The sequence below is a fragment of the Schistocerca piceifrons genome, chromosome 2 (assembly GCF_021461385.2).
Source record: "Schistocerca piceifrons isolate TAMUIC-IGC-003096 chromosome 2, iqSchPice1.1, whole genome shotgun sequence".
Classification (NCBI taxonomy): domain Eukaryota; kingdom Metazoa; phylum Arthropoda; class Insecta; order Orthoptera; family Acrididae; genus Schistocerca; species Schistocerca piceifrons.
This window is the reverse complement of record NC_060139.1, coordinates 477,874,793-477,996,688: the sequence shown is the minus strand read 5'-3', so window position 1 is coordinate 477,996,688 and position 121,896 is coordinate 477,874,793. Positions and strand designations below refer to the sequence as shown.

Below are 121,896 nucleotides of genomic sequence, written 5' to 3'. Positions count from 1 at the left end.
TCCCTTTACACAAACATCCCACATACCCATGGTCTCTCTGCCCTTGAGCACTACCTCTCCCAACGCCCACCCGAAGATCTTCCAAAAACCTCGTTCCTTATCACACTTACGAACTTCATCCTCACCCATAATTACTTCACTTTTGAAGGCCAGACCTACAAACAAATCAGGGGAACGGCCATGGGAACCAGGATGGCTCCCTCCTATGCCAACCTCTTCATGGGCCGCATGGAGGAGGCTTTCCTGAAGACCCAACAGCTGCTTCCCCTGGCCTGGTATAGGTTTATAGATGACATCTTTGTGGTCTGGACTCATGGTGAAGAAACACTCCTTAATTTCCTCCATAACCTCAACTCCTTTTCGAATCTGGATTTCACCTGGTCCTTCTCCAAAACCCAAGCCACCTTCCTGGATGTTGACCTTCATCTTGTTGAAGCTCACATCCACACCTCTGTCCATATCAAACCCACAAACAAACAACAGTACCTTCACTTTGATAGCTGCCATCCTTTCCACATCAAACGCTCCCTTCCCTACAGTCTAGGTATTCGTGGCAAACGTATCTGCTCCAGTGACGAATCCCTCAACAGCTACACCAATAACCTGACCAGTGCTTTCCTCTCCCGCAACTATCCTGCAGACCTTGTCCACAAACAGATTTCCCGAGCAATACATTCCTCCCCGTCCAACAACAATGTTCCTACCCCCAGACCACACAGAAGCATCCCCCTTGTCACCCAATATTATCCTGGCCTCGAAAACATCAACAAATTACTCCGCCAGGGATATGACTTTCTCAAGTCAACCCCTGAAATGAGATCATCCCTTGACAAAATTCTCCCCACACCACCCAGAGTTGCCTTTCGTCGCCCCCCTAACCTCCGTAACATCCTTGTTAAACCCTACAATATTCCCAGACTACCTTCTCTACCCAGCGGTTCCTACCCCTGTAACCGACCCCGCTGCAAAACCTGCCCCATGCATCCGCCCACAACCACCTACTCCAGCCCCGCGACTGGTAAAACATACACAATTCAAGGCAGGGCTACGTGTGAAACTACACATGTCATTTATCAACTGACGTGCCTGCACTGCACAGCCTTTTACATCGGCATGACAACAACCAAACTGGCTGAGCGAATGAACGGACACAGACGAACTGTCCGCCTAGGAGATGCCCAATACCTAGTAGCGGAGCATGCCCTCCAGCATAATTCTAGGGACCTAGGAACCTGCTACACCGTATGTGCCATTTGGCTTCTCCCACCCAACACCAGTCCCTCTGAACTGCGGAGATGGGAACTTGCACTCCAACACATCCTTTCATCCCGCCATCCCCCTGGACTGAACCTACGTTAAACAACCTCACTCCCATTCACTCTTCAGTCTTCTCCTCTTTCCCTTTCCTCTTTAGCCATTCACGCATCTTTTCATCCACATAGTTGTGTTTATCTTTATACTTTACTTCTGTATGCATCCTCTTTGGTTTGAAGCTGGCACAGTACTTACAGTAGAATATCTTTGGCTTCCCTCTGACAACCATGCCTCCATCCTTGCTACCCTCCCTGTTTACCTTTCCCTGTTGCTTCATAACCTGGGTTGTGAGTAACTGAATCCACTTTCCCTTCTTCCCTTTTTTCCCCTCTCTCCTCCCTGATGAAGGAACAAAGTTCCGAAAGCTAGGAATGTAAATTTTCAGTTCTGTTTTATGTGTATCTATCGGCTGTACTGAGCTGAGGTAAGTACTGGCCAGCCCCTCTATCTCTTTGTTAGTATTTGTTTCACATCTTATATGAGATTTTTTATTATTAAGTCACTTATTTTCACTCACACTAAACACTATCAGGCAGCCTTCTTAAACAGTATGACACAAATCCACAAAGAGTGCATTCCTTAAAAATTTCTGAAGGCTTCAGTTTTACAGCAATTAGCTTCTATACAGACAACCTTCTACATGCTGATTAAGTGTTTCATTGTCTGAGCTGTGGAACAAAACATCAGTTCTCCTTAGCAATAACCACTACACTTAGTTGTAGTGTCTCCGTTCATGAATTATTTATCACACCATGATGTCTTTCAGACCTGCTGGTGATAACTTATTTCTGTAGAGCAAGAATCATCTGACGGCAGAAATAATAGTTTTCAATTTCTCCGTTTTAAGTGTTTCATAGCTGACTGCAGTTTCTCCATCTGTTTTTCTTTGAGATGAGCTTCGGCAGTTGTTTGTGTTAGCTGTGAATGAAGAAACAATTCTTGAAATTAAACTTTCTAAGAATGATGCAAAATATTGGTACCTGTTTTAGCATTAATTTAGAGAAAAATAGCAAATAATGAATATCTTATTTCACAAAAGTATGTATCTTAGGGTGGATGCTGCATCAGTGAAAGGATTTTGCCACAAAAAAGAGCATTCTTAGATCAATAATGACTTATAACTATTCAGTTCGCTCATCAGCACCAGGTATATTACCCAGTCCAACACAGATTCTGGACAAGGGATGAATAGTCAACAAGGAACAAATGGTTTCTTTAAACTGAGAAAGAAATCAGTACCAGACAGATGAAAAATACTGTTATGAAAAAATATATTAAGAATGAGTGAATTAAAGGTGACCAATACAATATTAATTATAATCAATCAATTTTATTGCAAACTGTTAACATGTGTATACAAAGGTGCAAAATCATAAAAGACAACTATGTAAAATGGCAATAAGAAAGTATGCTAAAGCTAATTTACCTTTGTGATAAAATAAGGAAAAATATAAAGGTTTTTAATCAATAATTAGTCTCAAGAATAAACAAAACCATTGCAAGCTAACAGATACGAGAGTAACACCTTGCTAACTTTCCAAATAGAACTGTATAGAAAAATAACAGAAGTAATTAAATTGTACTGAGAAAATACTAGCACAAGAGACATTTTTAAAACTGACACAGGCTGAGACATAATTTTGCAACAAAACTTATCTGCTAGTGTTGTGTTCTGACATATAACTATGATAGTACTTTCCAACTGTATACATGTCGAGCACAGCACGAAGCTACATTTAAACAGTGTTGAAAACATTTCTCAACATTGTTTTCAGTGAAGTCTGCAACACGTTTGAAACTATACTCATTGTTTGCATCCCCGTCCACACTAGCAACAAATATTTCTGCATATATAATTGCAGTGTTTACAATGCTGAACTGGTAGCAGACATTTCACACAGCATATCTGCATCAAAACCTGTGCTACGAGCAGCAAAGAAGTGCAGTGGTGCTGCACCAGTAGAACTTGACAATATAAGAAGGCAAAGACTTAGGCTTTGTTGGTGAAGGAAAACACAGTACAGCGCTCTCGTCAGAAATGACATGCTCTACTAGCTGAATTTGGAAGATGCTGCTAGGATTTTGAAATTTTAGCAAAGACAGAGCTGCTTACCCCAAAGAAAGACACAAGTTTCAGAAAAGCAATTCCTGTGAGACAATGACTTCCTGTTATTCTTCACTTATGGCAACACAATTTTTTTATCAAGGCCTTGCATAGTTATTCCACATTTTAAAGCTATCTCAAGTAGTTCCTGCAGTCTGTGAAGTTTTGGTTGACGGATTACGTAAAGTTAATTTGGTTACATTAATAGAACTGAAACATATTTTTCTATTGTTCATAGATAAACAAATAGCGTGCAATAAAAACGAATCATCATTTTCAACAAAACAGTGGAATGTCACTGTCCATTCCAAGGAACATGAGAGAGGTATTTTCACAAAACACTCTGTAACATTACTGTTGCCTCGTTTAATGTGTTGTGTTCCCCCTCCCACCACCTTTATCACCAGTTTTTCTTGATCTGCAGTGTCTCCTGTTTCATCTGCTGGTATATCTTGGAGAATCTGCAGTCAAATTTTCAGATGTTGGCACCTGAAGGTGAGTGCCTTGAAAAAGGAAGTGTGTCCAGCTGGGCATTCCACTTTCTCCGTTGTGTTGGATCAATCCATGGGAAGCAAAGTGTCTTACAGTGCCCTGTTGCTAGTGGGAGCAAATTTTAGAATTACAGTTTTCTGCCTCTTGAATAACAACCTGAGAAGGCACGTACTATAACTATGACAGCAGTGTATCTCCACAATTTGCAAGCGGCTATTACAGCACACAAAATAGGCTGCAATTTGTATTGCCTTCAGGCAGTTGTCATGATCTCAGGGGCTTAGAGATGCTGCTCCTTCATGTCTAACTGCATTTCTAAACATAACACAAAGGACTTCACAAACATTCGAATAAATTCATGATGAATCTTCACACAATTTTGTAAGCTCACAAGGAACTGTACCAGGTAAAATAATTTCAGTTGAATCTCACTGTACAGAATACAAATCAACATTACCAAGCATAATCTTGTTTACCTTCTTTTCAAATGCGGCTCTTGGTTCCTTAAGTTTCTGAATATCATACAATAAATGTAAAGATTCAAATTCAAACTACTTTGGTTTATATAATCATTCAGTAGCACTGCAAGACCTCTTGTTCTCTTCCTTTTTTCATTTTTTGTATTTGCCCTGAGTTAACACAGAACGCCTCCTTAGTGAGTGGTCAGTGCAGCTGACTGCCATGCAGTGGACCCATTTGAATTCCCAGTTCTGCCAGAGATTTTTCCTCGGTGGGAGGACTGGAACGAGGTGCACTCAGCCTCATCAGGCCAACTGAGGAGATACTTGACCAAGTAGTAACAGGTCAAAAACATGACAACGACCAGGAGAGTGGCGTGCTGACCACATGCCCATCCATACCGCATCCAGTGATGCCACTGGCAAAGGATAACACTGTAGTTGGTCAGTTGGGGCTGACTGGCCTGTCTACAGCCAGACTGTGGAACTTACTTCATTAGCAGGCACCTCAGTTTCTATTAAAATTAAAAGGAAGGTCAGTGTTGGCCGTAATACTGATGTTTTATTGATAGCAGAATCGATTTTCGATCACATCTTCAATACTGTGGTATAAAAATTAAACTCAGACACTGGTATCAAGTTATCAATAACCAAAACTGAGAAGCACAATTGTGATCGAAAATCGATTCTGTTTTCAATAAAACATCAATATTCGGCCAACGCTGACCTTCCTGTTAATTTAACATACATGGTCGTCGTGCACACAGCACTCCATGGAATAGCCAATCAACCTCAGTTTCTTCTCCGCGTCACTGTGGCTCATGCTAAGCGGCACAGTCATTGTTGGTATTGAATCCTGTTTTCACTCTAGTATTTTTGTAGTTGGCACTACATAAATTTCAGAGGCACTCCTCTGCTTCAGAGTACAAGTTTGAAAATATGATTTCTTGTCTACATCATTATTTTTTACACACTGTAACAAAACACACATACAATATTCCCCAGCACCAAGTAGGGAAGAAAATAAACACTGATGCTACAAGTGGCATTTAGTCGTAGCTGATCAAAAACAATGTTTTCTTTCATCTGTATCAACATAGCCGCAGAGAGCTGTTTTTGTGTGTTACAGCACGTTACAAGTATTGATAACCGAGCAGTGGCTGCATACAATGTCACAAACATTGATACAAAGCTCAGTGTAGGTGTGGCTGTACGTAGAAGTGAAGCAGACAATAGTATAACTTGAGGTAAGGATATTGCACTCATTATAGCTAGGAACACAAAACATCTACGAAGAGAGAGAGAGAGAGAGAGAGAGAGAGAGAGAGAGAGAGAATGACTGAGCAATTGGTTGTGTATTACACTGTATGTAACAGCATATAGCCCAGGCAAAATTACACCATAGCTTGTTCCCTACAGGGTAACTGTAATCACCACAGCTATGTCTGCAACCCAATAGAGTCAAAGAAAAGTAAGACATCTGCAAACTGCAATCAATTCTAAATATGTGTAAGCCTAAGCCTATTACCTGCACTTTTTTTTCCACAAAACAGCAGCAGAAAAAGATCCCCACTACACAGACTAATCCCCTACTTCAAAGACAATATAAAACAAAACACAAAATATAAAATTTATTTAATTTGTACTAAACAAATATTTAAATAACATTGCAAAAAACCTATATCACAAAGAATCAAGTGGTGATACCCTTATAAAAGGCATTCACGAACACTAACCTTAAACCTTATGTTGGTTCTCAGAAATAGGCACCCAAAAGTTAAAAAGTTGAAACACTTCTCTTACTTTCATTCTATTATGTCATATACACTGATGGAAAAAGAAAATTGCGACATCAAGAAGAAGTTGTGTGACAAAAACAAAAGTTGATTGGTGTATACCTACATTTGAAAGATGATATCTAAACACATTTCACGCCAGTCGCATAAGAATGGTGCCAGTAGCACCACTATGGCGATGCAAATCAGGTTTGCTTTACATACAAACTGTAACAGTCATGAGATTGATATGGTGAGTTGATATTAGTCAAGAATACCTTTAAGGCAACAAAGATGCCATTACCAACACTTCACTGAGTTCGAAAGAGGTCACGTAATAGTGTTATGAGAAGCCGGATGTTCCTTTTGTGATATTGCAGAAAGATTTGGTGAAAAGTAGCCACTGTGCACAACTGCTGGCAGTGGTGGTCACAAGAATGTACGGCTACAAGGAGACCTGGCTCTGGACAGCCACGTGGTACTACAGAGAGACCATCACATTTGGCATATGACTATGGACATTGTACTGCATCTGCAGCAGGAATTTGAGCAGCACTTGGCACTGCAGTGACCAATGAATTGCTACAAATCAGTTACTCCAAGGACGGCTGGGAGCCAGACATTCAATAGCATGCATTCCACTGAACCTAAACCACTGCCATTTGCAACATTGGTGGTGAGAAGCAAAAAAGCTGTGTTGTCTCAGTGTCAGTGAAGACCGCATGTTAGGAGCAGGACAGCTGAGGGCCTGCAGCCAACTTGTCTGTGTGCCAAAACATTGGACCTACATTTAGAGTTATGGTCTGGGCTGCAATTTCGTATGACAGCAGGAATAATGTCGTGGTTATCTCACACATCCTGACAGCAAATATGTATGTCAATTTGGTGATTTGACCTGTTGTGCTGCCATTCATAAAAAGCATTCTAAGGGGTGTTTCCTAACAGAATAATGCTCGCCCACAAGCCGACGTTGCAACCCAACATGCTCTACAGTGTGTTGACATGTTGCGTGGTCCTGCTCGGTTATCAGAACAGTCTCCAATCAAGCACATGTTGGATATCATTGGAAGACAACTCCAGTGTCATCCAAAAACAGCATTAACCGTCTCTGTACTGACAGACCAAGTGAAGTAGGGAATGAAACACCATCCTTAATGTATGTGTTCTACCGCCACTTGTTGAATACATTTTTTATCCATCCTATTACATAATAGTGTCAATAATTGATTGTTTTCATTGTTATATTTCAGTAATTAACACTGCAAGATTAAAGGTTAATGTAAGTGGGGGGATAAGCCATTGCAAATCTGAAATGCTGGTACATTAATAACCTTTGTCACTGCCAGAATGTTGAATGCAAGCATGCAAATGTACATGCATTTTGTTTTATAGATGCCAGATGTCAGTGGCAGAGGGACAGCTCCATAAACAGCCACACCATCAACCACCACTCCTCTCCTACACACTGAGCTTGGCCAACCTTAACATCCCACAGCCTTCACCACAGCCTCCCAGATCAAGAAAAACCCATAATCTCAAGAACCAGTCACAACAGTACAGTGCCTTAGCCTCTCATCTGAAGCACTCTCCTCTACTGAATTATTTATATTATCTACGGGCCTCACTGTCAGCCCTAAACCTGCGTTTGATCATGCTACTTTTGTGAAGGACGTACTTCCCTTCACATGTAATGTCCATTGGAAATATCACTTTGTACCCAATCCCAAAACCTTTCCAACAGCAAACCTGGCAGTGAACCCTTCCTTGAACAGTTCAGACCACAATCCCAACTTGATCCACCACCACTACCTCAAAATCATCCCTTACAAGCCTTCCAAATAATTCCTTACATCCAGCATTGCTTCATGACCTACCTCAGGTCCCTACACCATGACCCTAACCTGTCCTCTGCAGAACTCCAGGCTCTATGTTCCCTAAAAGCTGATGACTCCATCATTATCCTCCCAGCAGACAAAGGATCTACTACTGTGGTACTTCACCGAAAGGAGTATGTTAGTGAAGGTCTATGCCAGCTGTCTGACACCTCTCCATACAGCATCTTCCACCAAGATCCCATCCCTCATGCCCCTCACAAGGACTAACACCTCAATCCCTAGAATTTCTCACCCCACCCAAACCACACACCTTCTTCCTAAATCCACAAACCCAATCATCCTGGCCATCCTATACTTGCTGGCTTCAAAGCACCCACTGAACATATATCTGCCATAGTTGATCAACACCTTCAATCAATAGTACAAAGACTCCCATCCTACATCAAAGATACCAACCACTTCCTAGATCATCTGAAATCCATGCCCGTCCCACTCCCACCACACACCTTGCTTGTCACCATTGATGCCACCTCCCTCTCTACCAACATCCTCCATGTTCACAGTCTGTCTGCTACTGAAAGCTTCCTCAGTCAGTGCCCACCTGATTCCAATCCTATGACATCCTTCCTACTCACCTTAATTAGCTTTATACTTAACAACTACTACTTCGCCTTTGAGGGGGCAGACATACAAACAGATCATGGGAACCAGGATGGCTCCTTCCTATGCCAACTTTCTCATGGGTCGCTTGGAGGGGGCTTTCCTAGGATTCATGGTTTGGTTTGGATACATTCATGACATCTTTACCATATGGACTCATGGTGAGGCTGACCTGCTAAAATTCCTTGAATCTCTGAATACCTTCTCCCAATTAAATTTTGTACGGTCCTGTCCCGAATTCCAGCCACTTTCCTTGATGTTGATCTCATCCTCACCGAAGACCAGCTACACACTTCCGTCCCCATTAAACCCACCAACAACAGTACTTACATTTTGACAGTTGCCATCATTTCCACGTCAAACGTTCCCTCCCATATAGCCTTGGGATCTGAAGCAAATGTATTTGTTCGGATGCAGAATCTTTACAGCAATAAACCACCATTCTCACCTCAGCCTTCACTGTACGTAATAACCCCACCAGCCTAGTTAAAAAGCAGATTTCTCAGGCCATCACATCCAATCATAGTACTGCTGATCCCTCAAAAAGCAACTCTGGACCACACCACTTGTCACCCAATATTATCCTGGTCTTGAATGTATCAAGCACCAACTTTGACAAGGGTTTTATTTTCTACAATCATGCCCGGAAATAAGATCCATTCTGTCTGTGATTTTGTCCACCACACCTAGAATAGCTTTTGTTGCACTCCCAATCTCTGCAATATCCTTGTCAGACCCTATGCTCCTTCTGCACCCATCTCCCTATCCTATAGCTCCTACCTGTGCGACTATCCCTGCTGCAAGACTCGCCCTATGCACCCTCCTACCACGACATATAATAGCCCTGTACCAGGCAAAACATATACTATCATAGGGAGAGCGACTTCAGACATGACACGTCGTATACCAGCTGTTGTGTAACACTGTTTGGCTTTCTACATCGGTGTAATACCACCAAATTATCAATTAGGATGAATGGGCATCGGCAGAGTGTGTATACTGGCAACTCGCAATATTCTGTTGCAGAGCATGCTCTACAACATGACATCTGTGACCTCGGCACCTGTTTCACTACACATGCCATCTGGATTCTTCCCTGAGACACCCGTTTCTCGGAACTCCAGGTGGGAAGTAACACTACAACATGTCCTAGGTTCTCACCACCCACCTGGCCTTAATTTATGCTAATTTCTTCCATCTCAGTATTTCTTCACTGTAACTATTCTTTGCTTCACTCTGTTTTAGTTTTCTACATCTTTCATTGTCTTTCCCGTCTATTTTTCATCACCCCACTCCCACCTCTGTTACATACAAGGCACTTAGCTTCTCACTCTTATTAACTCATGCATGATGTTTAAGCAGTAATCTCTGTCTGCATCTTATGCTGTCTTCCACCTTCAAGCTCTCATCAGGTTTTCAAATCTCGTCCATTGCAATCCCCAACAATCAGCTTTTCCTTCTAACCCCATACGGATAACCCCCCCCCCCCCCCCCCCCCCCCCCCCCATGAACCGGTTCTGGGTGACTTTCCCAAAATCTACCCCTTTTCCTAGACCTCTCCAGTCCTTTTCCTTCACCCCTCTTCCTTCCCCTTCAACTTTTCTGCCTGAAGAAGGAGCCATTGGCTCCGAAAGCTTGCCAATTACAATGATTCTTTATGTGTGTGTTCTGCCACCATTTGGTGAGTAGATTTTTTATGTATCCAATTACTTAAATATGTTAGCTAGACAAATACATTCCCAAAATTGAATTACTCTACATTAATTATTTTCGGCACTGCAATTTTTCTCCATTATCATTTTTTTCCCCATCAGCTTAGTATCATATTTTGGGTTTACTAACTACCACTTCTCCAAGTATCTACTCTTTCATGAAATTTATTGTAAATAATATATCCCTTTATCCAACAAACAGCTCAGTTTGAAACCCAGTATTTGGAACAATAACTACCAACACACAGACTTAATGGCACTTTAGCCCAAAAAGTGGTCCACTATTCAGGAACAAATATTTTCAATAATTTTAGCAACAATAAAAAGTTTAGCTAAAAATTAAGTCCAGCCTAAGAGGAAGCCTGAAAGACTTACTTGTGGCCAACTCCATTAGCTTGTCTGATGATATATAAACAGAATTAGCTGATGTAGTATATGTATTACTACAACAGCTGCTGCTGATGTACTACTACTACTACTACAATCACTACCACTAACACCACAACTAATGATACTATTATTATTGTTATTTCTCTTTCCTGTCTCAGACGTTATGTCTGGTTAAAAACGGAAAGTGACACGGACCTTGATCAAGCGTGACTTCCTTTTAACTGTACGGTATATGTTACATTGCATTTAGGAACTTTCGGGTAACTGAACGTGTATCAATAATTACAGATTTCTGCAGTTGTATATATACGTTTGGATGTAGCTGTATTGCGTTCATGTACTGGTGGATATTGCGTGGTATGACTCCTGTAGTTGAAAGTATAACTGGTATAATGTCAACTTTATCCTGATGCCACATGTCCTTGAATTCCTCAGCCAGTTGGATGTATTTTTCAATTTTTTCTCCTGTTTTCTTCTGAATATTTGTTGTATTGGGTATGGATATTTCGATTAGTTGTGTTAATTTTTTCTTTTTATTGGTGAGTATGATGTCAGGTTTGTTATGTGGCGTTGTTTTATCTGTTATAATGGTTCTCTTCCAGTATAATTTGTATTCATCATTCTCCAGTACATTTTCTGGTGCATACTTGTATGTGGGAACGTATTGTTTTATTAGTTTATGTTGTATGGCAAGTTGTTGATGTATTATTTTTGCTGCATTGCCATGTCTTCTGGGGTATTCTGTATTTGCTAGTATTGTACATACACTTGTGGTGTGATCTACTGTTTCTATTTGTTGTTTGCAAAGTCTGGATTTATCTGTTGTAGTATTGGGATCTTTATTATGCTTGCTGTAATATCTGGTGTTTATTGTTTGATCCTGCATTGCAATCATGAATCCTTCCGTCTCACTGTATATATTGCCTTTTCTTAGCCATGTGTTTGATGCGTCTTGATCGATGTGTGGCTGTGTTAGATGATACGGGTGCTTGCCATGTAGTGTTTTCTTTTTCCAATTTACTTTCTTCATATCTGTTGATGTTATGTGATCTAAAGGGTTGTAGAAGTGGTTATGAAACTGCAGTGGTGTAGCCGATGTATTTATATGAGTGATTGCTTTGTGTATTTTGCTAGTTTCTGCTCATTCTATAAAGAATTTTCTTAAATTGTCTACCTGTCCGTAATGTAGGTTTTTAATGTCGATAAATCCCCTTCCTCCTTCCTTCCTGCTTAATGTGAATCTTTCTGTTGCTGAATGTATGTGATGTATTCTATATTTGTGGTATTGTGATCGTGTAAGTGTATTGAGTGCTTCTAGATCTGTGTTACTCCATTTCACTACTTCAAATGAGTAGGTCAATATTGGTATAGAATAAGTATTTATAGCTTTTGTCTTGTTTCTTGCTGTCAATTCTGTTTTCAGTATTTTTGTAAGTCTTTGTCTACATTTTTCTTTTAGTTCTTCTTTAATATTACTATTATCTATTCCTATTTTTTGTCTGTATCCTAGATATTTACAGGCATCTGTTTTTTCCATCGCTTCTATGCAGTCGCTGTGGTTATCCAATATGTAATCTTCTTGTTTAGTGTGTTTCCCCTTGACTATGCTATTTTTCTTACATTTGTCTGTCCCAAAAGCCATATTTATATCATTGCTGAATACTTCTGTTATCTTTAGTAATTGGCTGAGTTGTTGATTTGTTGCTGCCAGTAGTTTTAGATCATCCATGTATAGCAAATGTGTGATCTTGTATCCATAATTTGTATTATTTAGCATGTTGGATAGTGGGTTCAGAGCAAGGCAGAACCAGAAAGGACTTAATGAGTCTCCTTGGTATATTCCACACTTAATCTGTATTGGCTGTGATATGATATTATTTGAATTTGTTTGGATATTAAGTGTGGTTTTCCAATTTTTCATTACTATGTTTAGGAACTGTATCAATTTAGGATCTACTTTGTATATTTCCAATATTTGTAGTAACCATGAGTGGGGTACACTATCAAAAGCTTTTTGGTAATCAATGTATGCGTAGTGTACCGACCTTTATTTAGTTTTAGCTTGATATGTCACCTCTGCATCTGTTATCAGTTGCTCTTTACATCCTTGTGCTCCTTTGCAACAGCCTTTTTGTTCTTCATTTATAAGTTTGTTCTGTGTTGTATGTGTCATTAATTTCTGTGTAATGACTGAAGTTAATATTTTGTATATTGTTGGTAAGCATGTTATGGGGCGATATTTAGATGGGTTTGCTGTGTCTGCTTGATCTTTAGGTTTCAGATAAGTTATTCCATGTGTAAGTGTATCAGGGAATGTGTATGGGTCTGCAATGTAACTGTTAAATACGTTAGATGTGAATGTGTTGAAGTGAACTTCTTTAGCAAGAAATTTGCTATTTCATCTTTTCCAGGGGCTTTCCAATTGTGAGTAGAATTAATTGCTCGGGTGACTTCATGTTGGAAAATTATCACTTCAGGCATTTGTGGTATCATCTTGTATACAAGGTGTGGCTAGAAAAAAACCGGACTAGTACTGGTGAAACAATAAAACGAATGCAATAAGGCTGAAAGTCGCGCAGCCTGTCACGTGACTCTCGCTCCGCCTACTGCTCGAGTTTCATCTGCCTCCTGCAATCAGTCTGCCCGTGGCGTCTGTTTTAAGTAGTTGACGTTTTGTCTGTGCGTCGGAAAATGTTGAGTGTACAGAAAGAACAGCGTGTTAACATCAAATTTTGTTTCAAACTAGGAAAATCTGCAAGTGAAACGTTTGTAATGTTACAACAAGTGTACGGCGATGATTGTTTATCGCGAACACAAGTGCTTGAGTGGTTTAAACGATTTAAAGATGGCCGCGAAGACACCAGTGATGACACTCGCACTGGAAGACCATTGTCAGCAAAAACTGATGCAAACATTGAAAAAAATCGGTAAACTTGTTCGACAAGATCGCCGTTTAACAATCAGAGCAGTGTCTGAGTTAACAGGAGTTGACAAGGAAAGTGTTAGGCAGATTCTTCATGAAAGTTTCAACATGAACAAAGTGTGTTCAAAAATGGTTCCAAAGTGTCTCACAATTGAACAGAAGGAACGCCGAAGAATGATTTGTTCTGACATCCTGGAAAACATTGAAAGTGATCCCACCTTCTTACAAAATGTTATTACTTGCGATAAATCGTGTTTTTTTACTTACGATCCCGAAACTAAACGCCAATCGATGCATTGGAAAACTCCTGGTTCTCCACGACAAAAAAAAGCACGAATGTCAAAATCGAAATTCAAGGCAATGATGATTGTTTTTTTTTGACATCAAAGGGATTGTGCACATTGATTGGGTACCAGAGGGACAAACAGTGAATCAGCATTACTACATTAGCGTCCTGGCTACCCTACGTCAGCGAGTACGGAGAAAACGGAACGATTTGTGGAGAAAAAAGTCATGGATCCTTCACCAAGACAATGCCCCAGCTCACAGTGCGTTGTCAGTGAAGACGTTTTTGGCAAAACACAACATTCCCATCTTAGATCATCCACCCTACTCACCTGATTTGGCCCCCTGTGACTTTTTTCTTTTCCCTAAAGTCAAGTCAGCTTTGAAAGGAACTAGATTTGAGACTGTTGAAGCAGTAAAAGAAAAAGCGACGGAAGTAATGTATGGACTTACCGAAAATGATCTGCAGCATTGCTATGAACAGTGGAAAATTCGTATGGAGCGGTGTAGAGACCGAGGAGGAGAGTACATTGAAGGAGATAACATGAAATTGTAAATAAATGTTTTTTCCAGCATCAGTCCGGTTTTTTTCTAGCCGCACCTTGTATGTCTGTTTCTGCTTGCATCCACTGTGCATGCCTGTTATGCTGTACTGGGTTCGACCATATGTTGCTCCAGAAGTGTTCCATGTCTGTTATGTTTGGTGGATTGTCTATTTTAATGTGTGTGTTTTCTATTGTCTGGTAAAATTTCTTTTGGTTTGTGTTGAATGTTTTGTTTTGTTTCCTTCTATTTTCACTTTCTTTGTATCTTCTGAGTCATTTGGCCAATGCTTGTAATTTCTACTTCTTTTCATCTAATTGCTCTATCGCTTCTTGTTGTGAGATTTTACCTAACTTATTGTTGTTTCCACTTGTGGTTTATTTGGTGGTCTATGCAAGAATGGTCTAATGTCTGTATTTGTGTCTTTGTATTCTATATATGTCAGCTGAAATTTTTCTTCTATATCTAACATGTGTGTCACTTCGTGTTCTATTTGTGCTTGTTCTGGTGGCTGCCTTAAGATTTTGTTTTCCTCTGATTGTTTAATTGATGCGTGTTGTTCTTTGTTTGTTTGCTCTGGGATGTTTGAGTCCATTACTGTATTTTCTTCTTCTTCTGATTGCACATTATTTTGTTCCAGTATTTGTTGTACCCTCCCCCCATGAACCATGGACCTTGCCGTTGGTGGGGAGGCTTGCGTGCCACGATACAGATAGCCGTACCGTAGGTACAACCACAACGGAGGGGAATCTGTTGAGAGGCCAGACAAACGTGTGGTTCCTGAAGAGGGGCAGCAGCCTTTTCAGTAGTTGCAAGGGCAACAGTCTGGATGATTGACTGATCTGGCCTTGTAACAGCCGAGTTGTCTTGTGACAGCCAGAGCGAGAGCACCAGCAGCAGCGAGTACTGTTTGTATAAAGCGTTTATTTTGCATTTTGTTTACGACCTTCCACTAAGGAAGGGATTCTATTTGTGTTTATCTGCTCTGCATAGTAACTAACAGTTCTTGATAAAACTTTACGTAGTTTTCGTGTTAGATTTCTTAGTGTTTTCTTGATCGTTTAGAACAGAAAGCGCCCTAAAACCGTCTTTTGTTTGTTTCGCGGCCGTTAGCCACTAGTCACTTGAATCAGCAGTTGTCTTGTGACAGCCAGAGCGAGAGCACCAGCAGCAGCGAGTACTGTTTGTATAAAGCGTTTTTGTACTTATTTGCTGCGCTTAGCTTTTAAATAGTTTTTCTGGGAAAACCTAGCGTAGTTTTCGCGTCTCGTATTTCAGTGAGTGTTTCTTGATTATCAGAGTAGCTCATCAGAAGATTATCTTGGGAATTTGTCACCGTATAGAGTAGGGTAAACATAGTCATGTGTAGGGACTGTGGTTGTTGTGAGCGGACGCAAGGAGAGTTGGCCACTCTTCGGGGGCAGGTGGAGGCTTTGTCTGTTAGGCTCATCGAGCTCGAGGCGCAGGCGTCGGCTCGTAGTGGCGTTGGGGCAACTGTGGTGAGACCTATGCCTACTTCGGTGGCCTTGGAATCACATGGAACCCCTGATGTCGCTGCGTCTTCCGGCAGTGAGCATCTTACCGGTCAGCCATCACTCCAGGGTGAATGGCGGACAGTGGTGGGCTCGCGCGTGCCTGGCCGAAAGGCAAAGGTGGGATCTGGCTGCGTGGCAGCTGCCTTACCCCTTTCCAACAGGTACGGGGTGCTTCCTAGTGGTGATGACATCGTTTCCGAGCCACCACAGGATGCCTCGCCTGTTGGGCCAGTGGCCGATTCTCCGGCAAGGTCCCGACAGTCACAGAGGGCGGGCCTATTAGTTATAGGGAGCTCCAACGTTAGGCGGGTTATGGAGCCCCTCAGGAAAATAGCGGGTAGGTCGGGGAAGAATGCCAGTGTGCACTCGGTGTGCTTGCCGGGGGGTCTCGTCCGTAATGTGGAGGAGGCCCTTCCGGCAGCTATTGAACGCACTGGGTGTGACCGGCTGCAGATAGTAGCACATGTCGGAACGAATGACGCCAGCTGCTTGGGTTCTGAGGCCATCCTTGGTTCCTTCCGGCGGCTGGCTGATTTGGTGAAGACAACCAGCATCGCACGCGGAGTGCAAGCTGAGCTTAATATCTGCAGCATAGTGCCCAGAGTCGATCGCGGTCCTCTGGTTTGGAGCCGTGTGGAGGGTCTAAACCAGAGGCTCAGACGACTCTGCGACTATAATGGTTGCAAATTCATCGACCTCCGTTATTGGGTGGAGAACTGTAGGGCCCCCCCTAGACAGGTCAGGCGTGCACTACACACCGGAAGCAGCTACTAGGGTAGCAGAGTACGTGTGGCGTGCACACGGGGGTTTTTTAGGTTAGAGGGACCCCCCCTTGGGCGAAACGATAAAATACCTGACGGCTTACCAGAGAGGACATTATCATCGTTGATAAAGAACGTCCGTCCGCAGAGACCAAAAACAGGAAAAGTTAACGTAATATTGGTAAACTGCAGGAGTATCCAGGGCAAGGTTCCTGAATTAGTATCTCTTATTGAAGGAAATAGTGCGCATATAGTATTAGGAACGGAAAGTTGGTTAAAACCGGAAGTGAACAGTAACGAAATCCTAGACACAGAATGGAATATATACCGCAAGGATAGGATAAACGCCAATGGTGGAGGAGTATTTATAGCAGTAAAGAATTCAATAATATCCGGTGAAGTTATTAGCGAATGCGAATGTGAAATAATCTGGGTTAAGTTAAGTATCAAAGGTGGGTCAGATATGATAGTCGGATGCTTCTATAGACCACCTGCATCAGCAACCGTAGTAGTTGAGCGCCTCAGAGAGAACCTGCAGAACGTCGTGAAGAAGTTTCGTGATCATACTATTGTAATAGGGGGAGACTTCAATCTACCAGGTATAGAATGGGATAGTCACACAATCAGAACTGGAGCCAGGGACAGAGACTCTTGTGACATTATCCTGACTGCCTTGTCCGAGAATTACTTCGAGCAGATAGTTAGAGAACCAACTCGTGAAGCTAACGTTTTAGACCTCATAGCAACAAATAGACCGGAACTTTTCGACTCCGTGAATGTAGAAGAGGGTATCAGTGATCATAAGTCAGTGGTTGCATCAATGACTACAAGTGTAATAAGAAATGCCAAGAAAGGAAGGAAAATATATTTGCTTAACAAGAGTGATAGGGCACAAATCGCAGAATATCTGAGTGACCACCATCAAACGTTCATTTCTGAGGAAGAGGATGTGGAACAAAAATGGAAAAAATTCAGAAACATCGTCCAGTACGCCTTAGATAAGTTCGTACCGACTAAGGTCCAAAGCGAGGGGAAAGATCCACCGTGGTATAACAATCATGTACGAAAGGTACTACGGAAACAAAGAAAGCTTCATCATAGGTTTAAGAGTAGTCGAATCATAGCTGATAAGGAAAAGCTGAACGAAGCGAAAAAGAGCGTAAAGAGAGCAATGAGAGAAGCATTCAACGAATTCGAACATAAAACATTGGCAAACAATCTAAACAAGAACCCTAAAAAGTTTTGGTCATATGTAAAATCGGTAAGCGGATCTAAATCCCCTATTCAGTCACTCGTTGACCACGATGGCACCGAAACAGAGGATGACCGAAGAAAGGCAGAAATACTGAATTCAGTGTTCCGAAACTGTTTCACTGCGGAAAATCGTAACACGGTCCCTGACTTCAGCCGTCGCACGGACGCCAAAATGGAAAATATTGAAATAAACGATATCGGAATTGAAAAACAACTGCTATCACTTAGTAGCGGAAAAGCATCCGGACCAGACGAGATACCCTTAAGATTCTACAGTGATTATGCTAAAGAACTTGCCCCCTTTCTATCAGCAATTTATCGTAGATCGCTGGAAGAACGTAAAGTACCTAGCGACTGGAAGAAAGCGCAGGTCGTTCCCATTTTCAAGAAGGGTCATAAATCAGATGCGAATAATTATAGGCCTATTTCGCTTACGTCAATCTGTTGTAGAATAATGGAACATGTTTTGTGTTCTCGTATTACGACGTTCTTAGATAATACAAATCTCCTTCATCATAACCAACATGGATTCCGCAAACAGAGATCATGTGAAACTCAGCTCGCCCTATTTGCCCAAGAAATTCACAGTGCCGTAGACACTGGCGAGCAGATTGATGCCGTATTCCTGGACTTCAGGAAGGCATTTGATACGGTTCCGCACTTACGTTTAGTGAAAAAAATACGAGCTTACGGAATATCGGACCAGGTTTGTGATTGGATTCAGGATTTCCTAGAAGAAAGAACACAACATGTCATTCTTAACAGTTCAAAATCTGCAGATGTAGAGGTAATTTCGGGAGTACCGCAGCGAAGCGTGATAGGACCTTTATTGTTTACAATATACATAAATGACTTAGTTGACAACATCGGTAGCTCCGTGAGGCTATTTGCAGATGACACGGTTGTCTACAAGAAAGTAGCAACATCAGAAGACTCGTACGTACTCCAGGAGGACCTGCAGAGGATTAATGCATGGTGCGACAGCTGGCAGCTTTCCCTAAACGTAGATAAATGTAATATAATGCGCATACATAGGGGCAGAAATCCATTCCAGTACGATTATGCCATAGGTGGTAAATCATTGGAAGCGGTAACGACCGTAAAATACTTAGGAGTTACTATCGGAGCGATCTGAAGTGGAATGATCACATAAAACAAATAGTGGGAAAAGCAGGCGCCAGGTTGAGATTCATAGGAAGAATTCTAAGAAAATGTGACTCATCGACGAAAGAAGTAGCTTACAAAACGCTTGTTCGTCCGATTCTTGAGTATTGCTCATCAGTATGGGACCCTTACCAGGTTGGATTAATAGAAGAGATAGACATGATCCAGCGAAAAGCAGCGCGATTCGTCATGGGGACATTTAGTCAGCGCGAGAGCGTTACGGAGATGCTGAACAAGCTCCAGTGGCGGACACTTCAAGAAAGGCGTTACGCAATACGGAGAGGTTTATTATCGAAATTACGAGAGAGCACATTCCGGGAAGAGATGGGCAACATATTACTACCGCCCACATATATCTCGCGTAATGATCACAACGAAAAGATCCGAGAAATTAGAGCAAATACGGAGACTTACAAGCAGTCGTTCTTCCCACGCACAATTCGTGAATGGAACAGGGAAGGGGGGATCAGATAGTGGTACAATAAGTACCCTCCGCCACGCACCGTAGGGTGGCTCGCGGAGTATAGATGTAGATGTAACAATAACCAAAACGGCCTTGCTGTGCTGGTACTGCGAACGGCTGAAAGCAAGAGGAAACTATGGCCGTAATTTTTCCCGAGGGCATGCAGCTTTACTGTATGATTAAATGATGATGGCGTCCTCTTGGGTAAAATATTCCGGAGGTAAAATAGTCCCCCATTCGGATCTCCGGGCGGGGACTACTCAAGAGGATGTCGTTATCAGGAGAAAGAAAACCGGCGTTCTACGGATCGGAGCGTGGAATGTCAGATCCCTTAATCGAGCAAGTAGGTTATAAAATTTAAAAAGGGAAATGGATAGGTTAAAGTTAGATATAGTGGGAATTAGTGAAGTTCGGTGGCAGGAGGAACAAGACTTCTGGTCAGGTGACTACAGGGTTATAAACACAAAGTCAAATAGGGGTAATGCCGGAGTAGGTTTAATAATGAATAGGAAAATAGGAATGCGGGTAAGCTACTACAAACAGCATAGTGAACGCATTATTGTGGCCAAGATAGATACGAAGCCCACAGCTACTACAGTAGTACAAGTTTATATGCCAACTAGCTTTGCAGATGACGAAGAAATTGAAGAAATGTATGATGAAATAAAAGAAATTATTCAGATAGTGAAGGGAGACGAAAATTTAATAGTCATGGGTGACTGGAATTCGAGTGTAGGAAAAGGGAGAGAAGGAAATGTAGTAGGTGAATATGGATTGGGGCTAAGAAATGAAAGAGGAAGCCGCCTGGTAGAATTTTGCACAGAGCACAACTTAATCATAGCTAACACTTGGTTTAAGAATCATGATAGAAGGTTGTATACATGAAAGAACCCTGGAGATACTAAAAGGTATCAGATAGATTATATAATGGTAAGACAGAGATTTAGGAACCAGGTTTTACATTGTAAGACATTTCCAGGGGCAGATGTGGGCTCTGACCACAATCTATTGGTTATGAGCTGTTGATTAAAACTGAAGAAACTGCAAAAAGGTGGGAATTTAAGGAGATGGGACCTGGATAAACTGAAAGAACCAGAGGTTGTACAGAGTTTCAGGGAGAGCATGAGGGAACAATTGACAGGAATGGGGGAAAGAAATACAGTAGAAGAAGAATGGGTAGCTCTGAGGGATGAAGTAGTGAAGGCAGCACAGGATCAAGTAGGTAAAAAGACAAGGGCTAGTAGAAATCCTTGGGTAACAGAAGAAATATTGAATTTAATTGATGAAAGGAGAAAATATGAAAATGCAGTAAATGGAGCAGGCAAAAAGGAATACAAACGTCTCAAAAATGGGATCGACAGGAAGTGCAAAATGGCTAAGCAGGGATGGCTAGAGGACAAATGTAAGGATGTAGAGGCTTATCTCACTAGGGGTAAGATAGATACTGCCTACACGAAAATTAAAGAGACCTTTGGAGATAAGAGAACCACTTGTATGAACATCAAGAGCTCAGATGGAAACCCAGTTCTAAGCAAAGAAGGGAAAGCAGAAAGGTGGAAGGAGTATATAGAGGGTCTATACAAGGGCGATGTACTTGAGGACAATATTATGGAAATGGAAGAGGACGTAGATGAAGATGAAATGGGAGATACGATACTGCGTGAAGAGTTTGACAGAGCACTGAAAGACCTGAGTCGAAACAAGGCCCCCGGAGTAGACAACATTCCATTGGAACTACTGACGGCCTTGGGAGAGCCAGTCCTGACAAAACTCTACCATCTGGTGAGCAAGATGTATGAAACAGGCGAAATACCCTCAGACTTCAAGAAGAATATAATAATTCCAATCCCAAAGAAAGCAGGTGTGAAAATTACCGAACTATCAGTTTAATAAGCCACAGCTGCAAAATACTAACACGAATTCTTTACAGACGAATGGTAAAACTAGTAGAAGCCGACCTCGGGGAAGATCAGTTTGGATTCCATAGAAATACTGGAACACGTGAGGCAATACTGACCTTACGACTTATCTTAGAAGAAAGATTAAGGAAAGGCAAACCTACGTTTCTAGCATTTGTAGACTTAGAGAAAGCTTTTGACAATGTTGACTGGAATACTCTCTTTCAAATTCTAAAGGTGGCAGGGGTAAAATACAGGGAGCGAAAGGCTAGTTACAATTTGTACAGAAACCAGATGGCAGTTATAAGAGTCGAGGGACATGAAAGGGAAGCAGTGGTTGGGAAGGGACTGAGACAGGGTTGTAGCCTGTCCCCGATGTTATTCAACCTGTATATCGAGCAAGCAGTGAAGGAAACAAAAGAAAAATTTGGAGTAGGTATTAAAATCCATGGAGAAGAAATAAAAACTTTGAGGTTGGCCGAGGACAAATTAGCACATGTGATGTACATATAAAGACAAGCAAATTATTACAATTTTGAAAAAATTGGATTATTTGTTCAAGAGAAAGAGCTTCACAAATTGAACAAGTGAATAATGGATTAGTCCACATCTGGCCCTTATGCAAACAGTTATTTGGCTTGGCATTGATTGATATAGTTGTTTGATGTCCTTCTACTGAACATCATGTCAAATTCTGTCCAACTGGCATGTTGATCGTCAAAATCTCGACCTGGTTCAGGGTGGGCCCTGCCCATAACGCTCCAAATTTTTCAATTGGGGAGACTTCACATGACCTTGTTGCCATGGTGGTGTTCTGCAAACACAAAGACAATCAGTAGAAATGCTCACCATGTGTGGGTGGACATTATCTTGCTAGAATGTAAGTCCAGGATGACTTGCCATGAAGGGCGGGGGTTGGGTTGGGGTGGGGGGTGGGGGTGGGGGGGGGGGGGGGGGGGGGAAGCAGGCTGTAGTATATCGTTAATGTGTCACTGGTATGTAAGGATGCTGTGGATGACAATCAAAGAGGTCCTGTGAAATGAAATGGCACCCTAGACCATCACTCTTGATTGTCGGGCCACATGGTGGATGAATTTTATTTTGGTATCCCACCACTGTCCGGGACATCTCCAGGTTTGTCTTCAGCCTGGACTCTCATACACTGGAGCAAAATTGTGTGCACTGATGAGTCCCACTTCGATCTGAACCCTTACTATGACCACTGAAGATGTCTCTGGAGATGTCCCAACAGCAGTGGGATAATAACCCATCTATCACCTGCCATATGATCCATGAACTTAGGTTGAGATATGGGATGCCATTTCTTCTCCTAGCAGGACCTCTTTGGTTGTCACCACAGCACCCTTACTGCACAGTGGTACATCGACAATATTCTACGCCATGTTTTGTTAACCTCCATGACTATTCACCATGGGCTTTCATTTCAGCAATATAATGCCCACCTGCACACAGTGTGAGTTTCTATTGCTTGTCATCATGGCCAGCATGGTTGCTGGGTCGCTCCCCAATGGAAACACATTGGAGCATTATGCGCAGGGCCCTCCAACCAGCTTAGGATTTTGATGATCTACTGTGCCAATTGGACAGAATTTGGCATGATATCCTTCGGAGGACATCCAAGAACACTATCAATCAATGCCAAGATGAATAACTGCTTGCATAATGGGCCAGATGTGGACCAACAGATCACTGACTTGCTCAGTTTGTGAAGTCTTTCTCTTGAATAAATCATACAAATTGTAATCATTTGCCTGTTTATACAGGTACATCACATCCGCCAGTTTCCGTCCCACTGGGATAATTCCTTCATGGTGTTTTTTTAAGAGTGTATTTTTATCTTACATGTTTAGAACAAAGTTTGAAGTTTTAACATAAAACACTGAGGATAATGTGCACAATTTCAATGGTTGCTTCACAACCCAGGCCATCTGGATCCTTCACTCTATCACCAACTTCTCTGAACTCTGCAGATGAGAGTTATCATTGCAACATATCCTTCACTCCCATAGCCACCCTGGCCTCGATCTCCGGTAACCCAATGTCTCTAACGCTCTCCACCCAACAGTTTCTCCGTGCTTTGCCCTGCCACCCCCTCCCAATTTGCTTCCCCCACATCAGTGAACTTTGTTCCCCAACGGCTCTGACACTGAGAACTGTGCATCACATGCCTAGTCTGTGCACCTGCTAACTCTCCCTGCCACATTCCTAGCCACCAAACCGACTGCCTCCCTCCAAGCTGCTAGCTACCCACCCCCAACCCCTCTCCCTGCCTTGTGCCTCTCTCTCCTCTACTTATCTCACCGAACACAACTCCCACTGCAACCTAGTCCAGCTGAAAAAATGCAGCACTGGCATTGTGCATCCAGACAGTGCCATGTGAGAGTAAAGGTGTGTGTGTGTGTGTGTGTGTGTGTGTGTGTGTGTGTGTCAACAACTAAATGTTTCTGCTTTGCGGTGAGAGTTGTTCTTCACTCCTGAAGTATTTACGTTCTACCAGAACTTGCCTACAAAATTAAATTACTTAACAGCTAATCCTGTGCACGGTACACAGTCCAACAGGCAGGTTGCCTATCTAAAAGCATCCAGCAGCAACAGAAATTTGAATTTCAGTATTTTATATAGTTATAGATGAAATTTAAAAGAATAAAATGCCGTGATTACTAATTAGGAGTTATAATCTTGCACTAAGTATTTAACATAAACATTTAACACAGTAAGACAAGTATTATAGGATGTAAGCTGAAGGTGGAGGGAGGAGGGGGAAGGGAAAGGAATGGAATGGAAAGGAAAGGAAAGGAAAGAAACTGATACCAGCTGCACTGGTACTTTACATGGAATTGTCGCAACAAGTGAAAATGTGTGCATGACCAGATTTCAAAATAGTGAAGCTGGTCAACTGTTCACAAGCTGATGTCATGAGCATCCATGTAATGTGATCGAAGGACAGTGAAACAATGAGTAGGCGAAAAGGTGTTTGATGCCAGCACTGCATCACAAAACATTGTAGTTGGAAGGTTGTCCTCTTCGCGAAGCAGTATAGGTGACTACCTGTGGCTGGTCTGCTGAAAGAGTACAATGCTAGTGCAGGTACAATGTTTTGGAGCACATCATTGAATGTAAAACTCCGCAGCATTTGATCCGCACATGTAGCTGTGCTGACCCAACAACATCAATTACATTTTCACTTGGCATGGAAATTTAGATTGGGCTGTGGATCAATGGAATTGTGTGACTGGGTTGAATGAATCATGTTGTTACAGAAGGTCAATGGTCGTATCTGAGTACGCTGACATGCAAGCAAACAGCTCCTTGAACATGCAACGCACTGGCCGGTGGAAGCAGTATTAAGGTATGGGGGACATTTACACGGGCTTCCCTAGAAACTGTAGTAGTAATGATGATAGCCGCGGACTAGGTGAACACTGTCATGAACCATATGATCTCTCTCTTTGTGCTTGGAGTCTTCCCCAACAATGTTGGTGTCTTCTGCCAGTGAAACTGTCCATGTCACGAAGCCAGAATCTTGTTACAGTGTTATAAAGAGCATGACAGTAAACTCATATTGAGTTCATGGCCACCAAATTTTCCCTGATTGGAACATAATGGAACACATCGGGGACACCAATCAAATGCCAGCTCAATTTTCACAAACTACTAGTCCTTAATTTATGGGAATTGCATGACCTGTACGGGAAAATTGGGTGTCATATACCTCCAGAAACTTACTGCGAACTTGCCGAATCCAAATCATCCAGACTCACTGCTGTACTGTGTTCCAAAAGCGCACCAACTCATTTTTAAGATGATGGTCACAATGCTTTGGCTCGTTAGTGTATCTATTCTACACTGCTAACGATTATAGAAAACAATATGCATCAGTGAAATATAATCTCAATTGTTTCATGAGGTCAGGTACAATACTTACGGAGTTGTGATACAACTTTCAGAACTGGTTATTTGGCACAGTCACAGGAGCTTTGAAAATATATAGCAAAATTTTAGGCAAGTGCTCAATGTTCAAAATGCTTTTCATTTTATGGGTATGAATGAGAATGTTCATTATTTCCACAAGCTTACCATGTCAAGAAGAATTTCAAATTTCAGTTTAAGCAAATTGTTCTCATTCTCAAGATCTTGTAGCCTTTTCCTCAATTTCTTGTTTTCTTTGTGAATTCCACTTGTTGGGCCAGTCTCTGAAAAGTCAAGAAGAAGCTATGTAATTTGAGTGCCCCTGTGATTCTTGCATATTCCAGAGGGGCAAATGTTCAACTCCACAAAAAATGTAGAAACTTTCAGCTCAGAGGAACAGTAGTTTAAGAGAAACACAATGCTATTTCATTCTCACACTCCTATTGTTATTCAATTTATAATCACTTTGTGAATGTAAAGCACTCAAACATAATAAAGATACCAGTCCACCACAATGTGACAAGGTGGAAGAAGGCAATGAAAACTCCATCTCACCCACAAAGAATTATGAACAACATGAAATGGAATTGTGTTCTGTGCTTCACATCTAGCATCTACTAAGATAAAAACTGAAATGTTAAATGAAACAGAACTAAAATTACTACCCTGAAAAAAAGATTTTGGGGTGTGCCAATGATAGAGCTACAAACTGATTAATTATCCATATTCATTCAAAATACTTAACTATAGTCACCAGTAACAATGAGTGATATTGTGCTACAATGATATTTAACTACAATCAATGTCAGATGCTTTAAAGTGCCACGCAATTAGTCTCAATCACTCTAGTTTCTGCTAACTCAGAACAAGAGAACTGTGAGGTAAAGAAAAAGTTTGTATATCTAATATATCCTGAACATATACTTTCTACTTTCCTCTACCTTTACATGTAGCAATGACACATTTAAACATACCATGAGCTCCGTCCTCGAACCACTCACATTTATATAATGTGACACTTTATAACAAATTCTTAAGACCGGGATGTTAAATACTTTCAGACAGGGCCATGAGACATGGCTCCAGTCCCCACCCACCGTCCCCACCCCGTCCCACATGTAGGAGTGTCATTTAGCACTTCTGAAGAATGGGTTTAAGAATACAAAGTTCTCAAACAGTAAACAATTCTCTCACGTTGCATACAGACCTCACATTAAGTTCTTACAGCTTAACTTAGAAAATAAATACTTCATTGATATTTTCACCATTACTTCAGAAAATAAACTAATAAATCAAAGGAGAGTTAAGGCAGTAATGTATTTTTCAACCAATGAAGTATACAGGGTGTTACAAAAAGGTACGGCCAAACTTCCAGGATACATTCCTCACACATAAAGAAAGAAAATATGTTATGTGGACATGCGTCTGGAAATGCTTACTTTCCATGTTAGAGCTCATTTTATTACTTCTCTTCAAATCACATTATTCATGGAATGGAAACACACAGCAACAGAACGTACCAGTTTGACTTCAAACACTTGTTACAGGAAATGTTCAAAATGTCCTCCGTTAGCGAGGATACACATCCACCCTCCGTCGCATGGAATCCCTGATGCAGCCCTGGAGAATGGCGTATTGTATCACAGCCGTCCACAATACGAGAACGAAGAGTCTCTACATTTGGTACCGGGGTTGCATAGACAAGAGCTTTCAAATGCCCCCATAAATGAAAGTCCGGAGGGTTGAGGTCAGGAGAGCGTAGAGGCCATGGAATTGGTCCGCCTCTACCAATCCATCGGTCACTGAATCTGTTGTTGAGAAGCGTACGAACACTTCGACTGAAATGTGCAGGAGCTCCATCGTGCATGATCCACATGTTCTAGCAGCACAGATAGACTATCCCGTATGAAATCATGATAACGTGCTCCATTGAGCGTAGGTGGAAGAACATGGGGCCCAATCAAGACATCACCAACAATGCCTGCCCAAACGTTCACAGAAAATCTGTGTTGATGACATGATTGCACAATTGTGTGCGGATTCTCATCAGCCAACACATGTTGATTGTGAAAATTTACAATTTGATCACATTGGAATGAAGCCTCATCCGTAAAGAGAACATTTGCCCTGAAATGAGGATTGACACATTGTTGGAGGAACCATTCGCAGAAGTGTACCCGTGGAGGCCAATCAGCTGCTAATAGTGCCTGCACACACTGTACATGGTACGGAAACAACTGGTTCTCCCGTAGCACTCTTCGTACAGTGACGTGGTCAACGTTATCTTGTACAGCAGCAACTTCTCTGACGCTGACATTAGGGTTATCGTCAACTGGACGAAGAATTGCCTTGTCCATTGCAGGTGTCCTCGTCATTCTAGGTCTTCCCCAGTAGCGATTCATAGGCTGGAATGTTCCGTGCTCCCTAAGACGCCGATCAATTGCTTTGAACGTCTTCCTGTCGGGACACCTTCGTTCTGGAAATCTGTCTCAATACAAACATACCGCACCACGGCTATTGCCCTGTGCTAATCCATACATCAAATGGGCATCTGCCAACTCCGCATTTGTAAACATTGCACTGACTGCAAAACCACGTTCGTGATGAACACTAACCTGTTGATGCTAAGTACTGATGTGCTTGATGTTAGTACTGTAGAGCAATGAGTTGCATGTCAACACAAGCACCTAAGTCAACATTACCTTCCTTCAATTGGGCCAACTGGCGGTGAATCGAGGAAGTACAGTACATACAGACGAAACTAAAATGAGCTCTAACATGGAAATTAATCGTTTCCAGACACATGTCCACATAACATCTTTTCTTTATTTGTGTGTGAGGAATGTTTCCTGAAAGTTTGGCCACACCTTTTTGTAACACCCTGTATACTACATGCCAGTGATGACAGGACTTGACAGAAAATTAATTGTGTGTAGCATTTATTGTCTCAGTACAGTGTATGTCTCCCACTGGCCATTATCACACCCTGTATCCATCTGGGAACACCTTCTAATAAGTTGACTTTAGGTATTTCCTTCAGTCCCTCCAATTCCATGACAAAGTCCTGTGGGCAGTCTTAATGTGCCTTTTGAGCAGTCCTGTTATCACAGCCCCATTAGTTGTGGACAGTACTTGAGCGATGATGAAACGTGGGGTGGCTCCTTTCTAACATCGTAAGAAGTGAGAGGGAGTAGACGCTCTTTTCAGTTACTTAGGACAGATGAGGGAAAGCGAGATAATCGCTACCAAACTAGGAAGTATCCTGGTTGTCAAATAGGTATAGTTTAAACAGTTAAACAATTTATTTCCTGTACAAGCCTATACCTCAATGGAAGAGGTGTGCGTCTTACTGTGCTTTTACTCTTATAGGTCACTGGCCTAACTCATTCAAGAGACACAACTTGCATCGTAGCATACTCTTCTGATCACACTAACAATATGGATTCCTAGCTACTAGAGGAGAGCACTGTCCCTCAGCCCATTCTGCTTACTCATAGAGATTACATATAGTTCACTCTGTTCCCTTAACCTTGCAGTTGTGCTGTTTTTTGTAACATGAGTGGGCGTGTGGCATACTTTGTACAAGAATAAGTGTCTTTATGTTACCAAGGTATGTATGAGGAATACCATAGTTTAAACTTAGTATAATTCAACAAGATAAAATAAACTTACATTATATGAGCTAAATCACTGTTTAGTTAAATAATAATAAAATAGATTTTCATTTTACCATTTTGTTGCGACAGTAATGACCCACTTGAAGCATTAAACAGTGCAGTTGAGTTGCATCAGATCCCAGCCAACTGCTTATTCATTTGCTAACTATCTCGTAGACAACTGCCTAATAGTGGGATTGTACTGCTAGCTCATAATCTAGGTCATAATCTTGCACAGATAGTAAATTTTTTCTCACCTAGCACGCTGTTTATTTTATATTATTGCTGGTATCTTGGACATATAACAACACAACTTTCACAGTGTTAACTCAAGCAATGATGAACAAATACATATGGGCTTGCAATAGTAAAACAACAATGGAATGGTACAAGACAATGTTATTTGTCAGTAGTGCTCTTAATATACTGCTACACCCGCTCAAGGTCTCATTAATCAGCTTTGTCAGAGCTGAATCCTTTGCCATGGTTCATCTTCACTTTCTAGAAACATTTACATCACTACAATTGTTCTTCTATTATCTTACACACAGACAAAGACACATAATATTTCTGTTGCTCTGCAGTTGTCCTACTCAGTTGCTCTCCAAAATGAAATACAGTTTGACCTCACATATTCCTTACTGGGTAAATGGCACTCAATATTGTAATGTCAAGGGTTCACTGGTGAACTATGAGACATCCAGTTACATGTTCTGACTCAGACTGCTCCAGTGCTGCAGAAGCTAACATGCTACTGTGCATACTTATGATGGGCTCTTATTTACACCAATGGCTATTTGCTTCGTGTTCACAGGGTGTCTTGTCACATAGCTTCTATTTTCTCTTACTGCTTCCCCAATTTCTGGAAACTTACAACTGTGGTTGGAACGATTTTCATTCTCGTGGCTTAGCTACCACGTCTTTGTTTTGATCCACTGACATATCTAGTGTTACCTAGAGACATGTTGATGCAGTACAGTGTCCATCATGCTGAGGCTTTGGGTGCACCACTTTCCCCTTTGCATATTGACATCACTAAGTTTGCTCACTTGAAGGACTTTCTGCCAAAACTGTCTAATATTTATTGATGGGAGTCATCATTCAGATCAATGAGGGGTGTTCTCTGATACTTAACATTAATGGAATTTGACAGTTCGGGGTGTATATGTGGACAAGGAAAAAAAATTCCCAGATTTACCAGTTAAAAATACACTTTCTCCCACGTGAAAATACAATTTCTGTGTTAAGTGACAGTATACTCTTCCTTGGCACTGTAAAACTCATCAATCCTTTGAATGTTTATGGTTATATATACCGATATAGAATTTCCTGGCACTTTAGAAAACTAAACTCAGTGGGGAAAAAATATGTTTTGAAAGACCTTTGAAAGGCAGCAACAAGTACGCTGCATATTTTTGTATTACGAAGGTATAAATTTGAATTCCACCTAATACCGCATGTCACTTTCCGAAGCATTGAAATCTAGATTGCTATGTGCTTTTGTAAGCCAGTCATAGCTCATGTCACATGAGCTCACCAGCTGATGACAGCATAAGACACGTGATGTAGTCATCCAATAGCAAGATCACTCTTAAGTAGCGCGAACACACAAATAATGAAAGTTAATAGTTTAAATTAATATTATTCTGCAGTAGCGGGATACAGTAACATCCTTTGTTAGAGTATTGGTTCTTACCAGTCAAAATCACAAAAATTTAACTGAAAACTAAAACATTGTAAAATTCCCAGAATTCTAAACAATCCCGGCTTCTTCCCGATTTTCTTCCAGATGAAAAAATTCCCGGGTTTTTCCCAGATATACTGGTTGTCCTGGGTCGTATACACCCTGCAGTTGTAACACTGCAAGTGTTCTCATGGACAGTCCATGACAGACTGTAACCAGATACAATGTTAATATGTTATTTTTACTTTTGTTCATTACCAACTGTTATTATAAAAATCTGTATTATTTAATCATTAATACTTGGTTTGAGAATCATGAAACAAGACTGCATATATGGAAGTCATCTGGAAGCACCGAAATGTTTCATATAGAATATTAAAACAGACAGTCTAAGACTGAAAAACTTTTTCAGGGTATATGTGAACACTGATTATTAGTTGTGGACTGCAGATTAAAACTGGAGGAACTGCAGAAAAAAGGAGGTGGGACCTGGGTAAACAGAAAGAACCAACAGTTATTGAGGATTTCATTTGTGTTCGGTGTTATAAATATTAATCCTGCAAAGTACTATAGATCGCTCAAATTGCCGACTGACAGATCTCGAAAAGCTTTTGTATAACAATCAATACTGTTGTTGACATGTGGCTTTTTCTTCAGTTCATGCCTAAACGGAAAGATGACGATTTGGCTCAAGGGAATGCATGGAGTGGAGAAACGGTTACATAGCATGTGTGTCAGAGGGGTCATGAGAGGGGGGAATGTTTACTTGTTTCTCAGATAGTACTGGCAACCCATGGAAGCACTCACCTCGTACTGATCAGCAGCTATGGTAATAAATAACACATGGAAGTAACAAAGACTCGCGAAAATGGATTATACAGGCATTCATGTTTAAACACAGTCGTTACATTAACTGACTCTCACAACACAACAACATTTTACAATGCTTCAAAAGAGACAGTCCTAATAGAGCGCTTAAGTTGGCAGCAATTAAAAATTGAGGATAGTCAACAAAAAATTTTCTGATTTGTATAGTTTTCTTTGCGTAATTGTACCTAATATACTGTTCAGTGATCACCTGTGTATTCATTTACTTTTAAAGTGAATAAATTATCGTCATGTGATCTTGAAGTGAAGGAGATGTAAACCAAAGTATGCCAGACTTTTTATATTTATACCTCCACTGTCCCCTATTCCCAGAAAATGCAATGTAATTGTGCATTTGAAATTAATTGTGACTAAATCTTCTGTTAACATACCAACCCTGTACGAGGGAGCTGGCCACAGAATTTCATAATTGCAAAACTTTGCTGGAGTATCAACAAGTGCGACAAGAAAGGATAGTGTTCCATCACATTAGCAGGTCATACAGAAAGCAGGACATCAGTGCTTTGTGCAAACTGAGTAGCTAGCATCAGCAGGAGCTTAGTAAAGCAATACGACTGAGAAGTATCACATCACCTGGTTACGTGAAGTAAGAAGCCGCGTCGCTAACACAAGAAGGCACACTGAATATTGTTACAAACCAGTATGCTGGTATAACAAATGCGTTAAGCAAATAGGGTGCAGTATGAACTGCTGATACATTCATACTAGGAAAGCCTATGCGGTCATTACAAGTGATGTTGGGTCAACACCAGCCAATATTTCACACTATAAATATTCCAGCATTTGAGTTCAGAAGGGAGTTGGTCAGAAGGATCGATGTCATAGAAAAATGCTTGTACTCGATTCACAGACACGGTATTAAAATGGGGTATAAGTCTGTTGTAGATTTCCTTCTCTACTCAACACCGCCAACAGCCGCCGAAGAGATGTCTTCCTCTCCGTAATCACCAGTCAGGAGTTCGGTGCTGCTGACAGCTCCAATGCAGATGGGAAGGCCTGGGGGTCTTCCATGTCAACTTGGACCAGGACACCAGTGTTCTTGACACTTCAGTGGAGCCATGGGTCCTACCTGCATGGCAGGCCAGGGTTGGCGCACTTCTCGACCACACGACAACTGTCATTGCGGTTCTGAGAGTAGAGATGAACCACAGAAATGGAAGGGGACCGAGGACCTCCTAGGCTGGCATGTGTAAGCCACATAAGCATGCACCACCTTCTTCGAGTGCGGAGGGTGGAGACGCAAAATCCACTTCCAGTGTAGCTGCCAGGCGCTCGCGGCACACCTGGACGAGCAGCGGCAGAGGACTGCCTTAGAATCGCTAAAGGAGAGATGTATTTGCAGAAATAATAAATGGTTAAAAGACACTCTTCTCTTACTGCACCCACCGGCGTACACAGGTTACAACTGGCTCCTCTTCCCTGAAGAATTAGCGAGTGGTGAACTGGAAGAGTGCCTCCTGACACACCATCCATCTGCCACGCCTTCAAATAGTCACCACCTGCACTTCCTTAACCTCCCTTAAAATCATGGTCAGATGTTGGTCGCCCTAGCAACAACTGAATGAAACAGGGGGAAAGAATACAATAAGAGATGAGTGGGTAGCTTTGAGAGATGAAATAGTGAAGGAAGCTGAGGATCAAGTAGGAAAAAAGACCAAGCCCAATAGAAATACTTGGGTAATACACGATATATTGAATGTAATTTACATCATCATGGAATACATATGTTTAAAAATGAGATCGACAGGAAGCGCAAAAAGCAAAGTAGCAATGGCTACAGGAGAAGTGCAAAACTTTAGAAACAAGCTTGACTATCAGAAAAATATATGTTACCAAAAGGAAAATTAATTAAAGCTATAGAGAAAAGAGGTTGTATGAATATCAAGGGCTGAAATGGCAAGGCAGTTTTTAGCAAACAAGGGAATGCTGAAAGATGGGAGAAACACAGGAGGGTAAGGCAATATCACAGAAAGGGAACAGGCAACAGACAAAGAAGACATGGTTATACAATGAATACTAACAAAAGTAGAATAAGGATAAGGGCATGCAGGCAAATTAAATTAAATAATTCTGAGACAATCTAATTAGGAAATCAGTGGTGGAATTTTGCTATTTGGCAGCAAAACAACTACTAATGGTCAAAGTAGAGAGAATATTAAATTTGTATTGTAGTCTTCTCTTGAAAACCAATTTACTTGCTAAGACTGCTACATTAACACAATTACTGGCTTACTGGTTCTAGCAATATATTGCCTGCCATCCCCAGATCTATAAAAGAAAATATGTTGATGTTGCAGGCTTACAGTCAAATAAATAAAAAAATGTAGTAGGGCATACACAACAGCTCAATGACAAAAATTACATACCCAAAAAACAGGCAATGGAAGTTATATCATACACTGCTTGCACCACTCTCCCACACGAGGACTATACAATATGCTGTAAAATAACAACTCTCACAAAATTCTTCTCATGTGGATGGATACAATCCAAAGGCAACATATAGTAATAAGTAGCTTTAACTAGTAAATAAAAACATACCATAAACAAGTTGAGACATTACTGTGACATGCCGGGTGTTCTATCATAAAGTGTGTACAACTTTGAGTACATATGGGTTGAACAAGACAGACACATCTTGCCACTTCATGGTATAAAGCCAGCTTGGCTGTGACAGAGTAATTGACAAGTGGATTTGGAGTGTAAAAGAAACTAGTGCTGAGATGTCCAACCAGATGGTGGTCTGCACTGCCTGATGTCAATTGCAACAAATGTAAAGGGGTCACAGTTTTGTTTTAACATTAGAATTAACAGAAGAAATGTAACATCAAAGTAGGAACATCAACAATGATAGATTTCTACTTACACTTTCTTAAAGATGACATGTTAAATTTCAAACAGGCACAATCAAAGAACAGAATGGAATTGCAGCCCGAGCTGCTGGAGTTGGTAGTCATGTGTGCATGAGGTGTGCTTGCTTGTTTTTATGAATGGTGTGTGTTTTTCTTTTTCTGATGAAGACTGTTGCTGAAAGCTTTGTATAAATGTCTTTTAACTGTGTCTGTCTGCAACTTAATGAGTCACCTTTAAGGTAAGTAGCAATCGATCTTTTCCAACATTGTTGATATTTCTACTTGGAATTTCCATTGTTTAAGACCAAAGCTGACTACAACAAGTACCTAATAACAATGGCAAAGTTTACTCAAATTGCATATAAAATAATCAGTGTGCTGCAAACTGTCATGGATGGTTGCCTATGCCATCAGATAAAAACTGGACAATTTGCGTGATAAGGACAACATAATACATTATGTGCATTGACACTTTCATACTGTACAATATATGTAATAGAATTGTTCTAAGGGGAAAGCTACACAATTGATATTTACAGAATTATGAAATAGGATTTGACCTTATTGATCAGTTTCAGGGCAAGCAAAGGATGACAATCAACAATACGTAGAAGGAAATAGTACAACAAGCTTCCACACAATGTAAGACTGTGGTATAAAACATTAGGTTGGTGTGTAAGCTAATAGCATTTTCCCACAAGATTAATAAACACAACAGACACACATATCAGATTTTAGTCATCAGTAATATATTCCCCTTTGCTATTTAAAACAGTCTGTCAGTGCTGGGGTAACTTTTCAATTCCACAACTGTAGAAATCATAGTTTTGAGGAGAAGAACTTGTCGATCATGATCGGAGCACATTTTCATCTGGAAAGGAAGTTCCTTGAAGGCAAGAGAGTGCAAAAAATGAAAATCTGAGGGCACAAGATCAGGCAAAAAGGTGGCTGTGGAACAACTTCCCAACCCAACTCCTGTATAGCGCCTTTTGTCAGCCTAGCAAAATGGACAAAGGCGGAAATACAGAAGCGTCCGATCCCACCCGTCTGACACACACACACACACACACACACACACACACACACACACACACACACACACACACACACCACAAAAAGCCTAATGACACTAACGGGACAAGCGCGGGAAATAGAGGGTTTTTGACTGAGGACACACTAAATATAAACAAATTTAGACACCCACCCCCACACAAAACCACACAAAACGACGAAAAAACCGACATCACAAATACCACTAACCACAATAATCATCTGGAATCGGACACTTCCCTTGACCTATATAGCTCAACAGCAGCTCCCGATCTCATAAATTGGGATCGAACACTTCCCTTGACCTATATAGTTCAACAGCAACTCCCGATCCCATAAATTAGGATCTAACACTTCCCTTGACCTATATAGCTCAAAAACATCTCCCGATACCAGCCACACATTGGGATCAAACACTTCCCTTGACCTGTTATCCTTACGACATCTCCACATACAGCCATCCCTGGTCCGAGACGCCGGAACTTTAAGTAAGCCTCATTTCTTCACGATATACTGAACACTTCACGACTTCATCCAAAAATCCAAACAGTTGAAGAAATTTTATTAGAGACAACATACTGCCCCCATCATAGGCGACAACCGAAAACTGTTGACCCTGTCAGTCATATCCATACCTACCACAGACATAAAAAATGCAATTTACCAAAATTCGCACACGACGCCACACTCGCAAACTAAACCAAAAACATCACCTAACACACCATCAGAGAGCACCACCGATCACATCAAAATGACACCTACAAACACACCACTCTCACAAACTAAATTCCGTGCCATCGTGACGTCACACACCACAACAGCCTTATGTCACGGGTCAAAGCCGATGGGTCAGATCGGACGCTTCGGTCGACCCCGAAGGCATTATCATGGAGTAGCATCACTTCACACAGTCTTACTGGTCATTTTTCTCAGACAGGACCTGCAAGATGTCTCAGCTGTTGACAATAAATGTCAGCGGTGATGGTTACACCTCAGGTAAGCAATTCATAGTACACCACACCGTCGCTGTTCCTCTAGATGCATAACATTATCTTTTGTGGAAGCATGCAGTTCTTTGTATGGGGAGTTGCTGCTTTGTTTGGGCTCAATTATTCCTTTCTTTTCCTTATGTTAGCATAAAGATGCCATTTCTCATCACAAGTAATGACACAGGATAGGAATGGTGGTGGTGTTCATGACCCAGTTGATGACTAACATGCAGAGATGCACATATGGCCAATCACCGATTTTTGTGATTTTGGCTTAGAGCATACGGTACCCATACACTTGATTTTTGAACTTTCCACATTGCATGCAGAAGTCGCAATGGTGGAATGATAAAAGATAATTACATTTGCCAGTTCTCGAGTACAGTGACTTGGACCATTGGGGATTAATGTGTTTTAACAAACTTCATCAAATCCCGAAGGTCTTCGTGAATATTGGGAGTGACTAATACTGAAACGATCCTCCTTGAAACAAGAGAACCATTTTCTTGCCATGCTCTGTCCAATTCCATTATCCCTATACACAGTGCAAATGTTTCTGGATGCTTCTGCTGCTGTCAGCCCTCTACTGAACTCAAACAGAAGATGATGTCAAAAATGTTATATTTCTCCACATCGTATTCCAATTTCTAGCATCCACTGCTCCACTCACTATCTCCAAATGACAATACGTAAACTCAAATAGCAACAGTGAATTACAAATAAATAATGAAAAATGATAAATAAGCTCACAGGAACTGGAATACCAACATGAAAAACAAAAATGCTACGAACTTATGCACCAACCTAATACGCTCATGTACAAAAAATTTTTTACGAAAAATATGTACCAATAAAAAACTCTTTACCTGGTGGTCTAGGCAGCCATCAATAATAATTTACAGCTACTGTTTCTTTTATACACAATTTGCACAAATTTTGATATTACGATTACTATGTTGATGTTACATTTCTTTTGTTCATTCCAATGTTAAAACAAAAATGTGCCCCCTTTATATTTGTTGTAATTGACATCAGGCAGTGCAGACCACCATCGGGTTGGACCTCTAAGCACTAGTTTCCATTGTATTCCGAATCCACTTGTCAATTACTCTGCTGCAGCCAACCTGACTTTAGACCATGAAGCAGCAAGATGTAGCATGTGTATGTCTTGTTCATGCCACATGTACGCAAAGTTGTTCACACTTTATGTCGCAAATTGTCCAGTTCTTGTCTGATGGCCTAGGCAATCATCCATGCCAGTTTCCAGCATACTTTTTATTTTATACACAATTTGAGTAAACTTTGGCATTGCGATTAGGTAGTCAACTTTGATCTTAAACAATGGAAATTCCAGGTAGGACTACAAACAATGTAGGAAAAGATCGATTGGTACTTATTACAGACGACAAATTAAGCTGCAGACAAATCACACTTTATGGAACACCTTGTATGTCACTGTAATGCCTCAACATTTTTATGGTACTTTTTATTTAAAAATTTTACTTGTTAGAGCTATTTATTACTTATGTTAAATTTGGATTGTACCCATCCACATGAGCAGAATTTTATTAGAGATGTTATTTTACAGCATATTGAATAGTCCTTGTATGAGAGAATGGTGCAAGCAGTGTATGATATAACTTCCACTGCCCATTTGTTTGGTTACGGAACTTTTGTCATTAAGTGGTTGTGCATTCCCTACTACTTTTTTATTTCTTTGACAGTAAGCCTGTAAAATCAACATATTTTATTTTTATAGAGCTGAGGATGGCAACACATACTACTGAAACTAGTGATCCAGTAATTGTGTTAATGTAGCAATCTTAGAAAATAAATTTGTTTTCAAAAGAAGACTACAATAGAAAATTATAGATTGCCTCCTCCACTGAATGATTATGTCAGTTAACCATAGAACATTAAATGCCGACTGGCCACAGCAAGAAAATCTTTCATGAAAAAAAAATATTTTAAAGTCTAATACAAATTTTAAGTGTTATGAAGCATTTTGAAAGTATTTGCCTGAAGTATAGTCTTGTACAGAAGTGAAATGTTGACGATAAACAGTGCAGCCAAGAAGGGTTGAAGCATTTGAAATGTCTGCTACAGAAGATAATATAGGTAGATCAGATACACTGAAGTGACAAAGAAACTGGTATAGGCACATGTATTCAAATACAGAGATAAGTAAACAGACAGAATACAGTGGTGCAGTTGGCAATGCCTACATAAGACAGCAAGTGTCTGGTGCAGTTGTTAGATCAGTTACTGCTGCTACAATGGCAGGTTATCAAGATTTAAGTGAGATTGAATGTGATGTTATAGTTGGCACACGAGCTGCAGATTTCAATGCTGGGACATCAACAAGTGTCAGCATGTGAACCATTCAATGAAACATCACCAATATGGGCTTTCGGAGCCGAAGGCCCACTCGTGTACCCTTGATGATAGCACGACACAAAGCTTTATGCCTCGTCTGGGCTCATCAACTCCAACTACTGATGACTGAAAACATGTTGCCTGGTTGGACAAGTCTCATTTCAAATTGTAGTGAGCAAATAGACGTGTATGGATATGGAGATAGCCTCACGAATCCGTGGACCCTGCATGTCAGCAGGGGACTGTTCAAGCTGGTGGGGGCTCTGTAATGGTGTGGGGCGTGTTCAGCTGGAGTGATACGGGACCCCTGATACATCTAGATACGACACTCACAGGTGACACGTACATAACTATCCTGTCTGATCACCTGCATCCATTCATGTCCATTGTGCATTCCAACGGACTTGAGCAATTCCAGCAGGACAACGCAACACCCCACACATCCAGAATTGCTACAGTGTGGCTCCAGCAACACTCTCCTGAGTATAAACACTTCTGCTTGCCACCAAACTCCCCAGACATGAAAATTATTGAGCGTATCTGGGATGCATTGCAATGTGCTGTTCAGAAGAGATCTCCACCCCCTCGTACTCTTATGGATTTGTGGACAGCCCTGCAGGAATCATGGTGTCAATTTCCTCCAGCACTACTTCTGATAACAGTTGAGTCCATGTCACGTTGTGTTGCGGCACTTCTGCGTGCTTGCAGGGGCCCTACACGATATTATGCAGGTGTACCAGTTTCTTCAGCTCTTCAGTGTAAGTAGTACAAATGGCCGAATCAAACTCGAGAGAAACAACATTTATTGCACAACCTGACTAAAAGAAAGTTGGTTGGTTTGGGGGATTAAAGGGACCAGACTGCGACGGTCATCGGTCCCTTTTTCCAAAAAATTAAAACCACCCAACGAGAATAAAAACGAACAGCAGGAAAGACGTCAGACGACACAGGACAAGAAATACTCCTACAGAGATCAGACAAAACAAATTAAAATCACACAGAGTGTGACGGTGGTTGGCCGACCATAGAGATAAAAAGGAAAAGCCAACCACCGAGAACACATTAAAAACTCAGCGTAAAATCGTAGGCCAATGGCCAGAATCAACACAAAAGAACAGAACAAACACTCAGAGTAAACGATAAAAACCCCCTGCCCGAATAAAACGTAAAACTAAGCCAGCCATAACAGGGTCATCAGATAAAAGGGCAGGGAGTGTATCAGGCAGCGCAAATGTCTGCCTGACCACAGCTAAAAGGGGGCAGGCCAACAAAATGTGGGCCACTGTCAAAGCCGCCCCGCAGCGACATAAAGGAGGGTCCTCCCGGCGCAGTAAATAACTGTGTGTCAGCCGGAAGTGACCAATGCGGAGCCGACAAAGGATGACTGAGTCCCTGCGGTTGGCTCGCATGGATGACCGCCACACAGTCGTCGTCTCCTTAATGGCATGGAGTTTATTGGGCGTGATCCGATCGCGCCATTCAGCGTCCCAAAGCGCAAAAGCTTTTCGGCGGAGGACTGCCCGCAAATCAGTCTCTGGGAGGCCAACACCCAGAGATGGTTTACTCGTGGCCTCTTTCACCAGGCGGTCAACATGTTCATTGCCTGGGATACCGACATGACCGGGGGTCCACACAAAGACCACAGAGCGGCCGCAACGGGCAAGAGTATGCAGGGACTCTTGGATAGCCATCACCAGACGAGAACGAGGGAAACACTAGTCGAGAGCTCGTAAACCGCTCAGGGAATCGCTACAGATAACGATGGACTCACCTGAGCAGGAGCGGATATACTCTAGGGCACGAAAGATGGCGACCAGCTCAGCAGTGTAAACGCTGCAGCCATCCTGCAAGGAACGTTGTTCGGAATGGTCCCCTGGAGTGAGCGCATACCCAACACGAGCAGCAACCATCGAACCGTCAGTGTAAACAATGCCAGAGCCCTGATACGTGGCCAGGATGGAATAAAAGCGGCGGCGGAAGGCCTCTGGAGGGACTGAGTCCTTCGGGCCCTGTGCCAAGTCGAGCCGAAGGCAAGGGCGAGGAACACACCATGGGGGTGTACGCAAAGTGGCCCGGAAAGGAGGTGGAACAGTGAAAACCCGAAGCCCGAAGAGAAGCTCTTTGACGCGGACCGCGATTGTACAACCAGACCGGGGCCGACGTCCTGGCAGATGGACGACCGATCGCGGGAACAGGAGACGATAGTTTGGATGCCCGGGCAAGCTTAAAACACGGGCAGCATAAGCGGCCAGCAAACGTTGGCGTCGTAACTGCAGTGGAGGGACACCTGCCTCCACTAGTACGCTGTCCACAGGGCTGGTGCAGAAAGCACCAGTGGCAAGGCGTATCCCACTGTGGAGAATTGGGTCCAGCACCTGCAACGCAGATGGGGACGTTGAGCCATAAGCCAGGCTCCCATAATCCAGACGGGACTGGATTAACGCCTGGTAGAGCCGCAACAGGGTAGATCGGTCAGCGCCCCAGCGGGTGTGGCTCAAGCATCTCCGAGCGTTTAGATGCCGCCAACACATCTGTTTAAGCTGCCGGATATGAGGCAGCCAAGTCAACCGGGCATCGAAAACCACCCCCAAAAACCTGTGGGTCTCCACCACAGCAAGAAGTTCGTTGTCAAGAGAAGGCCGCGGCTCAGGATGGACCGTTCGGCGCCGGCAGAAATGCATAACGCGGGTCTTGGCAGCCGAAAACTGAAAACCATGCGCTGCAGCCCAAGACTGTGCCTTGCGGATTGCGCCATGTAGCTGACGTTCAGCAGCTGCAATGCCAATAGAGCTGTAGTATAGGCAGAAGTCGTCAGCCTACAGGGAAGCAGAGACAGAATTTCCCACGGCCGCAGCGAGCCCATTAATGGCTATTAAAAACAGGCAGACACTTAAAACAGAACCCTGTGGCACGCCGTTCTCCTGGGCGTGGGAGGAACTATATGAGGCTGCGACTTGCACGCGGAAGGTACGATACGACAGGAAATTGCGGATAAAGATCGGCAGAGGGCCCCGAAGACCCCATCCATTAAGTGTAGAAAGGATGTGGTGACGCCATGTTGTATCGTACGCCTTCCGCATGTCGAAAAAGACAGCGACCAGGTGCTGACCGCGGGCAAAGGCAGTACGGATGGCCGACTCCAGGCTCACCAGATTGTCGGCGGCGGAGCGGCCTTTACGGAACCCACCCTGAGACGGAGCCAGGAGGTCCCGAGACTCCAGTACCCAATGCAAGCGCCGGCTCACCATCCGTTCGAGAAGCTTGCAAAGAACGTTGGTGAGGCTAATGGGGCAGTAGCTGTCCACCTCCAAAGGGCTCTTGCCCGGTTTCAAAACGGGGATGACAATGCTCTCTCGCCATTGCGACGGAAACTCACCATCGACCCAGAGACGGTTGTACAGGTCGAGGAGGTGTCGCCTGCAGTCCACTGAAAGGTGTTTCAGCATCTGACAGTGGATGATATCTGGCCCGGGAGAGGTACCAGGGCAAGCGGCAAGGGCACTGTGAAATTCCCACTCACTGAATGGAGCGTTGTAGGATTCAGAAGTGTGGGTGCGAAAAGAAAGGCTCCGACGTTCCATCCGCTCTTTAATGGAGCAGAAGGCCTGGGGGTAATTCGCAGAAGTGGAACTCATAGCAAAATGCTCTGCTAAGTGGTTTGCAATGACGTCGGAGTCAGTACAAACTGCTCCATTCAGTGAGAGCGCAGGGACGCTGATAGGTGTCCGATAGCCGTAGATGCGTCGAATCTTGGCCCAGACCTGCGATGGAGTGACATGGAGGCCAATGGTGGACACATACCGCTCCCAGCACTCCTGCTTGCTTTGGCGGATAAGGCGGCGGGCCCGCGCACGCAGCCGTTTTAAGGTGATCAGGTGTTCAATGCAGGGATGTCGCTTGTGACGCTGTAGCGCCCGCCGGCGATCTGTAATTGCTGCAGCGATCGCAGGCGACCACCAAGGCACAGTCCGCCGCCGAGCGGACCCAGAGGAGCAGGGAATGGCAGATTCGGCGACAGTAACGACGCCGGTGGTGACCAATTGAACCACCGCATCAATGTCATCAGTAGAGAGAGGCTCAAGAGCGGCAGTGGAGGAGAACAAGTCCCAGTCAGCCTTATTCATAGCCCATCTGCTAGGGCGCCCAGAAGAGTGACGCTGTGGTAGTGACAGAAATATCGGAAAGTGGTCACTACCACACAGGTCGTCATGCACACTCCATTGGACAGACGGTAAGAGGCCAGGGCTACAGATTGAAAGGTCAATGGCGGAGTATGTGCCATGCGCCACACTGAAGTGTGTGAAGGCACCATCATTTAAAATCGAGAGATCGAGCTGTGACAATAAATGCTCAACGGTGGCGCCTCGACCTGTTGCCACTGACCCACCCCACAGAGAGATATGGGCGTTTAAGTCGCCCAATAGCAAGAAAGGTGGCGGCAATTGGCTTATCAGCGCAGCCAGGACATGCTGCGAGACATCACCATCCGATGAAAGGTAAAGACTGCAGACGGTAACAGCCTGTGGCGTCCACACCCGAACAGCGACAGCCTCTAAAGGTGTTTGGAGAGGGACAGACTCGCTGTGCAGAGTGTGAAGGACATAGAGGCAGACGCCACCAGACACCCTTTCATATGCTGCCCGGTTCTTATAATAACCCCGATAGCCACGGAGGGCGGGGGTTCGCATTGCTGGAAACCAAGTTTCCTGAAGAGCAATGCAGAAGAAAGGGTGAAGCTGATAAGTCGGCGGAGCTCAGCTAGATGGTGGAAGAAACTGCTGCAGTTCCACTGGAGGATGGTATTGTCCATTGCGGAGAAAGGCGTGACGGGACTGGGAAGGCAGATTACGCCGCTGGGTCACCTGCTGCCTCCAATGGAGCACCCGTGCAAGTGCTACCGATTGCGTCTGAGGGATCGGCAAGATCGAGGTCCTCAGCGGATGCAAGGATCTCCACCTCATCCTCAGACGCAGAGCTTTTAGGTAGCGATGGAGTAGGTGCCACTGCAGGTGTCTTGGACTTACGGGTCTTCAAAGTCGTTTTCTCTCGCTGTTCCTTTGGTTGCCGTTGTTGAGAGGGCTTATTGGAGTCAGTCTCTGGGACCGACGAGGATCGCGAAGCCCGGCGACCAGCGACCTGTGGCTTCTTCAGCCACTGGTTGGTGTCTGCTGTGCTGCTGGTAGGAACCTGGGAAGGGAGTGACCCAAGGGATCCCTTCCGAACGAGAGAAGCCGAAGAAGACTTACGCTTCTCCGGCTTAGAAGTGGGGACTGGTGTCCCCGGTGGTTTAGTGAGTGCTGCTCCCGAGGTAGATGGTGTTGGAGCAACAGCGGGAGAAGGGGCCCCCATCGTCAAGGGGGCAGGTGAGGTCCTGTGACTCTGAGAGCTGACTGTATATCTTGCAGCTGAAGGAGCTGGAGCAGGAGTGACAGTGGAGGCATAAGATGACATCATGCGCACGGGATGTAGCCGTTCAAATTTCTGCTTAGCCTCGGTGTAAGTCAGTCGGTCCAGGGTCTTATATTCCATGATTTTGCGTTCTTTCTGTAAGATACTGCAGTCCGGCGAGCAAGGGGAATGAGGCTCTCCACAGTTGACACAGACGGGAGGCGGAGCACATGGAGTATTGGGATGAGATGGGCGTCCACAATCTCGACATTTGAGGCTAGAAGTACAGCGAGAGGACATGTGACCGAACTTCCAGCACTTAAAGCACCGCATCGGGGGAGGGATATAGGGTTTGACGTCACACCGGTAGATCATCACCTTGACCTTCTCTGGTAAGGTATCACCTTCGAAGGCCAAGATGAAGGCACCGATAGCTACCTGATTGTCCCTCGGACCCCGATGAACACGCCGGACGAAATGTACACCTCGGCGCTCTAAATTGGCGCGCAGCTCGTCATCAGACTGCAAAAGGAGGTCCCTATGGAAAATAACACCCTAGACCAAATTTAAACTCTTACGTGGGGTGATGGTAACGTGAACATCCCCCAACTTGTCACAAGCAAGTAACCTGCGTGACTGGGCAGAGGATGCCGTTTTTATCAAAACTGACCCAGAGTGCATTTTGGACAAGCCCTCCACCTCCCCAAACTTGTCCTCTAAATGCTCTACAAAGAACTGAGGCTTCACGGATAGAAATGAGTCCCCATCAGCTCTGGTACAGACGAGATACCTGGGCGAATACACGTCACTGTCATTCATTGCCTTTCGTTCCTCCCATGGTGTGGCCAGGGATGGGAACGATTTGGGGTCATAAACATTAGCTTTAAAATGAGCCCTCGAACGCTTAGAGACTGCTGGGGGCTGGCCGCCAGCGAGAGATCATGTACCAAGCTTCATTGCGGGTCATCCGCCCTGATGCCACCTACTCCGACCAAGGGCCCTCCCCAAGGGCACCACCCAGCCGCAGCAATAGCCACCTGGCAGGATGGCCATTGCCGGGAGTCCTGATGCCCCAGGGAGATGGGCATCTACTCCTTGGCATACGTGGGGAGTTAACAGCGCAGGCATCAGTAGAGCGATCCCTGTGTTGTCAGGGGGCTACAACCAACAGGGTACATGGCGGCCCCACCACAACGGACTGGCTACCGTGCTGGATCTTAGGTGCAAAAATGTCCAAGCTCGTCGTCGCAGTTAAAAGCAACACTGCAGAGTGCAGCGTGGTAATCGCACCCAGGGACGTATCCTCGCCCAAGAGATGGAAAACGAGCGGGACACCATTGCAACGACGAAAAAGCCGGCTAAAGGTCTCAATGCACGACGGATACAGTGCACCATGTAAGGCGCCCTTCCCCAATTGGCTCGCTCTTCAGAATAATTTAGAAAGACGGAGGTCAAACCCGAGAGGGGACCATCACATAAGGCCGAAACATTTGAGACTCCTTTTAGTCGCCTCTTACGACAGGCAGGAATACCGCGGGCCTATTCTAACCCCCGAACCCGCAGGGGGGGACTAAAAGAAAGGTGTGGTTGCTGGGATACAGCCTGAGGCATCAAGAAATTGTCAATTTGGTGATGGAGAGAAGAGAGTGGGGGACGTAAAACTTATAGAAAGAGATCAAAGTGTGACTACTGCAAGATGGTTCAAGTGGATGCCGGCTGAAGTTAGTCACGTAGCTAGATCACAACAACAGTAACAACAACAACTACTACTACTACTACTACTACTACTACTACTACAAATGCTTTTCTCATTCTAGACCATGACTGCTTTATCCATTGACACACTTCTTTGATTGTAAGTCATTTTAAAGCTCCCTTTGGCGTTAATTCATGTTCAGTTTCATCATCCACCACCCATTTGTTCCACGATTCCTCTCATACACAATTTTAAATGATTTATTTATTGAGGCATCAAGAGGTTGCAATTGTGTAGGAAGTCCTCCCAGAATAACAGCAAGCTCTGTATTTCCCTGTCTCAATTTCTCTGTCAGAGACTTTATCGAATGACTACTACACTGTTCTAGCTCAAGAAGAGAACTCTCCTTCAATAAAGCACCTCTCCTATCCCACACATTGTTAATCCATAACTTCACACCAGCCTCGTCCATCCAACCCTTATCATGTAAGTGAACAACAACAACTGGTGGTTATTTTAGATTTTGGCACAGTTTTGCACTTGAAAATGATCACTGAATTAAATTTAGGACAATTTTAGTAGTATGAAAGGACAACAGTGTAGAGCGTTTTTTCATGTCCACTTGTTTTTATAGTTACAGTTTGAGCATGTTTCACAGCAACAGTTCTGTTCCTCGGCACATCAAATGCCAGAGGAGTTTCGTCCATATTCGCTATTTGGCTTAGTTCCATACTGGTTTTCTTTTGATGCTGAATAATAAAGTGATGGAAAGATAATATTTTCTCTTCATACTCTTGTGGCATTTTCAGAGATCTTTTGGTTTCGGTTTGCAAGCTAAGTCCATGATGCTTCATAAACCTGTAGCACCGACCAAGTAAACCCTTAAAATCCGTTAAGCTCCACTGTAGTACTAGCTTAGGAGCATGTATTTGAATCATTTTTGTATTAATTCCAATGCCATTTTGACAGTGTCCTTGAACCCATTTCAATACATCGTCATCTAGGTTTGGCCATTTTGCATCCAGTCCTGTATTTGCACATTTAGTGTTCATTTTTTTTCAGTTCTTCTTTATTAGCCTGCCAATTGGAAAGGTTTTTTTCTGTTGGTGGAGGGCCAAAATGCCACTCAGCTGCTCTGTTTCCATGTTCTGCTGCAAATGCCACTACTTTCAATTTATACCCCGAATCATACAAACACCTCTTATTTCTTTCCATTAGCCTACAAAAATATTGTACTGTTACCAATAACACAAATCACTTTCAGTTCAAGTACACTGGCACCGTAGACTGCAATGATGCATCATAGGCTAGACAGTGTTCTGGATTTGTGATGGTGGGGCAGAAGGGAGACTGTTAGCAAGCTGGTGAATCCCTACAACTTATGTTTGTTGCATCAGCACACTGCTGCTGCTAGTTGGATTCAGTGATGCCAGATAGAGATATAAGGCCATTTTTAAGACTGATGGGAATTTTAAATTAAACACCGGTGATTTTTATATTAATTTTGAATGTAACACGCAAGCAATTTTTTGGGGAAAAAGTGCATCTTATAGTCCATAAAATATGGTACTTAAACTTTCCTACTTGTGCCAGTGTGCATGGAAAACTGTGTACCATGTGAGCACCAACTTTGTAGGAAAGACATAGAGATTTTGTGCCACAGGATTTGTGTTGTTAATAGTGTTAGTGTCTTGACTTGACATTAGGCGCAGGTACTGGTATGCTGATGTATGGTTGAAACACGATCATCGGTGTGTATTACATCTGCAAACAATAAACATGGGTCTGGACAAAGTGAGCAGGGCTTTACTCTTGATGCTCTTTTATCAAAACAATGGCAATAGTGCCGCTGCTCTTCATTAGTACTGACACATTAGAGCAGGACTGAGAAGTCTTTGCACATCAGAACTGATGAAAATGATTCCAAAGTTCGAATAACTGGAAATTTGGTAATAGTGCCAAAGTTACTTTAGGCATGGCTAGATGCAATGAGCCATCATCTAGTAGTGCACAAGCTATGTCATGACAGCTAGATGTTTCAGAGTTGGCTGTTTGAAAAGTGCTGTGAACAATTGTGAATTGGTATCTGTAGTGGATCTGTCATGGATGCAGAGGAATGTCGCATTGAGCAACATTTGTAACATAAATACGATATGCAATTAACAAGTTTTACTTTCTTGTGTGGAAATTAAAATGTGTTTCTTTCAATGGTTGATCTGTTATTTCTCTTTGCACATCCTTAAAATGTTTCTATGAAATTTCATTGCCCTACAATCAATCTTTTTTCATGAGGGTCCTCTCTAGTACCTAAAGTTTTATTATAACCAGTCTGTACTGTGAGCCAACAAACACATGTAAAAAAAATAAAAAAAAATTAAAAAAAAAACAACTTCCTTATAACACAGTCAGGGAAACAAATGCTACCAATATGACAAATGATTTTATGAAGACTCTTTGGAAAAGGAAGCTTCATTATCATGTAGTCTGGAAAGTGGCAGTTGGAACAGAATAGTTGCTTCTGTGACATGTTGTTGTCAGTCTGCAAAGGGCTGTGATTTTATGAAGACTCATTAGAAAAGGCAGCACATTATCATGTAGTCTGGAAAGCAGTGGTTGGAACAGAATAGTTGCTTCTGTGACATGCTGTTGTCAGTCTGCAAAGGGCTGTTAATAGCGGGAAAGTCAACACTGTGTCTTGTTCACCTAAAGTAACTGACAAATTAATGTGACATAATAGCCCAAATTAGAAATGCTGAGTATCAACAATGAAGTGGTTGGTTGGTTTGTGGGGGTTGAAGGGACCAGAAACAATGAAGCACTGAACACATAATATAATGAAATGGATGCCTCGTATCTATAAGGAGCAATTGATATCACCTACTGTGGCAGCACACTCTTGCAATCCACCATCGCAGCATTTGCATCCAGCACCAGTGGTGACCAAACAAAGCAAGTGTGCCACTGTTGTGTGCAGTCAGCATCTCGCCGGCATGTATGAGTACATTGGGCCACTGCCAGAGGATCCTTGTCCAGTTGCATCTCCTCTGCCATACACAAATGTTCTCGTAGCTCTGCACTGGTGTGCATTCAGTTGTCAGTGACAGGACTCTGTACCTGGACAGTTAACAGTTGAGTTAAATGTTTCTCTACTGTTGTCATTATTTGGTGAGCAGTTAGCAGCCGATGTAATATTTGTGCATGCAGTGGTTAACAATAAAGAGTGTAGATGTAGTGCTTACCAAGTTATATGATATTTAAATAGAAATGGGAATTATTAGTGTTTGACAATTTGCCCCTCATCTCATGAGACTCAGATTCTTGGGCAAATGTTTCTGCTTTTTCCTTAACATTCTCACTTTACTGAACTATTTGCTTTGCTTTGTCAGATAACAGAATCCATGCTGCAGCGGCTACCATTTGCATTAAGTTTACACCCATGTAGTAAACATTTTTAAAATAAGGTTCTTTGTGGATAAACAACATGTTGACTGTAAACATTAGAATAAATCCCTATGGTGGGCTTTGTGAGATTCCATGTGAAACTGTGTCTGAGACTTTTTTTTTAATTTTATTGTTAATTAAATTTATGTCACTGTTTGTAGTGTTCTGAAAAAATTATCAAAGTTACAGAAATATTCGAAGAAATAAGGTGACATGGAGTCGGCACTTCTGCATATGAGGAAGAAGGGCATAAAACTTGCTTTTTATATTAGCAGCTAATTAAGCTTAAACTGCAGCCACAGTTATTATTTGCATTGTTAAGTTTAAAGAGCAGAGCATTACTTTCAGAAAAGGTTTTTTTTTGTTATGCATTTAGTGTTTCACCAATGACATAAAACATGCAAAGTTTTATCAGTCACTCAGCAGCTACAGTGGTTCTGTTGATTTTAGCTTAGGAGTTAGAAAACCCACTAAATACATCTAGTGATCCACAAAGCAGAGTTTAATATATAAATGACCATGTATAAATCTTGAAAGTAATTGTGTCCCACCTGTGCCAGGTTTTTAGGCTGTTATGAAATCTAAACCAATTACTATTTAATCAGAAAAATGTGAAAAACCATGTCAGCAAAGAATAAGAGACAACTTTGAAAAAAGTTGCAGAAATACAATATTGCAGTTCCTGTATTATTCTGATTACGATGCGAAGTTCCTTTGGACATGCATGCATGCAAGTGGGAAATTCAGGTTCAAGTCCCACTCCAGCAAAAATTTTCATTGTCGTCGTTCCATTCTACAGCTGATGGTAGTACTTATTCGCAACTGCGAATTAAAACGATGAGTTGTAGAAAGGTGCCAGCACATACAGCACTCACAAAGAAAATAAAGACAATAAGATAGAAAAAGATGAGAAAACATGAAGATACAGGCAACCACATATGAAAAATTTTTAATCGAACACTGTATGATATGAAGGATGCTGAAAGAAAAAGAAAGTACAAAAAAAAGTCAGTAGCCATACGAAAAGTATGTATGGGAAAGTGTGCAGAAAAAGGTAATAAGCAGATTTTCTTACAGACAAGGAAACTTTATCTTGGAAACTTACACAAGTGATAGTCTGCTCACAATACAAAACTTTTTCGCAGGTGTTAAAAGCGGAAGGATGTCAAGTCTTCTACACACCCACAACTGAAAAAATAGTTAGTTTGCAGAAGCATTACATGAATCTGACAGTAATTCTGAGATGAGTGATGAACAATCATATTTCGAAGACCTGTAGACATACAATCTTTAAGCAGTAACACTGTTAGAACCAGATGTCGCAAAGAGCTTGCCTAGAACATTTATTTTGTGAAGATATCAGCCAAATATATGTATGCTGCATTTGTGCAGAGCGCTCTTGACAAAAATTGAAAAATACGGACTGTCTGTATGAGACTTGGCAGGGACTCAGCAAAGTTGTTGAGAATGTTGATGAGAAGGATGTATCCTTGAAACAATTTGAAAAAGTTCTTGCTATTCTACCAAATACAGGTCATCAAACATGTTAGGATCCCTTAGACTTTTTTGAAAGTGAGTGAGTACTACTCTTTGCAGTTTTTTAATAGTGGATTTTTTTACCTAAAATAATTAGGTACCCAGAACTTTAAAGTAACAATGTAATGAAATTTATCTAAATTACAGGTAACTAAATGTTCCAACAAGGTTACCTAAATAGAATATGAAGTCTAAATATGTTAAGCAGCGATTCATTTGCACATTAATCATTAAACCATCCCTAAAACCTCACTTTGTAAGCTTTTGATATTCAGCTTTAAAGGGAAGGTAAAACAACTACCCATATGATCATCAATCAATCTTTAATTTATTTTTATTTATACTTTTTGTTATATTATCTTTTGATTGTCAAAAAACGTAAAGCAACTGTTCAACCCATGGCGATGGAATCCTTCTTTTACTTTGAAGGTACAGCTAGTAATCATGGTGCAGTTTCAGTAATAGCTGCCTCCCTCGCCCACCTCAATAAATAAATAAATAAATAAAGTAAATAAATAAAAAAGTAGGATTTTGTAATTTTACATGTTCAGTTTACAAATAAGCCACAATGGCACAACTTAAACAGGAATTAAGAGATGTTTACCTCTAGCAGTAAGATTGTAAAAGAACTGGTGATTAAAATCAGAATACCGGTTGATCCAATTTCCGTAAAACTCATAGGCCTTCTGACAAATAAGCCTACATTTAAAATCGAAAAGGTTCAACCTTGTATACAAATGACATTAAAAACGGTTAAGAAGCCAAAAACTACACACAAGAACTATAAAGTAGAGCACAAAACTACAGGCATACAAATGCTAATGGAAATATACTTGGTTGTAACGAGACTAATGCAATGGCTCCATAGCAATGTCCACTGCTGTGTTGTAGACCTATCACAAAGCAATACCTTTCCTGTATTTGCATGCTAGAATTGTAAATAGTATAAAAGATATGTGGTAAGTGCTCAGTACAATACTAGAGCAAAAATTCACGAGATGTATATGTTGCACTTTGAGTTCAGTCAGTCATTCAGAAAGAAAATCTGTAGCAAATTTCTCCTATTCCAATGAGGTTTCACTGCATAGCTCACAGGATGTAGAAGAAAAGTGCCTGACTGGCGCTAACCCTATTCCTAAACTTAGCTGTGAAATAACGTTTTGATCAACTGCTATACATTGCACATCCACTGGACAGGAATATATCCCAAATGTTGTAAAAGAGCATAAGTACAACTATTTACAAGTCCGTTTCTGTAACACATGAGCTCAACTATCAGTGGAATATATTAATAAATATTTTGCTTTTAAGTTTGTGCATTCATTTTTAGACATGTTGCCTGTTGGCACTCGTATTGGTATCTTCAGCTGTTAGTCATTAAGTGATCTTTCTGACATTTTGCTAGCATGAGTGGCTGGCTATCGCTGTCAAAGACTCAACCTCCATATAACTGGTAGCAGACTTGCAGAGGGTCAAAAGATGAGAGTGATTAAATTAATTCAACTTAGGAGTTTTACAGTAATTACATTAGTTAAGGTGTGAAGGAATATTGGGAACCAGAAGTTGTACACGTGTTACATGCAGCTGTGCAGTTCAGTGCTACGATACTGTGGCATAATTGGGTCGGCAGAGCGCCATGTTCAGCAACATTGAGGAGAACGCTGTACCAATGGCCAGCTCCCACATAGCACAATACGTGACAAGAAGCAGTTCGCTGCACGCCAGAGCAGTAATCGGGTCAGTTATGCTAGCCGAGTGACAACAAAATATATTCCACTGACCTACTGGGGAAGAAGAAAAGCAGAAATCTGCGGCAGGATGCCGTATTTAAGGACCAGCATCCAGCTCTTCAACATTGTGTGCTGTGAGGTGTTGGAGTGACGCATGACGCACAGCCTGTGTCACCTAACACCACCACCAGTTTGGAGTCATCACTGCCATCGCAATCATTGTAGTAGTCACCACTGTAATGCAAATCACCACCTAGGAGGCTCCAGAATGCCGCCGCCACCGTAACTATCGTCAGATGCCATCAACAGACAGCAGCCTGTCATGGGTGCACTTTGTGGTAACACACTGTCGCCATCATCCTGGGATGCTGCTGGAACAAATACCGTGGCAGGGACAGGGGCTGGGAGCGCTGGCCCACCGAAGCCAGGCGGCTGCCACCAGAGGTGGTCCGCTGAAACAGGGCATTGACCTGTCCCACTGCCACACCCCCAGCCGCCAACACAACATAGGTCTGTGACGCATGGTTCCAGCTTCTGCAGTGAGTCACTGCAAGGCCGAAGCACCACTGTCAAGGCAGCAGATTGAAGTTATGTCAGTGCACCTTCAGACTCAGCAGCAGGCACATGTGCGAACGTCTGCTCATCACATCCGTCGCTGTCAAGAATAATACAAGTGGAAGTAAACCTCGCCCTGGGGGGCCCACAACCAATGATTGCACTTGATCAATAAATGTTGTTATTCTGTCATCAGGAGCCATCTGTGGACACTCCCTTACCATCCTTTTCCTCACGCTTAGCAGAAAACCCACGTTTGAATCTGGCGACGGGAAAAGGAGTCCCGTGCCAGTTAACATGCCCTGCTTACACTGGTGTGGCCGTTTACAGACTGGACTCAAGTTGACAGCTGGAAGTTATATGAATTTGCTGCACCAATGTCTGATGACTTTTTTCGTGGTCATTACCACTATAGTTCTCCCCTAGTTAACTGTAACAGTCATTTGCTTCAGCAGAGGAATCCAGGTCCCATTTATCGTAAGACTTTCCTCCAACTATGTTGAAAGTATATTGTTACCGTTAAGTCTGATTGCTTCCCTAAACAAGGTGGTGTGGTGGCCTTATTCCAGAAAAGAAACTGTATGTCGGAGAATTTCATATGTGGTCGGTCTCACATAGTGTAGGCCTTGACATGACAGACCTCTCTATCTGCCCTAGCCTGAAATGTCATTTATCTCTGATCTTCAATTATCTGGTCATTTGAATACACATACATGATACATAGTATGTTCTTGACTGAGTGGGCCTCATTTGTTCTTTGCTGACCTGACACATGCCCTGTGCTTCTTGGTCAGCACATAGGCATATATAATCTTTAAACTATGCCTGAGCAGTATACAAACAAATCTTTATGTCATTCTGGGAATGTATGGTGGAAAAAGAAAAATCTACGGGAAACAGAGAGTGGATTAGCTGCATGTAACAAGGGGAGTTCTACAGCAGTAGTGGCCACGTGAAGTCCCTGAAACATTGGCACTGTAAGTTCATATAAACTCTGGCTAAGGGCTCGACACCAATCTGCCACCAGCAAGGAAGGGTGAATCTTTGACCATGTTAGCCAATCATTCTGATGAAATGTCAGAAAAGAATCACAGAACAAATGTTGGCCAAATATCTCGAGACAAAATCCGACATACAATATGTTTAGGCCTACCTGGTAAACTGCTGAGAAACAAAACAAGATAAAAATGTCATCCAAATTCTTCAAAGCATTGGTATTTATTTGCCAGAGAAAATATATACTTACAAAACATCAAACAATATATATAAAGCAACTTGTCACCATGATTGATTTTGAGAAAAATTATATTTTTGAAATAATTTCCTTGAACTCTGAAAGCATCAATCATCAAAATTCTGCATTTGATATTCTAAAATGCCTAGTTGTCAAATGATGTAGAATATTTTGTGTTCCTCCAGTTTAAAAACTGGTAACCTCTAAAGAAATATATTACAATGGGATATTCAGCAGGTTTCATTGCTGAACACTATCTTTTCTCATGTAAAATGAAGTAACATTATGTATAAAAAAAAGTAACTTGCCACAACACGAATGTTTACACGGAGAGAGAATGCCAATACCATATGTCCTCCTGCATGATAACAATTTTACATGACAGGAAAACACTGTCAGGTCTTAACCAGTATATTAAAAGTTAAAAAGAAAGAATAGTGTGGCAGCCCAAAAAGCCACAAACTGTCACCATGACTGCTATGTTTCTACAAAATTTCTTAAGATGAAATGCAGAAGCAAAACCCTGATGTACTCTCCACATTACAACTTTATTCATATGATTTACAGGCATGTGAAATGATCCCAGCTACAGGGTGACGATATGATACTGCAACCACTATTAAAGCAAAACATTTCATGAAAATCTTAAAACTCAAAGCCAACCATGGTGGAATTGTATTGCAGTGATTGGATGAACGTTGATATGTGGTACAGAACACCAATAAACAAATGCAACCAAACATAAATTTATGTACCTCTTTATTCATGCCTTATCAGGTCAAAGGAGGCGTCCGATCCCACCTGTCGGCTTTGACCCGTGACATAAGGGTATTGTGTTGTGTGACGTCATGATGGCACGGAGTTTAGTTTATGAGTGTGTTGTGTTTGTAGATGTCTTCTTGTGGTTGGTGGTGTCCTCTGTTGGTGTGTGTTTATGTGGCATATTGGGCTCATTTGGGTGTCGGTACTTGAAGTGTGCATTTATTGGTCATGACTGTTATAGAAGAACGGAAATTAGTTTCAGTGATTTAAGAATTAAGTTTCCATTGTGTGTATGTCATTGCAGTGTCGTTTGATGTTATTAGTTTGTTATTTGTTCTGTGGTAAGTCATTTAATTCAATTTGTGGCTTCTTTTGTTAGGTATGGATATCCTTCTAAGTTTAATAGGGCGCGTCTGCAGGCTGAAATGAGGGACGACATGTTGTCCATTATTAAGTTTCAGCAACTTTTTGGGCTTGTGGAGACGATAGTGAAATGCGGCGTACGCAAGCAGAATATGCGAGAGGTTTTTTTTATGTGTGCACATGTGTGTGATTGGGGTGGCTGACCTAGTGTGTAGCGCTGGAACTTTTTTGTGGTAAGCAGTGGTTTTTTGTGTGTATTGTTCGCATGTTACGATGTTCGCTGAGGTTTTTATGTGTTGTTGGGTCAGTGTTATTTCATGTTAGTGGTTGATGTTTTGGTATCGGCATTTGTGGTTGATTTATGTACTTAGGGGAAGTACTCGATTTCAATTTTTTTGGTATTGTCAGTTGTTATTTGAGCTATATAGGTTGTGGGAAGTGACCGATTCCAATTTATCGCCATAGCTATGTGTGTTTTGAACAGGGAGCTGTTGTTTACCTATACAGGTCAAGGGAAGTGTTCGGTTCCAATGTGACGTCGCCAGCTACGTGCGTTTTGGTATCGTGAGCTGCTGTTGACCTATATAAGTCATGGGAAGTGAACGATTCCAACTTGTTGTCGTAGCTGTGTTTTGATATCGTGAGTTGCTGTTGACCTAAAAAGAACACACCATGATCCCAAAAAAAGTTACAGAATGTAAGGGAATCGGACACTTCCCTTTACCTTTTCCCTTTAGGTCAACGGTAGCTGACGATATCAAAACACCAATGACTACAGCAAAACCTGTGGAAATTGGAATCAGACATTTTCATTGACCGCAGCTGACGGTACCAAAATACCTATACACATAAAAATACGAAAATTGGAATCGGTCATATCCCTTGATCTATATAGGTCAACTATAACTACTTATACGAAAAAAACCAACACCTACAGCTACGAAAAACGAAACCACCACATCTCCAAAATTAAAAATTCAAACATCCCTGCGTAAATTAAAACACATTCAATACACAATAATTACACAAAACATTGCAACTTGAGAACACAACCAACTCAAACTCCGCGCCGTAATGACGTCACACACCACAACATATTTACGTCATGAGTCAAAGCAGACGGGTGGAATCTGAGGCTTGCGTTAACCCATAACAAAAAACATGGTGAATTGAACAGACAATAGTACATAATTCCTTAAAAATATGTTTTTACTCTGATAAGGAGTTCATGTAACAAAAATCATTACCTATAAATATATTATCAGGTTGACCTCTTAGGATGGAGTATGTTTGTAGGCAACACAATACATGTCTAGTTTGTACATTATTCAGTGTAATCTACAAAACAAGTTGTATTATCAGCGATGTCTTGTTATTCAGTTCTCTTGTCTGAAGGTTCCATCTGTTCCTTTAATTCTGCCGTATGTAATTCAGTGATACGTAGCATATAGGCCTATATGTGTCTATCACCATTTTTTATGTATGCCTGTATATCATGACTTTCCTATTATTCTTATCTTATGTAATTCTACTACATATACGGCGTAAGTGACGACATCAATACAATGGCTGGCTGAAAGATAAAGCGGCGAGAAAATTAATGACACATTAAAAATTAATAAAACATACATGAAGTCTGGAATACGGTAACAATGCCACATATGCCTGTGATTCATACTGGGAATATGCAGAGAAACAGACATCTCTACGTGACTAACCAGTAGCACACTTGATCATAAATTATTTGTTCTTCTTGCGTTCTGTAAACTGTGCAGAAACAACAGCTGATAGAACACTACAAAATGGAAATTTACTTTCTACCGAGTAGTTCATGGGTCATACGAATTAAACTACTTCATGTAGGTGTCAATATTAATCAGCAACAGACGAAAGTACGACGGACTTTGCAAAAAATAAGAAATACCTGGTAGCCATTCTCCTTTGTCGAATACAGCTTCTTGTTCTCCCAATCTTATCCTAATTTCTCCAACTTCCAACCCGAGATCCTCAGTGGGCCTTTCCTGTCCAATAGTTGCAATGGCTTTTCGTGGTGTCGGTTTTCTGGGTGAAAATTTATTTGAAAATAGTGGCATTGCACAGCCATTTATGAAGCACAGTTTCTACGAAACACCTATGCCACACTTTCTGTCTTCCAACTACAAACAAACACTGTTTCATTCACGTCTAGACGTCTATAAACAAAACATGCCTCCCAACATAACATATACTAAGACCTCTGACATAATCGAAGTCAATTTCAACTACGATTCTATCGAAAGAAATATACTGCAATGGTGACAGGTGCAACGGAGATACAGGTGCTGCGAAAGTATTATGGAGAAGAAGCAACACCAACACCTACTTTTAAAATATGGTTTAAATGTGTATTTCACATAATGAAGCGAGATAAAAATTTTTTGAGGCGAATGTGAAGTGTCCGGAGGTAAGTTTAAGCAGTTTTAGAGAATGATGAATTTTATGGATTGGCTACAATGAATGGATGAGGTGGTGGTGGTGGTGGTGGGTAATGTTTAACGTCCCGTCGACAACGAGGTCATTAGAGACGGAGCGCAAGCTAGGGTTAGGGAAGGATTGGGAAGGAAATCGGCCGTGCCCTTTCATAGGAACCATCCCGGCATTTGCCTGAAACGATTTAGGGAAATCACGGAAAACCTAAATCAGGATGGCTGGAGACGGGATTGAACCGTCGTCCTCCAGAATGCGAGTCCAGTGTGCTAACCACTGCACCACCTCGCTCGGTGTAATGAATGGATGATGCTGACAGTTGAAAATCAGGTATTGTTTATTCTTTTGTAGCAGATCACTACAATATCTAATGAGAATTTTTGAGTGTTGTGTTTGTCGTTGAATATGTTAGTGTTCCTCAGTTGTTTAATCACTGATGAACAACATCAGTAAACTATTTGGAATGAATTCCATGCAATAGAAGCGTACAAGCGTGTGCTTTGATTCAGTTCATTTGGAGACACACAATTTAAGGTTATGGATAGGAAGAAAGACAATTCACCCACAGCAGTTGCTACTGTTAGAGCACATTTGGCAGATGGATGCTGCACGCGACACCATATTCCTTCCAGAAAGATCTCACAACAGACAATGATTAAAAAATGTAATCCAAGACTTTGTTGATCAGTAGCAGCATGCAGTCAGATGTGGGAGAAAACCAAAATTGAGCGCTAGAGTTCAGTGAAAATTGAAAAATATGATCATTTGCAATCGTAAAGCTACAAGTACGCTAATCGCCGTGTAGTTTAAGGATTATGGAGTGACTGTGTCAGCTAGAAGTGTAAGGAGACTGTTGTGCAAGACAGGCCAGCTAGCGCGTAAATTAGTACATGACTTTGAACGTTTATGGAGACGGTATACATGACAGCAAAAATCGCTCATTAATATCACTAAAAAAATTAGTAATGCGAAGTTTGATAGTAATAAGGATTACTATTATCTTGCATCTATATTTCAGTTAAGAATCAGTGTTCTGTGTCACAGAGGAAAGCAGCCAGTGTGTGGGGAGGAGGGAATAGGGAGAGTTTCATCAAAACTGTGTACACAGAACTGTGAAGCATCCCATTTAAGTTATGGTCTGAAGTGTTTTTTCATGGAAGGGTCCAGGTAACCAGCACATGTTGAAGATTCTATGAATCAAAGATAGTATCTGAAAGTGTTAGAAGAGAGACTTCTGCCTATGACTAGGGAATGGTTTAAGGCCAATTCAAACTGGCTGTCACATCATGTCCCATCAAAACATTCTGCAATGCATTTCAGATGGCAGCCTCCAAACTGTCCATCATGTCATGGCATGGTTTCTTGGGAAAAAGTTATTGGAGACTGACATAATGGATTGGTGTTGATCACATGATCCCCAGCCTCATTCTCTCAATACACAGCCATGAGATTATCTTCCATTCTTCGTTTCATCATGCTATTTGCGGTTAATATAATTTTTTTTCTAAGTCTTTGTTATTCATTACTTTTGTTATTTTTTCATCATTTCTTTCGTCAAAATTTGTAATTTTATAATGAATGGTGAAAGATTAATTGAAGCAGTGAGAGCAGCAGTCTGAACTGCACAGCATGAGCGACAGGAAGTATTCAAATTCTTTTAGTAAAGAAGCATAGGGGAAAAAACAGAATTAAAGAATGTGTGAGATATGATTCTTAAACATCGTAAACCTTCTCACATTTAGGCTGTAATTATCATTTGGTAGAAATGAATTCTTGGTAGCACTTCTAAACTACTTTACCTCTACTACATTTATAAAGTGAGGTTTTATGCATACCAATATTTAATATTTTAAAATGAAAATGGATTGCAATATGGCTGCAACTTGAAGTGACAGAAGCACTGTTAGTCGAGTCAGATTGATTAGCAAGTGGAATTTATTTGTATGTTATCAGGTATTTATAACGTTTTATAATGAAATGGACTGAATCCTTCACACATTGAAGCAGTGGCAAAATGATTTTTTTGTGATATATGCATCAAGTAATTTATTAATGTCGTTTGTTTAAGTATATGTTTGTTGTGGGCTTATTTATAGTCAATTAGCTCTCAGGACTGTGCACAAAACAGATTTGCAAGCATCGGTAGTCAACATAGTACAAGATGTAAAGGAAACTCATAAATCTTGAAGGTATATGACATGGGGGAGATATAAGTATTGCCTAAAAATTTGTACTTCACTGGGATCTAAATTTAACTTTAAACAAACCAGTTGCTCAGAGGGTTGGATGGCAGCTCATAACACTCTGTTCCTTTAGTAATTCAGGTGCAATTTGATGTAACAAATGAAAAAAATTGATGCTTCAACATTTAAATTTATTTAAAAACGCACATTTCTGTTCCTCTTTGTATTATGTGTGAAATTTCCCTTCTGTACCATGCAATGACATTTTTCAGACCCACACTCCTTTCTTGTATTGTTTCACACTCCATTTCTCATCCTCTAATATACAAGCTATTCCTGCAAGCTGCAAATAATTTGCATCCAATAAATTTCATTTTGCTACAAACACAGACTGCAGCATCCATGTAATATAATCAACTGTGTTGTGTATGTGCACTTTGGATATAAAAACAATTGACAATCATCTTGAGAAGATCACAGTTCCTGAGAAAAATCAGTTGAGAACAGTCATGCAAGTTGAGATCATGTGACTTGAATTGACTTGATGTGATATGATATGATGGACAGTTGAATGGGTCTTTTATGGTGAAGGTTATATGTTATGCATGGTGCAGCACCAAACAATAAGACAAAAGAGTTAGGGAAAGTTTTGAATGAAAATGTTATTACTGTCTTCCTGTGATCTGGAAATAGCCCAGATGTGAACCTAATAAAAAATCTGTGGGCATTAGTTAACAAGAGAATAAGAACAAAGAAGATTACAACAAAGGGTGCTTTGACTGAATTACTAAAACAAACATGGACTCATGGCCCACATGTTCAAAACAGCTGTAAAAAGCTAGTAGAAAGTATGCCTAAAAGAACATAGATTTTAATAAAAACTAGAGGAATGCAATCAAAGTAATAAACATCTACAAAATTACACTGTTTACTATTATTCATCTATCTTAATATTCAATAAAAATTGGTGTATTAGTTTGGACACCTCTACATAATACCTCCATGATAACGAGAATGGGGTGTAAACTGCCAAGGAGGATGCTTCTAATCTCCCTGTGACCCGCATTAATGCTATTGCCATATGGCACTGGCTAATTTAAGTGATACTGTTTTCCTTATACAGTTTATAGTGAACATCATGTTTCTGACTCCTACCAAATGGGCGTTTTTTGGGCCGATCTCATCATCACCCTCACTTGTGCTATACTAGTCGATTTTTTTTCCTTTTTTATCTTCATAACATTTTTTATCTGCTTTGTTATTGTGACAAATTACAATGTTCCACAATGATTTTGGTATGTTTTCTGTGACTGGTGTTCCACAAAAGAGGTAAGATATCTGGAAAGCGAGAACGATTTGCGTTTTACAATAGCCAGACCAAAAAATGTACACATTGTCCATAAATAAGAACAAAACGTGTTCTAAAAGTTTCATTAAATAATCTCTTTCAACAGTGACAAAAAGCAGCTCTATTAAAACAGCGAATTACAGTTGTTTAGATGGGTAAGATACTATGAACAGCAGAGCATTAGTATCATAGCTACCACAAAGCTAATAGCTACCACAATAGTACAAAAATATGTGCCAAATGGCACTGCAGGTGATGAAGCGATTGAAAGAGTGAACAATGAGATAAAACAGATTATCCAGATAGCTAAATAAGAGGAAAATTTAACTGTGATAGGGGATTGGAATTCTGCAGTAAGAAAAGGAAGAGACAGATAAATAGTAGTAGAGTATGGACTGGGATGGTAAATTTTTGCACCATGCTTAAATGATTGCTATTTTTATTTAGCGTATGGCTAATACAGACATATCATAAAATTAAATTACATATACATATGTAAATATTTACACACAAGAAACTTAAGTTTGGCTTTACAACTGAATATCTAGTCCTTGAATCCACCGCACTACATCATGGAGTTGCTAGCAGGAAGTCCTCTTCAGCACTGTGATAGGCTCGAATCCTGCATTCACTGACAATGTGGTGAACAGTCTGATATGGAGCCCCGCAGTCACAGGCTGGATTAGGCAGCTTCTTCCACTGAAATAGAGCATCCCTGCATCAGCCTTGGCTGGTACAGATTCTGTTGAGAGTAGTCCAGGTATTGCGTGGTAGGCTGAATCCACTTGGAAGTTTAGCACCTGAGAAGATGTTATGCAGGCGCACATCTGTCACTGCTTCCAACTGACCTTACCATTCTTCAAGGGGTTTGAAATTCCTAGCAATCATGCCAGCAGCGTCACACAGAGTTGGATGGCATGATTTCAGTCTCTTACGATTTGAAAGTGGCAGGTCGCTACACACGGGTAGGTTAGAATTCCTGGAGATCTTGTGGAATTCCCTCATAAGGCCAGTACATCTGCATAAATCAGGAGGCATTATACCAGTTAACAATGGAAGCCAATAAACCGGAGTATACCTGATTGCACCAGATATTATGTGCATTGTCATATTCAGCTGCACGTCAACAAGTATAGTACTAGGAAGAGATTTCAAAGGCAGGTTTTATACTGAGAGACATTTTCAGGGGAAAATGGGAACTCTAACCACAATTAATCGATTATTAACTGTGTATTAAGTCTTAGGAAATTGCTGAAAGGGGCCAAATTAAGGATGTGGGACCTGGGTAAGTTTGCTGCAGTTTAGAGCAAATCTCTTTTATTGTAAGATTTAATAGCACAGCATGCAAAAGCATAAAGTAGTCCAAGAATGCATACCAAAAATCAGTACAAGGAATTATTACAAAAAGCAGAGAATAAATGAACATCAGCAATAATGTCACTTACCATAAACACTTTCCATCTTGAACATATTCACTATAATGACAATCAATAACTAAATAACTGCCTTCCCCCCCTCCCCCATGGCCTAATCGTATCTTTGACTGAAGTGCACATGATGTCCAGATTGTATGACAACAGTTTTTGCTGCTGTGGAGTTGTCAGAGTCAGCATGTGATGTCTGCCGCAGCTTGTACATGACAGGTGGTGGAGAAGTCAGCAATTCTGGGATACTATCATTACTGAATCTATTGAAATCAAGGTGGCAGAGAATCTCATCATCTGGAAAGCAGGATACCAGCTCTGTACAGCATGAAATCTGGCCTTGAAACTATACAGAAACAATGGAAGAAATTCCCTTTGCCTGTGATGAACCTTAGATGACCAGGGGTGTAATTAATGGGATCAAATCTCTTATTGGAGTACCAGGCAGTAGCTACCTCCATGGAAGACAGCCACAGTGGTCACGGACAGAGCAGGAAACAACATTAACCATCTGAAACCTCTGGCACCACAGAACGTGGGAGCAGATACAGAGCAGAAGTCCAGATGGAGGCTACTGCCATGAGAGATTGCTGTAGCAACTCTTACAGCAACCCTGTATCGCGGGAAGCGCACCTTGCGGGCGATACTGAACTCAGAACAGCAGGAGAGTGACACGTTCATGAGAGAAAGTCGCAATGGTCGCGAACAGCATAAGAAACCTCTACAGTGTTACGAGAGTGCTAGTAATGCGCCTTGTGGGCTCAGACTGAATGCAGGACACCATGGGATGGTCGCCAACAGGTACAATAGAAGTGACGGGGGTGGACATAAAACAGAAGGCCTGGAGATGGATACCACAGCCACATTGGGTGCGGGCAGTGTAGTGAACACCAGACACCACCCAGGCATAAATATGGGACCCTGTCAGCTTGTCGACTAGTATCAGGAAACACCTGATGAAGATTCTGAGTTGTAAACACATGTAACACACGCAGTACACCAAATTCTATGAGGTGACAGGATGCAAACAGCCTGCCCTGGTCAGTAGTAACGTTAAGGGACACACTGAAATGAGTAATACATCCCCAAAAGAATGTGATTGCGACAGTTTTGGCGATGATATCGTCCATGGGAAAGACTTCAGGCCAACGAGTGAGACAGTTGATGGCAGTTAAGTAGTAAGTATGTCCTTCAGATGGTGGCAAAGGTCTGACGATGCCATGTGTTTGGTCAAATCACTGGTTAGGTGAGACAAATGAGTCAAGATGTGAACTGACATGGCATGTGATCTTATTCCATTAGTAGGTCATACTCTGGTGCACAAATACCTTGTAGTGTTTGTCAATACCTGGTGACACAAAAGTACATTTAGCACAATTCATGTACTTTGGACCCTTGAATGAGATAAATCATGCAGGGATGTGACTGCATGTTGTAAAAAGCTAACAGTCAAAATGGACTTGGCTAGTTGGGAGCATCACAATACAACAACATGCTTGGCAGTGGTACATGGATATGACAGAGCTGCAGACTACATGACTGTGCCAGTAAATCTTGGAACTCATTGTAGGATTACTGCACCACAGTGAGTGCTTTGTAATCAACTGCATCTATAATCGCTTCTACATGAGAGAGGACATCTCCAGATATATTCAGTTCTCCCACAATGTGGACTATAGAAGCCATAAAGTGCCATATGAAGTTTAAGTGGCATTGTTGATGTGGCAAAGTTTTGTCCAGCTTCTGACAGAAAGCATACACCAGTGGCTTGTTGTCGGTGATGAGCATAAAGTGTTGACCTTCAAGCATGTGCCAAGAATTCTTGACTGAAGCATATACTACTTATATTGATCAGTTCTGCTGCGACAGTGATAGCTTCAGGCTGAAGAATACTAACTGCTGCTAATGTTAGTCTACTTGTTGCTGAGGTGCAGGAGCTATTAGGATCACAGATGTGTCAGCCACTAAGGTGAGCAGTGCTTGTGGGGCAGGGTGTGCTAACAGTGTAGCTTCAGAGACAGCGGTCTTCACATTGCTGCAGGCTGTCTCAGCTTTGCTTGTCCATGACAGTCTGTCACTTGCTTTTGGTGAACCTTAAAAAAGTTTGTGTAATGAGGTGGCCAAGAGTCCACGGTTCCACACGAAATGGCGAGAGAGATCATTGACACTGAGAACTTGTCACAACTCACGGACAGTCACAAACTGTGGGAAGTTGGTTATAGCTTCTACTTTCTGTGATAGCTGTATTCTGCGGGCATCAATTGTGTAAACTATGAATCATGTTTCTGATGCCTCAAAGATGCACATCAGTGGAGAGTAGTCCATGTGAGTTGAGGCAGGTGTTCACTTTCAGAACTGTACATCATCAAGGCATCCTCAATGTAAAAATAACTGAAGTCAAGACCTTGTGTAACTTCATCCATAAAACGTTGGGAAGTCTGCACAGCATTGCATATTCCAAAAGGGATTCTTGTAACTTTAAAGAGACTGAAGGGGGTGCAGATGGCGCTTTTACCTATGTCTTCTGGAGCAATGGGTCTTGGTAAAATACATGTACCAAATCCAACGTGGAAAAGATGTACTTTCTATGGATGTTGAATGCAAAGACTTAAATCTGTGGGACGTCATCCGATGGTCCTCTTTGCAACTACATGTAGTGGTGACGCCCAGTTACTGCTTGAAGGGTGGCAGGTTCCTTGTACGAGCTTAAAGGAAAGCTCTTGTTTTGCTACTTTCAAGTTTTCTTGTGTTAGGCGACGAGCTTGGACATAAACTGGGGGTCTTGGTATTGTCAGTATGTAATGTACTGCCAAATGTTGTACCAGCAGTAGTGTAGGTAGCTGCCAATTATCTCCATGAACTGCTTAACACGTTCATTGCCGCATTATCTATAGCTGGGTGACAGGGAAGCTTCCATGGGGTCTCTATCACCACATATGGGTGATGCTCTTCTTATTCAAGCTAACAGGATTTACAGTTGGAATGTTCAAAGGATTTTAATGGAATAAGCACTGAAATATAACTACAGGATATACAACATAAGCATACAAGCTTTATATGCTGAATCCTATACGTTTTATTAACTTAAATTTCTCACAACATATTACATAACACTGTGTTGCAGGGTGTTTGTTAAAACACGATGACACATTTGAAGTGATTTTGGACAATTTGAACAATAGGACACACTTCTTTTTACGTTTTTTTCGCTTCTTGGCGTTCGTCAGTTTGCCTCTTCTTCTGGTAACATAGGGCACACATCCTTCATTTGGGCTTGCCATGCTGAATCTTACAACTCTCCAAATGGTGCTGTACGTTCCTTTTTTCATTTCTATTACTGTTGGGCATAGCACTTTCCAGGGACAACCATTCAACACCTAGATGTTCCTGAAATTTTCTTACTTCTATTTTTGTGTTTGTGGCCCTCTGATACACGATGTGAGAATTTATTGTACTATTTCCTAAAAGCAAATGTAGTGCTAATTCTCGACCCACTTAGTGCCCATCTGTGTAGTTGTGGCACATGACATCATCTGGACGCTTCTTTTGATGCCAGTTTTTCCATATTATATGCCAGTATTGCCAAAGATTACTGTGTTGGAGGACGATCGCGAGGCATAGAATATGAGCTTGACGTCACAATAGGTGCATGATTTGTTGATAAGCCGGCCGAAGTGGCCGTGCGGTTAAAGGCGCTGTAGTCTGGAACCGCAAGACCGCTATGGTCGCAGGTTCGAATCCTGCCTCGGGCATGGATGTTTGTGATGTCCTTCGGTTAGTTAGGTTTAACTAGTTCTAAGTTCTAGGGGACTAATGACCTCAGCAGTTGAGTCCCATAGTGCTCAGAGCCATTTTGTTGATAACGTCCTAACTTCGTGAACATCTTTCCATCTTGCCATCGCAGTACCATTGTCATCTTTATGTGCTATAATTTCACCTCTCTTTAATGGGTATGACATTACAAAACGCGGCTTACATTTTTTGTTGTACCGTACAGTTTCAAGAACATGCATTTTGAACGTTAGCCATTTAACTGGTAATTTAGCTGACATAAAAGTTGTCGACAAATGAAGTTCATCCTTTGTTTAACAATATAGCTGCAAGTTAAATACAGACGTTTTTGGCTATGCCAACTTGCTTTCTTCCGCCGGTATCTCGTCCAGAATATACTTACGCAGACCATGTATAACCTTCGGTGGAGCACATCTTGAAAAGTTCTGTACCATACTTATGAGATTTCGTTGGTATGTATTGCCTGACCTTAGTCGTCCCCTTGTCGACTACCATATCTTCTCCTGGTGCAAATATTTTCTGATAATTTTCTGTCAATATATTTGGGAGAAGTAAAACTTTTCCAAGTCTGCTACTCTCGTATGTCGTTTCGTTATTTAAGAAACGCAAGTTTGCTAACAGTAATTCAAAATTATTTCAGGACACTTTCTTGTGCAGGAATGGAAATAGGCTCCAACATTAACGACCAGTGTCTGTACTATACCCACTCAAATCATCAGCCCAATAAAGTTCGTAATTTGTCAGACGTGGTGGGTTTACACCTGTTCAGTAGCATGTTGAAGTAGTTTTTGCTCTGCATATCGATTAATTTCTGTGACTAAAAAGCTCATCATACTGTTGTCTAAAAATAGCGAAAGCGCTTCACCTGCTCTAATATCAGATGGCAAGTCCCTTAGAAACCCCCTTTTCTGCTATACGGAAAGACTTTGCCTATTAGCGAATTCGTTCCACTGGATATTGTGCATTGAATGAACAGAGTTCAGTTCCTCTTCTTCATCTGCAGCAAGTTCTTCCAACGTGTCATCAAAGTCTTAATTTGCACATGATTACTCCGATAAGGGTGTGAACTCAATGAAACTCTATTTATCACTTTTCGCCTGAAACGTACTACTTGGTCATCTCTACACTCCTCTCTCTCTGTTGTCCTCGTAGGCCATCCAAGGAACATTTTGAGGATCCATAGGTCAGTGTTTCAAACACAATATGTTTCTCGACTTAATGATGGAAATGGGATAACTGCAGTGAGATCACAAGCAGTCCTCTAGCCGATGTAACTATCGCTTTCTCCGCTTTGGAACTAAAAACTTTATTGTTTGCAGTGAACTGGAAGTTCTGTGGCGTTTGTTCAACTGCAAAGCATGGGTCTTCTCTAGTTGCATCATTAGTATTCCCGCTTATCGCTCTTTTTACGTTCTGGCGCTCCGACAGTCGGTGACTAAAAATATAATTAAGAGAAAGATATGACGATAGTATCATAATCAGCAGCACCTGTCGACTGGTGAAGTTTTTTCTTTTACACAAACACCATGCTGGATATGATGACAGCTACTGCTTTCAATCTTCTGTAACATGAACAAGAAATAATTAGTCTTGGAAGTTCTCTCCTTATTAATGGTAATTACCTCTTTTTTCTCTTAGTACAACAATGCCCATGACGCTGCAGCCGTCGTCCTATTGAAGATTATTCCCGTGCATCCGAAAATTTGCTGCATTGTTTCGTGATGCAAAAAAAAGGGAAAGAGGTGTATTGGAGGCTTGTAGCTATAAAATACTCTTCTTCGACGAGATAACCACTTTTTATTTGTTAGACACATTTAGAAGAATATAATTCCATAAACGACAGTGGTCGAGAACAGAAGAGCCATGTTATAAGCATTATCAAAAAATCTGAAGGTATATCGTTTCTAAATTTTCCGCTGCCCCCTCAGATTATATTGATGCGGAGTAATATGAATTAATATATCTTCAGTGCATTGAACTGGCGCCTGTATGACTAATACATCTCGTTCGTCTATTGGGATGAACCTTATAGATACCTACAGATCGGATTTGGCCCCATGTGAAACTCAACTGAATCACACTAGGCGATGAACGTGTTAAGAAGTTCTACATATGGAGAATCACCTGTGATCATTTATACAGCAGTATCGTCCATTCAGTGTATACATCTATGGCTGTCCAAATTAGTGGTGGTGTCAAGGAGACAACAATGACGAAAATCTGGTAGCAGATCATAAAATGATAGAAAGTCTGCTCTGAGGATAGGGTGCATCACACCTGTCACAGTAAATTGCGACTCAAACTTGCTACGTGGAGCTAGGTTCAGTAACAATGTCACACAACCATATATCTTGGCCTGCGACCATATATGTCTGGGTAGGCTAACCATTGGCAGCAAATAGACAACAGTCTTCACTACTGCAGTGAGGCAGATGGGAAGATGTTACACAGACACATAGTCCACTAAGAACCGTACATACTAATAGAACTCGATGACAAACAATCGAGAGCACCTGTTTGAAATGCCCATCGTTGTCATTAGTGATCTTTGGGTGCATTTCCCATCTCACATTTAATAGTGTAACATGCAAAAGTGTAAAACATCCTGAGAATACATAGTGAGAATCAGTACAAGGAATCATTACAAAACCTAAACAATGAATGAATGTCAGCAATAATGTCGCTTAGCATAAACACTTTGTGCCTTGAGTATATCTGATACAATGATGTACAACCATTACAAGCTGAAAGAATCATAAGCTATCAAAAGTGTCCAAGGGAGCATTAAGCAATTTTTGATTCAAACAGGGGAAGGGAATCAAGAATCTTCATTGGCCATTGATCATGCAAGATGAAAAAGGCTTCATCTGTGGTACATATTATAAAAAAAATTCTGACACTATGTACTGTTAAATGCGAAGTATATTGAAACAATTGATACAGTGATTAAATAAAATTAATGAATTAGTATAAATGCTGCAAACAACATACTATAGGTAGTGAATACAACTATTTTATTACATGCCAGTAACCATTATGTATTTGTTAACTGGTAAGCCTATGTAAGAATAATATACAGGGAGTGCAGCTGATTTTACAAATCGATCTCAGCGCTATGCATACAGTAAAAATAGTTATCCAACAACCAGTTGTACGATCTCTCTTTAAGAAGTTTTAATGGCATGACCTGAGCAGTTTGTGATAGTTCATTGAAAATTTCTAAAATATTCACTTTGTGTGTAGTACCAGTTTTTATTACCCTGTACCTTGATATGTCATAATCGACCTTCTTTCTAGTGTAGTAGTCACAAATTTCTTCCCCGATAATGATAACACCTTTCATGCCATTGTTTTTTTTACAATTAGTATGCAGATATATACCTACAGGTTCACAACAGTCAATAGTCGTGGCCTGGTGAAGGGAGGACGAAAGTGCTCTATGGGACCCATTTTACACATTATGTGTGACATTCATAATGTAAGAGGTGTGAACCCAGATGAGTAGGCCATAAGCAATATGTGATTGGAAAAAGAAAGTTTGTATTAACTATGCCTCTAAATATAAGATAGAAGACTCTTCAAATATTTTTTTGCACCTAATTTATGTTTTCTTTCCAGTTAAGTCTGGAATCAACATGTATTTTTAACAGTTTTACAAATTTGTTTTCTGTGACTTTGGGCAATCCAAAAAGAAGCTGTAGCCATTTGTCTGGATTACTGAGTAATTTATTTGATGACAACCAGTAGAAGGCAGATTTGAGTGATTCCTGTATGCTATTATCCTAAGCTGAGAGCTCTTGATGCAGGGTGAGCAGGGTTGTGGCATCATATGCAATGATTTCGGTCATTGATGACGATGTTGATAAAGAAGGGTCCAAGAACAGAGCCCTGTGGAACACCATTACTAATTACTACTACAAGGAAGTGTTTACTTTTAACTGTGGCAAACTGCCTTTTATTGTGAAGATACAAACGTATTACTAGTAATCCTAGATTACAGAACATGAATTTCGTGTTTTGCTATCAGGATGTCAAAGGTAATGCAGTCAAATGCATTGCTTGGATCGCATAAGACAAGTGATGCCATATTCCAATTTTAGAAGGTTGTTCATTTCTGGTCAATAATTTCCAAAATGGAGGCAGTTGTGTTTCTTCCTGTAGAAATTCAAAGTGACAGTTACTCAGAGGATTGTGGTCTCAAAATACCTACTTAATTGAGAATACATAAGTGATGCAAATATAGAAAATATAGCTACAATTGAGGTTAGACTACAACTCTGAGGTAGATATTTATTCCTATTTTTGAATACTGGAATAACTTTGGAAATTTTAAAGGAGTCAGGAATCACCCCAGGTTGTAAACATTTGTTAGTTATAAAAGCCAGTGGTTTACAGATCAGATGTATTCTGTTTTTCTAGAGTTTGATAATTTTGATTTAAAAAAATATTATTTGTGCCATTAGCTGTACAATTTTATGTTTATTCTCTACCAGTATCAACAGCTACAATCATCTTCGAGGAGAAAAATATTGTAAACCAATGGATCAACCAAATATTTCCATCATATATGAACCACACAAATGTAGAATATATGTAATTGCTATACGGCCTGTCTTAATACAGTCCATATGAACGTACTGTACCTTGGCACATTTACAGTAGTGCACATTTGGTGATAACTCCAAATATGCACTACTGTAATTGTGTTTAGGCACAGCGTGTTTACATGGACTGTATTAGGATTGGATTGTTTGAGGGAAGAGACCAAACAGCAAGGTCATCAGTCTCATCAGATTAGGGAAGGATGGGGAAGGAAATCGGCCATGACCTTTCAAAGCAACCCTCCTAACATTTGCCTGGAACGATTTAGGGAACTCATGGAAAATCCAAATCAGGATTCCCAGATGCGGGATTGAACCGCTGTCCTCCCGAATGTGAGTCAAGTGTGCTAACCACTGCGCCACCTCGCTCGGTGGACTTTATTGAGACTGACTGTTATGAAAGTTATTTATATTCTACATTTGTGTAGTTCATATATGATGGAAATGTATGGTTGATCGACTGTATGTACCATACAATCTTTCTTTTCTTGAAGATGATTGTAATAATCGAAACTGGTAGAAAATAAACACAAAATTGTACAACTGAGAGCACAAATATGCTTTTTCGTAATTATTTAACAGCTGTAAACAATGACCTACAAAAAGCTCTGTAAAAATTTGAGACTGTTCTTAATTTTAGTGACTGATACTATATCAATTAAAGACTTGATCTACTGGCGGATGTATGGGCATTAAACAAATCACTACCAGATGTTTCTGTCCTTCTATTTTACTTTCAATTTTTTGAATGACCTAATAAAATAATTGCAATAGCTTGTGGATTTGGGGTGCAGGGTTACTCCATGCAGCACCAGTTAAACAGCCTAAAATTCCAAATTGCTTGGCTCCTCTTCAAGGCTCAAAACAGGAAGCAGCAGTGTGACTCAGGCATCCTGAAGTCTCCTGTGTATTGTCGCCCACAATGCTGACAGAGCAGTGGCTTATGATGCAACTATCTGTGTCAGCAGCGACTCTGGGAATGGGGGGTCTCAGCTGTGGCTGCGGGGGCAGCGGCATGTCTCGCACTCCCTGTGCTGTCCAGCCAGTGGTAGGCAGGTGACATAACTGCAGTGACACACTACCCCACGTTGATGGCCATGAAGCTACTTCATAGGGCCAATGCTGGCCCAGTGTGGTGGCAGCTCAGGTCCTGTCGTCTGAGGGTGGACTGCCCTGATGCAGAATCGAACTGTGGTCCATAAACAGCATTCCAGATGGAGTCCAAGTGTCGCAGCCTTGTGGTGATAAAACTGCAACACTAGCAGAAGTAACTTTAGTGTAAAATGGCTATATATTTAAAGGCTTCCAAGCTATGCTTTGTTGGGCTTTGCTATGCCTTACAGCATGTATACTAAACATTTTGGTGGCGCCCAGTGCTTCAAGGCTTCTGCCCACTTCTGCTTAGGTACTGCTGTGTCAACTGTTTCCACTGCTCATCAGGCCAACTCACTTTGCTATGTTGCGACAGCTGTGAAATATTTTGTAACTCATAATACACGTGCTTGCCTGTGGCTGAAGTTACTGCAAACCATTTCCTTGAGCTATAATTAGTCATACTGCACTGCATTTGTTGGGTGCACCATCAATGTGCCTTTCATAGGCAACCTTTTTCCTGTACAAGCTTAAATTCGTATTTTTTTTAGACTTTAGAGGTAAAAGCATGTGTTGTCTCATCTGGTTCGGTTACTATGTGTACTAATTAATCTTCTTTATTTTTAGGTTTTTGGGAAGAATTAGTTTTTATTAACAGTGACCAGGGATACCAAAATTTTATATTAAAAAAGGTTTTCAAAGGCAGTTTAAACATCAGATTTATCAGATAGACACTTCTAACTGAAGCCCTAGTTTGTATCTTTTGAATCACCAATAACTGGCGTAATGTAGCTTCCTTTTGTCTTTTTACTCACATCATATTCTGTGCACTAGAATAACTTGGTTGTCTAATTGGTAGTTTGTGGACCAATGTGTCAGGATCTGCAAGGCATACATTCGTAAGACTAACTGTATAACTGCCTCTGGGAAAATTAAAAATGATATTATCTGTACAAGAATTATTGCATGTAGCATACTGGTTAGTACAGTACAGATTAAGAGACCTTAGTAGATTAAGAAAAGCTCTAGCGAGCTCACTGTTTCTATGTTGAAATCACCATATGAGCCAATCTTCATTTTGCACTTAAGGATTTTTGTAATTCCAAATTAAATCTTTCAAAAATGTATCAGTATCACAGTTAGGTGTCTTTGTATGCTTGCATTTATTAGATTTTCATTTGTTACTTTTATACATCTAAATTCTGCATTTAACTCTGTACACTGTGATGGTCCATCAATTTTTGTAAATTGGGAATTGTCTCTTACAAAGAGTCCAGACTCATCATTTTGCCTCTGCTTTCTACTCATTATGACTGTAGTTGTATATCAATGAAGAACAAAAACATCTACCTGATTTTCTGCTAATCAATGCTCACATACACACATATGATATTAACATTCTCATCATTACAAAAGTGTTGTAATTCTAACAGTTATTTCTAATATGGCAAATATTAATTTATAATAAAGTAAATACTTGATCTCTCTTTTTGTTTTTCTGAAAGCCACTTCTCTTTGAACCAAAGTTCATATCCCTACATTACGTGGGGATGGCATAGACTGCTTACCACATTGGTGATACCCATTCCTGTTTGGTTGTGTTGTTGATGATTTTAGCCCACAAAAATCCTGATTTTTTACAGGTGGTTTCCTCCCGCATGTTGGCTGGCTGATGCTGGGTTTGTAACAAAGCAGGTGTATTTCTTCCTTCTGTATTGTTTTTCCTTCCCCTCAAAGTTATTTTATTGGATATATCTTGAGTAATGTTATTTTGATGACGTGAATGGTATCCAAGAATCTCAAATATTAGCACAGAGTTTTTCTGGCTTAACTTTAAAATTTATTACATTCCTTTGGGTGTCAGGTGTTAATAAGCTCATTAATTTACCTGAAAACCATGATAATTACAAAATCAGTAGATTTATGTTTATTTCTCATTGTTCATATGTAAACATATACCTGATTTCTAAATTCCTGATAAAGCATATCAAAAATACATACAAATAAGCGAAGCATTTATACAGGTGGTTTTGAAAATGTGCTAGCAACTTTTGCACTCATTTAATTGCAGACAACTTTGAATTTTTAAGTAAAACATTTTACTGAAATAAAATCCCATATTTTGGCAAAGATAGTGTAACTCAATAATTAGCATGCATAATTAAAAGTCTCAGTTAAAACTAATGACTCTCCACTATTTAGTTAATTAGGAGTATAAATCTTTAATTGTAATTTGTAAGAAATTAGTAAATAACATTAGGCAAATTCAATTCTAATTTTGTAATGTTATAAAACAAGGTCCTCAGGAGCTATTTTAGTCAGCTTGTAAAATGTGTAATACTGGCAAGATCTGTGCCCACAATTACTGGACAATCTACATCAACATCTACATGGCACTCTGCAAATCGCATTTAACTGTCTGGGAGAGGGTTCGTCAAACCACCTTCACAACAATTCTCTGCTGTTCCACTCTTGAACAGCGTACAGAAAGAAGTAATCCTTTATGTTTTCGTGTGTGCTCTGATTTCACCTATTTTGTTATGATGACTGTTTCTCCCTATGTAGGCTGCAATCAACAAAATATTTTCGCATTCAGAGGAGTCAGTTCGTGTTTGAAATTTCGTGAGAAGATCCCTCCACAACGGGAAACACCTTTGTTTTAATGATGTCCAGCCCAAAACCTGTATCACCTCACTGACAGTCCCTTCCCTGTTTCTCGATGATACAAAACATGCTGCCCTTCTTTGAACTTTCTCAATGAACTCCATTAATCCTATCCAACACGGAATTCACAGCAATACTTCAAAAGAGGATGGATAAGCGTAACATAGGCAGTCTCTTAAGTAGATCTGTTGCGTTTTCTAATTGTTCTACCAATAAAATGCAGTCTCTGATTTAAGTTGTTCATAATTGTAATCTCTAGGTTGAATTTACAGCCTTTAGATTTGACTGATTTATTGTGTAACCGAAGTTTAATGGATTCCAGTTAGTAGTCACGTGGATATCTTCACGCTATTCATTATTCAGGATCAACTGCCAATTTTCGCACCATAGAGATTTCTTGTTTAAATCATTTTGTTATTGCTTTTGATCTTCTGATGACTTTACTAGATGATAAAGGACAGCATCATCTGCAGACAACCTAAGATAGCTGTTCAGATTGTCTTCTAAATCGTTTATATAGATAAGAAACAACAGAGGGCCTGTAGCACTACCTTGGGGAACGCCAGAAACCACTTCCGTTTTACTCGATGACTTTCTGTTAGTTACTATGAACTGTGGTCTCTCTCTGAAAGGAAATCACGAATCCAGTTGTATAACTGAGACGGTATTCCTAGCACTCAATTTCAGTACAATCCACTCGTAATGCATGGTGTCAAAAGCCTTCTAGAAATCTAGAAATAAGAAATCAATTTGAAGTCCTTCGTCAATAGAACTCAGCAGTTCATGTGAGTTAAGAGCTACTTGTGTTTAACAAGAACTACGTGTTCTACATCCGTGTTAACTGTGTGTTGGTAGACCGTTCTCTTCGTTGTAATCCATAATGTTGGAACACAACATATCTTTCAAAATCCTGCTGCATATCGGCGTTAATGATGTGGGTCTGTAATTTAGTGGATTACTCCTATTGCCTTTTTTAAATATTGGAATGACCTGTGCCAATTTCCAGTCTTTGGGTACTGTTCCTTCGTCGAGTGAACGTTTGTATATGATTATTAAGTATGGAGCTACTGCATCAGAATACTCTTAATGGAACCTAATTGGTAAGGAATCTGGCCAGAAAGACTAGTTTCTTTCAACTCTTTCACGTACAACTAATTTGACCGAAAAACAGCTCTAGAAGTACACGACTTACTTTTATTGTCAAAAATTCATACAAGCAACATATTTATAATAGAATGAACATAATTATTACCATTGTACACAAAAATTTAATTTTTATAATCACTGTTGGTCACAAGGGAGGTGGTTCATTTTTTGTACCACCGTGCATCAAGATGCATGATGGTCTTGGAAGCATATCTTCCTTTTCCCTAACCATAGAGGAACCTTACACACACTACACATCCAGTCGGTGCGAATTTGTTGTTTCTTGGAACTACATGCTGCACATCTCCTCCTTGTAGATCTTTCTGTTTGATGAGATGAACTTTCAAGATGCACAGATTTCGGAACATTGGGTTTCTTCTTGTTGAACTGGAGATGGCTGCTCAGACTTCGTTTTTTACCTCTTGAAGCTACCAAGGCAGGTGCCACTAAATCCCTTGCGATATCTCTTCTGAAGTCCTTCAGAGTCATCTTAGGCAACTTCATTTCTTTATGGATGATGAAAGCATTCACCACGGTGGCATCAATAAAGTACCAAAATATTCTGTGCCACCACTTTCTGCTCTTTCTGTCAGTTTCATATACGCCCTTCAGATGGTCAACTATATCTACACAATTCATGTTGTCATTGTAATCGGAGAGAGCAATGGGGCAAGAAACTTTTATTTCATTTCCATCTTTTTCCTTTCTTGTAACCTCTGTTGTTTGAGTTGGATCATGGAAATTTGAAAGCAGATGGATGGATCTCTTATCTTTCCACTTCATCACACTAGGGCCTGTATTGCTAGTAGCCCAATCATAGTCACCCCTTTTCATTTCCTTGTCACTTTTCAGCATAGGTAAAGATTTTCTTCTTGGATTCACTGTACCACAAGCATGTATTTTGTTTTCTTTCAAATCTCGAAGGAGATCTGGGCTACCGAAATAATTATCAAAGTAAACTCTGTGATCCTTACCTTTAATATTTTCAGTGAAGTCTTTCACAACTCTTTCCCCCAATTTCTTTTCCACAGCATTATCTTTCTTTCCTGTGTAAATATCCAATTTCCATGGATAGCCAGATTTGCCTGCTAGTACTCACATCTTGTAGCCTCTCTTGATACGCTTCTTTGGCAAGTACTGTTTTATAGAAGATCTTCCTTTAAATTTAATCATAGATTCGTCCACTTCCATACATTCATTTGGATTCAGTGCTTTCTGAAAGTTATGTGAAATTCTTTCTAGGAAAGGACGCAAGTTATAAAGTTTATCATAGTTGGTGTCCCCTTGTTGCGGTATTTTACTATTGTCATTCAAATGTAAGTTGGTGAGAAACCATTCGAAACACCTCATTGACATCAGCTGCCTCACATAACTATCATGTAGATCAGCACCTGAACTCCAGTAGTCTCTGTAACTAGGAAGTGGTTTTATGCCCATCAAGATATTTAACCATAAGGAAGTTTTTAATTCTTCCATGGATGCTGGCACATAAGGTTTACCAGTAGTCAGAGACGACTGTTGCGCATATAAGTTCGTCTGAAACAAAAATAAATCCATATAATCTAAAAGCAGAACTCCAAATAACTGATATGGTGATGGTGTGCCTAACTCCACAATAAAAACACTGGGACCACACTGGGAAATAAATGCAGGGGCATCAGCAGGGCATTCAGTTTTGCTCCACTTATGTTCAGTCTTCGACTGATGATCAGCAATCTCAGATGGAGTCTGATGCATTGTGACGGTTTGACTTAGCTCAGTCTCTGGTGACCTAATCATTGAAATGGTAGCTGGGCACTCATCCTCAGAATCACTTGACGTATCAGAATCAAACAGAATAGTTTTGGATGTAGTTGGTTCCAGACAATAAGAATTGTCATTGGTGTCATCACTGTCCCCACTATCAAATGATATGCCATCTGGAATATCCTCTTCAAGGACTTTCAAAATTTCAGACTCAGTCAGCTTTCTCTGACCCCTCATTATTACTGAAAAGTAAAGAGTAAGATTTACCTATGTTTGAAGTAGACTGACTGTTGTGGTACAGTGGTACATATTTTGAACCGATGAATAATTAGCCAAATTTTAATAATTTCTCATAGCAATAGTCTGACCAACACAAAAAACTACAATAAACAAATGTACTTACATATTCCAATAGAAATTTTGTTGGAAACTTCCGTTAGCAGGTAACAAATAACAATGTTGCACAAACAATGTCTCCACTGTGTACTTCAGCGCACCTGACGTAGAAATATGAAGCACTAGTGCTGATACAAGAACCCAGTAACAACTGCCATCTGGTGCATACATCTAAGAACTACAAAGAACATGCCCTGCTAGTAGTTCAAATAATCTACCACGAGAATACACTGTTCTACGCATCCAAATTGGTGGTACAAATAATGTACCTCTGTACAAGCTCGGTGCAACATAAGGTGGTACACAGATTGTACCACCAGGCTTGAAAGAGTTAAGTGATTTATGTTGTTTCACTATTCGGAGGATAAATACTTCAAAGTTACTCATATTGCCAGCTGTTCTTGATTTGTAATTCGGATTCTGGAATATTTACCTCGTCTTCTTTGGTGAAGGAATTTCGGAAGGCTGCATTTAATAACTCTTTTTTGAACTGTACTGTCGTCGATAGTATTTCCATTACTATCGCCCATAGAAGGGATTGATTGTGTCTTGCTGCTAGCATACTTTACATGTGACCAGAATCTCTTTGGATTTCTTGCCAGGTTTCGAGACAAAGTTTCGTTGTGGAAACTATTACTAGCATCTCGCACTGGAGTCCGCGCTAAATTTCGAGCTTCTAAGGAAGGTCCCCACTCTTGGGGGTTATACAGTCATTTAAATTTCGCATGCTTTTTTCGTTGTTTCTAGAACAGTGTTTTGATCTATTTTGTGTACCATGCGAGATTAACTCCGTCGTTTGTTAATTTATTTGGTATCAATCTCTTAGTTGCTGTCGATACTATTTCTTTGAATACAAGCCACATCTCGTTTACACTTAATTTGAAAGGAGTGGAGATTATTCCTAGGAAGGCTGAAGCGAATTTTATCTGCTTTTTTGAATAGATATATTTTTCGCTTATTTTTGGGGTGAATATCTGAGTTACGTTACTCAGTCTCGCTGCGACAACCCTGTGCGTAACAATCCGTGTACCCGATTCGGTGCTAATTAATTAGCTCGGGATTATTTGTTGCTAGGAGGTCAAATGTGTTCTCACAACTGTATTCTGTTCGAGTGAGCTCATGAATTAACTGCTCGAAATAATTCTCAGAGAATGTGTTTAATACAATTTTGGATAATGTTTCCTGCATACCTCCGGATTTAAACTTGTATTTTCGCCAACATGCGGAGAGTGAATTGAAGTCACCACCAACTCTTATTGTATGAGTCGGGTACGTGTTCGAAATTAGACTCAAGTTTCCTTTGAAGCCTTCAGCAATTTTATCTTCTGAGTTGGGTGGTAGATAAAAGGATCAATTATTATTTTATTCCGGTTGCCAGAAATGATCTCTACCCATACTATTTCACACGAACTATCTACTTCAATTTCGCTACAAGAGAAACTACTTCTAACAGCAAAAAACATGCCACTGCCAACTGTACTTAACCTATCCTTTCTGGACACCGTTAGGACCGCCACAAAAATTTTGGCTGAACTTGTCTACCAGACGTTTCATTGTTCTATGTCTGTTAATTACTGTTCAGTGGTGTATTGAGTGCCAGTGCTTTCTATTAGCTCTTGGAGCTCTAGTACTTTTCCAATACATCTACGACAATTTACGACTGTTATACCAATGGTTCTTAGGTCCACGGATACGTTCTTCCTGTGTTCGACCTGCACCTTTCGAGACACAGATGCAGACAACTTACAAGTCATACAACGTGCATAATTTATTTAAGTCCTTTGTTCGAGACTTTATTCAGTGAATGCTTTCAATGATTCACTGTGATCTGTTAATTAATATCATGAACTGTATTAAATTTCAATAACAGCTAATTTAAACTGGAGCAATAGATCCTGGCTGTTAACAGAGTTATTTCCAAATGATACATACTGTGCACATCGTTTTCTTATTGACATGACTGTTATACTTCAAGGAGAGTGATTTGAAAAATTTTTTCAGTGCCTGTGTTAACGATTTCTTTGGCACACATTAATAATTGTGTTTCATTACTTCAGTTGTGGGTTACTGCACTCCAGCGATCATATTATAGGATATCAGATGAGTGTAATTTGTGGATGACCATTTATCTGTGCATAAATTATAATACAATATCTGTTCAAAAAATTTCGGAACATTCGTAATTTCGCGCCAATGGTGTGTTGGGGCAAAAAGCTGTTGGCATCCCTGCACACCATAGAGTAAATATCTCTGGAGTGAGCATTCACATGCGCAGAACAGATTTTGTGTTGTCAACACACATTGCCGGCCTGGTCACGTGATCTCGGGACGTCGTGTATTTGTCCGTATAGCGCCCTGCATATTTAGAATGTCACTACATCCCTAGTACAGACGGATTCTTTTCGTACGTGTCATAGATTATTTATATATGTTGCGCAGACATTTTAACAGTATCCATTTGATACCGGTAATAAACCAGCTACGTAACTTTTAAGGGCAAGTGATATTACATTCTGCTTCTTTGAGATAGGTGTCATAGTTCAGATGCACTCGATTTTTGGTAGTTTACGGTATGATACGGCACTTTATAGTATTACAGAGCCTGATGTACATTTTTGCAGTGATAGTCCTGCAAAACGACTTGACAGTACGCTAGTACTTTTGCAAGTGTCCAAAAACCACCGAATTTGCCACACATTAACAATTATATCCCTGCTAATTCTTCCTTTTTTTCTCGTATTTCTGCGTATTTATTTTCTCGTTTTTGCCACCTAAAGCACAATTTTTCTTACTGGTGGCACTTTGAGGTATTTACTTAACGCATTTTAAGTACTTGCTCCCAGTTTATTAAATAAATAGTAGACTGAGTAATCTAGATGCATTATCGACAAGTCACTGATAAATGCATGGAGGATAGTATTTACTGAAACAACTAACCATTCCCTTTCCTGTTCCACTAGCAAATTTACGAGAGGAAGCGATTGTTTGCGAAGCGATTGTTTGTAAGCTTTTGTACGAACCGTAATATCTGTTATATAGTCATAAAATCGTAGAAAAATAGGGCTACAGAATCAAGCCTTAATTATAAGGCGTCTCGAAATTTTTAAACATATGCAGTGTCTCTTACTAATATGATAACTATAATTAGAGCAACATGGTATGTACCCATGAAAAGTTACTATCCCTCCGTTCATATATTTTTCTTTGCATCCGTTGCGACAAGAGTAATTCACCTCGCTATTACACTATCAACAAGCGGTGAAACACAACAAAAACTCTTGATATTATAAACTTCAAACACTGCAGAAAGCACACACGCACACCGAAGTCCCGAAAACACGTGACAATCCTGGTTTAATGTTGACAACATGCGCAGAACGCAATACTCACTCCAGAGATATTTACTCTATGCTGCACACGAATGTGTTTAATGTGTAACTAGCGGACTTGAATGTTGCATGTCTCTTAGTTATTGTTCAGTGGTGTATTGAGTAAAGCATTGTGTAGCACAGTTTGTGAATTTCGAGATAGGAGAATTAGAGGAGTGACGCGTCTGTATTAAATTTTGGGTGAAACTCGGGAAACCTTTACAGAGACACACCAAATTATACAAAAAGCCTACGGTGATTAGAGATTAGGCCATATTAGGTGTTACGAATGATTCACACGGCTTAAAAATGGCCGGACTGAAGTTAAAGATGACTTTTCAATGCATCGTGTTGCCGCTAAGTTCGTCCCACGGTTCATGAGTCAAGACCAGAAACACATTCTCCTTGCAGTCTGTGATGAGCTTTTGGATCGCGCAAATAAGAACGAGATGCTCCTAAAGAGAGTCATAACTGGTGATGAGACGTAGATCTACGATTATGATGTTGAGACCAAGGTTCAATCTTCACAATGCGTCGGGAAAGGTTCTCCAAGGCCAAAAAGTAATGTCAAATGTCAAAGCCATGATGTTCTTTGACTTTGAAGGATTAGTTCATCATGAATTCGTGCCACAAGGACAAACTATTATTCGATGGCACTATCAGGACGTGTTGCGACGATTGCGAGAACATGTGAGAAGGAAATGGCCTGAAACGTGGAAAGACAATTCAAGGCCCTTGCATCACGATAACGCACCCGCATATTCATCCCTGTTGGTGCTTGTGTTGCACAAAAAATGAAATCACTGTCCTGCCTCATCCTCCATAGTCTCCATACCTGGCCCCTGCAGATTTTTTTTTTATTTCCAAAGTCGAAAACCACGTTGAAAGGACAAATATTTGCAACGATAGAGTAGACAAAAGAAAATTCACAGAAGGCTCTTCGCGCGATCCAGCAAGACGGATACGAAGACTGATTCCGGAAGTGGAAATGGTGGTGCAAGCGGTGTACCAATTGTGGAGGAGATTGTTTCAAGGAGACCACGCAAATAAGTAAAAGGTAAGTGTAGAAAAAATTTGTGGACGAAGTTCCGGAATTTTTTGAACAGATGAGACCCAGTCTGACCATAAACAGTAGGATATCCAACGTCAAAGTGCAAATAAAGTGTTCGAACTGTAAACTTTGTGTGGACCTTATTATTTAAAATTGCCTACTTTAGACAGTCACTTTTCAGCCAAATCGAAAGAGGCACACCTACTGTTGGCATTTTAACACGGGTAAAGACAATTATGCTTCGAGTTCACTGATGTGTGGTGTAGTTTCTGCTGCTCCTTGTTGTTGTCGGTTTTCTTTTCTTTCTGTTATAGCTGTGTGCAGTAGACTTGTGGCGATTCGTGAATGAGTCGTTCATTTGAACGACTCTAAATAAAGAATCGTAAGAATCGAATCGTGATACGGACGAATCGTCGTTCAAAAGAATCGTAAGAACGATTGCGTGTTTCCGAGTCGTGACGATTCCAAGTTCCAACGATTCATCGATTCTTAGTACGCTACGCTTCGAAGGCAACTTCCGAATCACGCCGAGTCGTGCCCAATGATTACGACCGCTAGATGACAGTCAAGTGGAGGATGCGTGTGAACAAAGGAAGATCGGAACGAACAAACGAAGTTCGTGGGCCGTAATAATGCTCGTGAAAACCAAGCTGACACTTGGCAGTGGCTGACGGGAACGAGCGTAAAGGCATTTCCCATTTACTGTCGCTACCATCAGCCACCGCGCCGACGTCAGCTTAGTTTGCGCCAGTAATACACGAACTAGTGATGACAGAAATGATATACAGCGAGTACACAGCTCCCAATACACACGATTAAAATCCAGAAATCCAACTATGATGAATAAATACGTACCTCTTATTTGTTGCAGATGCAATGCAAAACACACACACTTTCTTTACACACAAACAATAGCACTTGGATTATGTATTATATTTCTTGTATCTCGAAAACGGCCCTAACGATTTGGATGAAATTTTGTATTTAGTCTGGTTTTTGCTTTTTGAGTTCACCTACATAGTTCCATTCTTATATATATCTAAAAACACAGATGATGTGACTTACCGAACGAAAGTGCTGGCAGGTCGATATTCCAGCTTGGGATATGTGTGTGTGTGTGCGCGAGTGTATACCTGTCCTTTTTCCCCCTAAGGTAAGTCTTTCCGCTCCTGGGATTGGAATGACTCCTTACCCTCTCCCTTAAAACCCACATCCTTTCGTCTTTCCCTCTCCTTCCCTCTTTCCTGATGAGGCAACAGTTTGTTGTGAAAGCTTGAATTTCGTGTGTATGTTTGTGTGTCTATCGACCTGCCAGCACTTTCGTTCGGTAAGTCACATCACCTGTGTTTTTAGATATATTTTTCCCACGTGGAATGTTTCCCTCTATATATATATATATATATATATATATATCACATGTTTTTATAACGCCATCTCGTAAAACTTCGTTAGTATGTATTGAATGTAATTAAGGTTTTGGTTTTTATGTTTATCTGTATATAGGTGTCTTTCCTTACAGCACGCGATTTTACACAAAAGAATTTTTTAAATAAAAACGCGAATTTCTTGTTTCCTGGGAATGGTTCTAAGAGTTTGGATGAAATTTTTGTCTGGCACGGAGATACCTAACACATACCTACCAGCAAGACCGCAGCCATTCTAGTGATTTCGATACGTTATTCCATCTGGCATTTGTTCGAGAAAACTCGCGAACATTCTACTGTTTTCTTGTACAGAGAACCATAGATACGTGGCGTTATAAATACGGACTTTTCGCTGAATAGGAAGCTAGTTTATATTCAGAAGCAGAAATATTAAGACTGAAGAATGAATAAGTAAAAAGTACTAGTTGTAGCAAGTGCAAGTCTGAAGATTAGTGAAGAGTGAGAGTGATTAGTTGATTGCGAAGTATTAATAATAGTAATAATCAGTTTAAATAAAACTTTCGTAAACTTTGCATGTGGCTTGATTATTTTTTACTGTGGTAAAAGTAAAGGTAGCTCAAGATATCGTTAGCGCCCCCTCCTTGAGCTTTTTCTGTATCCGCCACTGGCTGTGTGGGTATGCTTCTTGTTAGGGGTCGTCTTTCCATCTGGTTCTACTGTTAGTACTTTATTTTCCCTTGGCATTTGTCTTGGCCTTTTGATGGGATACCTGTCAAATACTTTCCTTCACTTATTGTTCTAGCTGCCGATGTATCTGTTGACAGCGACTCAGTTTTTCCGGTATCTGTGTTGGTGGTGTGCGTGGAACTGAAGAAGCTGGTTTTCTGTCTGAAGTCTTCCTTGCAGTGAACTGCTGGGTACAAGCAATCCATTCTAGATGGTGACGTAATAAGTGACAGTGATTTTGCCTTTTCAGCTTCTCTTAGAGTAGATGCTGTACCTATAGCTGGTGTTATAACTTTATCAACTAGAGCTGTCAAGTTAAGTTGTTGTGGGACAGTGTTTTTGTACGCTTTTCCTGTCACTGCCACATGTTTCAGAATTATTTCGGCAACCAGTTCTTTGCACTTCCCATACAGATGAAGCCCATGTGTTGTGTGTAATTCTCTGTCTTCAGGAATATCAACGTAGCTCTTTCACAATACCACTTAGCTTCTTCGCTGTACGACGTATTTCTTGTTTACCCACGACAAGTGCTATAAGTAATAACTATGTGGCATTCCCACAACAAGATATTTCGTAGTTTTCAGACACAACAAAATATTTCTTATTGATTGAAGAGCAATGTTGGCTTCTTTTTTGTGACGTCGTTTGTATCAGCCCAAGTAACAGCATGATCTCCCTTTGCTAGTTTATATAGATCGTCACATTTCTGCAGCACTGTAGTCATAGGGGCTCCTGGCTGCAATTCCCTTGGATTTCGTAATTATTTCCACTTAAAGTACTTCGTATTAGCTGCACGATCTCTTCTTTGTCTGTCTGAAAAAAATATATATTTAGGTTTGCACAACAGGAGCTGTTTATCTGCGTTTCTGATTTCTTGTAAAGACTTGATTGTGGTACTCACCAACTGTTTTTACCTATTAGATGTACTACACTACTGGCCATTAAAATTGCTACACCACGAAGATGACGTGCTACAGACGCGAAATTTAACAGACAGGAAGAAGATGCTGTGATATGCAAATCATTAACTTTTCAGAGCATTCACACAAGGTTGGCGCCGGTGGCGACACCTACAACGTGCAGACATGAGGAACGTTTCCAACCGATTTCTCATATACGAACAGCAGTTGACCGGCACTGCTTGGTGAAACGTTGTTGTGATGCCTCGTGTAAGGAAGAGAAATGCGTACCATCACGTTTCCGACTTTGATAAAGGTCGGATTGTAGCCTACCGCGAATGCGGTTTATCGTATCACGACATTGCTGCTCGCGTTGGTGGAGATCGAATGACTGTTAGCAGAATATGGAATCGGTGGGTTCAGGGGGGGTAATACGGAACGCCGTGCCGGATTCCAGCGGCCTCATATCACTAGCAGTCGAGATGACAGGCATCTTATCCGCATGGCTGTAACGGATCGTGCAGCCACGTCTCGATCCCTGAGTCAACAGATGGGGACGTTTGCAAGACAACAACCATCTGCATGAACAGTTCGACGACATTTGCAGTAGCATGGACTGTCAGCTCGGAGACCATGGCTGCGGTTATCCTTGACGCTGCATCACAGACAGGAGCGCCTGCGATGGTGTACTCAACAACGAACTTGGGTGCACGAATGGCAAAACATCATTTTTTCGGATGAATCCAGGTTCTGTTTACAGCATCATGATGGTCGCATCCGTGTTTGGCGACATCGCGGTGAACGCACATTGGAAGTGTGTATTCGTCATGCCATACTGGCGTATCACCCAGCGTGATGGTATGGGGTGCCATTGGTTACACGTCTGTCACCTCTTGTTCGTATTGATGACACTTTGAACAGTGGACGTTGCATTTTAGATGTGTTACGACCCGTGGCTCTACCCTTCATTCGATCCTTGCAAAACCCTACATTTCAGCAGGCTAATGCCGGACCGCATGTTGCAGGTCCTGTATGGGCCTTTCTGGATACAGAAAATTTTCGACTGCTGCCCTGGCCAGCACATTCTTCAGATCTCTCACCAATTGAAAACGTCTGGTCAATGGTGGCCGAGCAACTGGCTCGTCACAATACGCCAGTCACTACTCTTGATGAACTGTGGTATCGTGTTGAAGCTGCGTGGGCAGCTGTACCTGTACATGCCATCCAAGTTCTGTTTGACTCAATGCCTAGGCATATGAAGGCCGTTATTACGGCCAGAGGTGGTTGTTCTGGGTACTGATTTCTCGTGATCTATGCACCCAAATTGTGTGAAAATGTAATCACATGTCAGTTCTAGTATAATATATTTGTCCAATGAATACTCGTTTATCATCTGCATTTCTTCTTGGTGTAGCAATTTTAATGGCCAGTAGTGTATGTCTGTCTGTGGTAATCACTGGTATCGACTGTGCACTTCGAAGCATTATCTTTTCTTTCAGATGCGACTAAACTATTGTTTGCAATGTGGGTTTGCTGCACAACCTGACTCTGTTCCGTGTGTTGCATACATATTTCGCGCCTTTGCAATTCATTAGTTAGAGTGTAATGCGCTTATTGCTGTTTCTGTATTCTTTAGTTCACTTCATGCAATTCTTTCATTAGTTTTCCACACGTTCATGTACAGTCTTTTACAGGGCGTACTTCACGTTCTTGATCGTTATACTCCAGTTACACACGTAAATTACACTTCAGCTTTTAACTCTGCATGTCATTTCTACACATGAATAGTGAACTTCCGGAATTTTCAAGCATGACTGCCTTAGAACGTGTGGTCCCCTAACAATATATATCAAGTTCGACATGCAATGAGCCTTGTCGACATCGATTCGCACGTTCGATGTATATCGTCATGGGCCCGCGTGTTCGAGAGGCTGTATTACTAAAATTTCCTTGTACATTTTATGCAACTTACAACTTTCTCTGCCATTTTGTTGCAACAGCATGGCTTATCAATCATTATTTTACTCGCTTTATACTTACTATGTAACGCTGCACTACCACAAGCAGCATGTTGCTCCATTAACTTACGTATTTTGTACTCCTTTTTCCGCTCCTTCAGTATCGGTATTGTCACGAATGTGGCTCACCGTACATCATAATAAATGAAAAAATTTCATAGGCAACACATTTATTTTTTGAAGTTTACAAATACTTGACAGGATTTGTACGTTTCTTAAAAGTGTTTGAAAGAACTTAATTTTTACACTGTGAAATAAAAGTCCTTATAAGTATGTTTATTGTCCTTTTCTTAATTACTGTCCTTATATTTGTTTTGGCAATTAAAGTCAAAGTTAAAAATCGATTAGCCTATCGAAATTAAAAAGGTGAAAAAAAGACTGCATGTATAGGTCGATGGCCAAAGCAGACTGTCGCTCAACTGCGTGACCTGTAGGACACGAAGGGTTAGGCTACCCCCACATCAGGCATGTAGAATAGAGTAGATGGTGGTAAATTCCTGTGGGACCAAACAGCTGAGGTCATCGGTCCCTAGGCTTGCACACTACTTAATCTAACTTACGCAAAGGCCATCAAACATACCCACGCTCGAGGGAGGACTCAAACCTCCGTTGGGGGGAGCAGAGTGGGGCCACGATTACAAGCAGTACTGGCGACTGACACCGTTTCCTGTGTGTAAACTCATTACTGCAGTGCCAGTGGTTGTAGATACTACACAATGGCAGCAATGACGAAGGGCGCGGAAACTTTAACTAAATAATACACCCGTGTCAAGAAATTATCTGTGGCAAAGTATCAATCTGTGATTTATCAGCCATACCTACTTGTAACACACGTTTGGTGGAAACACTGCAGAACAGGTGTATTTTTAAAATTGTGGTTAAATGCCTGGAAAGTATATGTTTAGCCAACTGTGGCCGCGACAAGATGAATATAAACAATGGCTAGTGCCACGAAAGACACTCACTAAGGGGAGTGTAAGATCTGCGTAAAGGACATTGTTATGACGACGATGGGAGAAGAGCCATTAAAAGCACTTATGAAAGGTAAGTGTTATTTCATGTTATTTGTAACTTGATTAGAATGACTTGACTCAATGTGCTTGAGGAACAAAAACAAGTGCAGAATACCATGACACTATTAGAAAGGAAGCCAAATTGCAAGATGGATTGGAAGGTTTAAAGTAAAAAATATTCACCTCAATCATGACATTTCTTCATTGCACAAATCAGCTGATGAACTTCTAGAGGTCGCGGAAAAGACAATGCTCATTTCTTTCTGCTCACAGTCTAATGCACTATGGGAAAAGGTTCAAGAAAAGAAAGAACAGGTTCAAGCATTAGATAGACAGATTAAGGGACAGCATGATTAAGGGGAAAAACTAACAAACTTAAAAACATGTTATGATTTACTGTTTTTAGCTATATTGTGGCTTTTTTAATTAATTAATTTATTTTTAATGCGTACATGCTTACAGATTCTTCCTTATTGACAATTAATTCTGAATTTATTAAAATTTACACAATTGGAATTGCTTTTATGCATTATTGTATGATAGAAATTGTAGAGAGGACTCTAAAATGTAACATACCAACTTTAATTGCTGTAAGAAGTAAAACATTTATCGAGGATGAAGCAAGTGTGCAATGAAGGATATTGTTGGTAAGTTTTTGAAGAATTTACCTTATTTCTATTAAGTTGATACTACTTAATTTTATTATAGTGATACTGTATTGAGTCTATTTTATTCTTGACCTCACTATACCATTGAATGCACCGATTGTCAGTAAAGAGAGGGTGCTTAGAAGTTTTATTTGTTTTGTAAAGTCATTATGAATCCTCCTTGAAGAGCAAACACTGTCGCATTTTACCATGGAGGTAAAAAAAGAAGGGGTATAATGCTATAGCCTTACGATGTACATTGCTTTGAAGCCAGAGTGGGTAGGGCCTGTCCCCATCATAAATAGCCAAGGACATTAGCAGACTACTGTTTACGATTGCTTCCAGTTCATTATTTCTGTTGTGTGCATGCAACAGCTGTTTTAAATACTAAAAATTATATTGCTTCGGGAATAACAGTGTCATAAAGGAAATTTAGAAAGTTTTTCTGTTCTTGAATGCCTGTTTGCTCTATAATTCGACAGAATTGGCCTCATTAATGTAACTTATTTTTTGTTCATATATTTCGAATAACCAAAAGAGTTGGATGTCATGTGGAAAGGACGCTTTCATAGTTCAATTAATTCCACTTTTACATTATTTGTGTCGATAGCAAATGAAGCTGTAACTCCGAAAACAATGCTTGTTTGCTTCGCGGCGAGATCCACTTACGAAATTTCAGTCACCAACTTTCTCTTCTGAATGCGAAAATATTTTGTTGAGCCCAACCTACATAGGTAGGTATGATCATCAAAATAATATAAGAGAAATCAGAGCTCGAACAGAAAGGTTTAGGTGTTAGTTTTTCCCGCGCGTTGTTCGGGAGTGGAATGGTAGAGAGATAGTATGATTGTGGTTCGATGAACCCTCTGCCAAGCACTTAAATGTGAATTTCAGAGTAGTCATGTAGATGTAGATGTAGTTGTACTGGTACTGCTCCTTGTTCATCACATTTTCAGCTTTCAACTTGTCTTCACAACATTTTTAAGGATCACATTTGCCAAAAAAAAAAAAAAAAAAAAAAAAAAAAAAATACCTTACCTACATCTTCTTTGTTAACTCATAAACGTTTATAATGAGGAAAGAAGAATGGCATGCTATCATATCTTATGCATGACAAAGTAAACAATTATTCGAATGTCAAAGGAACAGGACTGCATAGAGGTATTACATGCATGCAGAATAGAGTTCTTGTTTTATTAGAGTGTCAGTACATCAGTCTCACTCTAGTTTACACATTTTTTCACTTGGAAATCTTACCTATGATGCGTCGTTCAGTGTGTGGCCAATAATAGCAATTTACAGGGTAATCAGCACAACCATCATTTATGTAAACAAAAGAAAATATCGCTTGGGCAGCTCCACGTATGAATGAAGTATGATTGCTTTGTGATCAGATCGATTGGTACAACCGTAGATGATGCAACTTGGCAATATTGATGAAACAATGACGTCCCCACACAATCAAAGCATATTTCAGTTTCTGTTAAACCACATTGTTACCACCCACCATTACCATTATCAATACCTCTCATTTGCTTAATGTCTAAAATATAATCTGAAAGTGATGCATTTTCTGCAGTAGCAATGCAGTCACATTCTCATGTTCTAGCTCAACAATTCCTAACAAGGTGGAAAAACCTCTTCTTCACTGTTTCGAAAAATATACAATGCATACAGCCAATAATATGGTGACAGAAATGTCTGTAGATTCAGCTATGAGAAGACTAAAACACCCATTACCAATCTTGTTTCACTTTTTAAGGTGCAGTTGTAAAAGAGATGCATGGTCATCTCTTTGGAAAAAAAAGTTGTAGGTTATAGTTGAAAGATGATCACAGAATAAATTGTACAGAGATTAACTACAAACAATCTAAGACCAGCTTCAGCAGTTGCACATTCATACATATGTTTGGTAGACTGAAATGGCAGTCATGAATATGAGAAGTCTTCAGATGCTTTTAAATGTTTCTTACTTTTTCCATGAACAAGTAAATATGATATGTGCAAATTCAGGTTACATTGGCAATATTAGCACTTTGCAGTACTAGGTTCCCTGGGCACCTCTAACAACCAATCCTCTAATTGTTTATCATTTCAGCATTCTTTCCTAAAATGTCATGCATACTGTTTAACATTCTTATCTGACATGTTGCATGGGGGCTTAATTAAATATTTTTGAAAATAATTTTAATTTTGGTAGCTGTATGTCTGATTACGAGGTCTCGTAAACGGTTGGTCCTGACTAGTATTATTACGCAATCTGACTGCATAGAACAACAACAAAGAATGAAATGAAAATTTTCGTTAACACAATTAATTAATTAAGTCCCCAGCAACTATAAAACCTACGAAACCAAAACACAAGTGTAACTGTTCTGTGTGTGGAAGTATGACTCAACGTACACATCTGGCACGGTTCTTCTTCAATAAGACAAGAAATTTCAAATACCATTTATATTGACGTGATAAAAAAAATTAGAAATACTATAATTGCGCAAGAAAACCAGAATTACACTCTAATACAAGAACACAAGCCAGATGCTTTGTTGACTGAATCTGTAATGACACATTATTTAAGACATTGAGATAATAAAAAGAAAAGGAAAAATTTTTTTTCTTTTACCTTCATATATTGACGAAAAGCACTCTAATCATTACAATATATCTCCACACCGACTTGTTACTACCACATCTCAACAAGAACTCTCCACCACGACCTCTCGACAAGCACTCTTCACTACGACATCTCAGCAAGCACTTTTCACTAGCACATCTCAACAAGCACTGCCTACTACGAGTTCTCCCCAAGCACTGCCTGTGGAGGCGGCTGAATAATACTCTTTGGCGCAATCTCTGGCGCAGTGGCTCAGTGTAGCCACCTTTCATATGCCCCTCCTCCACGGGCCAGAATTTGATGGTATTTTTGCCAGCATTGGTGGTGAAAATACCACCAAATTCGTCCACAAAATACAGACAAAAATAAAAGATAATATTAATAAGTAAATATCACATAATTAGATAAAATTTTGGCTTTGCACTGACCTTTCAATAACCTAATATATAAAATACAGTAAGCAATACAAATTCTTTCATACATGTGACTTTACATAATAGTTTACACAATACACAAAAAATCAGTTTATACAAATGTTCACATAAAATGCTTTCAATGATTAAAAAAAAACAAGTAGTTGATAGTTCCAGCAGTAGCACCCAGCAATGGTCAACAGGTGCAAATACCAACAAGTGACATCATTTTAGTAGAAGCAGTCCATCAGTGTCACCCAGCATTGTTGAACAGGTGCAGACTCCATCAAGTGACATCATTTCAATAGAAGCAGTTCCATCAGTGGCACCCAGCAATGTTGAACAGGTGCAGACACCAACAAGTGGCATTATTTCAGTAGAAGCAATCCATCAGTGGCACACAGCATTGTTGAACAGGTGCAGACACCAACAAGTGACATTATTTCAGTAGAAGCAGTTCATCAGTGGCACCCAGTAATGTTGAACAGGTACACACAGCAACAAGTCACATTTCTCAGCAGAAGCGGTTCCATTAGTGGCACCCACCAATGTTGAGTAGGTGCAGACCCCAACAAGTGACATTATTTCAGTAGAAGCAGTTCCATCTGTGGTACCCAACAATGTTGAACAGGTGCTGACACCAACAAGTGACATCATTTCAATAGAAGCAGTCCATCAGTGGCACCCAGCAATGTTGAGTAGGTGCAGACACCAACAAGTGACATTATTTCAGTAGAAGCAGTTCCATCTGTGGCACCCAGCAATGTTGAACAGGTACACACAGCAACAAGTCACATTTCTCAGCAGAAGCAGTTCCAGCAGTGGCACCCAGCAATGTTGAACAGGTGCAGACACCAACAACTGACATCATTAAAGTAGAAGCAGTCCATCAGTGGCACCCAGCAATGTTGAACAGGTGCAGACACCAACAAGTGACGTTATTCCAGTAGAATCAGTCCATTAGTGGCACCCAGCAATGTTGAACAGGTGCACACAGCAACAGTGACATCATCTCAGTAGAAGCAGTCCATCAGTAGCACCCAGTAATGTTGACCAGGTGCAGACACCAACAAGTGACATTATGTCAGTAGAAGCAGTCCATCAGTGGCACCTAACAATGTTGAGCAGGTGCAGACAGCAACAAGTCACATTAGTTCAGTAGAAGCAGTTCATCAGTGGCACCCAGCAATGTTGAACAGGTGCAGACACCAACAAGTGACGTTATTCCAGTAGAATCAGTCCATTAGTGGCACCCAGCAATGTTGAACAGGTGCACACAGCAACAGTGACATCATCTCAGTAGAAGCAGTCCATCAGCAGCACCCAGTAATGTTGAGCAGGTGCAGACACCAACAAGTGACATTATGTCAGTAGAAGCAGTCCATCAGTGGCACCCAACAATGTTGAGCAGGTGCAGACAGCAACAAGTCACATTAGTTCAGTAGAAGCAGTTCATCAGTGGCTCCCAGTAATGTTGAACAGGTACACACAGCAACAAGTCACATTTCTCGGCAGAAGCGGTTCCATTAGTGGCACCCAGCAATGTTGAACAGGTGCAGACCCCAACAAGTGACATTATTTCAGTAGAAGCAGTTCCATCTGTGGTACCCAACAATGTTCAACAGGTGCAGACAGCAACAAGTGACAACATTTCAGTAGAAGCAGTTCCATCAGTGGCACCCAGCAGTGTTGAACAGGTGCAGACACCAACAAGTGACATTATTTCAGTAGAAGCAGTTCCATTAGTGGCACCTAGCAATGTTGAGTAGGTGCAGACAGCAAGAAATAACATCATTTCAGTAGAAGCAGTTCCATTAGTGGCACCCAGCAATGTTGAACAGGTGCAGACACCAACAACTGACATCATTTCAGTAGAAGCAGTCCATCAGTTGCACCTAGCAATGATGAGCAGGTCCAGATAGCAGTCCATAATATTCACTATCACTGATCACACTGTTCATCAGTGTTTATAAACAGAAATTAAACATGTCCTAGTGGCACCAATCATGTAGAAAAAGTACAAGTAACAGTCCATAATATTCACTATCACTGATCACACTGCTCATCAGAGTTTATAAGCAGAAATTAAACATGTCCTAGTGGCACCAATCATGTAGAAAAAGTACAAGTAACAGTCCATAATATTCACTATCACTAATCACACAGTTCATCAGCAGAAATTAATCATTTCTAAGTGTCACACATCAATGTTGAACAAGTGCAGGTAACAGTTCATACAAATTCTAATAAACACACAGATGATATCAGATAATTGTCATATTAACTATTACAAATACTCAAATATCAGTAAACCTATAATATTTATGGGTGTCAGTGCAAGCCACAACAAACAAGTAAAATAATATTTAGGAGATAGGTTGGGACTAATTATTTGGGATTAGGAAAGGAAAACACACTCACTCATCTTTCATCCACATTAAGTACTACTGTGTAATTGAATAGTGTTAACTGTGTAAATGCAATTCTGTCAAAATTTGATGTTCATCTTGTGTATCAAGTACTAGTGGCAGCAATGTATAACAGCCAATAATAGTTAAGTCAACATCATAGTCATCATGTCAAGACCAATGTTTGCCAAGCCAGATCAAAATGTACGGTTGCTGAACAACTGTCAGTGAGCCAAGATATGCAATTACTTCCTCTCTCCAAAAAAAAGTATATACTGCTTAGTGATTTAACAAAGTGTGTGTATAGACTATCTTCCTTCTACTTGAGTGTTCTAGTCTGCTATCTTCATCCTCCTTGTTCCATACAGACCAACAAAAAAAATATGCACCTCACTTACTTCACCTCTTATCTACCAAAACTCCAATAATCATCAGCATCACATAATCTCAATACTTCAATAATACCTCTTACGTCGATACATATAAATCTTATCATCAATATCATTTACCTTACCTCTTGTCCACAAAAACTCCAATAATCATCAACTTCATATAATCTCAATACCTCAATAATACCTCTTCAATACGTCGATACATATAAACCTTATTACCAATATCATTTCACTTCCATAACAACTCTTTCCTCTAGTCAGTCTCCTCGAACAAGTACAGATAAAATTCTACTGCAAACCTCATCATCCCATACAATCCGAAGACACATTGTCAACACACAACCTCTGTGTAATCCATCTGACCCAAATCTTCTACTCATTATGAATTATAAACAAAAGAAATGCATACATGACCTCTAACAGACTTAGTTCGAATAACTCTCAGTAATTAAGTACGATTACGGAGTGTGAATGATCATAATATTTCACAGTGTGTACACCACTTCAAGAATTATGGCAAACAGAAGCAAACATGTGGAGTATTTCTTGTGTCAAGTGTCACTTCCTATTTCAATTGCTCACGAAAAATGCAGTGTAATAACCGTCAATGGTCTAAACCTAGTTTTGGTATGTCATGTCGTTAGCTTCCTTCCTATTAGCATAAATTTATACAGCTTCCATAAAACCTCAGCTCATGTGACTTCTATGAAGTTTCTTGTACTAATGTTGTTCGTCGAATTATAGCAGTTCATTTTCTTATCTTAAAATATAAGGCACTGAGCGTAAGTAAAACATGCAATAGCGAGTAAATATACCAGTAGAGAACAGAATGTCAACAAGTGGATGCAGCACAATTCTTACAATGAGGCTCTGCCAAGCGAACAATCTATAATTAATACCATAGTGTGACCTAAACTCTATGTTCATACACAGTATATCAGCATTTCTATATACCAAATTAAAGAGTAGTTATGACAACAAAACAGAAATGTGTAAATATGCAATCCATAAGCAAGGCAGCAAATATGTTATCTAACATAATAAACAGGTCATTAGCATCATATCAGCATAAGCAAAGAAATGTTCATATGTAATCTTAATAAGTAAACATGAAGGCGCAAGCAGATAAATCACAAAGTATAACTTACATACATATCAGCACAACTAATCAGTTGACAATTATAATTTAAATAAATAAGCACAGCAGGTACATAATAAAAAAAATATGACATCAGTGAAAAAGCAGTGCAGCCAAGCGATGCATAATATACACAAGTTACAACCCAGTTCATTAATAATCATTGTCAAAATCAGTTAACGTACGCAAGCACGTCGCTTCACAAGTAATTTCATAGAACATGAAATTTAGCACAACGTATGAATCACGTAATCGCGACCAGCAAATTACGTCTAAAGTAAGTACCTAAGTGGAAATATGTTACCTGAAAAAATAAACTCAATTAACAGTTACCCTTTTAGTTTATTAGTTTCTTCTTGGAAATTACATTCTTTCTGAAATTTTCTCCATAGCAAGTCCTCTTAACGTCAGAGACACACAGAATTTACCTGAAGGTCTTAAATATTTTATACAACCGTATCCTGAAAAATACTGAATGTTAATAAAATAATTCATCAAGTCACTATAGCTTTATACTGAATTTAATCGGAGAAATTAGACTGTGTATTTGTTTACGGCTGTCAGTGCATTCGCACTGAGCGCTCGATCAGCTGTAGGCGCGTGACGTAGAAAGTAATTGTTTGCGGTCAACGACTGCCTTGTGCGGCGCGCAGACTTGACTGTTGCTTTGAGTATATGCCGCCGCCAAAACACAGCGCGGTATCCTTGTATTCTCTGCATGTTTACGTAATCTGTTGGTTTCTCGAAAGTATGTCATTCCACAAAAATTTTAACGTTAGATATATGATGTATTCCCTTAGAGCGTCGAGATTTAAGAGTTTCTACTTCAACAGTGTTATCATGAATAATTCTGCGAATTCTATATGGACCGTTATAAAGAAAAAAAAAAATTGCGACACAAGCCTTTTCCTTTGTGAGACAAACGATGAGACTTAATTAACACCTTCTGACCAACTGACAAGATTTTTAAACGACCAGGATGTTTAGCTGATTTCTCTCTTCTAGCAGCCGCAGATGCAATATTTTGCAGAGCCATGTTCACAACTTCAGAATGCCGCAGTTTCCGTGAAGGCGGAAAAGGAACGATTTCAGATATGCGATTTGTCGGTGCTTTGTTTTTTAATATCAATATAGACGGTAAAGAAGTTGAATCATTAGGGAGTTCATTCAGAATGTCTTGAAAAATATGAAGATACTGATCCCAAGTTCTGTGATTCTGATGACAATAAAGTCGACACAATTTATTGATTTCCTTCATCCATCTCTCTGAAGCGTTAGATTGAGGGTGAAAAAGTGAAATGAAGATTGGTTTAATTTTACGACGCCGTAGAGTACGAAGCCAAATTTTAGAGCGAAACTGTGATCCATTATCTGATATAACCTTATCAACATGACCAACTTCTTTAAGAAAATGGTTAATGAAAGCATTAGATACTGAACGAGCTGTTGCTTTGCGTAACGGTGTAAAACACACATATTTTGATGTCAACTCCACTGCTATGAAAATGTACGCAAAACCATTAGTAGAACGAACCACTGGACCGAACAAATCGACTGCAGCCATGTCCTTTAATTTCGCTGGAATGATAGGAAACAACGGTGCTGTGTGAGAAATTGTTGGCGACTTAGCCTTTTGACATAATTTGCATTTGGCCAGAACAGATCGAATACGTTTTTCCATATTACTGAAGTAGCAATTTTCCCGTAATTTGTGAAAGCATTTTCTGGGACCAAAGTGTGCATAACTGAAATGCGTATACCAAATCAGCTTATTAACCCACTCATCAGGAATACAAACTAACCAAACAGAGTTGTCGACCGATTTTCGTTTAAAAAGAATGTCATTGCGAACTAAATAATGCTGTCTAATCGCTACGCTTTCCTTTCTCCTCCACTTCTCCTTAATGTCCTTCCAGATTGGATCCTTATTTTGCTCCTTAGCGATTTCCTGGAGCGAAGACGAAATAAAGTTCTCAAACGCAACACCTTGAATATACATCAAACAATAATTGTTTTCCTTGCAGTCCTCTTCAGCACTTTGTTTCAAACCCATAGGTGCACGTGATAAAGCATCGGCAACAATATTTGAAGAACCCTGTATGTAAACAATACTAAAATCAAATTCCTGTAGGTACAACGCCCATCGTGAGAATCTGCCGTGAGTTAATTTTGTTGACATAAGAAATTCCAGAGCTCGATGATCGGTATAAACCTTAATATGTCTGCCAAACAAAAATGTCCGAAATTTTGTAAACGCCCAAACAACAGCCAAAGCTTCAAGTTCCGTAATCGAATAATTCTTTTCTGATTTAGAAAAAACACGACTTCCAAATGCAATAGTTTTCTGGACTACAACGCCATCTTCTTCTATCTCTTGAAATAAGTGTGCCCCTAGGCCCTTGTATGATGAGTCCGTCGCCAAACAAAAATCTTTAGATAAATCCGGATGTGAAAGAAGCGGAGCAGCAACTAAAGCATCACGAAGTTGTTCAAATTCTGATTGAGCTTCCTCATCCCAACACCAATTAGAATTCTTTCCGGATAGTTCACATAAACGAGGTGTGGCCAAATCGTCCAATTTAACAAAGCGTCTAAGAAAATTACAGACACCAAGGAAACTACGAACATCACCTTTTGTGGTAGGAACAGCATAATTACGAATAGCATCTAGTTTTCCTGGATCAGGAAGAATACCTTCTGTAGAAATAATGTGACCAAGAAATTTCACCTGTGAACGACCAAATTCCTTTGGCTTACACTTGGTTCACTGTAATGCCAACTCTTGCAAAGATACGTAATAATGAATCCAAAATTTTGTTGTGCTCACTCCAAGAACGTTTAGCAATAAGAATATCGTCAACATATGAAGTAATATTGTTACGAAGATAAACAGGTAAAATTTCATTTAAGCTGCGAATGAATGCTGCTGAAGATACAGTAAGTCCAAACGGTAATTTCCGAAACTGGTAACAGTTACCAAAGGCTAAAAAGGCAGTGTATTTTCTACAATCAGGGTGGAGTTCTATTTGCCAAAAACTTGCGCGCATATCAATCGTGGATAAAACTTTAATTCCATGAAAATATTGAAGAAGTTCATCTAAATTTTGTGGGCGGTCAGTTTCAGGAATGATGATATTATTTATCTGTCTGGAATCCAGAACCAAACGAATTGACCCCTCCTTTTTAAGAACAACGTGTAATGGGCTGGTATAAGGACTGACTGCTGTCTCAATAATGCCTTGATCTATCATGTATTGAAGTTCACTCTTAACCTTATCTCTGTAAGCCAAAGGAATAGCGTACGTTTTCCCGCGAAATGGTGTGTGTTCTTTTATTTTAAATAAATATTGTAAGCCTTGTATAGTTCCTGTGTGATGACTAAACACTGTAGCATGTGAAGTCAAAATGTGGTGCAGCTCTTCTCTTGCAACGTCATCTGGCACTTCAGCTTTCTTAACCTTTTCATTAATTAATTCTTCGCTATTAATTATATCATCCATCGCGTCTCTGTATCTATTATCATTGTCATGAATAAACACACCGTCGTCATAATGCTCAACGAAAACATCAGAAGTAAGAAACCTTAAACATTTTGTATCTGATTCACATCTAGTTAAACACTCGAAAAATTTCAAACTTTTCGGCATTCCGGCAACAGTCAAATTCACACTTCCTTCTTTAAAGTTCAAAATTGCCTTACGTGTGTTAAGAAACTCCATACCTAATATAATTTATGTACTGAGTAATGGAACAATAATAAAATTAGCAGAAAATTCGTATCATTGACAATTGAAATTTAGGTTGGTCTGTTGTTTGACTTCCACACTTTTTCCAGAAATCGCTCCTCGAATTGTTGTTTTAGAAACAGGTAACACAGGATAGGCAATAGTTCTTTCACACATACGAAAAACTGATTCACTAATGACGTTCAATGGGCTCCCAGAATCTAAAACTGCAGTGAACTTATTCTTACCCACACATACTTCAATAACAGGATGTAAAAATGCGTCTACATTATTTTCCTTTTCGTCTAACAAAATGTCTCTCATGTCTTCCAGGCGTACGTAGTGTAAAGTCGTAGTGTCATTACTTTCTGAACCGTCTATATTGCTGCCAGAAGCCGAAGCTGCAAGTCATTGTCAATTGTTTGCGTCACGTCTTTGATTATTCGCGTCATTTCGCGGATCAATTTCTACGATTTGCACTTGTCTCTCTGAAGTTCTGTCACGTGGAGGATGCCAATTAGGTCCCTCCTGTCTATTAGATGCAAATTCTTGGTTGTGTCTGTTATTAAAATTTCTGGTTTCCTGTCTGTCTGCATAACTACTTCTTGTGTAATTCCGACTGTCACTTCTGAAATTATTGTTGTATCTACTACCCTGGTTATTTCTGTAGTAAGAATTTCTATTATTGTATGAATAATTTCTGTCTTGATGATACCGATTACTGTTTCCGTATGATTGATCATTCCGGTAGGAATTACCGTTATTATAACTGTCTGTGTAATTTCTGTTAGAACGTCTGTTATTGTCATAAGGCTGGTATCTATTGTCCTGTCTGTTTCGTCTGTCATTCTCAAAATTACCGCTATAACGTCCGTTCCGATCACTATCCCTTTTCTCTGAAAATCTATTGTAATTACTGTTACTGAAAAAATTACAGGAAGTCCCGTCGTCATTGTCATACTCGAGTTCTTGTAGCAAAGTCTTAAAAGTCTCAATGTCGTCTTTACATCTTCCGGCTAAAGCAATTTGTCTTATGGATTGTGGCAGCTTAGTTAAACAAATGCGAATTAATTCAGTCGGGCTGTAAGGGTTGGAAAGGAACTGATTCTTTCGAATCATGTCTTCAAAATATTCCGCTGGCGTGCGGAACTCAGACTGTTTGAAATTACGCTGCATAATAAGACTGTTTGACTCTGTCTTGCGTGTTTTCGGACCAATATGCCGATAGAAATGCATGATAAAAATCATTTAGATTATTACAATCTCTAATGAGTGCGCGCATCCGCGTCGCCGGTTCGTTTTCTAAATATCCACACATAAATTCCAGTTTGTGACTTAGTGGCCAATTTGATGGGAGTGCGTACATAAATAGATCTAACCATGAACATGGATGTATGTCATTCTTAGAATTGCGGAAGATCTTAAATTTCCGAACAGTCAAAAAGTGTTTATAGTCAAAAGTTTTCGCCTCGTGGCGACAAAGACCTATCGCGTCTGTCCCAGTCCCAATGTCGATTATTGTCAAGTTCGCGCGCCTGGCGCTCTCTTGTTGCATCCCGTAAATGAAACAAATTATTTTCTTCAAACCCCTCTGCTATCTGTGATTCCAAATTTCTTTTGCTGTCTTTTCCTACAATTTCACCTTCGATTTGTTTGACTTGCTTTCGTAATGCCTCAACTTCCCTTTTAACGCGTTCATTAAATTTTCCCTGATTTTCAACATGCTTATTTATGTTCTGGTACTCTTCGGTTTCTGCAAATGGCAATGGTGCTGTATCATCTGAATCTCTGTCCCCATTTAAACTAAGATTTGTCAATTTGTCTCAAATCTCCTCAACTCTTTCTGATAAATCACCTACTTGTTCTTTCTGTTTATTTACATCTTCCGTAAGTGTCGCGACTCGGGTTTCAGTACTGACACATTTGGTAGTTAACTGTTCATATTGTTGTGTTAGGTTATTTAATCTGTCATTTGGTACGGATTCCTCGATTCTCTCAAATATTTCCTCCTTATCTTTTGCACGTTGTAAATTTAACTCTGAAAATTTCTGTACTATCACGCGATCTCTTTCTTCCTGTTCTCTATCCTGTTCCCTTTGTCTAATGTCTACTGCAACTAATCTATTATTATGAGAATTCAAAATCGGTTGTACTTCTTCTCTGATTTCTTTCTTTAACTCATCTTTCATATTTTTGAAACATGTCCCTATTCGTGAGTCTAACCGTGTTTCCAGTGTTCCCATATCAGTTTTTAATTCAGATCCCAAAGTTCCCATCTCGGTTTTAATTGTTCCTATTTGTGATCCCAGTGAGTCTAACCGTGTTTCCATTGTTCCCATCTGTGTTTTTAATTCAGATCTAAACCGTGTTTCCATTGTTCCCATATCAGTTTTTAATTCAGATCGTAACTGTGATCCCAGTGAGTCTAACCGTGATCCCAAATTTAATATTCCACTCATCAACTGCTCCGTATGAACTAGTTCAAAATTCCTTTCGCCCCTAACATTTCCCACAAAACCAGCTTCCTTCGTCATAGCTGTAAGGCCATCTGTGTTCGATACTATTACAGAATCTTCTGTCGTTAATCTCGTATTCTGTGAATTTTCTGATTGAGAAAAATTTTGAAATGGTTCCGGACTATTTTCCCGACTTATTAAATTGTTTTCCACTTCATTATTCATCACACTATTCTCCTGTGTTGGCGAGTTCGCCATGTTAACAATTTCGTCATTCTCACTATTCATCATTTTTGCCTTTTTCATTGATCGCGTAATCATTTACAAAATATACAAAACTCGTCACTATATGAAAATTACACACAATGACACTTTATCATCAACAATATCATTCACATGAAATGTTTCCCCCAAACACGATTAATCGAACAATTGAAATAATTGCCCTAAATTGTCAAACCCATAGACAAGACAATAAAAATTACATTTTGAAAAATACCATTAGAAGAATGCCAATTACCAAATCTACACATGCAAAATAGACTACAATTACTAAACTACAAATTACTACAACAATACTACTGTCTACTATTTTTACAATCAGAAGAATTCCAAGGGACGATCCTGGCAGGGTCGCCACGTGCATGGGGGCTTAATTAAATATTTTTGAAAATAATTTTAATTTTGGTAGCTGTATGTCTGATTACGAGGTCTCGTAAACGGTTGGCCCTGACTAGTATTATTACGCAATCTGACTGCATAGAACAACAACAAAGAATGAAATGAAAATTTTCGTTAACACAATTAATTAATTAAGTCCCCAGCAACTATAAAACCTACGAAACCAAAACACAAGTGTAACTGTTCTGTGTGTGGAAGTATGGCTCAACGTACGCATCTGGCACGGTTCTTCTTCAATAAGACAAGAAATTTCAAATACCATTTATACTGACGTGATAAAAAAATTAGAAATACTATAATTGCGCAAGAAAACCAGAATTACACTCTAATACAAGAACACAAGCCAGATGCTTTGTTGACTGAACCTGTAATGACACATTATTTAAGACATTGAGATAATAAAAAGAAAAGGAAAATTTTTTTTTCTTTTACCTTCATATATTGACGAAAAGCACTCTAATCATTACAATATATCTCCACACCGACTTGCTACTACCACATCTCAACAAGAACTCTCCACCACGACCTCTCGACAAGCACTCTTCACTACGACATCTCAGCAAGCACTTTTCACTAGCACATCTCAACAAGCACTGCCTACTACGAGTTCTCCCCAAGCACTGCCTGTGGAGGCGGCTGAATAATACTCTTTGGCGCAATCTCTGGCGCAGTGGCTCAGTGTAGCCACCTTTCAATGTTCAGCCAGTCGCTAAAACAACAAATACTAGACAGTAGACTGTAAGACTTAAGAAACACAGTATAAGGAGCTACAGTACTGGAACACTTCGCTAGTATATCCAGAATTCCCAGCACTAATTCATAAAGCACCACAAATCTTTGTTAGTGTACTGCTGCTGCTGATAGAGCAGTGATCTCTAAACTAGTATAGAGACACTTGTTATATATTGGCTTAGAAGAGAAATGATAGCCACCAGCTGCCACATTGTGTTTGCTTTGCTCAGTTTGCCAGTAATCTGAGATGTTTGTTAGATAGCAGTACACATTTCTTAACACGAAGGAAATCGAAGGTGTTAATTTCAATTATGTCTTCGCTTTTATCTTATAAGAGGCTAACCTGAACGAGCAAATCAGAAATACAGCCCAATTTTGTAACAAACTGAGTGAAAGTTAGAGTTTTAGTGCCCAATTCGTTAATATACCATGCCACTATCTTGCAGATGCTCAAAAATTTGGATCTTTAATTAGTTTTATCAAAGAAAAAATCATATTATTTTTCTAAATTAAATTAGAACAGCAAAATCCCTACAAAAAGTTAATTTCTAAAAATCTCCATCAGAAAATCTGTGAACTATCAAAGCTAAATTTTACCCATCATACATCCTGAAAGTCCATCATTTTTCAATGGGAAATCCATGACTTTTGCAATTTCAGGGATAGCTTTGAGAGATGAAAAAGTGAATGCAGCAGATGATCAAATTAGTAAAAAAGTGAGGCCTGGTAAAGATACTAGGATAACACAGGAGATATTGAATTTAATTACCAAAATTAGTAAATACAAAAATGTAGCAAACGAAACCGGTGAAAAGAAATACAATGCAAGATGACTAAGCAGGAATGGCTAAGGGCCAAATTCAATGCTGTAGGAGCATGTACAACTAGGGAAAAGATAGATACCATCTACAGGAGGAGCAAAGTGATATTTGGAGGAAGAGAAGCAACTGTATGAAAATCAAAAACTCAGATGGAAAGTCAGTACTGTGTAAAGAAAGGAAACCGAAAGATAGAAGAAATATAAAGTGGGGTCCTTGCAAGGGAAGTGAATGTGAAGACAGTATTATAGAAAGGAAGAGGAAATCGATGATGATGACATATGAGGTATGATCTGTGAAAGGAATTTCACACAGCGCAAAACGATAGTCGAAACAAGGCCTCTAGAGTAGATGAAATTTCTGTAGAATTATTGAGGTACTTGGGAGAACCAGTCATGACGAAATTATTCCACCTGTTATGCAAGAAACAAGAGACCGGTAAATACTCTCACATTTCAAGAATGTTGTAGTAATTCGAACTCCAAAGAAGATATACACTGACTATCAATCATTTATTAAGTCATGGGTGCAAAATACTGACACAAATTATTTACAAAAGAATGGAAAAACTGGTAGAAGCCAATCTTGGTTAGACCAGTTTAGGTTCCAGAGAAATCTAGGAACATGTGACTCTATACACTCATTACCCCCGTACACCCTTCTTTTCTACCAGGTACAAAGTATTCCTCAATTCCCATTATTGTTAACTGGAGCAGTCCCTCAAATTTCTTTTCACCACAACTCACAATATCAGAAAATATCTGTTTTTTACATCTGTAAATTCTCTTTGTATCTGCTCCTATCATTGCTGTTGTTATTGTTATTATTATTATTATTGTTATTATTATTGTTGTTGTTATTGTTATTATTATTATTATTGTTGTTGTTGTTAGTAGTTGTAATAGTAGTAGTAGTAGTAGTAGTAGTGTCAGCAGCAGAAGAACTGGTTGTACTGTCAGTATTGACTTTAGTAGTTCGTAGTCAGTATTATTTACTCACATTGTCTCTATACACAACCTGATCATCTTAAAACTATTACTCATATTAGAATTGTTATTTCTTAGGTAATACTGATGTAGAAAAGGTTCTGTATTTGTGAAACCGTGGTCTGATGTAAGAGAGTCCCTGATGACCCTAATCAGATGAGACTGAATAAATAAATACAGACTCTACAAGTTATCTTAGAAGGTAGCTTAAAAATGCGATCTATGTTTACGTCATTTTTTACTTAACTTTTGACAATGTTGACTGGAATCCACCCTTTGAGATCTGAAGGTGGTAGAGATAAAATACAAACTGCAAAAGGTTACATACAGTATGTACAGAAACCAGAATACAGTTACTAGAGTAAAAAGACATGAAATGGAAGCAGTAGTTGAGAAGGGAGTGATACAGAGTTGTAGCCTATCAATCATGATATTCAGTTTGTACATTGAACAAGTAATAAAGGAAACAAAGGAGATATTTGGAAAAGGAATTAAAGTTCTAGAAGAATAAATAAAAACTTTGAAGTTAGCTAATAACACTGTAAGTCTGTCAGAAACAGCAAAGAAATTGGAAGAGCAGTTGAGTGAAATAGATAACTTGAAATTATGTTACAAGATGGGCACTGAGAAAAGTAAAATGAAGGGTAACAGTACGTTGTAGAATTAAATTAGGCGATATTCTATATATTAGCTCAGAAAATAAGACACTAAACGCAGTAGAAAAGTGAGTGTTTTACTTTGACAGCAATATAACCGAAGATGGCCGAACTGGAGAGGATATCAAATGCAAATTGTCTGTAACAAGGTAAGTGAACCGTGGATTTACTTTCAAAATCTTTTCTTAAAGAATTTACTTTATTTACTAGCGATTCATAAAGAATATTAACACATTTAATCACACTATGTGAGTGTGGAAGTCGTTGCCAGTGGGTAACTGAGGAAAACAAATTTCTTTCAACAAATGGAAATTTTATTCCTAAAAACCCTTGCTTTTTTTAAAAAAACAGATTTAAAAATTATAATCAGAAAGCACCCTCTAAATATCAACTTACAATTTAGTCAGAGACAGAAATAACAATTTTTTTTGACAGTATGAGCTCTCAGGCTGAGAACCTTGGCGCTCCCTTTTAACACAGCTGTAGTCAAGACCGCTCACAACAACCTCTGAAAGACTACACTGGTGCCAATCTGCAATGTTCGAGATTACTTTAAACTAAAAATTTTAACAACTCACACAAACACATATGCAACCCTTAGGAGTGATGGAAATGGTACAAAACACTCACATTAAAAAAATTACTTGCCACTTAAAGTGCAACTTGTTTTTAAAAGAAAACTCTTACGGTGGAAGGGTGGCAACTTTATATACTAAAATGACCATTTAAATAAAAACCCAAGAAATGCAGTCTTACATAAAATGTACAAACACGCTCTACATTACACATTTATTGCCTCTCAAGATGATAGGCAAGATAAAAACATATTTCAGGAATTCGGCCTTTACACCTTAAGCAATAAATTCGTTAAAACCGGATCAGACAAACATGACAGAGGCAGCTATTAACGTACGGCAGATTGACAGGGGGATTACTGAACAACCCAGAACACAGATTGCTCTAACCCGCCCCTACTCCACAAGGGAAAAATGGACCATCCAATTCATAAATAACCACCTTCCCACGGGTGGGCAAACAGAGAAGAATGGTGGGACGACCCCAAAACAAGCGGCTGGTGACCTCATGAAGAAAACAAGTAGAATTTAACAAGTAAATGAAACAACATATCTCCAATCACTTAACTTCTAATGAACTGCGATTTCTGGCGAAGACCTGGTGCAGCACCCCTAACGCTCTCCCGAACCATCTGCTTCCAGCCACTTCAATGACGCAGGAAGGCGCGCCGATCTCCCATCTCACGGCGTCGCAGCTCTCGTGTCGACCGCAAAGCCACTACCCCTTTCTATACAGCGCGGCCCACTGGACTCACGTGGGGACCTCACATGCGCCGATGCTTAAGGCAGACAAGTCATCTTGTGTCTCAGTGGGTGACCGACCAACAGATCGATCCAACCGCCAATAGCCGTTGCCCGAGCAACTCGAGTAGACTGGCGGCCTAACGCGCAGACTCAGATGCAGGAACTCAGCCCTGATCGGGCGACCACTAGCTGAGTTCTTTTACTGGCGTAGTGGCAAGTCTCTCATGTTCTGGCTTTAAAGTTTGATCCAAACGACCGACGACAGACAGACACTAACTGCTGCACAAATGGGAATGAGAGGCAGACCAGCAACTGGTGACGCAAGACTGACCCAGCCTCACTCCGACTTACCAACTGTCACTGGCCCGCTTATAGCGCCCCTTAAATGCATGTGAACAGGCAACCTTTCCCCTTTTCCACCAGAGGGAGACACCAAAGCTGCGATTGCCACAGCGGCGCCACTGCCAGAAATGGAGGGCGACTGCTTCACACTATGTGCTGTGGCGCTCTCTTCAAAACAGCAAATTTTACCACGGCTCAGTAAGCACTTCTGAACAATAGGAATTAACATAAAGTATAAATGTATCAGTAAGATTTTCCTGATGATATTTACCTAGAGTGTAGCATTGTACAGAATTGAAACATAGATGATAAGCAGTGCAGACAAGAAGACAATAGAGGCTTTTGAAATGTGATGGTACAGAAGAATGCTGAAGGTTAGAACAGTATGCCATACCTAATAAATAGGTGCTGAATCTAACTGAGATGAAAAATAATTTATGGCATTGTCGAGGGAGACCAAAGGATAAATAAAGTAAGCAGGTTTAAATGGATTATTTGTGGATGAAGAGACATGCTGCCAAGAAACTGTCTCTTTTGCAGGAGCATATAGTGAGATACTGACACAAGAGTTAACAGCCTGTTAAGTAAACAGAGCAGGAATAGTACACATGCTGTCATTATGAACTGAGCCTCACATCACTTCTTCATGATAGGTTCCTTTAAATACTCCACCTCTCCATCTCTCATCATGATTCGATTACTGGGATCGATGGCATTCACAGTAATAGCACTCGGTCCCGTAATTATGATCCTGTAGTTATCTATGTCCTAGGTGCTCCAGCACAGTCTGTGAACTAGCCAGAGATGAACTCAGGATGATGGCCTTCACATGGTGAACTTCACATTGCTTGCCACATAGCACCTACAGATAGAGGAATTTTCTATCTACTAACAACACCAAATCACTGGATGTTATCAGCACTGAACTTCAACATGGAAGCCAGGAGAAGGGCTGCTTGCGGTCCATGTTCCTGTTAAACACTCAGGCACCTCTGGGCGCTGAAACAAAACAAGAGTACGACTACTGATAATGAAGTACACCACTGATAGGTCAACAAGGGCCATTGTGGAATTCAGGGTGGACCGAGGGCACTCCAGCAACCAGCCCATGATCACCTCACGCTGGCAATGGGCACACCTGCTCGCTGGCTGTCAGAATTTTTTTTATGTCGATCGCTTCTTTTATGGCGCTTTCCTAGAAACTGTTATTCCAGGTAATTACAGATGTCTCGACGCATGCAGTACCGTACAATGTCCGTTTCATAGAGCATATTGTCCTAATTCTCATTCTCAGGGTAGCGTAGGCGAAAACATCTTTTTGTGTTCTACACAGCACTGTTCAATAGTATGCAGTTTCTCTGACATTAAACTGTCCACACCCACGCGGTATTTTATATACTCCTGGTATCCTGTGATCTACATTGTCCTTTACAGGCCTCATTAGTTACCGAATTTTTGTTGGAGCGCTGAAGACGGAATTAACTTTATGTCTCTTTGGGAGCTGGCCAATCTTTACGGCTGTTGAGCCACATGACTGCAAAAACGCAAGGTTGTTCATGTCTTCCTTGGGGTCCTTCTGCTTACGTTTCTTTGGTAAGATGTCTTGAAAAATCTGACAGTTGTTGTAGCCGTTCTCCTTGAACACTTTCCATAAGTGGCAGGAAGGTTTTCAGTGATTGAAAGGCCTTCAGTCGATGCGCCACGGTTTTCAGAACAAAACTTTTCTGCAGGGAGTGGTGACAGCTGGTACCATGCAAATATCGATGCGTATGGGTGGGTTTCCGATAAACACTGTGGCTGAGACACCCATTTTCTTTACAGCTGACAAGCACTTCAGGAAAATGCAAGGCACCATCTGTCTCTACTTCTGTGTGAACTTGATGTTGTCAGGGATGCTGTTGATGTGATACAAGAATTCTCCCAGTTTTTCATGTGCATGAGGCCAGACGATGATTGTGTCGTTGATGTAACGATAAAAGCAACTAGGCTTTGCAGAAGCTGTGTTCAGGGTGACATTCCATAAACATGTTGTCTATAACTGGAGCTAATGGGCTTCCCATCGCGACGCCGTCTGTCTGGTTAAAATATTCTTCATCATTCAAAAAAATACGATGGCGTTAGAGTTTGCTTAAATAAATCAACAACAGTGTCATCAAATTACTGGGAGAGAAAGTGTATGGAATCTTTGATGGGAATGCGAGTGAATAATGACACCACATGAAAGTTAACCATCGTATCTCCTTCTCTGAGATGCAAGCATTTAATTCGACTGATAAAGTGGTCGTATTCTTGATGTGGTGCACACAGTGACCAATATGCGCAGAGTAAGGAGGCTGGCCAGATGTTTTGTGAGCCCATAAGTTGGTGATCCAGAGGTGATCAAATTAGGACATAGGGATGTGCTCTTCTTATGAACCTTTGAAAGGCCATTAAATTTAGGTGGTAGAGGTGTCTGAGGGAGGAGCTTTTTAACGACGTTCTCTTCCAGTGAAGACCACTTAAGACACTCCGACGTCTTCCTCATTATTCTGGATGTTGTGTCCCTTTATAGTTATTCTGGCTGTTGGGTCCCTTTAGAGTTTTTCATACGCCTCCTCCTCCAGCATCAGCCAGATCGTTGCTCGTAGTCAACTCGTTCCGTAATGAAAGTTGCATTTCCCTTGTCTGCCGGCAGAACTACAATGATAAGAGCATTGTGAAATTCGCGAAGACCATTTCAGCTCTTGTCATGTTCGAGCAAAATCGCCAGTAGCAATACCCTACTTGAATTCTTCAGTAGTTAATCTAATAACACGTCCTTCTCCGTCAAAACAAGAGAGGACGTAATGGCTGGAGCCGGAATGAGTAATTGATTAGATGAAACTACTCTGAGGATGGCCAGTTTACGCCAGGTCAAGGCATAGGTGATGTATCACGAAGGACATCGCCCTGGACGCAGCTCTTGTAAAGCCTAGTTACTTTTATCGTTACGTCGACGACGCATTCGTTGTCTGGTTTCCTGGTCGTGAAAAGCTGGGAGAATTCTTGGATCACAGCAACAGCACCTATGTCAATGTCAAATTCACGATGGATATAGAGACAGATGGTGCCTTGCCTTTTGTTGAAGTGCCGATCTTCCGTAAAGAAAATGGGTATCTCAGCCACAGTGTTTATTGGAAACCCACCCAGACAGACCGATATTTGCATGGTACCAACTGTCACCACCCTTTGCAGAAAAGTTATGTTCTGAGGACCGTGGTGCATATAGCTGAAGCTGTTTCAGTCACTGAAAACCTTCCTAAGGAACTGAGCTACTTATCAAAAATGTTCAAGGAGAATGGCTCCAACAACCGTCAGATTTCACAAGCCATCTTACCAAAGAATCGTAAATAGAAGGACCCCGAGGAGGAAATGAAGAACCTTGCGTTTTTGCCGTTATGTGGCTCACTAACAGTAAAGATTAGCCAGCTCCTAAAGATATATAAAATCGATTCGCTCGTCAGGGCTCTAGCAAAAATTCGACAACTAATGAGGCCTGTGAAAGACGATGTAGGCCTCAGAACGCTGAGAGTGTAAATCATACCATGTGGGTGTGGACAATTTTATATAAGAGAGACTGTGCATACTACTGAACAGAGCTGTGTAGAACACAGTAAATGTTTTCGCCTACGCTACCCCGAGAAATGAGCAGTAGGAGAGCATACTCTACGAAACAGACGTTGTACGGTAATACTTTTGTCGAGGCATCTGTTGTTACATTACATTGCTAGGACAACATCATAAAAGTAGCGATCGACATAAAAAATTCTGATAACCAGCGAGCAGGTGTGGCCATTGCAAGTGCGGGGTGATCATGGGCCAGCTGCTGGAGTGCCCTCGGTCCACCCCAAATTCCACAATGGCCCTTGTTGACCTATTAGTGGTGTACCTCGAGTCAGTAGTCCTGTGGTCGGTTAATCGTCTTCCTAATCCTGTTTTGTTTCAGCACCCAGAGGTGCCTGAGTTTTGAACAGGAACATGGACCTGAAGAAGCCCTTCTCCTGGCTTCCGTGTTGAAGTTCAATGCTAATAGCATCCAGTGATGTGGTGTTGCCAGAAGACAGAGTTTTCCTCCATCAGTAGGTGTTATGTGGCGAGCAGAGACTAATGTTTCTAGGACAGCATCATAAAAGAAACGATCGAGGTAAACATTTCTGACAACACCCTCAATAAAGATGGCGGCCTGCAGTTGAGCACAACTTACCATTGGAAGGTTGAAGCTGATGCTGCAAGAGTGCAATGACTACATTACCGTACATGGTGCTGGAGTGAGCACCAGTAACGTCAGTCATTCGACAGTCACCACTTGACAATGAACGAGGAGCACTCGGCCGAAAGAGCGTGGATTTTAAACCACTTGATGTAGCTGGAAGAAGAAGAGGGCTTTATCAGTACATATCGCCGCGAAACTGTGTATTCATATATTGAGAATAAAAGAATGAAATATAATAACGTTTTACTAGCGTCATCGACGCTTCAAAAGTTCCCAACAGCTATTCCGACTCCAAGCAGAAGCGTCTCCACTCGGTCCTCTGTAAATTGGTGCCGGAAGCGTGCACTCCAGCGACGTCATCAGAGGTTTCGGCATCGGAAGTGTTCGACTTCCACATCTGGAATTCGTGGACAGTGGTTTGCATCTACGAAGTTCATACATCACAATAGTAACCCCAATGCAGTAAGCACAAAAGACATTTTTCTTTTTCTTTAGTTGTGGTATGGCAGAGTTTAGGCACACTGTGATGAGCATTCTATGTTCAAAGTATCATTTGTGAAACCTAGAGAACCTGTTGATTTATTAGGATTCAGAGAAAATTGTAAAGAGACATATTTGGTACCAGTGAGATATACTCTTTGTAATTTAACGGGCATAGTGAACCACGCACTAGGTTCATACCAGTACTAAGTTCATACTTGTTCTACTTGTAGACAGTATGGTCATGGAGCATGCGAGTGTAGAGTCCCTGGGTGATGATCAGGCAAAAGAAGTAGCTGAGTCTAGTTTCGTACAATGTAAGCTATATTTTTCTTTTCGATATATGTTACCCTGTTGGAAGCACGTATTCTCCATATACTTGTGAGATAGTGGTAAATGCACAAAAATGCTAGGCATAAGGTCAGCTACTTCTAGTGATAGTATAACCGCTCCGACAGAGCAAGAGTCACATTTGTCAAATAAATTTGCTCAGCAGAAGTTACCCCATGATGAACTGATGACTCAGAATCTTTGCAGGCTGTGCAACAACCACAGTCAGGTTAGAATGAATTTAAATCGCCAGTAGCAACGCTCCATTTGAATCCTTCAGTAGTAAAACCTAATCACACGCCCTTCTCCATCAAAACAAGAGAAGACATAATGGCTGGAGCCGGAATGAGTAATTTATTAGACGAAACTACTCTGTGGATGACCAGTTTACTCCAAGTCAAGGTATACATGATGTATCACGAAACGCTGAAAAAGACAAGTACATTTTAACAATTAGAGGAAGGTTAGCATCAGAGGTACCGTAAGAGGAATGGTAGTAGGATTTTTAGAGAAAAGTTGAATGCGTAGAACCAGAACGCACATGAGACTTTTTCGGACAGAATCCATAAGATAAATCCGCAAATACATGAACTGTCGCAGAATCCAGAAACGGATCGCGTCATACTCAGGGAGGCAGAAAACAGAGCTCTTGATAAGCTTTTGTACGGAATTCCTGCAGAGTTTTTGCGAAGAATACGAATGGAAAACACAGATGATTTGGCTACAGTACTACGTATTGCCGTGCATTCGCAAGAAATAGATATTGCTACAATAGCAGGCGATGGTAAATGAATTTTTGCCCCTGAAAGAATTGTTACCATTGTGGGAGGAAATGGCATCAGAAGCCGCAGTGCAATCAACTGCACTGTTACAGATGTGGGAGTTCTGGCCCCAAAGGCAAACGAGTGTGGGAACGGAAAACAGGGTAACGAAAATAAGCAACAGGTAAAGTTAAACTTAAATGAGGGTGTTTCGTCCGTCGGAAAATATTCAAAGTAAATCAGAGTACTGTAGGCACTATTGTAGAGACAGAATGCCGTTTGATAGGCTTTGTGAACGATAAACAATGTAAATTTTTAGTCCATACCTGTGCACATGTATTTATGATTAGTCTCGACCTCGTGGGTAAGAGAAGGTTAGAGAGTCCAAAGTATACATTACATGGAGTGGGAAATAATGCTATGGTATGAGAACGAAGTCTTGCAATGGTACTGGTATGTAAAACATTCTCGGTTTTCTTGGCTCTTCAATTTGGGATAAAATCTCAAGCTTTCGACAATATCCTATGCTAGGCGGAGTAGCCGTGTTGTCTCAGTCGTCCTGTAACGGATAGCGCGGCTCCCTCTGTCGGACGTTCGCGTCCTCCCTTGGTCATGGGTGTGTGTGTTGTCATCAGCGTAAATTTGTTTAAGTTAGATTAAGTAGTGTGTGAGCTTAGGGACCGATGACCTCAACAGTTTGGTCCCTTAAGATCTTATCACAAATTTCCAAATTTCAGCAGCCTCCATCGTCATCATCAGGAGCAACTGACTATCTTCACTGCTGCTGTGGTGGCATTATATAGTCTGTGGACGGCTTCTGATTGGTCGGCGTGTGATTGGTCGGCGTTTACATACTGTTGTCGCAGTCGGTGTCAATGTCTGCGCTGGTGGCGCCACCGCTTATGTGGGATCATAAGCCCTGCAAGGATTGTCTCTGCTCTTCTCTGCATTGAGTGCTCTTTTCCATACACTACTCAGATAGTATCTGCTATCATGGTTAAAGTTCTTCTCGCTCATTATTATTTTAGAAGCCACGTTGATAATAGAATCCCAGTATGTGGAGGCATGGGACAAAATTTTTGTTTCATCAAACAGTATGGCGTGAGCCACTGTTTCGGCTCGCTGGTCCCGAATAGCTGTCATAGACACATGCCACGAAAAATGATCTATTATTGTTAAAACAGCGATTACCCATTTGTGTTTGCACAAACAGTCCCAAGACGTCTAAGCCAAGTAATTGAAAAGGTCTATCCGCTTCCGGTAGTCATTGTAACACAATTTTCTGATGACTCAATTCCGCCCACTGAGTACACGGAATGCAATTCTTTACATACTGATCGACACCTTGCCTACGCGTTGACCACCAATAACTCTGTGCTACCCTCCTTTCCGTTGCTTTTCAATCCAAATGACCAGAAAACATTGAATCATGTGCTTGCCTTAAAATTTTGCTTCACAATTTTTCTGGTACGACTATGTGTGGACCGCTCCTAGTTTTACGGTACAATATCCCGTGTTGCACGATGAACTGTCACTGCGAGGTAAATCGTTGACAATCTGTGTCGGTGGTTTGTGCCTCCTCCCATTCTTTCTCATTTATTCCTGTGCATTCCATGGCGCATACTTCACGACTCAGACCATCCGCATTTCCATGCGATTTACCCTGTCGATGAATCACTTCAAAATCGTACTCACTAAGACTCAAAGTCCACTTAGTTCAAAAATGGCTCTGAGCACTATGGGACTCAACTGCTGTGGTCATCAGTCCCCTAGAACTTAGAACTACTTAAACCTAACTAACCTAAGGACAGCACACAACACCCAGCCATCACGAGGCAGAGAAAATCCCTGACCCCGCCGGGAATCGAACCCGGGAACCCGGGCGTGGGAAGCGAGAACGCTACCTCACGACCACGAGATGTGGGCTCCACTTAGTTAATCTACTCCTTGGTTCTTTAAGCCCTAACAACCACTTAAGTGCTGCATGGTCAGTAATCACCTTGAAACGTCGTCCATACGAATAACACTGGAAATAGGTTATTTCGAAAATTAATGACAATAACTCCTTCTCGGTTGTTGTGTAATTTTTTTCTGCATTGTTTAGCTGTCTGGAAGCATATGCTATCGGGTGTTCCTGCCCATCTATTTCCTGAGATAATACAATACCCAAGGCAAAATTGCTAGAATCACAACATAGTATAAACTGTTTACTAAAATCTGGAAAAGCCAAAACTGGACTAGATGTTAACAAATTTTTTAACTTTTGAAAAGCCTCTTCGCATTCTGCTGAGCAGTGAAATTTTGCTCCCTTCTTCAACAACTACCTGAGGGGCCTTGCAATTTCCTCAAATTTTGGAATATACCTCCTTTAAAAATTGGCGAGACCTAAATAAGACTCCAACTCTTTTACTTTTGTAGGTGTCGGAAAATTCATTACCGCTTCTACAAGTTTTGGATCCGTGCAGACACCCTCCTGTCCTATAATATGACCTAAATAACGGATGTCTTGGAACAAAAAATGACATTTTTCCATGTGAAGAGTTAACTGCGCTGCTTTGAGATGATGGAAAACTTCGCGCAAACGGCGCACATGTTCTTGGACGCCCTTTGAGAAAACAATTATGTTGTCCAAATATACCATACACTGATTAGGTTTCAGCCCTCGTCACACGCTATCTAGTAACCGTTGGAGGGTTGCTGGAGCATTTTTGAGTCCGAAAGGCATTCGCCGATACTGAAAATGACCTGTAGGTGTTGAAAAAGCTGTCTTCGGTCAGTCTTCTGGGGCGACCTCCAACTGGTGGTACCTGCTTCGAAGATCCAAGGCCGTGAAGTACCGGCTCTGACCCAAATTATCCAAATTATCAGTGATATTAGGCATTGGGTATGGATCCGATACAGTTTTTTGTTACAGGAAATGATAATCACAACAAAAACGATATGCCTTGCCCCCATCAGGTGAATTTTGATCCACTATTACGACAGGAGCGGACCAGGGACTACTACTGGTTTCTATCATCCCATCCCTAAGCTGTTGATTAATAACTTCTTTCATGACAGGCTGTAAACTTTTTGGAACACGATATGGACGTTTACACACCGGTGCTTCCTTCCCAGTGGGGATGTAATGCTGAACTAACGGTGTGGCGGGCAGTGGACCATGAGAATTAAATAACTCTTTATATTCCGTCAAAAGGTTCTCCATGACTTCTCAGTCTTGCCCTTCTAAATGTGCTACTTTATACCTCAGTGCAGACCAGCTGACAGACTCTCCTGGTATTGCGTAAGCTCCTGCGAAATACTTATCCAGTTCATCTTCCCCTATTATCTCCAGATTCGTTATCACGGTACCCAGTGCTAACTGCACCTCTTCAAGGCAAAATTATCAATACTGACAGGCTCAACCTTTTTTCCTTCTATTTCCCGCACATAGGACACGCTACGGCGCGTAAAACACTTCATTTTATCCAGTGGCTCATTCTCAGACAAAGGTTCAGCAACACACAACGAATTTACCAGCACACTAGCTTCAACATCTGTCCAGATTATTTTCTCTGTACCCTTTGGTATAGTATCCCGCGAGTTAACCCTAAGGGACCTTGTACGCAGTTTAAGTGGCTCACCCATCTGGGTGGTTTCTTGTGACAGTAATGGTTTTTCGACCACAGAACCTAGGCAAAATTGTATTCCATCCAGTTCTACTGTACGCCGTTCCAGGTTAACTTTTGCATGATTCACAACCAGGAAATCCAATCCGAATATGACATCATAGCTGCTGCCAGCAACTGGAAGAACTTCTACCTTCACCTAGAAGTTCCTCATTTCCACTCAGAAGTTTAACACTGCTGATCTGAGTGACTTCACCTGTCCCCCACCCATGCCACTTAACGTCCAGTGTGGTGGTTTTAATTCTACTTTACTGAGTACATTTCTACTCGCCATGGATACCTGAGACCCGGTATCCAATAAAAATTTGCACGGTCTGCCCCTCACCAAGCCGGGCAGAAAAAAGTCTGCCACTAATTCTGCACTAGCATTAATCCTTACCGTGGGTGTTGCACAGTGGACACACTACCCCCTGCCCCGTTTAACTGAGGAGGGTGAGGCCCACCTTGCGGTTTCCTATCATGTTTCTGCCTGGACCCATTGCAATTAACACTCCTGATGACCTCAACGTCTGCATTTCCTGCACTGCACTTCCTTGCAAACGCGCCTAATGTGTCCCATCTCACCATATCTGAAACATTTTATTTCTGCATTAAATACTGCTTTCCTGTCCCGTGTCTTTGTTACTGCTTCAACTTCCTCTAACGCCACAGCGATTCTGACTGCCTCATTGAGAGTCTTAGGGAATTCCATCCTAATCTTGCGGGAGGTTTCGGGTTGTATACCCCGCAAAAATGCGTCTAGTGCCCTCTGCTCAGCTTCCTGCAGAATGGCTTCATTAACCCTACCGGAATCCATTAGCTCATAGATATTAACATTAATTTTTCGAATTCTATCTACAAAAGCTTCTATTGATTCCCCATTCCTTTGATACATTCTATTCAATTGTTTCCGATAATATCTAGACGTATTTTTCCTCCGATACCTTTCCAGCAACCCTTTTTTGGATACTTCAAATGTCCAAGCATCCCTTAATTCTTCATGGCACGTAACGTACGCTCTGGCATCCCCAGTTACTTTCAACTTAGCCACATGCAAAAGTGTTTCTGCACCCCATTTTCCCAATTTAGCGGCCGTGCTAAGGTTCTCAAAAAAAAAAAAAAAAAAAAAAAAAAAGAATCATATCATCCTCCCCAGCTTTTCCCGAGAAAGGGATGACCAAAGACGCAGTGTTAGTGTCAAGAATTACTGCATTAACAGGAAACCGTTCCTTGCTCACTTCTTTAGACCAAGCAAGCTCTATCTCTAATTCCAACACTCGCTCAAGTAGCTGCTGAATAGTCACCTCGGCTGACACAGACTGCTCCATCACTACCAGCTATTGAATCAAGACTACAGTAAGCCCAGAAAGAAGAACAGGATGGGAAGACTGACTATGCTACAGGTTCAGACAAACCACCAATGGAAAAATTGGCACTTACTTGTCACATTTCAGGAGTTGCTGATCCATTGTTGCCCTTCTCAGGTGCCACATATCCTCATCGATTACCAGCCACAATTTCCTCCAAACCCAGGGAGAAGACCACTACTGTCACCAATTGTAACAAGAGTGGGTGATGCATAGGTTGCCCGACTGACACCACTTGTAATAGGATGACTGGAGCGGGTGACATGGTTGGGGCTGTAATTCGTGGCTGGGTAGAAGAAGGTGGCTGTTTTTAGCAATCTTCCTCTTTATTGTTGGTTCTTCCAACACATTTCCGGTAGCTCAGCCCCACCGCTCGTGTTGTGGTGGAGACGTGCTGATGCGCGCAGCCCGGGGAACGCGATGCCTTGCTCGGTCAGTGGCTGCGCAGGCGGTAGGGGGTTAGCAGCACGAGGCCCGGCCTAGCTCACCTCCTGCAGAAGCTGCAGCTCGTGACGACACCGGGAGTCGCCGGTGCAGCAGCGGGCAACGCCCTCCGCCGGCCAGTCCTCAGGGACAGTGTCACCGATGACGACGACGTAACAGCGACCGAACGCCCAATCGGTCGAACCGATGCTGACGCCCACCTCTGATGCCCTTAAATAGTGCAGACCACTGCTGAATCCGTTGGTTACATGGCGCCGTGTTTAATACTGTAGAATGTTCTCGATGAGTTAGCTAACACAACGGAGCCACACGCGGCCCACGCCTGCGTAGTTCTGCTAATGCTGCGTTCTGGCTGTTGATGGCTGCCGCACACGTACACACGTACCGACGCTCGTTGCAAAACTGTGTCACCTGCATAACGCGCCGGCCAGCCTTCATCCTTGAGGCTGGCGCATCGCGCACTGAAACACACTAAATCACAATTTCGCACCATATTTCCTAAAAATAACCCCTTGTCCTCTACACTATGTTCTTCCTGTGTTCATCCTGCACGCTTTGTGACTGAAGCCCTTCTTGTGTTTTCAGCTCTCCACTCGGCTCTGTACCAGAGGTCCGCAATCGGTCCTGTCAACTATGCTGCAAATGGTCAGCTCTGCGTTTATCTTGCAAGCAAGTCTGGCAGCCTTTACCACTTCTGTTAGCTGCTCGAAACCAGAGAGTATCTCTTCTGATCCAATGCGACACACATCAGTGGTACCGACGTGAGCAACCACCTGCAGTTGGCTGTACCCTGTGCTCTTCATGGCATCCGGGAGGACCATTTCCACATCTGGAATGACTCCACCCGGTATGCACATGGAGTGCACATTGGTTTTCTTACCCTCCTTGTCAGCCAAGTCCCTAAGGGGCCCCATAATGCGCCTAACGTTGGAGCTCCCAACTAACAATAATCCCACCATCTGCGATTGCCCGGATCTTGCAGGCTGAGTGGTTTCCTCTGAAACAGGACAGACGACAGCATCCGTCTCAGCGACAGTGTCAGCCACAGACAGCACCTGGAACCTGTTTGTCAGACAAACTGGGGAGGCCTTACGTGCGGGCGCCTGGGAAGTCTTTCGCTGCCTACTTCGCCCTGGGGCAACCTCCCACTCGACCACAGGTGAAGGGTCAACCTCAGTGCAAGCAGTAACAGGGTTGGCCACTGGTGAGGACCGATCATAGGACTCTGACGCGCTGGACGTCCGTTGGATCCCCACGGCCAGCCCACAACAGTGGTGCCCATCCACTGCAGCCTCAAGTTGTGTAACCGAAGCCATCACAGCCTGAAGCTGAGAGCGAAGTGTCACCAACTCAGCCCACATCCGCACACAACAATTCGCAGCCCCTGTCCATACTAAAGAGCGCGGAAAACTAAACTATGCAGATAAACGGACTATCGGCACGTGCTGCACAACTCTACTGACGAAAATGCACGAACTGTGTGTCTAGTAATATGCAGATATTCAAAAATCTAACTATCGAAGCACTCAGGTGAAACAAAATAATTTGCTCCTGATAAGGAACTTTTAATATGTCACAAAATCGATTTACTTTCTAACGCAAACAAAAACGCGGGAACTGTAGCTATTAGATTTTAAATTTACACGCAGAAACTTAAGAAACTAAACTATTAAAGCACGCAGATGATACAATAAAATTCTCTCCTGGTAGGAGCTCCTAAATGTCACAAAAGCGGTTTACTTATCTGTTGCTGCTGCTGTCGCGGTCGGCTACTGCTGCCTGACTGACTGACTAGCACCAACAAGCGGTCACACTAGTTTTCAAAACAAGCGAACAAACGACTATCGACTCGCGCTACGGAAATCTACTGCAGACCCTGACGAAAACGCAGGAACTGTGTCTAGTAATACACAGATATTCAAAAATCTAACTACCGAAGCACTCAGGTTGGTTTATCTCCTTTGAATGTAAAGCTGACAGTCCATCCACTAATTCGATGGTCCATGTCTTGTGAGAGTCTTCCTCCTAGCATCAGGTAGCAAAATTCTATACAACACACAAATATAAAGATAAGTTATCAATTCTCAAATCAAGCTGCTGTCCCATTGATACCTGATTACGGTGTAAACCCAACTCTTGAGAAGTTACATTGCCCTCTGCTTTCCTCCTAACAAAATTTTGGTTCAAATGGCTCTGAGCACTATGGGACTTAACTGCTGAGGTCATCAGTCCCCTAGAACTTAGAACTACTTAAACCTAACTAACCTCCAGTGTTTGCTGAGTCTTCAGTATGGT

General features: G+C 40.9%; 2 protein-coding genes across 3 annotated transcripts; both read right to left on the bottom strand.

Annotated features, from left to right (window-relative positions):
- Window positions 1-1,804: 1,804 nt before the first annotated feature.
- Window positions 1,805-57,931, bottom strand: LOC124776555 (protein chibby homolog 1). Of its 2 annotated transcripts, XM_047251591.1 has the most exons (4): window positions 57,621-57,759; window positions 48,957-49,189; window positions 25,665-25,780; window positions 1,805-2,232 (listed from the first exon to the last, which is right to left on the bottom strand). In XM_047251591.1, the coding sequence occupies exons 1-4, from the start codon at window positions 57,629-57,631 to the stop codon at window positions 2,143-2,145; spliced, it is 450 nt and encodes a 149-aa protein (XP_047107547.1). In that variant the 5' UTR covers window positions 57,632-57,759; the 3' UTR covers window positions 1,805-2,142. The 2 variants fall into 2 exon arrangements, with proteins under 2 accessions (XP_047107547.1, XP_047107550.1); XM_047251594.1 differs by lacking the exon at window positions 48,957-49,189 and having other exon boundaries at window positions 57,621-57,931.
- An 18,664-nt stretch (window positions 57,932-76,595) lies between these two features.
- On the bottom strand, window positions 76,596-77,446 carry LOC124775497 (piggyBac transposable element-derived protein 4-like). Its single transcript, XM_047250331.1, has 2 exons — window positions 77,415-77,446; window positions 76,596-77,346 (listed from the first exon to the last, which is right to left on the bottom strand). Exons 1-2 carry the CDS (start codon window positions 77,444-77,446, stop codon window positions 76,596-76,598), a joined length of 783 nt encoding a protein of 260 aa, XP_047106287.1.
- Window positions 77,447-121,896: the final 44,450 nt, after the last annotated feature.

Excerpts from the sequence above, each read along its gene's own strand:
- LOC124776555 (XM_047251591.1), bottom strand. Across the intron at positions 25,781-48,956 it reads TGCAAGAGTGTGCTGCCACA|AGACTGGCCCAACAAGTGGA; the intron begins GTAGGTGATATC and ends TTGACTTTTCAG. Across the intron at positions 2,233-25,664 it reads TTGAAATTCTTCTTGACATG|CTAACACAAACAACTGCCGA; the intron begins GTAAGCTTGTGG and ends CTTCATTCACAG.
- LOC124775497 (XM_047250331.1), bottom strand. The coding sequence starts at position 77,446 with ATGCTGTGGAAAAGAAATTGGGGGAAAGAGTT. Across the intron at positions 77,347-77,414 it reads AGAAATTGGGGGAAAGAGTT|CCCAGATCTCCTTCGAGATT; the intron begins GTGAAAGACTTC and ends TTATTTCGGTAG.